Source organism: Lycium ferocissimum, chromosome 12 (genome assembly GCF_029784015.1).
Source record: "Lycium ferocissimum isolate CSIRO_LF1 chromosome 12, AGI_CSIRO_Lferr_CH_V1, whole genome shotgun sequence".
Lineage (NCBI taxonomy): Eukaryota > Viridiplantae > Streptophyta > Magnoliopsida > Solanales > Solanaceae > Lycium > Lycium ferocissimum.
The window spans coordinates 44759128-44903306 of record NC_081353.1 but is presented as its reverse complement, the minus strand read 5'-3'; the positions used below and the strand labels follow the sequence as shown (position 1 = coordinate 44903306).

The following is a 144179-nucleotide window of genomic DNA, read 5'->3' as shown; positions in this document are numbered from 1 at the left end:
GATATGAAGTGGGGGAGAGCATACGTAGTAAAACAACAAAAATGCAAACTGTAGAGAAACCCCTGGACCAATGTTGATTATACAAAATACGAAATCTTTAGATATGTACTTCAGCATCTGATCATTTTAGATTAGGGATAGAGAAAAAATGGGGAGAAAGAAGGTAGAAATAAAGCGAATCCAAGAGAAAAGTTGTAGGCAAGTTGCTTTTTGTAAACGAAGGAAAGGTCTATTGAAGAAAGCTAAGGACCTCTCTATCATGTGCGATGTGGATGTAGCTGTTGTTATCATCTCCAACAGTGGCAGGCTGTACGAATTCTCAAGCAGCAACAGGTTTTTTCATTTCATTTGTTAAGCACTTAATTATACGTATCTGAATCTGATTGATTATTATATGATTTCCTATTTATCATTCTGATACGTGTTGAATCATTAGGAAGACTAGTTTTTAGGCTGACACGTTAATTGACTCAAGTGTTTTTAGCGGTGCAGGTTTTGGTATTTATCTCTTGAGTTGATCCTACAGGTGCCTGCCTAAGAGAGTTTACCTTTTTTGCATGTGATATGCAAAGATGTCTACATAATACGATTGGGAATACACACATCCAAATACATATATATATATATATATATATATATATATATATATATATATATATATATATATATATATTACCTTATTATTTTGTAATAATGGTGATAACAAACAAGATTGGAATTGAAATATTAATCTAAGAAAAAGTAAAGAATAGAAAGCTAGCTAGCTAGACGATGTATGATAAAATAGGAGCAATAACTAGAATTAAACATCCTAATTACCCCTAATACAATCAAACAAAGACCTAAAACTTCTAGAACTTTACTAGGAAGATAACCTCTTGCAAATCCTAAGCCAAATTTAAAGGTAACTCGAACATCACCTGCAAATCTCACAAACTAATCTCTAAATTCATAACAAGCTAATCAAAATAAGCTAGGGTTTAGCACCCAAGGGTGTGGCCTTGTGGTTAATGAAGTGGGTTGGGCACCATGAGGTCTCAGGTTCAAATTCCAGTAGAGAAAAAAAAAATAGGTGATTTCTTCGCATATGTTCTAGCATTGGTGGACAGAGTTACCTGATACCTGTTGCTAGTGGGAGGTGGCAAGTATCGGTAGAATTAGTTGAGGTGCGCGCAAGCTGGTCCGGACACCACGGTTATAGAAAAAAATAAGCTAAGGTTTAGCGTATTTATACTAAAGCTAAATTTTTACATGAAAAGCCTAAAATAACCCTAAGATAGGCCCCAAATTGTTAGTAACCATGTTTGGAAAGCTTAACTACTATCATGGTAAAATGTATCGCGATGGCAATATGGTGCTGGAAGGTCCTTCTCCGCATTCACGATATACTCTTTGTGCTGGAAAGTCAACTGGGAAGTCCTTCGCATTCGTGTTTGTAACACTGCGATCACGATGCAATACAAGAAGATCCATCTCAAGAAGATCATCAACTTGCTTTGCAGCTTTTTTGTGGCTTCCGGGTTGCGCAATATGCCGCTTGATTTGGAAGTTGAGAACCTGAAACAAAGTTGATTTGATGCTCGATAAAGTTAGTAGCCCCTTGGGAACTCGTCAGAAAATATATCTTCATAATCTTGAAAAGAGTAGAAACAACACTAGGTAAAGAAGGAGTCACTCATTAATAGTCAAAAAACAGTCTTTCTATATAAGAAGTATAATAGAATGGTTGTCCTCAATCTTTTCTAACCACTTGGATGACTAATCAATAAACTCACTTTTTCTTTTCCTCTAAGTTCACCATCATGTTGCAAAGGTGGAAACTTTCCCTCATTTTCCCTCATATTCTTACTTCGTATCATGTTGCAAAGGTGGAAACTTTCCCTCATTTTCCCTCATATTCTCACTTCTTCCCTCTTTTCACGTGCCACTCTTTCTCACTCTTTGCCTTTTCACTCAATTTCCTTAATTTCTTGTAATCCTCACTAATTTCTAATGGAGTCAAAAGTAAAAGAGTGAATTTACGTCCATCTTTAACAAGAGGATACTTGTTAGTCCTTCCATCATGCCTTGCTTCTCGATGATATTGTCAATTGTCAATGCTAGTCTAGAAGCAAATAAAAACTTGCATTGGCTCTACATTCACACCAAACTTCATTATAATACTTACCAATCTTGAAATTGGTCTTTACTATCTAGTAGACTTTGAGTTCCTCAAAGTCGTTTAACCATTGGAGTCTATGTGGTGTAGGATGTTTCCTTGTAGGAAAGTTCAATTGGTCTACCAAATTTGCCTTGCACATTTGCACAACTTTACCATGAAAAAGATTCTTTCTTCGACGTTGATTTTGTACTTCCTTAGCTAAGGCTCTCATAAGTCTCCTTACTACCAAATAGAGCTTCAAGCCATCTTAAAACTTTCTATGTTCACTTTGACTTTCTTCTCCAACATCTTCACCATGATCACTATCTCTGTTTGCTAGTTCTCTGGTTTGGTATTGTGGTTGTTGGTGGGGTTGTTGATTAGGAGGTTATGGGTATGGTAACGATTGTGGATGGTATGATGATGATGGATCAAGATTTAGGTAGCCTTGGAAGGGTTCATCTCTTTGAGCATGGGTGATTTAACCTTGTTGCAAAACTCAATATAGTTAGAAGGGTGGTGGTCGTGGTGTGGGAGTATTCAGGGTCATGCATGTGCGAACTCCTTGGTTTAGTTGAAGAGGAGTGGTCCCAATCCAAAGAGTAACTTTTGTCTTCTTCAAATGGTTCATCCTTTGGTTCATGTTGTTAGACTTGCTATTCAATTTTATAAGAGCTCCCATAGCATCACTTAGGGATGGTACATCACTAGAAGTTGATGTTTTGTTCTCCAATGTCATTTATACTTGCAAAACAACAACATACTAGTGTAATCCCTCTAGTGGGGTCTTGAATTGGTGTGTATGCAAACATTACCTAAGTTGCACGGATTCTTCACTTTCGTTGCCGCGTCGGATTCTTCGGGATTCTCAAAAATGCACTCTTTTGGAGTATCAAACCTGTAGCGGCTGACGATATTTTTGAAAGTCGTACTGTATAGAACATTACTAGCCCTTGTGAAGGTAGAGGTTTCCGATAGACCATGACTCGAATAATTATATCAAGCTGGTTGAAAGGAAATGGCTGGTAAAGCCAGCCATTTGAAGCTAATGGAGAAAAGCATAGTATCAACAACAAGTAATACGATAACTGAAGTAAAGAACATAACAAGTAATAATAGAATCGAAGAAAAAGATAATAGGAGAGTAATAATAATAAAACTGATAAAGGCAAGGCGGTATGCGACGCACTCGCAACTACCTTACTAATCCTCGACCTCATGCTCTGCTCTTTAAGATCATGTCCTAGGTAAATTGCAAGTGTGCTATGTCCTGTGTAATCACCTTTCCCGATCTTTTTTGCCACTACCTACCCCTGCATCAAACCACACCCTTGACACTTTCCGCCTCTCGGCTGGGGAGTGTTTGTAAATCTCATCTTGGCGTATTTGAGCTAATTCTTGTCACTTGCATGAGTCGAGCTTCCGTACTTGTCTGAATATCCTCATCCCTATTTCTATATCTCTTTGTATGCTCACATCCATCTTAGCGTCCCGTTTAAAACTACTTTCATCTTTTGGACATACGAAGTTCTTGACCGACGAACTTCCATTGTATAACATCGTGATCCTAACAATCACTTTATATAACTTACATTTAAGTCTTGGTTGAACATTGTTATCACACAAGCGCAGATACAAACCTCCATTTTATCTACTCGCTGTAATACGATGTATAACATCATCTTCATTCTCCCCTGGATTATTGACCCAAGGTACTTAGAACTTCCTCTCTTGGGGATGACTTGTGTATTAATCCTCACTTCCGCATATGCCTCGTGAGTTATATCAGTAGTTGTAGCGCAAGTTCAGTGCCGTAATATTTTTTTTGGTAATTAAAAAAAAAAAAGGTTACGTCACTGAACTTGCACTCTAAATACTCTGTCTTAGTTTTGCTAAACTCGAACCCTTTAGATTCCAGGGTCTGTCTCCAAACGTCCAGCGTATTGTTACCTCCGCCGTGAGTCTCGTCCATCAATACTATGTTTGAGCAAGCAAATTAGTTATAACAAATCTTTATCGATCACTGCCTTAGATAATATAATCCACTTCAATGCCACTCAATCTTGCGCATCGCTCTTGAAGTTTTGTCTCTTTTGATCTCATTCATTTAAACCTTTTTTCCCTAAAAAAGCTAAATCTCATTCACCGGGTTAGGTGTATTAAATTTTAGATATAGCAAAAGAATGCTACCAAACATGGTATTACTCATGCAGGATTTAATACATGAATAACTTAGCTCCTAACAAGCTACCAAACGACCCCTTAGAGTACTATGCCTAGGAGTGGAAGTATCGTCAGTTTTATGCTACTCAGGCTGTTGTTAACTTGATTTACCTAATAATCTAGATTCCATTGTTTAGCATCAGCTTCTTCTCACATCTACCACCCATACCTACTGATCTCGTCTACCCCTTCCACATAGTCATATGAAATCCTCCTTAAGGTCATAAAAAATTCTTCCGGTGGTGGTATCTGGACTAGTGCTCTATTCCTCACATCTTGAGGTGGAATGGGTTATGGCACCGAAGACTGGACATCTTTTTGAATAAAATGTTGGATTATCTGCTTTCAATAAGCCAATTCATTCTTCTCGTTCATCCATCCTCTGATGTACATTCAGGAGGTCACCACGCATCTTCTGAAACTAAAAATTAATCAGTTAAATTGTTAAGAAAAAGTGTGCAATAGTTATTAGTATCCACGATTTGTTGTAGAGTCTTAACACCACTTGAGTAGTCGTCAACAACTGATCTAGTGTCTATCAATTAATAGCAAAAGGGTTAAAGTACAATAATCTCATAATCGTGTAACGTTTTTGTTGACTCTTTCTCACTCTGATTGTCTCGTACTCTAGCTTTTTTGCTTTGTGGAAGTACCTCAAAGTTTGATCTCGTCTAACTGGAATCTTCAACCAGTTGTCACATCCAAATTCTTGAGGTGTACATGATTAGCATTCAATGCCTTTTAACTTTCATTGAGCGAACCAACTGAACATAGGGGTGCTTATCAGGCGGTTTAGTTGAATGTTTATGCTAAATGGTTGCTTATGGGTTTTAAAATGTGCAAAATTGCTGACCAAACCGATAAGATATTGGTGATTCGGTATCAGTTTAGCAATTATCGTTCGATTTATCATTAAATTAAATAATACCTCCACAAATTAGTGTGTATTTCAGCGTTCAAATTCGGTATTCTTTTTCAAAAGACATAGTAGCTCCCTTCTAAGGGAAATGAAATGTAAATTGAAATTAAAAAAGGAAATAAAATAAGAGACAGAAGAGGGGAGAAATAAGAAAAGAAATGTTAAAAAAATAAAAAGAGATCATATGAGACTAGCACAGTAGAGATGTATTATATCCACCATCATGTGATGTATTATATCCACCATCAAGTTCCTTCTGAAAAGAGTGATAATAACACCAGGCCACTATAATAAATGGGATACGCTATAAGGAAATCTGGAGGCTGGAGCGTTGGAAATTTGGGCGATAGCTGAGAATGAACTGAGTGGAGTGCTTTAAGTTCCTAAAGACTAAAGATGACTTTATGTACATTGGGTAGAAATGCAGTCTAATAGTTCTTATGGGTTAACGGCTAAACCATTAAGGAAATTGAGCACCCTGCATCGGTAAATCGTTAACGATAAAACTCCGAACTCCGATAACCAACAACAACAACATCATACCTAGTATAATCCCACAAGTGGGGTCTGGAGAGCGAAGAGTGTATGCTGACCTTACCCCTATATTGAGAGGTAAAGATGTTTCCGATAGATCCTCGACTCAAGGAAAAACATTCAAAACAGGTCGGGAAAAAGAAATAGCAGAAGTGAAGAAACCATGGCAAAATACTATAAAAGCATTCTGAAAAAAGGAACAATAATTACAACAAAATAATACGATAATCAAGAAACAACATATATTAACAGAAATCGAAGGACAAGCAACTACAAGAGTGATACTACGACTATTAATATGGAAGGATGGGCGAGACAATGCTCTATAGAACTTCGCCTCATACAACATAGTTGGTTTAGCCACCACTCTGTATAACTTGCCTTTAAGTTTTGGTGGCACTTTCTTACCACACAAGACTCCGGATGAAAATCTCCATTTCATCCACCTAACACCAATACGATGTGTGACATCAATTTCAATCTGCCAATTTCCTTGGATAATAGACTGGAGATACTTGAAACTTCCTCTCTTTGGGATATCCTGTGTGTCAAGTCTCACTTCCACGCCAGCCACATCCTTTGTCTTTGGGATATCATGTGTGTCAAGCCTCACTTCCACGCCAACCACATCACCAAAATTGCACTCCAGATATTCTTTCTTGGTCCTATTCAACCTGAACCCTTTAGATGTCAGGTCTTTCTCCAAAACTCGAGCTTAGTGTTAACTACGCTGGGAGTCTCGTCAGTTAGAACTATGTCATCCGCAAATAACATACACCATGGCACCTCACCTTGGATTTGCCTCGTCAATTCATGCATCACCAGGACAAATAAAAACGGGATAAGAGTTGATCCCCAGTGCAAACTCATCTCAATTGGGAAATGCTCTGAGTCTCCTACCATTGTCTTTACCTAGGTTTTTGCTCAATCGTACATGTCCTAAATCGCCCTAGTGTACACTACGGGTACACCTCTAGCCTTCAAGCATCTCTATAAAACCTCCATCAGGGCTTTGTCATATGCCTATAGACCAATAAACTTATTTTGCGATTGGGTTATCCATTACGAATCAGTTTGAACAGCCATAAATGAACATATCTACTCGTTATCACATACCTGTATACATTATATCACATGAAATAAATAATTTTGATAAGTTAAATATATGGCTCAATAGCCTTATCATAAATAGAATCACTGAGTACGAGTAATAGGCCTTGCAATATCTGAAATCATTACATAAATATGAAAATGTCATAAAGGACTCGTGTATACGTCTACACCTTCTACAATGTATCATAGAACATTTATAATGTACAAAAGCTAAATATGTGTAGGCATGCCCAACTATGCAAATGAATAGAATATGAAGGTCTGGCCACCACCAGAATGTATTAGGGCTCACCAAAAGCTGGATAGGAGAGATGAATGTCGAATGCACATCGTCGTCTTAGCACACTTGTATCTTTAAAGGAAACATAACTGTGACATCCAAAGGGCGTGAGTATAACTATTGTACTTTGTAAGTGTCACTGACTCCTTACTTAACGATGAAACGAGACCTTAGGAGAATCACGTACGAATAAATGTATAAACAACATCTTTATTTCATAACATTTTGAAATTATAAATCATTTATGAAAACACAACATTATGTGTAATTGTACCTTAGGCCTATAACATAACATAAAATACCATAACCATAACTTTTTGGGAGCACCTACAATACGAGAGTCATGATAGTCGTCCAACACCCGATCAATTGACTCACTATAATGTCGTATAATTTCGATACTATGTGCTAGCATGACTATTACCTCATACTTGAGATGGTATAGATTAATAATTGTACAAGCTATTACTCCACTATAGAACATGTGGTTTCTCAGTGAAATGCCACCTCCTTGGAAAGTGAAAATCCTCAATTAATGTTACTCCCAAAACATTTAACATTGAAGCTACAACCCCTTTTGGTCCTTTTACACTTTGAAACTTTGGCACTTATGGCCATAGAGCTTTCTTTTGATAGCTTGGTTCTTACGGCTCTCAAACATCATTTTTAGGTCAATCTTGGCACTTATGGCCGCACTATAGCATTTAATTATGACATTATAATGGAGGTTTCAGTTTCGAAACCCCCTACCTACAACAACAGGGGATTTGCCTTTTTCGTCGAGCTCGCCGCACAGGGCTTGTCTAGTATAGGTTATCTCTTCTGTGTTGTTTGTGGGCTACTACATAGGAGCGAGGTTTACCTTGTGCGCACCCAATAAGTAGCTGCTCGGGTACCCTTGTCATAAAAAAATATGACATCATAACATGAGGTGCTATCTCAAGCCAATGGGCGAGAATTTGTTGTCTCGTGCCTTGTTCCTGGTATTAGATAGTTCATGCATATGTTTTTACTTAGTGTCCATCGGAAAATGTGTTGTATGTACTGTGTAAAGTATAGGTATAAATAGGGCACAATGTAACACAATGGCTTTTACTTATCTCTATAATATCTTCCTGTACCTTCATTTCTCACATGATATTAGCACGTCGGTGAGAAAATACTCGACGTGCAACCTAGCAGCGACATCCCGAAAAATAATACGTCACCGTGCAACATTTCGGTGGCTTTTATCGTAGAGTTCTAATGTCACAATGTTGTGCGGAAACCAACACCACCACAACGTTCATCATAGCGTAGCGACCAAACTCCTCTACAGAAGCATTGTCATATGCCTATATGGGTCGTCTAAACCTAGGGTTCCAGTGGGTGCACTAGATTCACGTGCCAGCACTTGTGAAGCTTCGGCAGCCTTCAACATAGATCGACATTTTGCGGTGCTCGCCTCACCTTTCCGGCCTGACCTTTCCTAGCCACATTCGACCACTTTCGATCTAGCCAGCTTCTTTCCAATAAGTTTCTCCAGTTTTGGCTACTTATTCTAGAACTTTCTAGTGTTGTGGGGGTCGTTTGAAACCTCTGCTTGCTTCCAATCTCTGTTAAGACTGTTAGAATAGGAATAGCAATTGTTGCAGCAACTTGTGAGCTACTTTGGATCAAACAATTGCTCAGAGAACTGAAATTTGGAGAAATCGGTTAGATGGAACTTGTGTGTGCTAAACAAAGCGGCCCTTCATATCGCATCAAATCCGGTATTTCATGAGAGGACTAAGCACATTGAGATTCACTGTCACCTTGTCAAAGAAAACTCCGGAGATATTGTTACAAAATTTGTGAAGTCGAGTAATCAGCTTCCAGATGTTTTCACCAAGTCCCTCACTAATCCTCGTATTAGTTACATTTGTAACAAGCTCAGTACATATGACATGTATGCACCAGCTTGAGGGCTAGTGCCAGAAAAGGAATAGGAAGATGATTTTTATTAGTATCCTACGTGAAAAGGATTGTAATGTAGTGTCTACAAATAGGACTCAATGTAGTAATGTAAATACACAATTCAATATTATTTTCTACTAAATTTCTCATAGAGACTTCTTGGGTCATTTTGTCAATCATTTTCAAGGTACATCAATTGTTACTGCCCTATTTCTGACAAGTTCTCCAATAGAACTGATATTTGTCTTACCTAGTCAGGCTTCTTGAGGCTGTCTATTGATTTGGTTGATTACAATTCTCTTTACTAAAATTTCTTTCGATTTGAGGCTTTGGCTCCAGAAACATTGGTTTTGGACATTCAAGTCTTTTGACTATTATAAACCATTAATTGAAAATTCAAACTATTTAGCTTGGACTTCCTCGGTAAAATGTGGTGCAATGGTCAAGTTATTCAAGATTCTTTAAGGGCTATTGAGGGAGATGAAAGGTTCGAGCAAATTAGGAAAAGCTTGATGCTCAATTATGTAGTCTCCTACGGCAATCTATTAATTCCAAATTGATGTTGTTGTTTTGCTCATTCCAAGACATATTATTTAGTTTGGGAATTTTATACACTAATGGCGTATCTCATTTTTATGATATGATTTCTCGGATGATTAACAAGAGGAAATACAAATTGGATATGTCTACTTACTTTGGACTAGTACAAGAAGCCATGGAGGAATTTGAGAAGTTGATGCTAGTCATTGTTGAAAAACAACAGGATCAACAAAGATGTTTCTTACACTCGCTGGACATCCGAATGACCTTGATTCGGTGTATGATCATATTTTGGCTAGTCCAATTCTTTTTACCGTGGATGAGCTATTCATTCGTTTACTTTGTTTTGTTGCACCACCCACTCATATAGTGGTCTCGTCGCTGGCTATTGACTCTTCTTTTCTCGCATATCAAATAATGAAAAATCAAACATCTCAAACTATGAAAAATGAGAGAGAATGTCTTATTGAATTTTTTTTTATCCAAGTGTAGTTATTGTAATAGTTTTGAACGCTTCTGAAGTTTGCTTTACTTTAGATGATCGGCCGCCAAGAAATGCTCATGTTTATTTAGATTGACACTGCAGGTAACCAGAGGTTTTCTTTATCTCACAAAAATACAATGAGTTCCTTTAATATTGGGCAAGTAAGCAAACATCTCAACAAGTAGCCTCTATATTTATTGTATATGTTTTACAATATCTAATACACTTGGACCATAGATCCTTAACCCAGGCGCTTTTGACCATATTTTTATAATAAATCTCTTTTGTCAATTATTTTATTCGCAATCTCTTTCCACTGTCAGTTTAGCTAACGGATGACAAATAAAAGCAACAGGTATTGGACAAGCTAATCCCGTGTCTTCCTATCGCACTAAATTCTACTCCCTCTGTCCTAATTTATGTGATATAGTTTGGCTAGGTACGGAGTTTAAGAAACAATGGAGGACTTTTGAAACTTGTGGTCGAAAACAAACCATAGATATTTATGTGACTGTAAATCATTTCATTAAGGGTAAAAAGGGAAATTTTAAGTTAAATTATTTCTTAATATAGAAATGTATCATTCTTTTTTGGACAGACTAAAAAAGAAAGTATATCACATAAATTGGAACAGAGGGAGTGTTATTTATGTCCCTGGTTGTCTTTCTAATCTCATATTTGATTGTTGTTTGTCTCGTACCTTAGATTATTGCATAACATTCTTCAATGGTTCTGTCGCTATACAAATCACAGAACGTGACAGACAATTGGCGCAAGCCGTGAAGTACAAGGCCTTTACCACCCTATCTCTCCAACTCCATAGTCTGTCTAGTTACAGATTCTCCGAACTTAATTATATGTTTGGGAACATCCGAGTTATCCAAGTTTTAGAAAATAGTACCTACTTTGTTTATGTTTCCTACATTAGGTTGTGGGCCGTGTCAACTTGCGGAACACACCAATTCCACTTTCATGTAGTATTGAGAGTCGTGCAGAGTTTTTTTTCTTCAATCTGATATTTGAGGTCCTAGTAGAGTCAATATGACCTTAGAATTTCGTGTTATTAGTTTCATTGATGATTATTCATGATGTACTTGCCTGATAACGTCTATCTTTCCTCCAATTTCCAATCTTCCCCCTTTCCCTCCTCGCTTATGTCGCTCTCTATTGATCCTTTTGGACCCCCCACTTCTTGCCCCCCGATCCCCCAGAATTCCTATGCTAGAGCTCCTGGGACAATAACCCAGCAAAGAAAAGGGTCAGACTACCATCGAGACCTCATGAAGTGATTGAAGGCGAAGCAGTGGTTGTATTCACCGAAGAGGAACACAACTTGCTCGCTGAGACATGCAGATGGACTTTCATCGGCAAATTCAGTCAAAATAGACCCACTATCGACAAAATTAGGGTAGACATTGCTAAAATTCAGGGCTTAAAAGGAAATGTGATGATTATTAAAAATGTACTTGAATTTTCTTAATGAAAGATCGTTCTAACTTCTAAGTTGTTTCCTATATGTCAGACCTTTCGTGTTGAAGTGCAAATCAATTTGAGGTTTCTATTCGTAGTTGCTATTGCCTCAGAATACTTATCCTCTTAGTTTCAACAATTTATGACTTCTCAAGGAATTATTCACAGGATATCTTCTCTCGTTCATATACCTCTCAGCAGGATAAGGTAGCGAAGAGGAAGAGTAAGCATCTCACCGAGGCTGCTTGCACTCTTCTCATTTAATCCCCCATGTTTCGCTGCATTTTTTGGGCATTTTAGTTCTCACGTCCTGATATTCGATTGAGGTAGTCACTTTATGGTCGGAAAATGTCTTCTCGAGATCGGTTTAGTAAGTTCAATACAATTATTCAGGAGTTTGGCATGACTTGTAGTGAAACTAATCACTCTACGTTCTATTGGCATTCTACACCGATCTTTGCATTTATTTGGTTGTTTATGTTGATGACATCATTATCATCGACAATCGAGTGAAGTATCTTTTAAATATTGAGGTTGCTTAGTCTAGATCCAATGTTGTTATTTTACAAGGGAAGTATACCTTAGACATTCTTATGAAGCTAGGAATAACAGATTGTAGACCCATTGACACTTCTATGGATCTGAATTCTAAAATTATGCCAAGACAAGGGAGCATCTTAGCGATCCTGCAAGATATAGACGGTTGGTTCGCAAGTTGAATTACCTCACAGTGATTAGACTTGACATTTCCTTTGTTGTGAGCGTTGTCAGCCAATTCATGGACTCTCCATGTGACAGTTATTGAGATACAGTTGTTTACATTCTTCAATATATAAAATTAGCCCTAGACAAGGGAATATTCTTCGAGGATCTAGGCCATGAGCAAAATATTGGATACACAGACATTGATTGGGTATGATCACCTTTTGATACATGTGCTACGATTGAATATTATGTTTTAGTTGGAGGTAATTTGGTGTCTTGGAAGAGCAAGAAATTGAACGTAGTTGCTCGAACTAGTGTGGAAGTAGAATATTGAGCAATGGCAATAGCAACTTGTGAGGTAGTTTAGATCTAACATTTGCTTGGAGAATTGACATTTGGAGAAGTCAGTAAGATGGAAATATGTGTGATAATCAAGCAGCCCTTCATGTTTCGTCAAATCTAGTATTCCAAGAGACTAAATACATTGAGATTGACTATCATGTCATCATTTCATTGTACAAAAGATACTATCAGGAGATATTGTTAAAACTTTGTGAAGTCAAATTATCTGCTTTTAGATATTTTCATCAAGTCCCTCACTGTCGTCGTATTAGTTACATATGTAACAAGCTCAGTACATATGACATATATGCACCAGCTTGAGGGAGTGTTACCTAGCATTATACCTAGTATGTGTAGTATGTACTTTGTAAAGTAAGGTATAAATAGGGTACAGTGTAACACACAAATTTTAACTTTCTCAATAATATTATTCTCGTGTCTTTATTTCTCAAGTTGCAACAAAAACAAATGCAAACCAAGCGCCTGCTCAAAGGGAGAAACTAGTCAATCAAAATTGAGATGGGTAGGAGAAGCAAAAGAAAGGATTTCGAACCTGCAAGCAACAAGCAACTACAGCTTTTCAGTTGTTGTGCTGACAAGTAGTTTAGTGGTATAACAGGGTTGCCCCTTTTCCAAACTTGTCTATAATTTAGGGCATGCTTTTAGAAACCCTAGTTTTGGAGTTCGACCATCGAGATAGATATCGTAATTCGATCTTTTGATCACCCATTTTTTGAAAAACATTTTTTTGGGACTTCTGCCGTAGACACAGAAGATTGGATTACCTGAATCACGAGTCTTATACACTGTGTTACGAGTGGTCCGGGTGGGTTTGAAATGCATTCTGCATAACTAGCATTTTTTGGAAAAGATAAAGAACCCGAACCTCATTTTGTCCATATGTGGTCCAAACGGTAATTTGACCAAATGGTTAGGTCTGTATAGTTATTTGTGACTCGTAGAAACTGCTTTTGTTAAATTCCAAGGGGCTTCCCTTTTATTATCCATGTAGAGGGTATTTTCGATGTTTTAGTGCCTAATGCCCAAACAGATTGAATATCATAAAATGTATTCAGAATTTTCTGAAGCACTCTAGTGTAAACCAACATAAACTGATTTTCTCCCCATAATTTATTCCTTATACTTACCCACCAATAATGACATTGTATGTTTCAGTCTGACAGGGATCCTTCAACAATACGAAAGTCACGTTGAAGCAGATAAAGAGATCTCTGCAGAAATCCAAGTTACAGAGGTATTTGATTAGTTGACTGCTATCAAGTTATATTCTAATGAATTAGAGGCCTCTCTGGAGATCCAAACTAAGTGCATTGTCTGTCCATAAATCTAAGTTCTTTATTAATTTGGTTACTCTTTGCCTCACTCTGATAAGTATTAACTCTGAACTTGCAGTCTTCAAAAAAACAAATTAAAAAAAAAATAAAAAAAAATGCACCCCTGAACTTCTCAAAGATCAATATCTAACCGGAACTATTTCCAGATAAACTGTGAAATACATGTACCTTCCGGCATATTTAATAGGTCGGAAGATACTAAATATACAAGTTAGCATACGCGTGCCACCTCCCCGGCTTGGAGGTCCAAATTATTAATGATGCTTACTCTTCATCATAGTGCATCAAAGATCATGCTGCTGTTCAAATAAAATACATATCAAAAAAAGATCTTGCTGTTGCTCGACTAAAATGAGTTATCCTAGACATACAAACTATTTCATCAAATCCAGGAAGCATGCTCTGACTAGTTGTTCATTCATGTAGCTAATACAATTGATTAGTAACTTATCATTGATTCAAACATATTTTGCCCTCAGTAATCATTTGGGTGCTATATTCAATGTTATCTTGAATAATCATACTTACATTTTTCGTAGCACTCTAAATACGCAAGGTTCGTGACAACGGGAGAACTGTTACAAACAACAGAAAGGTACTGATCTTATACTTCACTTCTATTTAAAGCTTATACCAATGATGCTCTGTCTCAATTTGACAGGCAACTTGAGGAAAATGATGCTGAAGGTCTTACTGTGACTGACCTTGTCCATTTGGAAAACGAACTTCAAACTGCTCTAATACAAACCAGATCTAGACAGGTCTTTCTACAATTCTTTTTATCTTTGCCCTATTGTAATTGCATCATTTGGAACTCTGATGTTAAAATGCATTACCAGCTTCCCTTCTTACTGCCTCGGGCTTTTACTAATACTTGGAGCTGTCAGAACATGTTTTTCAGACATGTTTTCAGACATGACGAGTTGACAATCTTCAGCTAGAGTACTTCAATGTTTTTTTCATTCACCTCTCTCGTAACTGTGTGCGTTCAATGCTTTGTTTCATGATTTATTTTCTCATCCAAATGGTGAGAAACCATACTTGTTAGTGAATTCCTCCAGCTATATACATTTTATTTTTGTTTACTTTTGCTTTGTCTTTTTATAAGCGTTTGCACTTATTTTGTAAATTATGTTTGACTTCTGTGTTATAATCTGGTTCCCTTTCAGTTAGTGCCTCAGAACGAAGAAAATCTAAATAACTTTGTTTTGTGCAGACACATTTGATGCTTGAATCTATTAAGGGTCTTCACGAGGAGGTAAGTTTTCATTTCCATTGGCACATCATTGCTTATTTTCTGGTAAGCCATCTGTATCTTCAGGAACTACTGAAAATTAGTTTTTCCTGAAGTTATGAGTTTGGTCTATCTGCCTTTGTCTTGTGAATCTCTTTACCACAGGACTTGATTCCCTGAACTTTTTTTTAGGTTTAGCTAATCCAAAAATTCACACATTAGAAAAAGTAGCATCTTTTCATCTACTAGAACTATACTTTCTGGTTTTTAACTCTTCCTCTTTTCCGTGGTTGAACACATCATCCTTGGTTTCAACTGAGGACTAGTGCTTGCGTGCTAGGTTGATGTCAAAAGAATGCATAAGCTTAATAAATTCAATCAAATATAGGCAGTGGCTTATTGTTGAAAGGAGTGTAAACAGGAGCAAACCGTGTAGTTGTCCCATAGGTTGGTCCAAATGTATGGTAAGACTTAATTGACTACCAAACTTAATACTCTAGCCTTCCCATATAAAGACTTACCTAATTTGTCATAGGATGGAGAAAACTTATGAGCTTGGATGCATTGTCTTCATTCCTTCAAGTCGACAGAGTTGATGGCTCCACCCCTGCTTTCTACAGCTCTATCTAGCTTTGTAATCAACAAATGCCATCAGATATCTTTAATTGTTTTAGGATGAATTAATATCATATAAAATTTTACGTTAGACTGCACATGATACCCCTTTTTGCAGGAAAAATTGCTGCAAGAGGAAAACAAACTTCTGGAGGATAACGTAAATCATACCACACAAAATCTGCTATCACTAATTAGACCTCTTTCATGTTTTTCTAACTAACTAATTGATATGCATATGCACATACAGCTAGCTAGGATCCAGCAAAACGGAAAAGTGAATGACACATCTATGGATTCCACTGACCTTCCACCAACCCACATAATTTGCGGACAACAGAGAGCGACCCTGAATTTTCTCTAGTGATTTGCCAAATAGCCTTGCAGAGGCCCCAGGGGAATAACTTGCAAAGATTATGCAGTTCCTATATTTAGTGTCATGTTGCACATGAAATTAGCTAAGTCAAGGTATCTTCAGAAATAACTAACAATATTGTGCAGTTTCAGTAAAAACCAATTGTTCATCTGTATGACCATGTAATTGAAAAGGTCAAGATGATCTTTGGCCCTGCGTTTATGTTTTATCTATTCAGAGTTTCTGTTGCATGCCACGGCCTTATTTTTGTTTCTCATGCTGATTAAATTATTTACGTGCTAGACTGATACAAGAGGTTGAGTTATATGGGCTTATGCCTTTTCTTGTTCTGAAGTTGTATAATGTTCAAATATAGGTGGCATCTTGCTTGCTGTCTTAAATAAGTCCGAGAGGAACTCCATTATTTCGACAACTTTTGACTTTTTCTTTTTAAGGACCATATATTTAAAGGCTTATTGTTGTTATTTTGGGCACTTGTTAAAATAACTTGCAGCAACTTATGTTGAAGTTATTCTTTTAAGAATTAAAATTCATTCTTAAGAAACACTGCTGTTTCACATAGTTTGAAATTCTTATGCCACGAATTACCATTCATTCTTGGGAATTTGCTCTATCATAACTTTCTTCGCGGTATTCATGTTAGTGGTAACAAGGGATGAAGATTGTCCTATTAGAGCACTAGCATGGTTAAAATTTTATGAGAATGGTCATGATAGTGTATAACTAATGGGTCGCGAATAATTTCCTTAAGGTATTATTTGTTGCACTGGACCGGTATTTTTTGAGGACTCTTTCAATTTCCGCCTTAGATGAATTTTTCATTTACAGACAAATTTACTTTACTGGGCTAACTGGGAACATAACTGAAATGGTTGCCTGGTAAAAGGTCATTTGTGCAAATTACCCTCTTCAGGCGGAGGGGATGGGATTACCTCCGGTAAGTTTTTGGTCCAGTAATGTGGTATACCACAGTTGATACTTGCTATGTGTAAACTAAAATATGAGGGGCTTGGATTCATTTTGGTTTAATACTTCTAATGAGTTTCAACTGATTTTTACAATCCGAAAAAGGAAAAAGAAAAAAGAAAAAAAGAAAAATAAAAAAAGAGAGATTATAGGAAGAAGAAGAATGGTTTTGAAGCGGGGGATTTGGGCCTTTCTAAAGGAAAAAATTCTATTGAAGAGTAACATACAAAATGAATTCAAATCCCTCATATTTTTAGTGACACTTGGCGCTAGTATTAAGTAGTGATATTAAACTTTACTGGACCAAAAGTTACTGGAGGTGATATCCTCCACCTAAGAGAGGCTTTGGTTAAGCATAATACTACTAGTCACTCCCCCTATCAACCAACAATCACCCTTGGCTATGGAACCTCCCTTACCAGAACAAACAAACATATTTCCTTTGGCCTACCTACGCCAATTACGGTTCTGTTTGTCTTGGACCTGACCGTGCTCTTTTGGGCTGGTCAGAGCTGACATCAATGAGGAATGCGAGGTCTATCTCTACTAGGTAGAGGTAAGGTATGCGTACACTCTACCCTCACCTGTGGGAGTACACTGGGTGTGGTGTTGTTGTTGGCTTTTCTTACGCCAACGTCTCGTTACAACAGCCATGCTCTACCTCAGAAATATTACCCATTACAAGGAATGCAAGACACTGTCAAACAGCTGAAACAATCTTTTACATCTTCCAATGCCCAAGGGTCCAAGATCTCTGGAACACCATTAACATTCTTCTCATTTCCTAAAACACTGTTAATGACTGGCTTAAGCTAAATTGCACCTCCACTGATACTATTCAAGTTCGGGTTCTGGATAACATTATCATTCCCCTATTCACTATCATTCCTATCACCCTCTGGCACATTTGGATAAACAGAAACAACAATACCTTTAATAATACTTCTCTCCCCATCAATACTCGCAGAATTCTTGGCCTTGATATCAATACTATTATCTTACTAATCCAAATCACTCACCTCCCACTACGCCTTACAATCACTGTAAAATGGCACCCACTTCCTAAAAACATCTACAAACTTAATGTAGATGGAGTATTCAATCACGACAGACAAACTGGAAAGTGGGCTACAACCAGCTCCACCGTAAAAACTGGAAATTTAAGAATCTCTAATCACCGGTAGTGGAAACAGATTCCCGGGTATTGATTGAACTCGTATATTGACATAGGCTGACGACAACTCTTATTTAAGTTCTGCATACACTCTACCCTCTTCAGACCTCACCCGTGGGATTACGGTATGTTGTTGTGAATGATTGCAGGTTTCCTAATCACAGCACCATAGTTCACATCTACTGTGAAGCAAACATGGTAGATGTTGAATATTTGCTTTAGAACTGCAAATCTTTTTACTGACGTAATTTATTAAGTTTTACCTAGTCAAATAGTTAGACCTAATATTTAGGAGTTGATTTCTATTTGAATTTTGAATAAATAGTATTTCCTAGTCTTTAGGAATTTGTTATTTTCAGCAGATTTTCTTTGCTTATCTTTAGGTTTTTAAGTTAGTATTTTTATTATAAATTGTAGTCTTATCTTTGGTAAAAATATATTGAACTTTCAACTTCCGTTCCATAAGCTCTCTTCTTTCTTGTACTCTGCATTCAACTCTAATTCTTAAAGTTTTCTTCCTCTTTATTTTCCTGTATTTTCTTTGTTTCAAAAACCAACAATTGGTATCTAAAGCCTTTTTTTCTTATGGGACTTGTGAGTAAAGAAATGGATTCCGAAAATAGTTTTTCACGAATGGCTCCTGCTGCTTTCGATGGCGAAAATTACTAACTATGGGCTATTAGAATGGAAACTTACTTGGAGGCCCTTGATCTTTGGGAAGCCGTGGAAGAGAATTATGAAATTAATCCGCTGCCAAACAATCCCACTATGGCCCAAATCAAGAGCCATAAGGAAAAGAAAACCAGGAAGTCCAAGGCGAAAGCAACTTTGTTTGCAGTTGTTAATTTCAACAACTATTTTCACGAGAATTATGCCTCTCACATCACCAAAAGAAATTTGGGATTATTTGAAGAAAGAATATGTCAGAGATGAGAGAATACGAGGGATGCAAGTGATAAATTTGATAAGGAGTTTGAGTTGTAGAGAATGAAAAGTCCGAGCTAATCAAAAGTACGTGGACGATTGCTTGGCATTGTTAACAAGGTAGAGATTGCTAGCACTAAATTTAAAGATTCAAGAATTGTTGAAAATTTTTTTGGTAACGATGCCGAAAGATATGAAGCATGTATAACTACCTTGGAAAACACACAAAATCAGCCCAAGATTACCTTGGCGAGTTGTTAAATTCTTTCCGCAGCACGGGTGAGCGAAAGGAGGCTTATGAGGCAAGATGGTATGGTTGAAGGAGCCTTAGCAAACAACACAAAACTCAAAGCAAGGGTAAAATTTTGAAAAATTACCCGCTTTGCTAGCTGTTGTGGAAAAAATGGGACATCCGCCGTTGGATGTTGGAGAGGCCGGACGCAAAGTGCAACAAGTGTAATCAACTTGGTCATGAAGCAGTGATTTACGAAAATGAATCTCAGAATCATGATGCAGATGCACGTGTCGCCGATGAAGAAGAAGAATATCATCTTTTTGTTGCGATGTGTCTATCAAGTAAGGTTTCAACAAATTCTTGAGTTGACTGATAGCGGTTGCATTAATCATATGACTTATGACAAGAGTTTGTTCAAAGAGTTAAAGCCCACTGAAATATCTAAAGTTAGGATCGGAAATGGTGACTAGATTCTTGTTGAAGGAAAAGGAACCGTTGTCATTAAAACAAGTTCGGGTAATAAGACAATTTCAAATGTTCTTTATGTACCTAATATTGATCAGAACTTATTGAGTCTTTATCAGTTGGTAGAAAAGGGATTCAAAGTATCCTTTGAGGATAAGCATTGTTTCATCAATGATGTTCTTTGGTTTTTTTTTTTTTTTTTCTTTTAATTAAGATGAGAGGTAAGAATTTCGCATTTGATCCAATGGAAGATGTTCCTGTAGAACAAGCAAAAGATCAAAGGTTTAAAAAATTGGAAGATGATACTCCAATTGAAAAAGCGAGAAGCAAAAAGTGAACCTAGGCTTAAAAAAGCTTGCCTTGTTCCAAAAATTAAAGCAATAGAGGAGTTGTCAATGTTTCGGAAAATAAAATTGACAAGCTTAAAGTCAAGATGCAAACGGAGACGAGAGAAAACATGCAGAGAAATTTTTAGCGACCAAGCGTTGCAATCAAGTAGAGAAGTGAATTTAATTCATTACAAGTCCAAAGACGAATCTGCAGATTTATTCATAAGGTCACTTTCAGTTATCAAGTGTGAAGATTTCAAGATAGAAGACCAAAATTTTGCAGGTCCTAAAGCAAGGAGGAGTGTTGAATATTTGTTTTAGAACAGCAAATCTTTTTACTGCAGTAATTTATTAAGTTTTACCTAGTCAACTAGTTAGACCTAGTATTTAGGAGTTGATTTCTATTTGAATTTTGAATAAATAGCATTTCCTAGTCTTTAGGAATTTGTTATTTTCATTGAGATTTTCTTTTGCTTATCTTTTAGGTTTTTAAGTTAGTATTTTCTATTATAAATTATAGTCTTATCTTTGCGGTAAAAATATATTGAACTTTCAACCTCGGTTCATAAGCTCTCTTCTTCTTAACAACATGGCACTTGTTTGACGAAACATTTTCCCCAAAAGTCTTATTTTTTCAATAAGTGCTTATTTGAAAAAAAGTGAGGTGTTTGGAAGCGGGGGAGAAAATAAGTGCTTTTAGACGATGTGAGCAGCTTTTCGGAAAATTTCAAAAAAAACGAACTTTTGCCCAAAAGCACTTTTTTGAAAAGTACTTTTGAGAAAAATATAAATAGAAACACTTTTTAAAAATTTAGCCAAACACTAATGACTACTCAAAACTACTTTTTTAATTAATTGGCCAAACACAAACTGTTTTTCGCTAAAAGTGTATTTTTGAAAAGTACTTTTTAAATTAAGCAAATTTTAAAAGCTTGGCCAAACAGGCTATTGTACTCTACTGCATTCAACTCTAATTCTTAAAGTTTTGTTCCTCTTTATTTTCCTATATTTTCTTTGTTTCAAAAACCAACAGTAGCGCACAATCTAGCAAGCTATGAGAGTACCTGGGGCTCGCCTGGATTATCTAGAGAGACAGATCTTTTTTGAAATGAACCGCCTGCTTTTATTTTCTTTCATTTACGTACGCAAAGACTGAATCGCATCTTCCCGATCAATCCCGCCCTGTAATAACTCTTAATTTCTGTTTTATTTACATTCTTTCTTCAGCATAAAACAAGAAATGAAAAAGTGTTGAATATAGCTATAAATTTACAAACTGGAAGCAGTGAGCAATACATAAAACTGGCAGTGAGACTTAAGAGACGGGTTCTTCTCTTAATAAAGCAGTGACAAAGGAAATTTGCATTTTAAAAAGAGTGGAATCAATATTTGATCAAATAGATTTGAACACTCAGAAACCAAACACTAAACAAAAAGAGTTGCAGGGAATATGAATCAGTTAGTTGAACTTACAGATTCTTGAAGAAGTATAAAAAGATCTCCCACTTCACTTCCAAGGAGATAATCTGAAATAGTATCTGACACAAAACACACACAAAAACAAAAAACTTTCCTCTGACTGCAGGTTTCCGCGTAAGTTCTAAGGAGAAACCATATATAACACAGTTCATCATATGCAACTCAAATACGGAATATATTGGTATTTAAGTTAAGTGGTCTATTAGTTAATCGATTTAAGCAATATAGTTATTGACGCTGAACTAAAATAAAATTTTGAGTTTATGAATCTGATTTTAATTTGTGATGGTGTTTGACTGCACACGATTTCTTAAGTAGTTTTCATATATATAAATTTATTTTAAAGCAAAAATTTTATGTCTGAATTTACGGTCAAATTATAATATTTGACTCTTAAAATTTGAATTGGGCGACATAAGTTGGGACAGAGTGAGCACTAATTCTATTTGGCACTGATTAAAAATAAAAGAGTATCACATAAATTGAGTCGAAGAAATAGATTTGATTCTAGACAAATTATTTATATAATATTAAATAATTTGTTAATATAATACTACTCCCTCCGTCCCAATTTAAGTATCTTACTTTTCTTGTTTTGTCTGTTCCAAAAGGAGTGTCTCTTTCTATATTTAGTATGTTTTGATAAGTTTTAGACCACAAAATTTAAAAAACTATGCACATCTTTAATTTAAGATTATCTGATTTAAAAGTCTCTCTTTATTGTTTTAAAATCGTGTTCAGTCAAATTAATACACTTAAATGGGAGGGAGGGAGCACAAGATATTTTTGTGGGTAAAATGGCAAAAAACCACAGATGGGATGCAGAGAAAATGACAAGATATGTGTCAAAATTATGGGAATGTGGGTCCAAAAACTGGAATAACCGGTACGTAAACGATATGGAGAGAATGCTCAGAAGAAACAAGTGTCTATTGCACAAAGGGCAGAAGAAAAAAAAAAAAAAACCATAGAACTTAGAAGACGTAGCCTATGATCAATTACTTATAAAGCTGCTACATACGAGTATACGACTAGGAATGTATGGTAAAGTATACCATTACCAGCCACTTAACAACTACGTCGACCAATTAATTGGACCGACTTGCTACAAATTGATTCTATTGGTTAATTCACAATGTGGATTCGTCCATCTAACGTAGTATAGTTCCTTAATTAGTTTGTAATTAAGGGAAAAGGATCAAATATTTAGCAAACTATATCCTCCTTTAGTGATAGTACAAAAAATATCCCTGCGGTCTACAAAGTATACATTTGTACCCTTAATTAAATGGAAAACTCTAATTCCCCCAGAATTGCCCGATTTCACTAAAAATACTCAAACCACCCGCCCCCACCTATTATAAGAACGGAAAAGGGCCAAATATCCGTCTTATGAGAAAAGGTTTAAATGTCTGCTCGTTATCTTTGGTCTAAATATCTTTTTTTCTTGTTATCTTATTGATTCAAATATCTGCCTTCATCGTTAAGTTTGTCCAGAGGTGGACATCTAGTCAGTCTACGTGTTTTATCATTTGATGAGATGAATCACGCGTGGCATCCACCTCGACATCACTAACTCATTTTGTCTCTCTCTCTATTTGTTCACCAGCTAAAATTTCTTCCGCATTCATAGCATTCTTGCCGCCATAAAAAAGATTTGATAAAAGCATAAATCTATCATATGCCATAAAATGAACGAATAGTTGGGCACATTATCTCTGCAAAAAATAAAACACAAATGACAACAATATTGTCCAACAAACAACAGAGTCAAAATAGGTTGGTTAAACACCACAGTCCGGAGATAAAATGAACGAATAGTTGGACACGTCATTTGATAAGTACTGTTTGTTTCCTGCTAATGGGTTTCCGAGTTAAATGGTTTTAATTTGATTCTAACATTCCATTTTAGAGATAAAAGGGGAAATGGGGTCAGTGATTCAATTCTGGAAACTCTTGCGATCTGAAAGCATCATAAAAAAAGAACATCTTATTTGGTAACCCTTTTTGACTGTGGTGTTTGTTGGACAATAAAGTGTTAAAGAAATGGAAAGCAGGCCATAAACCTCTCCATTGTCGCACTCCAAGCATGAATCTTGATACACAAAAATCACAATAACAACGAGAATTGCAGAGTTTAAGCTCCTTTAATAAGCCCTTTCAGGTCATCCCCAATAAAATTTGCTTTGTAGTAACCAGAACTCAGCCAGCAAATTCAAGAAAACAAGATTCTGTAAAGACTCAATCTTGAACACAACTAAGAATTCAACCAGATAGAATAGTCATATATGTACACATGTATTTAACCAACCCTTTTTGACTGTGTTGTTTATTGGACAATATTGTTGTCATTTGCATTTTTTTTTTTTTGCAGAAATAATGTGCCCAAATATTCGTTCATTTTATGGCATATGAATAGATTTATGCTTTTATCAAGTCTTTTTGGTGGCGGCAATGGTGGTGGAGCGGAAGGAAAGCGGTGAAAGAACAAATAGAGGGGAGAGATAAAATGAGTTAGTGATGCTGAGGTAGCATGCCACGTGGCATCCACCCCACCAAATGATAGTGCCACGTAGGACTTGATGTCCACCTTGGACAAACTTAACGGATGAAGGGTATATTTGAACCAATAATATAACGGCAGGGGTATATTTGGACCCAAAGTATAACGAGAGGTATATTTAAACCTTTTTTCATAGTACAGGGGTATATTTGGCCCTTTGCCGTTATAAGAATACGCACAAGATTGGATGCAGGAAGCAAAACTTCACCCAAACACGTGTGTGCGTATCAAACTTTGACTGTATAAGATTGGATATTGGATAACAGAATCAAAAAGTTTCTCTATATTTTGTGTGTGTGTGTGAGGTCGGGGGCAGGAGAGGTGGGAAGTGGGGGTGGGGGTTGTGTATATAAAGGCTTATCGTTGTTATTTTGGACATTGTCAAAATAACTTGCAGCTACTTTCTCTTGACTTTTTTTTTTTTTTTTTGAGAAATACTGTGGTGCTTCACATAGTTTGAAATTGTTATGCCACCAATTACCATTCATCTTGGGATTTCCTCCATCATATCTTGCTTTGCAGTATTCATGTCAAAGCTAACAAGGAATGAGATTGTCCTATTACTCTATTAGAGCAGTAGCATGGCTAAAATTTATGCATATGGTTATGATAAGTAAATAATTAATCGGTTGCAGATTATTTCCTTTAACACATTATTTGTTGCAGTGTATGGTCATATTTTTAGACACTTTAATTTTTTGCTTTGGATGAATTTTCCATTTACAGACAAATTTTATACCTTATATCTAGCCCTACCTATATCATACGTGCCCCAGTACTAATAAGTCTAGTTTCTAAAGGTCCAATAGATTAATACCTAAGGTCCTACCCATTAAAATATTAAGTCAACTATATAAGTCTCTACTAAATCAAATATAATATAGGGTTTTCTTACTTCTCAAGTCTCAAAAGTCTCACGTTAGTGTCACCCACAACAAAGTTCTTTGTTATTTTTCTAGATGACTATTTAGATTTTATTTTGTTCATTTTCACTTTTCTAGAATGCTTTTATTTGATATGGATTTACTATGTTGGACATGACTTGGATTTGTTAATTCTAATTTGAACTGGAAGGCTTTTTTTACTGAGCAGTTAAGATTTAGATTTATCTCTGTGGAACTAACACATGAATTTCGTTACTAATAAGTTTGCCTCAAGTAAAAATCCAAAAATTCAAAATATCCAAATTGAATAATCCGAAACCGAACTTAAAATATCCAATCGAATACGAACTTATTTGAATTGAATCTGGATTGTAATTTTTTCAATCCGAAAATCAAATATTCAAATCGAAAATTTCATATTCAGTCCAATGGCCTAAACGCCCACCCCTAGTCGTGGGGAAGCAGGAAAAAACAAAGAATATATTGGTGTTTAAGTGGTCTATTAGTTTATTCATTTAAGCAATATATTTGTTGATCTTTGAACTAGAATTTTGAGTTTATGGATTCTGATTTTTTATTTTATTTTTTAAAAAAGATAAAAATACTCTTTTGTACACTGAGTTTAAGAAAGAAATAAAGACTTTTAAAATTTGTTGTTTAAGACAAGTTATAGATATTTGCATGGCTATAAATCATCTATCTTTAGAATGAACAATTTAAAGTTAAATTGTTACTCCTCCGTCTCAATTTTTGTGTCACCTTTCAAATTTTGAGAGTCAAACGTATTATTCTATGATCGCGATTTTTTTATGTCTTTTAAATACTCTTCCACTTTTGATTTTGCACATCCCTTAAGAAATAATAAATGAAGTGGATAATTTACTATGATACTCATAGTAATTGGTGTGTAGTCTAAATGAATTTGAAAAATAATTTGAAATGAGTAATTAATGTTAAGGTTAAAATAGGAAAAATAAATTAATTTTCTCATGATTTACGAAAATGGACAAGTAAAACTGAAAATCTATTTTTAGAATAATGAACAAGTAAAAGTGAATGGATGAAGTATTTTAAATTGGTAAATATTGTCACTTGTAGTTTCTTATGTAGATTTCATACATGTAAATTTTATTTTTATAATTATATAATGTTATATAAATATAAATACAAGACATGAAAAATATGACAGAAAATCACAGAAGGAATGCGGAGAAAATGACAAGATATATGTCACAATTATGGGAATGTGAGCCCAAACAACTGGAAATAAATGAAATGAGGTAGTGCTTAGAAAGAAACTAGTTTCTATTGCACAAATGACAGGAAAAAGAAAAGAAACATAGAAGACGTAGACCATACGTAGCCTCATGATCAAACACCTATAAAGTCTGCTACATAAGATGAGGAATGTATGATAAAGTATACCTTTACCAGCCACCTAATTACTACGTCCACAAATTAATTGGACCGACTTGCAATGTCAATTGTTGGAAATTGATTCTATTGGTTCATAATGGGTGTTCGTCCGTCTAAAATAGTTCCTTAATTTGTTTTTAGTGTTTGGTCACGATTTCACTTGCAATTACTGAAATCATTATTTGTAAATTAAAGGTTAATTACTACTTTATGTGACATACGTTCTTTTTTAGTCTGTTGAAAAAATGAGACATTTTATATTTAGAAATAATTTGACTTAAAACTTCCTTTTTTTATCTTTAATAAAATGATTTGAAGCCGCACAAATATCTGTAATTTGTTTTAGACCACAATTTTCAAAAGTCTTCCTTTCTTACATAAATTTCGTGCTTAGTCAAACTATCTCCATAAATTGAAACAGAGGAAGTACTTGTATTCACACATACTAAAATTTATTATTATTTGAATGGAAAAGAGCCACTTTTGACCATAAACCATTCGAACTAAAATAATATTAGAGATAATTTCAGAGATTTCCTTTCAGGTTTTACTTTGTAATTCTAAACTCCCTCGTGGTTTACCTAATAAAACATTAAGGTGTAGGCAAGCGGCTTGAATACCGCCATCCTTAAAAGATAGTTTTGTTATAAAACAAAAGTAAAACTTTACTTGCATTCATATTAATGCAAAATCAATAGGTAATGATATACGTGATCTCTAATACACATTCCTTGCTTCACAACTATTTTTAATTGCTAAAATCAAATTATTTAGCGTGAAACAAATGTGTAGGAGCTGAGTGAGCTGCTCACGTGGGTTAGGACTTAGTTTGCTGTTAGAAAAAAAACCTGATCATAATTGGTTTGGTTTGGTTTTAGCTAAAAAAAGTCAAATCGAACCAAACCAACCCGACATTATATGTATTCAATTTTTAAAATATTTTATACATAAAAATATTTATTTGTAATGTAATTTATAAGTATTTCTTAAATTTTTTTCATAGTTTTTGTCTTTTATCATATTATTTCAAGCTTGAACTTAAAATTTTGAATGTCAATAAGTTTTATATCCCGTGGATGTTACTAACTCAAATAAAGTCCAAACCAAAACCAACTCAACACTAATGCTAACAAAAGAAATTCAATTCTACACTAGGAATGATAATAATGTTGGATACCTATTCTTTAATTAGTTTTTCATAATTGATTTAGAGAGTGAAAAACCATAATTTTAATTTTTTTCCTTTGTCATGTAATTAATATTTATTAGCTGTACTTATTTAGCATGACTTAGTATTTTTAAATTATGATCATTTTTTTTATGGCTTATTAATTAGCAATACTTATTTTAACCAATTTTATTATCATTTTTGTTGAATATTTTAATACAATATCATCCCTCATCTCACATTTTGTGTTATTTTTTAAGAAACACCTTAATTATATAGTTGTATCTTACTAGGACTAAAGAAATATTTAGAGTAAAAGTTATATATTTTGTACGAAAACTTTTCTGGAAAAAAAAAATCGAAAACCAGAGAAAACCTGAGGTTGAAATACCTGAATTTTATTGTTTGGTTTGGTTTGGTTTATAAATTTAAAATCCGACGCAAATAATTTGGTTTGGTATTTAAAAAATTCAAACCAACTAGCTAGGTCCATGTATACCTCTAACGTGGGTAATACGAGGAGAAGATGTGGGGAGGTTAAAGTAAAACAGCCTTAATCACGTGCCTCATACTCACATTGTGAACCATTACAATAAAATTAATTCGTCGACGTATTAATTAGCTGGCTGGTAATAATAAAGTTGATCCTAAATTCCTTAACGTATATGCTACGTGTCTTCTGTTTTTCTTTTCATTCTGCAATGGTGTATACACTTGTTTCTTTCGGCAATGCAGCTGTTCTGAAATTAAGAAAGATTTCACTTCCAAGGAGATAATCTGAAATAGTATCTGGTTATTAAGGACCCCCCCCCCCCCCAGAAAAAACCCCCACCCCACACACACAAAAAACAAAAAACAAAAAAAAAAAATCCTTAGGAGAAACCATATATAACACAGTTCATCATATGCAACTCAAATAAGGAATATATTGGTATTTAAGTTAAGTGGTCTGTTAGTTAATCGATTTAAGCAATATAGTTATTGACGCTGAACTAAAATAAGATTTTGAGTTTATGAATTTGAATTTAAAGAAGAAAAGATAACCCCCGTCTTAATTTATGATGGTGTTTGACTACACACGAAGTTTAGGAAAAAAAATGAAAGACTTTTAAAATTTGTGGTCTAAAATAAATTATAGATATTTGCGTGGCTATAAATAATCTATTGTAAAATGAGCATTTTAAAGTTAAATTGTTACTCCTTCCGTTTCAATTTATGCCACGCCTTTCAGATTTCAAGGGTCAAACGAGTTTTTCTTTAACCGTAGTTTTTCATGTTTTTTAAATTGGTAAATATTGTGACTTATAGTTTCTTAAGTAATTTTCATATATGTAAATTTATTTTAAAGCAAAGATTTTATGTATTCACGGTCAAATTATGATATTTGACTCTTAAAATTGGAATTGTGTGACAAAAGTTGGGACAGAGTGAGTACTAAATATAGGGACTAATTAAAAATGAAAAAGTATCACATAAATTGAGACACAAAAATAGCTTTGATTCTAGACAAATTATTTATAAAATATTAAATAATTTGTTAATATAATACTTAAAAGATACGGAAAAAAATGGCAAAAAACCACAGATGGAATGCGGAGAAAATGACAAGATATGTGTCAAAATTATGGGAATGTGGGTCCAAAAACTGGACGTAACCGGTACGTAAACTATATGGAGAGAAAGCTTAGAGATAAACAAGTCTTTTGCACAAAGGGCAGGTAAAAAAAAAAAAAAAAAAAACCATAGAAGACGTAGCATATGATCAATCACCTAGAGAGGCTGCAACATAAAATAAGGAATGTATGATAAAGTATACCATGATTAGCCACCTAACAACTACGTCTACAAATTAATTGGACCGACTTGCTACAAATTGATTCTACTGGTTAATTCACAATGTGGATTCGTCCATCTAACGTAGTATAGCTCCTTAGCTTGTAATTAAGGAAAAAGGTCAAATATACCCCTCTATTTTTTTTTATTAGCCAACTTTATCCTCACTATCCCTACCGTCTACAAAATATCCATTTCTATCCTTAATTGGATGAAAAATCCCAATTCCCACAAAATTATCCGATTTCACTAAAAATATCCAAACCCTTACGTGATCCCCCGACCCATTATAAAAATACGCACAAGATTGGATGCAGGAAGCAAAACTTCACCCGAACACGTGTGTGCGTATCACACTTTGACTGTATAAGCTTGGATATTGGATAACAGAATCAAAACTTTTCTCTATATTGTGTGTGTGAAGGGGGTGGGTGGGAGTGGGAGGTGTATAAGCCAAACCTCTCTATAACAAGATCGTTGGTTCCTAAATTTTGAAATCGTTATAAAATAATTATTATACACTTATATAAAGATTGATATTTAAATAATACTTCGTTGTTATAGGCAAAAAAGATGCATAAAATCTAATTGTCATTTTTACTTGTCAAATTCTAAGGTTAATCATACTTTGTATATACGAAGGAAGTTCGTTTAATAATGAAAATATATATATTCATATGATATTTTTTGTAATAAATAGTGTATTAAATGATCAAATATTTGATCAAAATGTCTACACTTATTATTGGTTATCATAGGTATTCTATTTGTATAAAGATGTTTAATTGTTATATTACCAAAAAAAGAAGATAACTGTTATATAGGGAGTAATTTTGCAAAGAGCGTACTATTATAAAGTTGTGTCATATAGTAGTAAGAAAATATAACATAAAAAATGGTTCGAAAAACTTGATCGTTAGGTAGTATATGCTGTCATTTATAGGCGTGCGCATTATAGTAGGGGTTCGCTTTATATAAAAGCTTATCGTTGTTATTTTGGGTATTGTTAAAATAACTTGCAGCTACTTTCTCTTCTTTTTTTTTTTTTTTTTTTTTTTTTTTTTTTTTGAGAAATTCATTCTTGAGAAATACTGTGGTGCTTCACATAGTTTGAAATTGTTATGCCACCAATTACCAGTCATCTTGGGATTTCCTGTATCATACCTTGCTTTGCGGTATTCATGTCAAAGCTAACAAGGGATGAGATTGTCCGATTAGAGCAGTAGCACGGTTAAAATTTTATGCATATGGTTATGATAAGTAAATAATTAATCGGTTGCAGATTATTTCCTTTAACACATTATTTGTTGCAATGTATGGTCATATTTTTTAGACACACTTTAATTTTTTGCTTTGGATAAATTTTCCATTTACAGAGAAATTTACCTTACTGGGCTAACCATGAACATAACTTAAATGTTTGAAATGCCCAACTTTCTTCCGAGGACCATCTAAGAGAGGCTTTGGTTTAGCAGAATTCAACGAAACAATGGGTTGAATATAGATTTAAATTTACAAACTGGAAGGAGTGAGCAATATATACATACAAACTGGAATAAGAATAGTGAAACAAATAGTGTACTGAAAGCATGCTTTTTGCGCAATCCAAGACTCAGTTATCCAGAAGAACAAAATTTAAATTGTCGTAAAACAACAACATACCCAGTGTAATCCCACATGTCGAAAAATAATAACTTGGTGGTTGTGGGGAAGCAGGAAAAAACAAAGAGACGGGAGGATTAAACAGATTTGCATTTCAAAAATAGTAGAATCAATATGTGATCGTATAGAATTGAACACTCGAAACCAAAAAAACAAAACAAAAGAGTTGCAGGGAATAAGAATCAGTTAGTCGAACTTACAAGATTCATGAAGACATGTAATGGAGCTTCTCTTCTGAAATGGAGGATCTCCCACTTCACTTCCAAGGAGATAATCTGAAATAGCATCTAATTATTCAGAGTGCTGTCACCCCCCCCCCACCCAACGCCACCCTCAACTCCACACACACACACCAAAAATAAAGAACTTTCCTCTCACTGCGGGTTTCCCCATAAGTTATGGTTCTGAGGAGAAACCATTTATAACACATTTCATCATATGCAACTCACAAAAAAGAATATATTGGTATTTAAGTGGTCTATTAGTTTATAGATTTAAGCAATATATCCGCTGAACTAGAATTTTGAGTTTATGGATTCTGAATTTTTTTTTCTTTCTAAAAAAGAAAAAATACTTTCTTGTACACGGAGTTTAAGAAAGAATTTAAGACTTTTAAAACTTATGGTCTAAGACAAGTTATAGATATTTGCATGGTATAAATCAATTATGCTAGAATGAACATTTTAAAGTTAAATTGTTACTCCTTCCGTCTCAATTTATGTGGCAACTTTCGGATTTCGAGAGTCAAACGAATTTTCCTTTAATCGTGATTTTTTCATATCTTTTAAATACTCTCTCCGTTCACTTTTACTTGTCCACTTTTGACTTTGCACACCCCTTAAGAAATAATAAATGAAGTGCATAATTTACTATGATACCCATAGTAATTGGTGTATAGTCTTAATGAATTTGAAAAATGAGTAATTAATGCTAAGGTTAAAATAGAAAAAATAAATTAATTTTCTCTTGATTTATGAAAATGGACAAGTAAAAGTGAACTGAGTGAGTATTTTAAATTGGTAAATATTGTCACTTGTAGTTTCTTATGTAGATTTCATACATGTAAATTTTATTTTTAATTTATTATATATATATATATATATATATATATATATATATATATATATATATATATATATATATATATATAAGGGAGAACCAAGGGCTTTTGTAGTCCTCACAAAAATTTCCAAATTAATGTTGAACTTTTCAATTAATTACTTCTAGGTCCAAATTTTTTTTTTTTTTAAAAGTCAAATTTACCTTTTTTTTAAAAAAAAAAAATTATTACATTTATGTAAAGTTTTTTAAAATGCGGGATGGGATTACAACATGTGATTCAAACCCTCACTAATAATGTGAAAGTTCAAGTAACCAACCAACTGAGCTACTAGATCCCTACGTCAACTTTATTTTTGTTCTTATGGTCTACTTTTTAAAAGCCGTCAAACACCTACCTTATTTCTTCTTTCACTTTCTTCTATTGATCTTATATATTACCCTAAAAAAATAATCATTTCTTCGCTAGATATTCTTGCTTCTTGTCGCTCTCTCGTTTTCCCTTTTTCATTTGTTGCTTATTATCCTCCAACTTTTTTTTTCCTCCTATTATTGGTTCGTCGGTTGTAGATTCTTACATGTAGGCATTTCTTTTACTTTATACTTGCATTATTGAATTTGCGAATTTCTGAAAATTTGTTTACTTACATGCAGGCATTTCTGTTACATTATATTTATACTTTACCGAGCTCATGTGTTTAAAAAAATTTGTACTAAAATGATTTTCAGTTATAATTTTAAAAATGATTTAATCTAAAACTAAGGTTAAAAATCGCATTTAACCAAAAGTAAAAAAGATAAACCCTTAACACAAAATAATGAGTGCATAATTTAATAAAATCGTAACGTATTTGTTTTTATCTATAAATAAAATCACACAAATTCACAAAAATATGAAAATATTTTTCGATTTATGATTTTTGCAAGTTGTAATTATCCTACTTTATCATCTTAGTTTAGGATATCGAATCACTTGTGTCCCTTTGAGATTTGCTAATTTTTCTACTTAACTTTCTTCCTCATAAATAAAGTTTTCGTTAAAAATCATCTAATTGTGTGATGAAGAAACTTTAATAATTATAAAACTTATTAATAAGATATCATTAACCTGCAAATACATTAAATAAGTTATCCGGTAGAAAAATGTACTCCCTCCGTCTCAATTTATGTGATATAGTTTGATTAGGCACGGGATTTAAGAAAGAAGAGCAAGACTTTTGAAGCTTGTGGCCTAAAACAAGTCATAGATATTTATGTGGTTGTAAATCATTTCATTAAGGGTAAAAGAGGAAGTTTTAAGCTAGATTATTTCTAAATATAGAAATGTATAATTCTTTTTGGTACAGATTAAAAAGAAATGTGTATCACATAAATTGGAACAGAAGAAATAGCACGTTATACTTATTTAATAAAAGATTATATTTTTATATTTTCGAAGCCAAAATGGGGGCACATCACCGACCTTTCATAACTAGTATATATATAAATATAAATATGAGGTATGGAAAATATGACAGAAAACCACAGAAGGACTGCGGAGAAAATGACAAGATATGGGTCAAAATTATGGGAATGTGAGCCCAAACAACTGGAAATATACCGGTACGTAAATGAAATGAGGTAGTGCTTAGAGTAAAACAAGTGTCTATTGCACAAATGGCAGGTAAAAAAAAAAAAAAAAAAAAAAAACACATTGAAGACGTAACCTGTGACCAAACACCTATAAAGGCTGCTACATACGAGGAGGAATGTATGATAAAGTATACCTTCACCAGCCACCTAATTACTACGTCGACAAATTAATTGGACCGACTTGCAATGTCAATTGTTGGAAATTGATTCTATTGGTTCATAATGTTTGTTCGTCCGTCTAAATAGTACCTTAATTTGTTTTTAGTGTTTGGTCACGATTTGTAATTAAAGCTTAATTCTGAATTTATATGACACACTTTTTTTTTAGTCTGTTTTTTTTTTTTAAAATGATATATTTTTATATTCAGAAATAATTTGACTTAAAATTTTCCTTTTATCCTTAAGGAAATGATTTAAAGCCACACAAATATTTATGACTTGTTTTAGATCATAAGTTTCAAAAGTCTTTCTTTTTTTTATAAATTTCATGTCTCGTTAAACTATATCCCATAAATTGCGACAGAGGAAGTACTTGTATTCACACATACTAAAATTTATTATTATTTGAATGGAAAAGAGCCCCTTTTGACCATAAACTATTCAAACTAAAATAATATTAGAGATAATTTCAGAGATTTTCTTTCAGGTTTTGCGTTGTAATTCTAAACTCCCTTGTGGTTGAAAAAAAAAAAAAAAAAAACTCCCTTGTGGTTTACCTAATAAAACAATTAAGGTGTAGGCAAGCGGCTTGAACCGCCATCCTTAAAAGATAGCTTTGTTATAAAACAAAAGTAAAAATTTACTTGCATTCATATTAATGCAAAATCAATAGGTAATGATATACGTGATCTCTAATACACATTCCTTGCTTGCTTCACAACTATTTTTAATTGCTAAAATCAAATTATTTAGCGTGAAACAAATGTGTAGGAGCTGAGTGAGCTGATCACGTGGGTAATACGAGGAGAAGATGTGGGGAGGTTAAAGTAAAACAACCTTAATCACGTGCCTCATACTCACATTGTGAACCATTACAATAAAATTAATTCGTCAACGTATTAATTAGCTGGCTGGTAATAATAAAGTTGATCATAAATTCCTTGACGTATGTGCTACGTCTTCTGTTCTTTTTTTTTTTTTTTTCCTTTACTTTACTTTACTTTCTGCAATGGTGTATACACTTGTTTCTTTCTAAGCATTCCCTACACATGGATCTGCGACCCATATTGCCATTCACACACTATCTGAGTATATATCTCTTGAATTAATAAAACTAATAGACTAGTTTTTCCACTTAAATAGCAATATAGTTTCTTTAATGAGTTGCATATGAAGAACTGTCTTACTGCTTCTCCTTATATATGGAAAGTCTAAGTGAGAGGAAAGTTAACAGCTGCATTATATTTCTTCATCAATCTGTAAGTTCCACTAACCAATTACTATTCCCTTGAAACTATGTGTTTTTTTTTTTCGGTTGTTTGGTTTCTGATTGTTCAAATGATCTATTTGATTTCATATTGATTCTACTCTTTTTAAAACGCAAATTTCGTCTGTTTAATCCTTCTCTTTTTAAAAGCAAGATATGATTGAGAAAATTCCCAAGAATGAAATAGTAGCATAAGAATTTCAAATTATGTGAAGCAGCTATCGCATATAGTGTATTTCTAAAGAATGAATTTAATTCTTACAAAAAAAAATCAAGTATATTAAATAACTTCAGATTTTATTTTTAAACCATGCTACTGCTCTAATAGGACAATTTTCATCCCCTGTTAACACTGACATGAATACTTCAAAAGCAAGATTATGAGAGAGCAACTGCCACGAATCATGGTAATTCATAGCATTGGTATTTCAAACTATGTGAAGCAGCTATAGCATATAGTGTTTAGAGTATTTTTCAAGAATGAATTGTAATTCTTATATAAAAACTTCAAGAATTCTTATACAAAAACTTCAAGTGAAAGTAGTGGTAAGTTATTAACTGTGCCCACTATAGCAACGATAAGCTTCTTGGGCCCATATAGGTCCTCAGCAAGTAAGGTGACTAACTATATTTGAACATCATTTTTTTGCGCGGATTGTCCTTCTCTTGGGGTGGTCTTTAATTTTTGTCCCTCAAATTGCTAGTCTTTAATTATTGTCCTGCACTTAAAAAGATGGCCGAAAATACTCCGAGATTCTAGGTTCAAACCCCAGCTCAGTCCAAAAAAAAAAAAAATTGCAAGGCAAGGCTTTGTAAGGCATAACTAAAAGTCTGCCTTACAAGGCAAAGTTTGTCATCTCAGGCATAGGTTCTACGTAGTTCTTGAATAGGCATAGAAACCTATGCCTTGAAAAATTATTATTATTTTCAACTCTGCTAGGTTTTGAACCCAGAATCTCGGGGTATTTTCGGCTACCTTTTTAAGCGAAGGACAAAAATTAAAGACCAGCGAATTGAGGAACAAAAATTAAAGACCAGTTCGTAGGAAGGGAATCGTGCAAATTGCCCTTTGAACATTATACAACTTCAGAAAAACTAAAGGCAATAAGCCCATATAACTCACCCAGAAATAATAATTACACTCAGTATCAATTGAGCTACCCATGCTATCAAATTTAGCCCATATTTGAGTTCTTGCCTACAGTAGCCCATCTTCGCCTTTAAACAAAAATTACTTTTCAAAAAATGACCCATTCCCCTCTTCCTCGCCCTCTCTTTTCACTGCCTCCTTCTTTTTAGTCTTTTTTTTTTTTTTTGGAGTTCGCCATTGCCTCTTTTTTTTTTTTAATTTTTAAATTTTTTTTTTTTGGAGTTCGCCACTGCCTCCTTTTAAAAAAAAAAAAAAAAAATTTATTATTTTTTTTGTTTTTTGTTTTTTATTTTATTTTATTTTTTTTTAAATTTTCCATCTCCCTCTGTCATGTCGGATCTTTATTATTTTTTTTTAATTTTCCCTCTCCCTCTGTCATGTCGGATCTTTAATGTTTGAACAGTTGGTTCTGGTGGTGGTGTTGGAGTTCGCCGAAGAACGAAACTCCGGCGATGACTGTATGTGGGTGTATATGAGTGTATAATATTGTATGTCGGTGTATATGGGTGTATACGCCGGAGAACGAAACTCCGGCGATGACTATATATGGGTGTATATGGATATATGGGTTATAATATTGTATATGGGTGTATTATATTGTATATGAGTGTATATAGATGTATATGGATATATGAGCTATAATATTGTATATGGGTGTATAATATTGTAATGAATGTATATGGGTGTATAATATTGTATACGGGTGTATATGGGTGTATATGGATATAAGGGTTATAACATTGTATATGGGTGCATAATATTTGTATATAGGTGTATATGAATGTATATGGGTATATGGATTATAATTTTTGTATAATATTATATATGAGTGCATAATATTGTATATGAGTATATGGATTATAATGTTGTATAATATTGTATATGAGTGTATATGGGTATATGAATTATAATACTTTATTAAAAAAATAAAAAATAAAAAGGAGGCAGTGGCGAACTCCAACAAAAAAAAAATTAAAAAAAAATTAAAAAAAAAAAAACGAAAACGAAGGAGGCAGTGGAGAGAGAGGAGTTTTGAGTTAAAGCTTTGCAATGTAAGTTTTGGGCTATTTTTTTTGCAATGTAAGTGACCCAATTGTATATTTATGAAATTTCCTCATAAATTAATCATCACCCAAGGGAAACAAAAATAAGGCCATGGCACACAACGAAAACACTGAATGCATAAAACACAAACTGGAGGGCAGCAGTTCATCTTCACCTTTTTAATTACGCGGTCATACATATGAGCAATTAGTTTTTACTGAAACTGCACAACATTGTTAGTTATTTCTTACTTTCATGTACAACATGATACTGAATACAGGAGCCACTTAACCCTTTATCAGGTAAATCACCCAGGGCTCTGCAAGGCTATTTCACAAATGCAACGATAATCACTGGAGAAAATTGAGGGTCACTCTCTGTTGTACGCAAATTACGTGGGGTGGTGGAAGGTCAGTGGAATCCGTAGACATCTCATTCACTTTCCTGTTTTTCTTGATCCTAGCTATCTGTATGAATGCATATTAGTCAGTCAGAAAAAAGCAAGAGAATGGTTTAATTCGTAATAGCAAAAGAGCAGATTTTGTGAGGTAAGATTTACATTGTCCTCCAGAAGTTTGTTTTCCTCTCGCAGCAGTTTTTCCTGGAAAAAAAAAAAAAGGGGTATCAGGTCACACTTGATATCATGTGCAGTCTAATGGAACATTTAACATGAAAAAATGCTGCAGCTTCAAGAGGCGCATGAAGTCTTAACATACTTTTAGACCAACCTATCAAGAAACTGACGAGGACAAGTGGATGTTTTGCGCAATAAGCTACTACCTTAGATTTGATCGACTTTATTAATCTTATGCATTTTTTGACATTAACATAGCATGCAAGCACTAGTCCTCGGTTGAAACCAGAATAATACAGTTCTAGTAGATGAAAAGATGCTAGTTTTTCTGAAATATGAATGTTTGAATAAGCTAAACCTAAATCAAAGAGTCATAAATTCAAGGAATCAAAGCTAAACCTTAACTCATGACTTCAGGAGAAACTAGTTTCAGGAGTTGTATAATTCAGTAGTTCCTGAAGAAATGATGCAATGGGATGGCTTACCAGAAAAAAAGAAATGATGTGCCAATGGAAATAAAAACCTACCTTCTCATGAAGACCCTTAACAGATTCAAGCATCAAATGCGTCTGCACAAAACAAAACTATTTAGATTTGCTTCGTTCTGAGGTACTAACTCAGAAGGAACCAGATTATGATACTGAAGTCAAACATTATTTAAGAAAAAATGCAAATGCTTATAAAAAGACAAAGTAAACAAAAATAAAAGGTCCAGCTGGAGGAATTCATTATGGTATCTCATCATTTGGATGAGAAAATAAATCATGAAGCAAAAATTAGAATGTATAGAGATATGAGAGAGGTGAATGAAAACAACATTGAGGTACTCTAGCTAAGGGTTGTCATGTCTGAAAAACACATCGGCGCTGTAACAGCTTCTAGCATTAGTAAAGCTAGAAGCAGTAGGGAAGCTGGTACTTTTTATGTATATTTTAACAACGAAGTTTCAAATGATGCAATTCCAACAGGGCAAGATGTAGAAAGACCTTTCTAGATCTGGTTTGTGTTAGAGCACTTTGAAGTTCGTTTTCCAAATGGGAAAGGTCAGTCACAGTGAGATCATCAGCACTAGCTTCCTCAAGTTGCCTGTCATTGAGGCATAGCATCAGTGATATTAGCTCTAAGAAATAAAAGTGAAGTATAAGGTCAGTACCTTCCTGTTGTTTGTAACAGTTCTCCCATTGTCATGAACCTTGAGTACTTAGAGTTCTACAGAAATGTAAGGATGATTATTCAAGATAACATTGAATAGAACCCAAATGATTACTGAGGATATATTGCAAAATACTCAAATGAGTCGATGATAAGTAACTAATCTGTATTAGCTACACAAATGAACAATTAGTCAGAGCATGCTTACAGGATTTGATGAAATACTATGCGTGTCTAGCATAACTCATTTTAGTCGAGCAACAATGAGATATTTTTTCAGATAGGGTACATTTATAGTTGAACAGCAGCATGACTTTGATGCACTATGATGAAGAGTTAACAATTTGGACCTTCCAGTCCGGGAGGTGGCACACCAAAGCTAACGTGTATATTTAGTATCTTCGGACGTATTAAAAATTCAGGAAGTTACATGTAATTCACAGTTCATCCAAAAAACATCCCCGTTTAGATAATAACTGTGAGCAGTTCAGGGGTGCATCTCCTTTTTTTTTTTTTTTTTTTTTTTTTTTTTTGGGTTGAAGAATGTAAGTTCAGAGTTATTTAATATTCATCAGAGTGAAGCAAAGAATATCCAATTTAATTGAGAATTTAAATACATGCACACATAGTGCACTTATTTCAAGCATCCAGAGACGACTCTAATTCACTAGAATATAACTTGATAGCAGTCAAATACCTCTGCGACCTGGATTTCTGCAGAGATCTCTTTTTCTGCTTCGACATGGCTTTCATATCGTTGAAGGATCCCTGTCAGACTGAAACATATAATATCAGATATGCTTGTTGGTGTGTAAGTATAAGGGAAATATTATGGGTAGCAGATCAATTCATGTAGGTTTGAACAAGTGTGCTTCGGAAAACTCTGAACATATTTTATGATGTTCAATCTCTTTGGGCATTAAGCACTAAACTATCGAAAATACCCTCTGCATTGATACCAAAAGGGAAGCCTCTTTTAATTGGTAAGGTCTAGGTTTGGTTTGGGACGGGGGGTCCAAACTAGGGTTCTTAAAAGCATACTCTATATTTTAGACAAGTTTGAGAAAAGACAACCCTACTATACTGCTAAATTACATGAGTTCAAACTTCCACATAGCGAAGACATGCTAGTTAGTGTGAGACAATCGGAGTGAGAAAGAGCCAATAAAAACGTTACACGAGTGATTATGAGACTATTTTACTTTTAACTATTTTGCCATTTTAAGATGCTAGATCAGTTGTCAAAGACGACTCAAATGGAGTTAAGACTCTACAACAGATCGTGGATACTAATATCTGTTGCATACTATTGCTTAGCAATTTATCTTGATTAACTTGTAGCTTCAGAAGATATGTGGTGACCTCCTAATGTAAATTAGAGGATGTATTAATAAGACGAATGAATTGGCCTTATGGAAGGTAGCTAAACCAAAAACTATTCAAGAAAGGTGCCCAGTATTTAGTGCCATCACCCATTCCACCTCAATATATGAGGAATAGAGCACTAATTCAGATACCACCGTCAGAAGAGCTTTTTGATGACCTTAAGGAGGATTTCTCGTATAACTATGTGGGGGTACGTAAGGCAAGGTTTGAGGGGAGGGGGTAGATGAGTCAGTAGGTATGGGTGGTAGATATGGGCAGGACGTCGGTGCTAAACAATGGTATCTAGATTATGAGGAAAATGAAGTTAACAAAAACCTGAGTAGCATAAAGTTTAAGATACTTCCACTCCTAGGGACATTACTCTAAACGCTTTTCTTGGATGGGAAACAAAGGTTAGAGCGAACTTTTAGTGTTCGCAATAACTTAGAAGGCTTGAAAGGAAGAGCACTCTTACTTACTTTTGAGAGAATTCCAAAGATACCTTAGACACCGGATCCTCGGTAGAGAAAAACAATTAAACTTTCAATTACAGAGTTTGCATATTATGCATCTACTTGGTCTGAGAGAGTACAATATGATAGAAAGAGATTTGATGGCAGACCTATAGAAAGTTGGGAGCTATTAAGGAGCTACGAGGTGACGGTTTTGTTAAAAGAGTCGGTGAAACTAGAGAGAAATCTAGAGAGAGAATGAATGATAACCCATTGCATTAAACCAAAATATGAGAGTACACATCACTATTTATAAGGAGCTAAATAAAATAAAGAGAATATCTATGTTCTTTGTAGATCCTAAACTAAAAGGAAAATAAATATTTTATTATCTCTTTGTCCCAATTTATGTGAAGGGGTTCAGAGTCTGACTGTCAAAACACTTGATATTCGATGTGATTTGAGCATAGATTTTTAAATCAATTTAAAAATAAATTTACATTTTTAAAAACTGCACGAAAATACTGCAAGTCAAGATAACTAATGATTCAAAATATTTGAAAAAAACTTTGAGAAAATCATAGTAAAAAATTGTTTGACCCCCCAAATAGTAAGACCTTCACATAGAATGAGACAGAGAGTGTCATTATTATAGAATATCTCTAAACTAAAAGAAAACTAATAGAAAAATATAAATTCTACAATTAATGTAGATGTTAAACTGGAAGGAAAATAATTATTACTCCCTCCGTTTCAAAATAACTGGTGTTTTTAGCTTGGGCACACCCCTTAAGAAAACTACTCATTCCTAGAAAATAAGATGTATTTTTACTAACTTACCCTTAATAATAACCTTGAAAAAGATGTAGCTCTTTAGTATTTTTTTGGTCATGTAAAACTCCCCTTATATAAATAAGGGTAAAAATGGAAAAACATCAGTAATGCCTTCTTGATTATGTAGAACACCACTTCTTTTGAAACAAAATGAAAAGCTAAAAAACACCATTTATTTTGAAACGGAGGGAGTATAGAATATCCCACTTAATTATTCTAGTAAATCCATATCAGCAACAATTGCAACATTCAATACTCATCGTTGCTTTGGGCACTCAATGAAAGATTGACCATGTGATGACCCCGAAACTACAGCTACACCTACAAGGCCATTCACTTGCAGCTAAGCTAATGAGCTACAAGTAACTGGATTACTTTTTTAGCGTTCAATGATCCGTTGGGAATTCTATCTTACGCTGCACACTGTTGGAATGGAAGGACGATTGAGAAACAGAGCTTGGAGCTGATTTGGGAGGCCTTGGACAACATGGCTCCGCTGTTGATTTTTTGCTTCAGGTTGACTATCGTGATCGCGGGATAGAGACCGTCGATCGCAAAGAAGGGAGAAGGACCCCAATTGACTTTCCAGCACAAGAGAATCGCGAATGCAGAACACTGTCCGCGGACGCAAAGAAGGACCTTCTAGCACCGTATTGCAATCATGATACAGCTCATTGCTCTATAGATGAAGGCTGGGCAACAACTGAACTTTCCAAAAGTGGCTGATGACAATTTAGGGCCTAGCTTAGGGTTAATTCAGGCACTTCATATAACAATTTAGCCTCAATATGAATACTCTAACCATAGTTTATATTGATTAGTTTGTAATGAATTTGGAGATTGAACTTGTGATCTTGGAGTTACCTTTGAATTTGCCTTAGGATTTGCAAGAGGTTAGCTTCCTCTTGAAGATAGTTTTAGATGCTTGTTTGATTGTATTAGGAGTGATTAGGAATTCTACTCTAGTTTTAGATGCTTGTTTGATTGTATTAGGAGTGATTAGGAATTCTAATCTAGTTATCACTATATTTTATCAAACAGTATGTCAAGCTTTCTATCTTTGACTTGATTTCTTAGATTAAATCTTCATATTAGAGCTTGCAATAGTGTCCGATAACAGGCGGACCGCGATAGCGCAAGGTGCATCAAATAACTTGTCCCATAAATTGGCAATTCAACACCCTATTTTGTTTTCAAATATGTGGTTTCTCACTATTTTCTTGCTACTTTTGTTTAACTAGTTCTTAAGCATTAATTACTCTTCTTAAGCATTAATTACTCTTTTCGTGTTAATTTTACTTAAAGCATTTTATCGTTGTTTTTTTGTTTCAAGTTCGATTTAACTTTAAATTGTCTTTCCTTGCTTACACATGAACTCCACCGCATCCTAAAAACTGACAGCATTAGAGATGAAGCTTGAATTTTGAGACGATTTTGAGATTTCACCTTTTGAGGGGGAAAAGGCTAGAGTGAATGAGATTAAAAGAGTTAATAAAAGTCAAAACTTCAAGAGTGATACAGGAGTGATATTTAAGTGGCATTGAACTGGTGAGGATTTGTTATTCCTAATTTGTTTGCTCGTTTTGTAATAACTGACGGTGAAGAACAAAGCTCAACTTCTAGAGATGAACCATTTGAAGGAGAGAGAAGTTACTCTTTCGGTTGGCACCACTCGTCTTCAATGAAACCAAGGAGTATTCACAAGCATTAATCTAGCTACTTCTCCCACAACACCACCACTCAGAGAGTGTAGCAACAAGGTCAAACTACCCATAACAAACCCTCAAAATGCTACCCAAACCTTCCTCCACTATCATCACAGTATACATAACCACAACCATACCAACAACCTTATCAAAAACGCCACCAACAGCCATAATACCAAAACCATTACCCACAACCCTACCAACAACTATATCAAGCACCAAGGCAAACAACCTTTAAGGCAAGCAATGAGGTTTGTTCGTCAATAACCTCAACCACCACAAGAAGAGCCAATCTACCTTGAGGAAGTTGGAGAGAATGCTCAAAGTAAAAGGAGATAACATGCTTGACAAGGTATGGACAACCTAGGTACAACCATGATGAACATGAAAGGGGGTTGAACGTTATCAAGGTCACTCTTCCACCTTACAAAGGAAGTAGTAACCCGTAAGACTACTTTAATTGAATAATAAAGAGGGAAAGCATCTTCCAAGTCAAAAATGTGCCAAATGTAATGAAGGTCAAGTATGTTATCACTCAATTTGAAGGGTTTGCTTCTACTTGGCGAGTATCTTACAAGAGACAAAGACCAACGATTGCTTGATCCCAATATTAATTGGAACTTAATGAAGGGTATCATGAAATAAGATTTATAGTGGATTACTACCAAGAAGACATACTTTTCAACTTCTACACTATGAGGGGGATAAAAGTGTTAAATGAATTCTTTGAAGAATTTTAGAGGACAAGATTCAGAGCCAACTTTGATAAAATAGAGAAAGCCTCATTGTTCCAAGGTTCCTTGCGAGGCTAAATAAAGAAATTTCTCTCTTTTGCGATTGCACAATTATGAATACTTGGAGAGTACCTATCAAGCGGCCTTGACAGTTGAAATCCAAGATAACTACTTCATCATGAACAAGGATAAAAGCTTGAAATCTTCAAGCGATTGGCATAAACCTAAAGAGTCTATCAAAAATTCAAGAATCAAGTGGGGCAAACATAAAGTGGAGGTTAAAGAAGGAAGAAATAGTGTTCAATACAAGTCTTCTACCAATATTAGGTGTCATAAATTCTAGAGGCGGATTCAGGATTTTAAGCTTGTGGGTTCCCAGAATATGAAGTGTCAAACCAATCAGCATTAAAATGATGCGATTTTCCACCAAAATCTCTTGTTGGAAAAACAAAATGATCACGAGGTTTACAAGACCCCTTTTTAATGTAATATCTCCTCACTCTATCACATACATTAGGAAGATATTATGCAATTTCTTTTAGCAGGATTCAAGAGGACTCAAATCCAACATCTTGTCTTTATCTGATAGTCGAGAAGATTGAGATCGTCATGAATAACTAGACATGAAAGAGAGCTTGCAAAAGAGAATCTAAAGTGGTTTGAGGCTTGAAATTTTGTGTGATAATATCAACTCTCACTTCACAATTTTAACCTATTTAAATACAAGAACTGAATTTATATATGAGAGTTATATAAAATAATGAAATCAAAAGAAACAACATATGAAGCCTGAAGTTATCTTATTCCAAAGTTTAGAATGATAAGTAGGAACTCCCTTAGTCACAAATATGGTCCAACTCACAACAACCTGTAGACAAGCACTACGTATGCCATTTTTTCCTTCTGGTAAGATAGATCCAACATTATTCCAGTTCAACAAAGAACTGGGAGAATTACTAGTCTTTCAGCATTTAGCTATCAAAATCCAAATTGAATGAATTGGGATAGAAACTCAGATGATTCATTAAGCAATCTGTGGCTCGATACAACAGAAACATAACATGGACCACTAGCTAGCATCTCAGTGAATCTGCCGAACGTAAAACGCCCAACTAAAACACTCTGTTAAGTGTTAAGTATCGCTAAACAATAGAAAAACAGAAAATAAGCACAATATATATACATATACATATAGATATATATATACATATACATATAGATATATATATACATATACATATAGATATATATATATATATATATGTATGTATATGAAAAAAAAAAAAACAAAAAGAGATTGTGGGAAGAAGTACCTGGTGGGGAGTGGGATGGTAGCTGGAAGAACCAAAGAAGAACAGAAATTTTTAATTGGAAAGCGAATTGAATTAAAAGGACGGGTGTAGCGGGAATCAATCCCGTATATGCTGGACGACGAGCATTTGATGGGTCCCTCTTTGCTGTGGAACCAACCACTCATTTAGTTGTGGATTCCCATCTTAAAATTCTTATACTATTAATATATTTATCAATATATTTACAGAATCTACGGTAGCGGGTGGGGGTTCCCGAGAATCCACATCCGCTATTGTAGACCCGCCCCTGATAAATTCCATGACTTAGGATATTACATGCGGGATTGCCCAAATTGTAGAATTATCATTAACATGGATAATGGGGATTATCAAACAGGAGATAGTGGTCATGGTGAAGATGTTGGAGAAGAAAGTGAAGGTGAACATGGAGAGCGGGAAGAAGATGGACCGAAGTGCTATTTGGTGTAAGGAGACTTATGGGAGCCTTAGCTAAGGAAGTACAAGATCAAGGTCAAAGAGAAAATCTTTTGATGCTAGATGCAAGATTATGGGAGATATTTTCTCAGTGATCACTGATAGTGGAAGTTGTGCAAGTATGACAAGTGTTTGGTAGAGGAATTTAACTGCGTACAAAGAAACATCTTACACCATATAGACTCTAATGGTTGAACAATTATGGGAAACTCAACCAAGATAGTAATGATCAAGTTCAGGATTGGTAAGTATTATGATTAGGTTCACACCAAGCTTGTCATTTGCTTCTAGGCTGATATAGACAATATGACATATAAGCAAGACTAACAAATATTCTGTTGTTAAAGATGGACGTAAATTTACACTTTTACCTTTGACTCCATTAGAAGTTAGTGAGGACAAGGAAAAAAGTGAGCAAGAGAGAAAAAAAAAAAAATAGAACAGTGGGAGTGGTAAGAAGTGAGAACATGAGGGAAACCGAGGGAAAGTTTCCACCTTTACAACTTGATGGTAAATTTAGAGGAAAAGAAAAAGTGAGTTTATTGGTTAGTCATCAAAGTGCTTAGAAGGAGGTTGAGGATAATTATTCTATTATTGTTGTTGAATGTATAAAGATTGTTTTCTGAATACTAATGAACTGACCTCTTCTTTGCCTAGTGTTGCTTTTGCAGGATTATCAAGATGTCTTCCCGAACAACTTGAGAAGGAACTACCACATTTGAGGGGAATTAAGCATCAATAATTATTCTATTATTGTTGTTGAATGTATCAAGATTGTTTCGAGCTCTCGAATTTTCAAATTAAGCGACATATAGGAGCAACCCGGAGGCTACAAAAAATTTCAAAGGGAAGTTGGTGATCTTCTTGAGATGGGGCTAGTGAGAGAGAGATTTGGTCCTTGTGTGGTGTCCATGATCCTAATGTCAAAGAAGGATGAAAATTGGAAAATCTGTGTTGATTATGGAGTTAGCAACAAACTCATGGTAAAGCATCCTCACCCTATAAATAGGCTTGATGACATACTTGATGACTTGAATGCTTACAACATTTTTCAACAATTGACTTAAAAAAGTGGATACCGCCAGATTAGGATTAAACCTGATGATGGATGAAAAGTCGTCCTCAAAAGAAAACTTGGTTTTTATAAATATTAGGTAATACCTAATTTGGACTTCCTAATGCACCTGTCACTTTCATGCACCTTATGAACCAGATGATGAAACCTTTCACTGGAAAATTTATTATTGTGTATTTTGATGATATTTCGGCGTATTCTCGATCAGTTGAACACATTGAGCACCTTAGCCATATCTTTTATGTTCTTAGACGAGAAGCTTTATGCTAATTTGAAAAAGTGTACCTTTTATGTAGATACAGTGATATTTCTTGGCTTTGTTATTTATTAGTGCTAGAAGTGTGGAAGTGGATGAGTCCAAGATTGGAGCTATTAGGCATTGACCTACACCTAAGTCCATAGGTGACATAAGTAGCTTTCATAGTTTAGCAATTTTCTATAGGATATTTGTAAAGAATTTAGTACTATTGATTCTCCTTTGACTCAAGTGATAAAAAAGAATGATTCGTTTTATTGGGATGAAGAGCAGGAACAATCTTTAAGGGTTTAACGGATGAGCAGAGCACCACTTCTATTGTAATTATCAAACATTGAGAAAGTCTTTGAAATTAAGCATGATGCTAGTAAAGTAGGCACCGGGGTCATATTAATGCAAGAAGGAAAGCCTTTATCCTACTTTAGTTAGAGGCTTAAGGGGGCTAATTTGAAATACGCTAAGTAGGAAATCTTTTGCTTTGGTGAGGGCTATAGATTATTGGCAACACTATCTTTAACATAGGGAGTTCTTGTGAAAACTAATCATGATGCTTTAAAGTTCCTTAAAACCCCAAGATAAGTTGGAAAATAGGCATGTCATGTGGGTTGGAGTTTAATAACAATTTCTGTATATAGTTCAATAGAAGAAGGATAAGGAAAATATCATTGCTGATGCCCTCTTTAGGAGATATGCTATGATTTTTGTTTTCATTGAAAGGTTGGTGAATCTGAGAGTTTGAAGGAACTTTATCCTAATGATGTTGATTTGGGGAAGCACTATGCTAAATGTGAGCAAGTTGAGACATATAAGAATGTAAGTCCTAATGATGTTGATTTGGGGGAGCACTACGCCAAATGTGAGCAATTTGAGGCATATAAGAATGTAAGTCCTAATGATGTTGATTTGGGGGAGCAATACGCCAAATGTGAGAAAGTTGAGGCATATAAGAATGTAAGTAGGCTTGATGATAGTTACCACTATCATGATAAGATTGAAGAACAAGAAAGAGAGATAGTGAAGGTTGGTGAACAAAGAAGGCTTTCTAAGATTAATGTTTATTTGCTTAGAGATGGTAAAGTGTAGGTGCTTCAATCTTCTTGGAGAGAGTTACTCATTAGAAAGGCACATAGTGGGGATTTGTTTTGGATAAGGGGGGCACGTAGTGGGAATCTGATGGGACATTTTGGTATACCCAAGATTAGCTATTCCTTGAGTAAAGAAAATTGTGTTAAAAGGATTTGTCGTACTTGTGTGTTGATTTTAACCATTTCTTTTGAGCCAATAGTCCTTCGTAAAACAACCTTTGTACCCTACAAAGGTAGGGAAAATGTATGTGTACATCCTACCTTCCCAACGCTCCACTTGTGGGATTACGCTGGGTATGTTGTTGTTGTTATGTTGATTGTAACCATGCTAAGTCTAAGGTACATTTATTGCCAAGAAACCAATTTATGTTGATCTGTGTCTAGCACCCAATGGGAGGCTTAGATAGGTGGTGGGAAATGTACCAGTGCTACAATACATGATACCAGCCAACTCTCCCAAGTTTCAGACCAAACTAACAGGGTAAATGATGTTTTTGCACATGTTAATGTGGAGCTGGACAAGGCTTTAAAGGGTGGGGTTGAGATATTTCACTTGGGACTTCTCAGCGAAGATAATGGTGTCATCAGCAAATAAGAGACGGAATACAAGGACTGTTAGATCCGAGCTCCTAGCCATATCAAAGGCTTCAAGCCACTGTAATTACTTAGCCTTTTTCCAGCATGCTACTAAGACTCCATGGCCAGGATGAAGAGGAAGAGGAATGGAGGATCTCCTAGCCTTATCCTCTCATAAAGGAATTAGAGTATTTCTCGCTCCAGTGAAGTTGAATTTAATTCATTTGATCTATCAATCTCACCAAACTCCATTTGCCTTAGAATAGAGGTAAGATACTGCCAGTTGAGTTTGTCAAAGACCTTCTCTATGTCCAGCTTGAATAGGAGACCACGAACATCACTTTTGCCTCTAATCTAGAATTCATTTGCTATAAGGGTTGCATCAATGATCTGCCTACCTTTTATGCATTTTGATAACCTGAGACTAATCTCCCTGTCACCTTCTTCAATCTAACAGTTAACACCTCTGCCACTAACTTATAGACACTACTAATAAGACTGATAGGCCTAAAGTCTAAAGTCTCTGAACTCTATTGCACCTTTATTTAGGGATAAAGATAATAAATGACGCATTAAAGGATTTTACCGTGTGGAAGTTGTTGTGGGACTGGAGAAAGATTCCCATAGGATCTTGTTTAACAATATCCCGTCACTTCTCATAGAAAGCAATTGTAAAATTGTAACACCCAATGCCCCTGTACTAAGTTACGTTCATGATTCAGGACTTAGAAACCAAAATGAAAGTGTTGAAAAATTGAAATTGGATTTCGACGGTCAAGGTGCGGGTCGTACTTTCAAGTAAGGGCCGTACTTTTAAGCCGCACTTGGCATGGGAAAAAATGGAGTTTCTAGAAATCACCATCAAAGTACGGACAAAATGTGCGGGCCGCACTTCCATCCCGTACTTTGTAGGTGATTTAACCCAGCTACTGGAATTTGCATTCCACGTACGGGCCGTACTTCAAAGTACAGGACGTACTTTGCGCCCATACGTCTTCCGCTTCAGTGAACAGTATAAATTCGAGACTTCCATTTTATTTCTCACTTTCTACATTCTCAAGCCCTAGCACGAAGTTTTTCTCTCCCAACCTTCAATATACTCTAAGGTAAGCCTATTCCAATCATTCCAAGTCAAATTCTAACATGTATTCATGTAATCTAAACAAGAAAACCATTGTTCTTAACTTATGGTTTTCAAGAAAACCCAATTAGAGGGATTCAAGATTTAAGCTTTGGGATTCTTCTTTAAAGTTCAGATTTTTATTACAAGCTTGGAGCGTACCGGGTATGTAGGGTTTCTATCTATGTGTGGGAACATCTTTGTTCTTCCCCACGCCACGTTCTTCCATGATTATGCAAGAGTTCACTAAACTAGGGTTTTTAGCCAAGTACATGATAACCCTAAGATCATGTACCATGATTAACCATGTTTGAAATATATATATTCGCTGTTGTATTCCTAATCTTCCATTTTGGTTATTGGGAATCCGTCCGTAATCCATGAAAACCCATAAATTGCATTCCATGGGTTCCTACATGCAAGTTATTAAATATTATACTTACTTTTATGAATATCCTACATGTCCACACTTTTCATGCAAATAAATTATATAACTTTATCCATGTATACTACAAGTCATGTTTTTATGAAATTCATGGGCTTATCAGCCAACTATATCATGTTCATGTTTTGGGAGTGATGTTGATTAATTTACCGAGAAGATTATATACCGAAACTACGTATTAAACGTAGGATAAGGATCGCTCCGCCTGATAGGACAATTCCGTAGTATATTCCCCATTAAGCGGATTTGGATCCATTCATGTCATGTTCATGTAATTGTCCGGCAAGGTACAAGATGGCTTATACCGATCGAGGAAGATCAGACTCCACGTTCTAACGTGGTGGTTTCATGTCGGTTACATTAATGCTCTCCCACAGATACTTTTCTCATGTTATGTATGTATGTATTTAAGTTCATGAGAGTATAGAGAGGTTTCGGTTAGTCGTATTTAAGTTCGTGCTCATGATCAGGTTTGTTTTTATCCTTATCATGTTATTTATGTGTTATGTCTATTCCATTCGGTTTTTACATACCGACATTCAATGTACCGACGTCCCTTTTCCATTTGCCATGGCTCGTATTTCACGTTGGGAGTAGATTTACGAGACGATGGATCTACTCAGTAGGATCATCCACGTATCAGCTTTTAGTGAGCCCCAACTTATTCGGGGTGTTATCCTCATTTATTTGTGTATGTTTAGCAAGTTAAGGTATGCTAGGGCCTTGTCCCGACTTATATGTTTTTCATATTCGACTCCATGATAGAGGTTTCATAGACTAGTCGGCCGTTATGTCGGATACACGTGTAGTTGTGTAGCCATCTTTGCTCGGACATTTATTGACATTTCCGCATTCACGTTTTATACAAGTATTTTTATTAAATATTATGATATCCCATGTTTAGACTCATCACGCTTAAGTTATATTCCGCTCATGTTATGCCTCATGATGATTCAGCAAGCCATGTGGTTCGTTCGGTCACATGCAGTAAGGCACCGAGTGCCGTGTTTCGCCCAGGCCATGGTTCGGGGCGTGACAAAAATCATTTGGTCCTGAACTTTTGTTTGGGGCACAGGAGTTTATTGCATTCAACACTTCCTCTTCTTCAAAAGACTGTTTAAAAGCATCCCTTTCATCTCGGTTCAAACATCCCAAGCCTTTAAAGGTTGTTGTAGGTCTCCAAACTTCATCCTCAAAATATAACTCCAGATAGAAGTCAAGAATAACTCATTTTGCTTGCTCCTTGTCTTTGATGATACCTCCCCCGGCCGCGGCCTGTCAATATAATTGTATTTCCTATGTGAATTGGCAATCCTTTTGTCACCCTCTGTCAACTAGAAGTACCTTGATTTCTGTCTCCATGATGTTTCTTTAGACATAACGAACTGTTGAATCTCCAGTTTCAATTGCATGATTTTATTCTTTTCAGCTTGAGACTATGATCTTTCTTCGATGACGTGTTCTAGCATCAAAATCTCTTCCATAGCATTGTTAGGTCAGGTGGTTATTTTTCCAAATACCTCCTTATTCCAGATAACTAAGTCCTCCTTTGAAGATTTTAGCTTTTGAGAGAGGATGAAATCTGGTGAACCATTTACCATATAGCTTGCCACCACAGCTTTACCATCTCAGTAAATCCTTTTTGTTGGAGCCACATATTCTCAAATTTGAAATAAGAAGGTTCATTTGTCAAGTCACCACTTTCTAATGCAATAGGTCTATGATTCGAGACAACCTTAGAAAGAGCTAGTTGTTTTAAAGAGCCAAATGCATTATTCCACTCTTGAAGAAATTAATCTATCTATTCTGGAGGATTGTAGAATATCCCCCTCCCCCCGGACCATATATAAAAGGCTCTTTGTAAGTGTATTGAATGAAATCAGAGAAGTTTCTCCTGCGCCTTGACCTTCTTATGTAATTGCATCTTTCATTCTAAATTTGACATACATTTAATCTTGTCTAATAACCTGACTCTAATTCCAGAGACCCTTTGTAAAATATCCCACATCGGTAATGGATCGGTAGTTTAAGGGATAGGGGATTCCATATATGAACTTGGGCAATACTCCCCTCACAAGCTTTGGGTTGGGTTAAGCCCAAGATCCATTCATTACATGGTATCAGAGCAGGATCCATCCTAATTATTATTTCCCGATAGTGGATCCCATATTGAAAAGTACTCAAGCACCAGATGTCCAACCCTGGGAGTGAGGTGGGATGTTAAAATATCCACATCGGTGGTTTAAGGGATGGGTGGACTCTTTATATGAACTTGGGTAATCCTCCCCTCACAAGCTAGCTTTTAGGGTTGAGTTAGGCCCAAGATCCATTCTTTACACCCTTCATAGCAGCCAATTCATTCCAGAAATCAACCCTTTCCAAATTAGTGTGAGGCCCATAGATATCAGTAAAGCATAATCCAAAGTCTACTTGAACCCCTTCCAACATAGTTGAGATTGTGTGTTTCCCCTGATGAGAATCAATACAACTCCATTGTCTTTAATCCCAGAATATAATTATGCCCCTATATTGCCAGGACTTTCAATTCCACCCATTCAAACCATCTTGAGCCCCATATTTGTCTAGCTATATCCACCAAACAACTTTCAATCTTTGTTTCCTGTAAACATAAAATGCCATGCTTCCACTTCTGAATAAGTGAGTTGATGATGCTTCGCTTGCTCGTATCATTGAGTCCCCTTGCATTCTAGCTAATAACTTTGGTTTTCATTAAAGAGAATGCTTTGAGTTACCTGGAACCTTCACCTTTGTTGTATGTAACAGTGCATACTAGTGTCTTTGCATCTGTTTCTCGCTTTCTTTTTGGTTCTTAGCCTCGCTTTTCTCCCCCTATGAAGTTGGAGTTGTGATTGTCTTTTTTTTTTTTCCATGCGTAGAATCACATTCAGAATTTCATGCTCGAAAATTTTCGAGCCCACCCAAAAAGCCTTGCAAGCTTTGGTCATGGCAATTTTGATCCAGCGCTATGTCTCAATTACAACTGTAGTATGAATAGATTGGTGCTCGTTGTAATTATTTCCATGCCATAGTAAGCACATGGTGCCATTGCCAAAGGAAGGAGATAGGTTTGAGACTTCAGTACCCTGGGTATTGAACAAGTAGGGTTCTGGGTACGAAGAAGGGAGAGTTAGGAGTGGAAGGGGTTGCATGTACTCCGCATCATCATTTACATCGCCGTTATCCACTATAGAGGCTCCTTCTACAGGTCGATTAACCAACGCTAGTGGAGTCTTAAAAGAAACTTCAACAGTGACCTTCCTAGTCGTAGTTTAAAACGGGCCTTCCTAGTAGAATGTTGGGCCGACCTAACTATTTTCCACACTTGTTTTTGCTGCCCCTTATTAAAATTAAGGGTCTTTTCCCTTTCCTGTTTTTGGAATACTATAGCAAATCCACTCTGGGCCGAAGTGGAAGTTAGGCCTTACCCTGTTGTTGGGCTAAACTAAAGCCTAATCCGAGAAGGACATTAAAAAATTTAAAATATCTAGCATGCCAAGAGCGTGGCACGATGAGGCCAATTGTTTGGACAGTTGGTCAATAGCCTACTCTCAAAGACCTTTCCCAGAGACTGAAATTTTTGTGATGTCGTCTGTATCAAAATATATCTCAAAGATCCACTCCCCTTTTACTAAATCAATCTTTCTTAGGTGCTCTTCCGTAGAATCAGCGGTGCAAATACGGCCACATAAGAGATGATTCCTCTTCCTTGTGTCCTCATCGTTATCAACATAGCCGCCACACTGATCACCAATAAACTTCATAGTTATTTTGACTACGCAAGCAAGGGAATTCTGAGAGCCCTGATTAGCCAGTATTCAGGTGCTGCAAGCTGAGTTCCAGCAACCGAAGACCACTAGTCGAGAGTGAGGCTTCTCCTTTTCTAAAACTAGTCACTAATTTTAACCCGCTGCGCCTCCTGTCTTGATGGGAGTTCGAAAAGAAATTGGTTACGAGAAATATGGGTGACTCTCAACCAAGATGTTATCTTCCTTCTGCTACGAAATCATTATTGAATAACTCCAAGTTTGGACTCGAGTTCAAAGGGTAGTTAATGATGCCCACAAGAGTCACGACAACATGATAGGAACAAATTTGGAGATTCCAATTTGGCTTGATGAGACAATCCAACTAACTTTGTTTGCTGGCAGCTTCGAAGTACGATTTCTATGAACCTTTTACGGGATAGGTTCAAAGGATTGCCCAAGAATTTGAGAATCTTTGATGCTATTTCAGACCAGCCTATATTATAATTTGCCTCCAGAATAATGATCGCAACTTTCTATCTCCCTTTCATATTTCTATTCGTAACAAGCGCTCGTAAATGTTGTAATTCTATATACTCTTGTACAATATCCCCCTCCCCCAGACCATATACGAAAGGCTCTTTGTAAATGTATTGAATGAAATCAGAGAAGTTTCTCGTGCGCCTTGACCTTCTTATGTAATTGTATCTTTCATTCTCAAATTAACATACCTTAAATCTTGTCTAATAACCTGCCTCTCATTACAGAGATCGTTTGTTAAAATATCCCACATCGGTGGTTTGAGGGATAGAGGACTCCTTATATGAACTTGGGCAATCCTCCCCTCACAAGCTAGCTTTTGGGGTTGGGTTAGGCCCAAGATCCATTCTTTACATGGTATCAGAGTAGGACCCATCCTAATTATTATTTCCTGATAGTGGGTCCCATATTAAAAATTACTTACGCACTAGATGTCCAGTCTTGGGAGTGAGGTGGTGTGTTAAAATATCGCACATCGGTGGTTTAAGGGATGGGTGGACTCCTTATATAGATTTGGCCAATCCTCGTCTCACAAGCTAGCTTTTAGGGTTGAGTTGGGCCCAAGATCCATTCTTTACACCCTTCATAGAAGCTAATTTATTCCCAAAATCAACCCTTTCCAAATTCATTTTTTCGCACGGATTTTCCTTATTTTGGAGTGGTCTTTAAATTTTGTCCCTCATATTTGTGGTCTTTAAATTTTGCCCTTCGTTTGAAAAGGTGGGCGAAAACCTGAAGTTCTGGGTTCGAACCCCTGCTCAGGCATAAAATAAAAAATTAATTTCGCAAGGTAAGGCTGGGGTGCCGCTCCTTATAGTAGATCCGGCATAACTAAAATTCTGCCCCATAAGGCAGAACTTTTTCTTAAGGCATAGTTTAGTTATGCCTTATGAGGCAGACGTTTAGTTAAGGTATAACCAAAAGTATGCCCCATAAGGCAGAACTTTTCCTTAAGGCATAGACTTTGCCTTATAAGGTAAACTTTTAGTTATGCCTTAAGGAAAAATTCCGCCTTATGGGACATAATTTTAGTTATGTCTATGGGGCACACTTTTAGTTAAGGCATAACTAAAAGTATGCCACATAAGGCGGAACTTTTCCTCAAGGCATAACTAAAAAATTTCCTTGAAAAGTAAAAAAAAAAAAAATATATGCCTCAAGGCAAAGTCTGCCCCCTCCGGTAGAGCGAAATTCAAACTCTGCCTTGCGAATTTTTTTTAAATTTTTTTTACTGAGCGGGGATTCGAACCCGGAACTCATGAATTTTAGGCGAAGGGCAAAACTTAAAGACTAGCAATTTGAGGGGCAAAATTTAAAGACCACCCCAAAAGAAGGAGCAGAATTGCCCTTCCAAATTAGAGTGAGGCTCATAAATACCAGTAAAGCATAATCCAAAGTCTTCTTGAGCCCCTTCCAACATAATTAAGATTGTGTGTTTCCCTGAAGAGAATCAATACAACTCCATTGTCTTGTGTGTTTCCCTGATGAGAATCAATACAACTCCATTGTCTTTAATCCCATACTATAATTATGCCCTTCTAAAAATCTTTTGTGGTGATAAATGTGAAATATTACATAGTCCTAGATGTTCTTTTGTGTATGAGTTCTTTGGTTATCAATGGTAATATTTCACAATTTTTTTTTGAAGATGGTAATTATGTAATATTCCACATTTATTACCAAAAAAGATTTTTATTTGGTGGAAAATGAGTGTTGCATTCGCTGAATAAGAACCACCTAAATGGACCTTCGCTAATACCATTAATCTCAAAAGAGTTATCTCCTCAAGTGAGAAACAAAATTCACCATAATAAAGAATGGCTACGTCGGAAGGCCTCGGTAAAATAAGATTTAGAGAGAGAGAGAAAAGAGGGTAGCTGCACATTTCCCAATCAAAGAGAAAAGTTAGAGAGAAAATTTTCCCCTTTTCTTGATACGCTTAGAACTGGATATGACTAAATGCAAAGGGTTACCACACCCTTATTTTTAAACGATTTTTATGTTATTTTCAATATGTTCAAGTTCATTACGAAAGCAGTTGATGGTCCCCGCCCATGCAATCCTATATCGCTGCACACTTAATAAGTTGCAATACCTATCTTTCAACACGTCTTGACATTTCATTTGTTGTAAACAAATTATCACAGTTCATGCATACCCCGAGCCTGTGGCATTAGAAGGCGGTGAAAAAGGTCCTTTGATATCTCAAATCGTCTGCAACCTCTTGCCTAGAAACTTTTCGTCATTCTGACATGAACTCACACTCGCACCTTTTTAATTTATGTGAACCCATTTGACTGGGCATAGAGTTTAAGAAAGAAGAGAAGACTTTTAAACTTGTGGTGTTAAATGGGTAACATATATTTTGTGTGTCCATAAATCATTGCATAAAGGTAAATACTTTCCATATATAGAAGGGGGTCATTCTTATTGGCACGGACTAACAAGGAAATATGTTCACATAAATTGAAACGGAGGGAGTATACATATGTCAATGCTGACTGGGTGCGCAGAATCTCCACTTGTGGATATATGTTTTTCTTAGGAAAAACCCTCACTTGTTGATCCTCCAAGAAGGAACGATCAGTTGCCCATTTGAAGCATAATACAAATCAATGGCTAATGTTCTTTGAGATCGTGTGGGTCCAAAAATTATTGATACCACTTATCTCACATACCCCAACTATATTCTGTGACAATATTGGCATCTCATCATATCTACACAAAAATCCAGTTCTCTACAGCATGATGAAACACATCGAAGCGTATTTTCATTATCTCCGCAACAATATGAGATTCGACCGAGTGACTATGAAGTACTTGTCCACTGAGACCAAGTTGCAGACGTTCTCACCAAGCCAGAAAGAGTGCTTAGCCAACTTGAGGTTGTCATCAGGTTGTTAGGAATTGATTAGTTTGTTTCATTATTTAAATTATCTATCCAATCTTATTTACAAGATCAAACTAGGTTAATTCCTTAAATTTATGAGAGTTAGATACACTCTCTTTGTACTTAAGTGATAGTTATTACAAATTTACAACAATAACATACCAATATATTCTCACAATTGGGTCTGGGGAAGGTATACGCAAACCTTACCCCTACCGTTGTGATAATTGTTATTAAATAGAATTCATTCAACTTTAATTTATATTCTCCAAATCTTTAGGCTTATCTATCAATTATTACCATGGACATTCAATTGAGGTATAATATTACAACGTAGGGTGGGCTAATTGGTTGAGCGTGGGACTTTATAATGGTGCCTCCGAGGTTCGAAACCTTTATGACGGGGGATTTGCCTTCTTAGTTGAGCTCATCGCACAGAACTTGCTAATGCGGGTTACTTCTTCTGTGTGGTTTGCGAGCTATTGCACGGAAATTGGATTTAACTTGTGCGCATCCGAAAGATAGCGGCTGCGGTTACATCTCATAAAAATAAAATAAAAAATAAAAAAAATAAAAAAAAAGGGTATAATATTCTATCAGATTTATTTGGATGCGTGTATTCCCAATCGTATTATGTAGACATCATTGCCATATCACATGCCAAAAAGTAAACTCTCTTAGTCAGGCACCTGTAAGATCAACTCAAGAGATAAATATCAAAATCAACTCAAGAGATAAATATCAAAACCTGCACCGCTAAAAATCATATAGTCAATTAACGTGTCAGCCTACAAACTAGTCTCCCTAACGACTCAACACGTATATCAGAATAATACATGAAGAGGAAATTATTTAATAATCAGTGATCTTCAGATAAAGGATAAGTGCATTAATTAGAATGAAATGAAAAAACCTGTTGGCGCTTGAGAATTGGTACAGCTTGCCACTGTTAGAGAAGATGACAACAGCAACATCCACATCACACAGAGTTGAGAGTTCTTTGGCTTTCTTCAATAGTCCTTTCCTTCGTTTACAAAACGCCACTTGCCTACAGCTTTTATCTTTGATTCTCTTTATTTCCACCTTCTTTCTCCCCATTTTTTTTTTTGTTCTCCTAATCCAAGTCTAGCCCTAATCTAAAATTATCTGTACATATCTAAAGATTTCGTATTTTGTATAATCAGTATTGCACCAGGGATTTTGTACAGTTTGCATTTTTGTTGTTTTACTACGTATGCTCTCCCCAGTCAAATCTCCAAACGGTCCCTTCCAACATCTTTTCAGGATTTCTCTGTTTTTTTTTCTTTTTCTTTTTAATTACAAATGGTGCTCTATGTTTTTACTTATTTGGTCCAAGTCCAGTGGACAACTCAAAAGAGGGAAAAAGATGACTGTATGACAAGTTGGCTTAAAACGTGGCAATAAATAGAGACAGCAACATTAGGCCATAAGATAAATATCTGATGGGCCGACGCTAGCGTTGTACTTTGTACCCGAGTGGTTTAAAGTTTTAGCTGGTTGGCTGGAATTTGGGTCCAGAGAGAAAAAAGAATAAGGACAGTTAAATTACATACTTCCAAATTATTTCTATAAAAAAAAGTACTTAATAAACTCTGATTAAAACCAAATAATCTTTTTAAACTATCTCTTACTTTTAACGTAATCTCACTATATTATCCTCCCTTTTTCTTTTTCTTTTTTTCCAAAAAAGAAACAGTTTAACGGAGTGATTACTGCGACTTTGTCTCTTCGAAATGGAAATTTGAGTTTGAATTAGTTCATATTTCAACATATCAGTTATGGCTACTTATCTTCTGTAGCTTTAATTCATTTAAATCATTAGTTTTAAGGAAAAATGACCAATCTTATTCCAAAACTATTAAATATGGGAATGATATTCCAGCTCATATGGAAAATTTCCAGTTCTGCTAATGATAACGGTCTTTTCCGCAAATTTAAGATTTTTCTGAGCCTATTTTTTACATTATATTTTACTTTTCTATAACAACAACAACCAATTTTATAACAGTGCACTCTTTATAAAATCACTCCCATATAATAGCTATCTGCTTTTTTTGGCAATGTAATTATTAACCATCTTTATAAAAATAGAATATCTACGATTAACAATAATAAATAGTACAGATTTTGACTAAATATTTAATTTGATACCTTAATATACTATATTTATGATAAAATATTACATATGAATACATATGTGGAATTTGATGCAACACTTCCTATCATTGAGGCTTTCACTAATGAAGAGATTATTGCTCATGTCATTGGAGTGGAAAAACGAGAGAATATGGAAATCGAAGACGACAATGAAAGTACTGACGAACAACCTCAGCCCATTGTTACTTGATTTATATAGTACATCTTAGATTCTATTTTTGAAAGCAATTGAATACTTGTTCAGGTTTAAAAATCTTCATTCAAGTTTATATCACCACTAAGAGATTGATTTTTACGAAACAAGCTACAATAAAATATCTCCCATTAATCTTGAAAGAATTTAATTTTCAAGTACTGTAAATTTAAAATGTGTGCCTTAGAGCTTAAAACTTTATACATTCAGTTATGAATATATTGAAATTGTATTAACTTTCTTTAATGCTTAGTTAGTGAATCATTCATATCTTTGAGAGTTAAAATTTAAATAACATGTCATTTTTTTACAACATTAAAAAATAAAAAATAAATAGATTTTATGCATTTTTTTGCCTATAACAGTCAATTATTATTTAAATGACAAATGTTGTTATACATGTGTAACAACAATTCTCTATAACAGCTAAATAATTTCGAACTTATTTCCGTATTGAAATCGAAACTCATTTACACCATCTAACTTTATTTTAAAAATCAAATTTCCCTCTCAACTATGAACAATAGACATTCTGCTCCTTTTATATGGTGTCTATTTTACCCGTGACATTTTCAATCATACATTTATGTAATACGATTTTATAATAGTATATAGTAGTTTTATAAACCCATGTATTTATAATTTTTTATTTAAGTTCGTTAACATTATAAGTATAATAATCCTTTTATAAAGTTGTATCAAAATCTAATGTTAGTTTTTATGATTGTTATTTTAATATTGCACATATTACGTGTATATATGCATGTGTGTATTTAAGTTTTACTTTTTTCATATTCTCTATTGTTTATATAGATAAACGATTTTTGGTTTTCATTAATGAACCCATTTTTAAAATTATAATTTAATAGTTATTTTCAATATAAATAGATAATATTTTAGAAATTTGTTATTAAATGTTCCTTTATTTTTTAATTAAGTTTATATTACGTACATTGAAATATATTTATAAAGTTAATATTACCAGTTATTGAAAGGGGGAGCTTAATTTTTAAAGCAAAGTTAAGGGGTGTAAATGATTTCCACTCATTTGAAATAGGATAATTTTATCCTCTGTCAACATATCAGTTAAATCCCAAAAAAATGGAACCAATGAAGTTAGATTTCTGTCATTTCTAACAAATTATAAATTATTCATAATAATATTAAATCCTTGAATAGTGATGAAGTGATATCAGATCCTTGTTCTTGAAACGAAAATCTTCACAAATCAAATTAATATTCGTTTTTTTGTGCTAAAATTGAAATATGCTTCCTTCCACCCTATTTATAAAGCTATATCTGAAGGTGTAGGGATGAAGTCGTCAATGAAAAAGCGATAACCGATAACATTTAAAAGCGTGTTACTCAAAGTGTAATGAAAAAATATTACACACTTAAAACAAAGATTAAGGAGAGCTTTGATACTTTTTCTTAAACCGAATAGAGCATTTTCACCTGATAAGTTTGATTAATGAAAAAAATGTCATTATTTTTATTTTCGTTACCAAAATATTGCTATTAATTTTTCAAAATCATTATTCAAGAAAATGAAACACATTTTTCCGATAACTTAATAATGGAGCATACCCCTCAAGAGAAAATATTTCTTCTCAAGTTTAATTGATTGTTTTATAATCTGAAGGCGATACATAATATAAATCTTTAAGTGGATATTTTATATTAAATGCATTTCACTGGAGGAAAAATCAGCATTTGAAGCCGAATTCAATAGTTCTTGTTGGGAGAACACTAGTACAAATTAAGAGAATCTAAAAACAATAATAAAAATAATCAAAGTGAAAATTGAAAAGCAAAAATTATTGCACACTTAAAGCAACGATTAGAGGGAATTAAGGAGATAATTTGATGTTTTCTTTTCTAAAATGAGTAGAGGATTTTATATTTCCTTCTTAATTTCGTTTTATGGAAAATGTTATATTCTTATTTTATGTTACAGAAATATTGCTGTCAAATTTTCAAAATCGTTATATAGAAGAGACAAACGCATTCATTATCCTCAACAATAGCAACTGGAAGTGGCTACAACAAAATCTTGGCCACGCTTGCATTACACTCTCCAGAACTTCAATTTTGAGCATTTTAGTCCCGTAGACATGAACGTGAAATGTGTTCACGCTCCATTTTGGCTTCTTTTTTTTTTTTTTTTTTATCATTTTTCAACTGTAACACTTCCTTCAATCTAACCAAATTAAGGGTGTCTTCGGTATGGATGAAAATGTTTTCATGAAAAATGTGTTCTTGGAAAATAAGTAAATTTCTACTTATTTTTTCATGTTCGGTTGGATAGTGAAAAATAAGTGAATTTCTTACTTATTTTCTCATGTTCGATTGGTTGGTAGAAAATATTTTTCGAAAAATACGACCCATGCCCCCAACCCCACCACCTCATACCACACCAACCCACACCCACACCACCCACCCATGCACTCCATCTTCCATCCCCCAACCAAATCCCACACCCTCCCAACCACCACCCTCCAACCAATCACACTCCATCTTCACCTAAAAAAGAAGAACGAAAAAACCCCACACAATCCTCTAGGTAAATAATCCCTTCAACCCCTCCCAAGCTTTTTTTCTATGTTCATATATTTTATTTTAGAAAATATATTATAAAAAATGGGAAACCATGTTTTCTTTTTACACCTAAAATCCCCACCACCACCCCCTCCCAAATTTTCTATTTCAATACCCCTTTTATAAAAATGGGAAATATTTTCTTGTCCACCCCCCCACCCCCACACCAAATTTAACCACACAAACTTTCCATTTTTATAAAGGTAAAATTAAATATGAAGTAAAAAATTCGGGAGGGGGTTAAGCAGAAAATCAAAAAAGAAAAAAAATTCAAAACTTTTCTTTAAAAAAAAAAAAAAAAAAATTGTGCGGGGGGAGGGGGGGGGGGTGTCGTAGAAAACCAAAATAAAAAATAAAAACTTGTCAAAACTTTTTTTAAAAGTTACTTTTTGGGAGGGGTGGATGTCGTAGAAACAAAAAAAAATAATAATAATATTTTTTTAAAACTTTTTTGGAGGGGGGGGGAGTGGTGTAAAAAACCGGTGGGGTTTTTTAAAACTTTTTTGGAGGGGTGGGGATGGTGGGTGGTGGTTGGGTGGTTGGTGAAATGTCAATTTGGACTTATTTTCCCTACTTGGATTAGGGAAGTTATTTTCCCCATTTTTAAGAAACTTATTTTCTTAAAGAAAATATTTTTCAAAATTTTTGATCAAACGAACATGAGAAAATTGAAAAACGTTTTTCGGAAAATATTTTCCTTCATACCGAATACACCCTAAAACAAGTTCAAATGATGTGTAACTTGGCGGATTAGTGAAGAATAATGAAATAAACTTAGCTTAAAAATAAAAATTGCAAAATCGAATTAAAAGGAAATATTGTTGTTACCTCTCATGAAGCGTTGCATTTAATATCATGGCATGATGTGTGTACCAACTTCATCACTTTTACCCCCACTTTGAACTTATGAATTGACTCCCCGAATTTGCTTGAAGTTTATAACGGTTATGCTTTCATGGCGGTGGTACAAACCCAAATATATATGACAATTACCCTGTGTCACATTTTACACTTTTTGACCTTTAAATGAGGTATGTTAGTTTTGTTTTTGTCTTCTTTGCATGGCGAACTTTAAAATGTAAATTATTTGTTTTCATTTCTAGGCTAGGCTCCTCCATAGGTCGGATGGCCCGATTCCCGTGTCACAACCCAAACACGTGTCTTTGAAAAATATTGGAATGAGGAAGCAAATATTCCATTTTTCCATTTTTTACCGGAAAAATCATTTGTTGTACTTTTCCTCTCAACTCTAATATTTTTTTCTTGGCATCATCAAAAAAAACAAACGTAGGAATTCTATTTTAGCTTCTCAAAAAAAATCAAATTTTCAAATTTTCAATTTTTTTAAATCAAAAATATCTTCGGAGTTTTTTAATCCATGTTTTAATAGCAACATTAATTTTTTTTTTTTTTTTTTTTTGCGTTTTAAAAAAAAAATAATCAAATTTTCATTTTTTTTAAAACGGGTTTTAAAAATCATTTTTTTTAAAGAAAATTCAATTTTTTATTTTATTTTTTAAAAAATTATACACGTTTAGAAATCTGGATTTAACTTTTTTTTTTAAAAAAAATGATTTAAATCCACACAAATACTATATGTTTTAGCACCACAAGTTTCAAAGATCTATGTCTTTTTTAAACTTCATGCTTAGTCAAACTATGTCACATAGAGAGAGTACCTTTTAGTAATATAATTATGGAATTTTTAAATAAGTATTATAATTCAATTAATTGAAAATATCAATAAATTATACTTAATCCGTGTCTCCCGGGTATATGACTTTTCGGTTTCGTCCTCCAATTGAAAGATTTGAAATACACATTCTAATAGTTCATGCCATCCCCTATTTTATCCCTTTTTTAATGTATGTCATATATAGCCATAATTAAGAAAATAATTATAATAATTTAACTAAATAATTTAAAAAAGTAAAGCTTAGCAAGAGTTGGACGGACTAAATTATGACCTACTTTGACCCAACTCATTTCAACCAAATAAGTTTTGGATGAGTTAATGTTTATTTATTAATTCAGTTCATTTTTAAAAATAAAAATTAAGGAACGAAAGGTGGATAAAACCCACATTGTGAACCAATATAATCAAGTTTCGAAATTTAGATGTTGGGTTTCATCGACGTAGTAATTAGGTGGCTTGTACCTAGCAGCTTTATCTTTATGTGAGTTGCTTTTTGCGGCCGTTGGTGCATTGAACACTTGTTTCTTTCTCTGAAGCTTTTATTATCAACTTATGAATAACAATTTTAAATTGCTCCATTTCTTGCCTTGCTCAACTCAAGATGGTCCTTCGGTAGGGGTGGTCTTTAAGTAGGCGTTTGCTATTTATAAAGATGAAATAAAAAATAAATTTTTTTAAGGATGAACCCTTTTTCAAGGAAAAACGTTAATGATAGTATCAGTATGTTCGGTCAAATTTTAAAATTGGTATTTTTGATCCAGGGACAAAATTGATAGTATTTTTGTAAAAAAGTGCCCAAAAAAAGTGAATTTTTTTTGAAAAAACAAGTTTTTTAAATTTTCGTTATCAACAATTATGAATACAACTTTATTGTTGTATTGGGAATAAGCTTCAAAAATTAAACACCTTTTTTCTAGTAAAAAAAAATCATTATCAAAATAAATTGAAAATAATTCTTTAATAATGTCATTATTTTTCTTTACGGCACCTAATTTTTCCTCTAAATAAAAAATCTATCGTCTTAAATTTTTGTGTCCGGGGACTAAAATTGATAGTATTGGTTCCAAGTTCAAATTTGCCTTTTAAAAATTTAAAAAAATTCGTAAGGCATTTTGAGATTCGTTAATGACCTTCATTTTTGGCATAAATTTGGGTCCAATTCAGTACATCTAAAAGTTTAGCTAGCCTAAATTGACTACCTATGAAAAATCTTATCAAAATAATATTGAAAAGACATTTTTTCTTTAATGTATGTCATATATAGCCATAATTAAGAAAATAATTATAATCATTTAAATAAATAATTAAAAAAATTAAAGCTTAGTAAGAGTTGATCGGACTAAATTATGACCTATTTTGACCCAACTCATTTCAACCAAATAAGTTTTGGATGAGTTAATGTCTATTTAATAATTCAGTTCATTTTTAAAAATAAAAATTAAGGAACGAAAGGTGGACAAACCCACATTGTGAAGCAATATAATCAAGTTTCAAAATTTTGATGTAGCAGCTTTATCTTTATGTGAGTCGTTTTTTGCGGCCATTGGTGCATTGAACACTTGTTTTCCCTCCACATGCAACTGGGGCCCATATACACACTATCTGAGTATATCGCTTAAACTAATAGACTAGTTTCCACTTAAATACCAATATTGGAGTAGTATTTTCTTTGAGTTGCATATAAAGAACTCTTAGAACCAAAACTTAAATATGTGGAAAGCCTCAGTGAGAGGAAAGTTAGCAGCTGCCTTATATTTATTTCTTCATCAATCTGTAAGTTCGACTAGCCAATTCCTTGCAGTTCTTTTTGTTTTCTTGATTTTTTGTTTGGTTTTTGGTTTTGTGTGTTCAAATATATTTGATCTCATATTGATTCTACTCTTTTTAAAAATGTAATTTTCATCTGTTTAATCTTCTGTCTTTTTTTGTTCCTCCTACCCCACTGGTCTAATAGGACATTCTTCAACCATTGTTAGCTCTGACATGAATATATATTTCAAAGCAAGATATGTATAGAGCAAATTCCCAACAATGAATGGTAATTCGTAGCATAAGAATTTCAAATAATTAAGCAGCTATAGCATATAGTGTCAAGAGTATTTCACAAGAATGAATTGTTATTCTTAAATAAAAACTTCAAGAGAAAGTAGCCGTAAGTTAGTAATGTTCAAATAATTGAGTTTTTGAACATTATACAACTTCAGGAAAAATAAAAGCATAAGCTCATATAACTCACCCTATTTTTTCTGTCAAGTACAAAATAAATTAATAAGGGAGGCAATGAAAACGCTGAATATATAAAACAAAAACCTGAGGGTCAAAGCTCATCTTCACCTTTTATATTACACGGTCATACAGATGAACAATTAATTTTACTGAAACTGCACAATATTGTTAATTATTTTTTAAGACACCTTGACTTTACTAATTTCATGTAAAACATGATACTAAACCACATAACCTTTGCAGGTTATTCCCTGGTGCCTCTGCAAGGCTATTTGACAGATACAAACGATAATCACTAGAGAAAATTGAGGGTCACTCTCTGTTGTCCACAAATTATGTGGGATGGTGACATCTCATTCACTGTTCCGTTTTTCTTGATCCTAGCTATCTGTATGGGCATATATGCGTATAAATTAGTTAGTTAGAGAAAACATGAAAGAGGTCTAATTTGTGATAGCAGATTTTGTGAGGTAAGATTTACGTTATCCTCCAGAAGTTTGTTTTCCTCTCGCAGCAGTTTTTCCTGCAAAAAGGGGATTGTCATGTGCAGTCTAATGGATAATTTAACATGATCTTAATTCATCCTAAAACAGTTAAGGATATCTGATGAGAACTGTTGATTACAAAGCTACACAGAGCTGTAGAAAGCAGGGATGGCTATTAACTCCGTCGACTTAAAAGAGCGGAAACAATTCTATGAGGTTTGATCAAATGAGAAGTGTAGAGTATTAAATCTGGTAGTCAATTAAGTCATAACACACTTTTACCAGCCTATCAAGAAACTGACAAGGACAAGTGGATGTTTTACGCCTCTTTATATTCCTTTTCCACAATCTATGTTGCTCAGACTTGCCAAAAAAATTGTTGCACCCGTGGTGGATCCTCGAAAAGTGTTCTACTTTTGGAGGGGTCCAACCCCACCTAACGGTATGTCTGAAGACTCAGAGCAACATAGTCCACAATAAGCTACTGCCTGGATTTGATAGACTTTATTAAGCTTATGCATTTTTTTAACATTAACATACTCAAGCACTAGTCCTCAGTTGAAACCAATGATGATTTGTTCAACCCCGGAAAAGAGGATGAGTTCAACCAGAATTGTACAGCTCTAGGAGATGAAAAGATGCTACTCCCCGTGTTTCAATTTGTTTGTTTTACTTTCCTTTATAGTCCATTTAAAAAAGAATGTCTCTTTCCTTTTTTGCAACTCTTTAAATCCAACTTTCTACATGGCATGTTTAAGACCACGAGATTAAAGAGCATTTTGGTACATTCTACATATCTTTAATTTAAGACCACAAGATTCAAAAGTCTTCTTTACTTTCTTAAACTCCGTGTCAAGTGAAAAACTAGACAAATAAATTGAAATGGAGGGAGTAGTTTTTTCTTACATATGAATGTTTGAATAAGCTAAAACCTAAATGAAATGCACCTTGATCTGAGAGTCTGCTCAGGAATCAAATCCCTATTGGTAGACAGATAGACTAAACTCATGATTTCAGGAAAAACTAGTTTTCAGGATGCAATGGGAAATGAAAACCTACCTTCTCATGAAGACCCTTAACAGATTCAAGCATCAAATGTGTCTGCACAAAACAAAACTATTTAGATTTGCTTCGTTCTGAGGTACTAACTGGAAGAGAAATATTATTTAAAAAATAAATGCAAATGCTTATAAAAAGCAAAGCAAAAGTAAACAAGAATAAAAGGTATAGCTGGAGGAATTCACTAACAATTACGGTTTCTCACCATTTGGAATGAGCAAGTAAATCATGAAACAAAGCATTAGAACGTATAGAGTTACGAGAGAGGTGAATGAAAACAACATTGAGGTACTCTGGAAAACGCATGACTTTGTGACAGCTTCTAGTATTAGTAAAGCAATTCCGATAGGGCAAGGTTACAGAGGAGTGTAGAAAGACCTTTCTAGATCTGGCTTGTATTAGAGCAGTTTGAAGTTCGTTTTCCAAATGGACAAGATCAGTCACTGCGAGACCATCAGCATTAGTTTCCTCAAGTTGCCTGTCGAATTGAGACGAGGATCAGTGGTATAAGCTTTAAGAAATAAAAATGAAAGTATAAGATCAGTACCTTTCTGTTGTTTGTAACAGTTCTCCCATTGTCATGAACCTTGAGTATTTAGAGTGCTACAAAAAATGTAAGTATGATTATTCCAGATAACATTGAATAGCACCCAAATACGCAATGAGTAGATGATAAGTTACTAATCAACTGTATTAGCTACATGAATGAACAACTACTCAGAGCATGCTTCCAGGAGTTGATGAAAATATTATGTGTCTAGCATTACTCATTTTAGTCGAGCAACAAGAAGATTTTTTTAGATAGGTACATTTTAGTTGAATAGCAACATGACTTTGATGCACTATGATGAAAGAGTAAGCATCATTAATAATCTTGACCTCCAAGCCCGGGAGGTGGCACACCAAAGCTAACGTGTATATTTAGTATCTTCGGACCTATTAAAAATGCAGGAAGTTACATGTATTTCACAGTTCATCTGGAAATAGTTCCGGCTAGATATTGATCTCTGACCAGTTCAGGGGATTTTTTTTTTTTTTTTTTTGAGAAGGATGCAAGTTCAGAGTTACTTAATACTCATCAGAGCGAAGCAAAGAGTAACCAAACTGATTGAGAACCTAAATATATGCACAGACAGTCCACTTATTTCAAGTATCCACAGAGGATTCTAATTCACTATATAACTTGTTAGCAGTTAACTAATCAAATACCTCTTCCACCAGGATTTCTGCAGAGATCTCTTTTTCTGCTTCGACGTGGCTTTCATATCGTTGAAGGATCCCTGTCAGACTGAAACATATAATGTCAGATATGATTGTTGTTGCTTTCACTAGATATGATTGTTGGTGAGCAAATCAGTTTGTGTAGGTTTAAACTTAAGAGTGCTTCAGAAAATTCTCAACATATTTGATGATGGTCAATCTCTTTGGGCATTAGGCACTAAACCATGGAAAATACCCTCTGCATGGATAACAAAAGGGATGCCCCCTTTTAATTAGTAAGGTATAGTTTGTTGTGGTGGTGGAGGGGGTAGGGGGTGCTCCAAAACTAGGGGTCCTAAAAGCAAACCCTATATTATAGACAGGTTTGAGAAAAGGGCAACCCCACTATACCGCTAGACTACATGTTAGCGCATCGACTGAAAAGCCGTTGTTGCTTGCAGGTCAAAAATCTTTCTTTTGCTTCTCCTACCTGTCTCAATTCTGATTGACTGGTATCTCCCTTTGAGCAAGCTCTTGGTTTGCAGTTGTTTGTGTTGTATCTCACGCTTCAGTTTGCATTTTCCGGATAGCTGAGACTATTGATTTTTTATTTAAATGTCGGCTCTTATTTATTCATTCATATGAGATAACTTTGTGAGCAATAGTTTGGCGTGCTTTGCAGTAAAGTTGATCACTATGTTTTTTTATATATATTTATAATGACAAACGGATATTCTTGATTGCTATGTTGATGACATTGATATAACAAGTGATGATGATGGGAGAGACATTTGTCATCTAATAAGTGTTAATTAATGACTTTAGGAGCGTTAAAATAGATCGGGGCTTCACATTCTCCCCCCTCAAGGGACATTCGTCCTCGAATATAGAATCTAGTCATCTTTGATCTAAGAGAAAGATCTTGAGCCTTGTACTACTCTCCCTTATTCCTTTGGACCCCAAAATTTAACCAACTGCAAAAATTCCTAGAATTTTCGGCAGAGTTTCCTTTGTAACTGGAGCTATCCAAAAAATTTCAATATGTCCAAATATCACAATAGCAACATTTTGCATATCCAGATACTCAATGCAACAACACACAACATCACGATACTCCAACATACACATAAAAGCTATTTCATATTACTATCAATACAAATATCATATAAATTCACAAACTATATCTTTTAAAGCATAAAATGAGCTAGATACCTTGAATCTCCAATATATGTTATATGCTTTGTCATAATGTCCTTCTCGGGCTTCTAAGTAGCTTCCTCAATTGAATAATGGCTCCACAATACCTTTACCGAAATATTGTTCTTGGTTCGAACGAAACCTCCGAACCTATTTGTCACGTATAGCTATAGGCACCTCTTTATAGGATAGAGCGTTATCAACCACTACCTCCTAAACTGGTATCACATGGCTCGAGTCATGTAGGTACTTCCTCAACATGAAAACATGAAATACTAGATGCATAGCCTTGAGTTCTGGTGGCAGAGGTAGTTCATAATTACGAGCCCAATTCTCTTATTGATATCATCAGGCCCAATATATCTCGGACTGAGTTTACCTTTCTTTCCAAAACATATAACCCATTTCATGGGCGACAATTCTAAAAATACATTGTCCCTACATTAAACTCGAGCTCCCCGTGTCGCTTATTTGAATACTCTGAGCTGTTTTGAGCTTTTCCCGAATTAACCTTACCTTTTTCATAGCATCCTAAACTCATTCTGGACCGATGAGTTTTATCTCATCAACCTCGAACCAACCAATATGCGAGCGACACCGCCTACCATATAAAGCTTCAAAGGGTGCCTTCTGAATACTTGTCTGATAACTATTATCACATGAAAACTTGATCAAAGACAAGTGGTCACCCAATTTCCTTTAAACTTAAGCACACAAGCTCGTAGCATATCTTCTAAAGTCTAAATCGTCCTCTTGGCCTTCCCGTCTGTCTGTGGGTGAAAAGTCGTGCTCAACTTGGGTACCAAGACCTTCCTGGAAACTTTTTCAAAACTTTATCGTGTTTGAGCACCTTCGTTTGAGATGATGGGTGTTGGTGTTCCTTGTAGTTGGGGCTATTCCTTTAATATATAACAGGGTATACTGGAAACCATGCAAGTAGTCTGGACTAATAATAAGTGTGTGAACTTAGTAGGTCAGTTAATTATCATATCACCCAACTACGGTCATATTTTCTCAGTGTCCATGGTAGCCCAATCTCGAAGTCCGTATAACTGTGTTTCCATTTGCATTGTGGAAATTCATGTGTTCTGAGCTAAACCACCAAGTGGTAGTTGCTTGAATGAATCTTGTGTGAAATTTTATTTTTGGGGCACTTAGCCTAAAATTTAGCTATATCCTCTTACATACTTCCCCCCTGAAATTTAGCTATATCCTCTTACGTACTTCCCCAACAACTCTTTCCGGTTCTGGTATATTTTGGTGGTTCCTGAACGTATACAATACTTGAAACTATGGACTATCATGATCACATCTCTAAATCAATCTTACATTCACGATAGTGAGTGAGATGATGACATATCTCTGGACTCATTTTCTGAACTTAGTTGAGTACAGACCTTTATACTATTTTTCTTTCACCCCTCTACTAATATAGCTCATCATTTTGTAAATACATGGAGGACTTACCAGGCAACTCTATACTATTATGCCTTAGCGATATATTAGAACTTTGACTTGATTTACCGCCCATAGGCATCAATAGATATTCACTTGAATCCTGATGTATTGAAATTGCAAGTAAGTAACTGAATAACTAGGTACTGGTAATACTGAATATCTAGAAATTGAAATCTGAAAGGTTGTATACTGGTAACTGAGGAAAACTGATAACTGTACCGCAACATGTAAAAGTTGATAGATGCTTCTGGTACTTCCTACTAGGGGGTTATACTTTAGTTTGTAATAAATGCATCCAATAGTAAGGACTGTTGTTGGGGTAAACTCACAGTGTCTCATTCTAAAACTTCTTCAATGTCATCGGTCCCATACTGGATTGCACATATGTAATAATCCATAGGGTTTTACTGCGTTTACCTTCCACATTCTTACATGACCACACATAACTTCCTTGACTTAGCTGAGTTGTTTTGCTTTTCTACCTCCCCTATGGGTTGTTTCCATACAATCAAGTCATGGACTTATTTAAAAATTTGGACCTTCGTTCTACACATCCAAAGTCCTCACGTGCAGTCACAACAACAACATACCCAGTGAAATCCCACAAGTGGGGTCTGGGGAGGTTAGAGTGTATGCAAACCTTTCCTACCTTGGGAGGTAGAGAGGATGTTTTGGGTAGACCCTCGGCTCAAAATACAGCAAAACCACAACATGTCAAATACGAAAAAGGAGCAGTAGCTACAACAAAACAGCATGCTAAGCGAAAAACAAAAGACAGTACTGAAGAAGCTTCAGTCATGTGTTCTTTAAAAGAAGCTTCAGGTTGGGTTATTGAAGTTTGGCCCAAATAAATAAAATTTGGGCCTCTACTTGCATCTTTTGAATGTTCCGTGTTTGGCTCGGGCCATAGGATTTGTAAATGCCAGGCTGTTGTGTTCCGCTTCTTTACTTTTTTTTTATGTTTTCCTCGATATTTGTTGACCAAAACTTGGTCCCCTTTTTCTTGTCCGACGTGAAATCTTATCGGAGAGTTAGTCCATATCTGAGTTGTGAAGAAAAGTCCTTCGTTCTCGATAGGTACTTCCTTCGGGATAGATGTTTCGTCTCCATGATTTTGATTCTGGCCCATTTGAGATGATTTCTTAGTTGCGTCCTTCCTCTGTTTCTAACTAGCCACCGCAAAAGTCTCTTATGGCCTTGAAGTTCTTTTGCGACCAAAAATAAAGTGGGGAGCCAACAATTTCTAGCCCATGTCGAATTAGGTTTTTTTTTTCTTTCGATGGCTCCAACTGTAGGGTTCCACCATTGGAACCTGATGCGCAGGTGCTTCCGGAGCCATTCTCCATTATCACTTGCTCTGCTGCAACTTTCAAAGCAAACTCAAATAAGAACGGGCTATTTCCCATTTCATAAAATATTCAGCCCAAAGGTTTGCTTCCAAAGGTTAGAAACATCTTCTAATCTCTGAGAGGGTTGGTGTTTTGACAGCCTTGAAATTGACAACCAAACTCCTATTAAGAACTTCATTGTGGTTGTTAGAACCGTCATTAATGCAGATTACTCCCCCCTTCAATGTGGCATCTGCATTAAATGAGCTCTCCCTTTTGTTGGACCATTTAATACTGCGAAGAGCTTCAGCATAAGGAATGTTCTTGTCAGTTAATCTAGGTTCCATTTCTCATTCTTGTGGGTGTTAATAAAGTTTTTCACCTTTTCTGCAATGGACTTCCAGCCTGAGTTGAAGGCTATCTCAGGGATTATCATCATTGATCTCCTTGTGCCTTTCACATTAATGATGTTAATGTACCGGCCAATCTTATTGAAATTCCTTCCACAATAAGTTTGAGAGAACTCTCTCTCTTCTTCCACCTTCTCACCAAGTTCCCCTTGGACAAAGAGGCTTTTTTCAGTCTTTGGACCAACCATACCATCGTCCTCCTGGTAAACTGAGTTCTTGTGATGGGGTTCCCACTCCTTTTAGTCAACTCATACCAGTCCCCAGTGCACCTGAAGCTCTTGAAACATCAAAAGATTTGAAACCCATAGAAAAATAAATGATGTCTTCTTCCATCAGATCTATGGAAAATGGGTGTCAAAAGAAAGAGGAGAAAGAAATAGAGAAGAGAATTGAGGGAGAGAGAAGATAAAGAAAGGAGAGGGCTTGATTTCGGTGATCAGAAGGATCACCGGAGGGGGAGAAGGGATCGAAAAAGGAGCTAGGTCATATTCTCGGGAATGTGCCTGGGAGAATTTTGGATCACTTTTTTGTTTTATTGTGTTTTATGTCCTCATGCAAAACTTAGCACTCATAACCTCTATAATCTCATTTAAAATATAGCGCTCATGGCTCGGTGTCCATCGGCTTTAAGCATGCCTGCTATTGGCCTTAACACGTGCAAGACATCTCATTTAATATAAGTCATAGGATACTCACCACAACCTTGGATGATTTTCTTGTCTTTGGCCAATTGGTCCTTGTTCATTCTTGAAATCCCATTTTAGAACTTTGGGGGTACAAACTTTCTCATTCAACCCTTAACCTTTGTCTTCCATGGTCTATATCTTGTTTGATCTTATTCGCGATGACGCCACAATGACTATCCACCCTATGCAACCAACATTTAACATCCTATCCATCCTCGTGCCGAGGGTCTACCGGAAACAACCTCCCTATCTTCCAAGGTAGGGGTAAGGTTTGCGTACACTCTACCCTTCCAGACCCCACTTTATGGGATTTCACCAGGTATGCTATTGTTGTTGCTGTTTATGGTTATCAACTCTTCTTGAGTCATGATACAATTCTTATAGAATTCGGTGATATCATCATCTCATCTTCCTTTACAACAAGCCCGTGACATTTAACTGAGGATTTTGGGTTGTCACAACCTCATTTCAGGGCATATATCATCTAGTTCTCATTTTGAGGTTCAATTGAGATCTCTTTAATTATATTTCAAGCAGTTTACTACTTACACTTTTAGCCTTCTGATTGAGTTGTGTATGCCAATATTCGTGAGACTGACAGGAATAGGATATAGATTCACACTTTTAAGCTTTAACGCATGATTTAAGAATAAAAAAGGAGAACTCTCCTAACATGCCCAACAACCTCCAGATATTAGTTTGCATAACACGTCAGACTTTACTAGACACGACTTATGACTTCCTATTTATACATATACTTTACACAGTACATACTACACATTTTTCGTTGGACACTAAATATAATACCATATACATGAACTATCAAACACTTGGACAAGGCATGAGACAACAAGGTCTCACTCATTAGGTTGAGATGTCAAGATAGCACCTCATGTTATGTTTTACAAATGATTTATAAATGTGATTCAAGAATGATGAGTATGTCTATGTTAGAAACCATGATTTTAACTTATGATTACAAACCCCAAGTTATTATGTCATGTTTAAATGCGCTATAATGTGGCCATAAGTACCCATATTGATTTAAAAATGATGTTTGAGGGCCGTAAAAGCCAAGCTATGAGATGAAAGATATATAGCACATACCAAACATTAATTGCTTATGTTGGACGATATAAGGCCTACATAATGGTAATACACATATACTTTGAAACGAAAGCTGGCACATGCCAAACATTAACTGGTTTCCGTTGGACGATATAAGGCCAACATAATGGTAATACACATATACTTGCACTATTGAAGTGAGGTATGACCAACTAGCATGTTACAATTAGTTTGTCATATGATCATAAAGGACGCCATTCAATAAGCTTGGCAAATGTCAGCTCAAAGGTGTGTTCATAGAGTACAAAGTCCGATATGTAAACTATTGTTGATCATTCACGGGACATTTGGTCTCTATAACTCTTATCGAGGCATAAGATCTAATAGTTTTTACTAGTGAAGATTTGTGAGGCATTCAATGAAAGACTATTGTTTGCCAAGTGATGTCCCCGGACCTACACCTACACCTACAAGGTCATTCACTAGTAGCCAAGCAAATGAGCTACAAGTACTTGGATTACCTTTTATGAAGTGAAAAGTGTTGATCCTTTGGAGAATTCCATCTTATGCTACACACTATTGAAATAGAAGATCGGGAAACGGAGCTTGGAGTTGATCCGGGAAGCCTTGGACATCAGGCTTTAGCTGCATATTTTGTGCTTCAGGTAGACTACCGTGATTGCGGGACGCAAACCGCCATCGCGAAGAATTGGGAGCTCGTAGGGCATCACAATTACAATGTTACTGACGTGAATGAGAGGGACTCCTAGTTGACTTTCCTATACTAGAGCATTGCGAATGCGGAACACTAAGCACGAATGCAGAGAAGGACCTTCCAGCACCATATCGCAATAGCGATACATTTGACCGCAATAACCCTAAACTAAAGGAATAGGTCATGTTCGTTCAGTTTGAGGGAAAATTACGTGGTTGACTGGTTAGTCCATCAAATTTTGTAGTTTATCCTTAAGAGCTGGAGGTTCCTTGTGTGAAACTTAAATGTTGAAGAACGCATGTTATGGTTAAGGAATAGTGAAGATTGTGTTGCATCTAAGGGTGGCAAATGGCAAACAATGATACATTTGACCGCAATAGCCCTCAACTAAAGGAGTAGGTCAAGTTCGTTCAGCTTGAGGGAAAATTATGTGGTTGGCGTAACGTCCATCAAATATCGTAGTTTATCCTTAAGAGCTGGAGGTTCCTTGTGTGAAACTTAAATGTTGAAGAACGCATGCTATGGATAAGGAATAGTGAAGATTGTGCTGCATCTAGGGGTTGCAAATTGGCTATTTGGACTGTATTTGAGCAGGTTAAAATGAACTGACTTAATAAATGTGTTATTGCCAAACCCTACGTAGAGTTTACTTGGGCTAAACTAGGTTGGGTCAAAATGAGCTAAACAATGGTTTGTAACCCAGCCCGCCCAGCTGACCCAAATATTTGCAATATTCTCAACTTTTACACAAGCATATATAAATATTCTCACATATATCAGTGATTTTTATTTTTAGTTTTGTAATCCTCATTCTTGGATGTTTTATGATGATGAAATTTTTTCTCCTTCTTTCCCTGTTACTTGTTGTATTATGTTTTGAAATAAATTCCAATTCATGCCTAAAGATTTCTTTTGTCAATTTAGATTTAGAACTTTATCTGGTAGTTCTTTATCTTATAATACTAACAAAAATCATGAAAATAAAAAGTAATAGAAAATTAGAACTCTTGGTAAAATTGCATAAGCATTTTAGCTTGAAATAATTAGGCAACACGACGTAGAAAAATTATCTAAACAAAATGAATAATTGGGAAGTGTCAATGAACATTTAGAAAATGTAAAAGGGCAATTGCTATTCACGGGGTCAGTTTGGGCTTAAATTATGGTCTGATTTGGGCTACTGCAAATAAATGGCTTTAGTTGGGTTTTGCACAAACTTGATCATTAATGTATATCATGCCCAACCCATTAAAACTTGAAGGATTGGGTGGATCAAATGGGTTTGGATTGATTTTGTCACCTCTAACAACAACTGAACTTTTCAAAAGTGGCTAATGACATTCTGGGTCCTATCTTAGGGTTATTTAAGGCACTTTATGTAATAATTTAGCCTTTGTATTAAATACTCTAAAATCTAGCTTATTTTGATTAACTTGTTATGAATTTGGAGATTTAACTTGTGAGATTTGAGAGTGATCTTGGATTTTCAAGAAGTTAGCTTTAGGTGCTTATTTGATTGTATTATAAGTGATTCAGATTTCTAATTCTAATTATTACTACTATTTATTAGATATTGTGTCAAGCTTTCTATCTTTTACTTGCTTTCTTAGATTAGTCGTTCAGTTTCGATCATTTATGTTATCACCTTGGTATCAGAGCTTGGACTAGTGTATATCTTTACACACGTTGTCTAGTTCAAATTCGAAAATCACAAATATTAGTTGGAAACATTTGTAAGAGCTAACGTTTAGAGTTGATTGAAGTCCATCTTGAATCGAATTTGGGTTGAAAATTTGTACATGCACTTTCCCACAATGAATTGAAGCCGACACCCAGGCGAACTTCCCCAATCGGGACATCAACACTGTGATTGCAACTGTGAAAGTTCAACCTTCAAGGGTGGTTTGAAGCATTGCTATGAAAAATTTGTAGCCACAACCAGTATTTAAGTTTGGGCAACCGAAATCCAACCATGATGACGAAAACCCACCTATGGCCACGAAGCAATAATGATCTGCAATCATAACGAACATTCCACAATAGCAAAAAGATAATTCCAGCAAATTTCGTGATCGCGACAGGCAAACCACGATAGCGCAAGGTGCATCAAATAACCTACACTAGAAATTTGCAATTCAACACATTGTCTTGTTTTCAAATCTAGGATTTATCACTCCTTTTTAGTTTCTTCGGTTATTCTAAGGTAGTTAACATTTAGTAATTTGTTCTACTTGTCTTTTAACTAGTTCTTGAGCGTTATTGCTCTTTTTCGTACTAATTTTACTTAATATTTTTTATGTTTATTTTTGTTTGGATTTATTGTTTCAAGTCGGATTTAGCTTTAAATTTTTCGTTCTTGCTTAAACATAAACTCACTCCATCCCAAAGATGGAAGGAACTTAATGTGAAGCTTGGGGCTTGAATTTGGAGGCAATTTTGAGATTTTACCATTTGAGCGAAAAAAGACTTAAGTGAATGAGATCAAAAGAGTGAACAAAAGTCAAAACTTCAAGAATAATACACGAGTGATTGAGTGGTTATTGAATTGGAGTATATACACTAAGGAGAGATTGGTAAGAATTTGTTATTAATAATTTGCTTGCTCGTTTTCAAGTATAACTGAGGTGGAGAACAAAAATCAACTTCTAGTGGTGAACAATCCTTAAGTGATGTTATGGAGCTCTTATAAAATTGAATAGCAAATTTGACAACATGAACCAAAGGATGAACCATTTGGAGGAGAGAGAAGTTACTCCTTGGGTTGGCACCACTCCTCTTCAACTAAACCAAGGAGTTGACACACACATGACTCTGACTATTTTCCCACCCCACCAACTACATTGAGTGTTGCAACAAGGTCAAATCACCCATGTTCAAAGAGATGAACCCTTCCAAGGCTACCCAGACCTTCATCCACCATCACCACACCATCCACAACCACAACCTACCAACAAGATCCTTATCAAAAACCCCACAACAACCACAATACCAACAACAGTACCAACAAGGCTTCATTTGCTTCTAGGCTTACATTGACAATATCATAGAGAAGCAAAGCATGATGGAAAGATTAACTAGTATTCTCTTGTTAAAGATGAGCGAAAATTCATTCTTTTACCTTTGGCTCCATTAGAATTTAGTGAGAGGATTACAAGAAAATAAGGGAATTAGAGAAGAGCAAAAAGTGAGCAAGAGAGAAAAAAGTGAGAAAAGTGGTGCATGAGAAGAGGTACGAAGTAAGAACATGAGGGAAAATGAAGGATAATTTTCACCTTTACGACATGATGGTGAATTTAGAGGAAAATAAAAGGTGACTTTGTTGGTTAGTCATTGACTTGATTGAGGTTGAGACAACCGTTTTATTATACTTCTTATGTATAAAGATTTTTTTTTTTTTTTAACTATTTTGAACTGACCCTTTCTTTGCCTTATATTGCTTTACTATTTTGCAAGACTATGAGATATCGTTTTTTTTTTTTTTTTTTTTTTTTTTTGAAAACTAATTATGAAGTTAACTTTCCTGGCGAGTTGCCAAGGAAGCTATCACCTTTGAGGGGAATATAGCATCAAATTGACATTGTTCCGGGCTCTAAACTTCCAAATCAAGCTGCATATAGGAGCACCCGGAAGCTACAACAAAGTTGCAAAAGCAAGTTGACGATCTTCTTAAGATGGAGCTAGTGAGAGAAAGCTTAAGTCGTCGTGTCGTGCTCGTGATCCTAGTGCCAAAGAAGGATGGAATTTGGCTAATATGTGTTGATCATATAGCTATAATCAAAATCATAGTAAAGTATCATCACCCTATACCTAAGCTTAATGATTTACTTGATAAGTCGAGTTGTTCTAACATCTTTTCAAAAATTGACTTGACAAGTGGATACCATTGAATTAGGATGAAACCTGGTGATGAGTGGAAAATTGCCTTAAAAATAAAATTTGATTTGTATGAAAAGTTGGTAATGTATTTTTGACTTTGTAGTGTACCTAGCACTTTTATGCGTCTTATGAACCATGTGATGAAACTTTTCATTGGCTAGTTTGTTATTGTGCACCTTGATGATATTTTGATGTATTCTAGATCAATTGAAGAACATGTTGAGCATCATAGGTACATTTTTTTGTTTTTTGTTTTTGTTTTTTTTTTTTTTTAATGTTTTTAGGAATGAGAAGTTTTATGCTAATTTGAAAAAAGAGTACCTTTTGTATGGATAAAGTGATATTTCTTGGCTTTATTGTTAGTGCTACAAGGTCAAAAATGGATGAACCCAAGATTAAAGCTATTTGGGATTGGCCTACACCTAAGTCCATAGGTGACATAAGGATTCATAGTTTAGCAAGTTTCTATAGGAGATTTATAAAGAATTCTAATACTATTACGTCTCCTTTGACTCAAGTGATAAAAAAGAATAAACCTTTTTATTAGTATGAAATGCAAGAACAAGCTTTTAAGGCTTTGAAGGGTAAGCTAAGTAAAGCACCACTTCTATTACAAATACCAAACTTTGAGAATGTGGTATATAGACTTAATTTCTTAATAAACTTCTAATTTTATCAATTCTATTAAATTAATCAAATTCAAAGTCTTTAAAATTGAGTGTGATGCTAGTTAAGTCAGCATATGACCTGTATTAATTCAAGAAGAAAAGCTTTTAGCCTACTTTAGTGAGAAGCCTAAAGGGATTAGTTGGAAATATACTAACCATGATAGAAAATTATTTGCTTTGGTGAGGCTATATATAATTGGCAAGATTATCTTTGGTATAGGAAGTTTATTGTAAAAATTGATCATGATGCTTTGAAGTTCCTTAGAAGCCAAGCTAAGTTGAACCATAGGCAAAGTCGATTGGGTTGAATTTTGAGAACAAGTTCCTTATATACAAGAAGGACAAGGAGAATGTAGTTGACAATGCTCTTTATAGAAGATATGCTTTGATGTTGATTTCAAGGTTGGTGGGATCTAATAGTTTAAAGGAACTTTATCCCAATGATGTCAATTTTGGAGAACAATATACCAAATAGGTAATGATGAAAAAGGTTATTTTTCTCTCTGCGACCCCCATCTCGTTATGCAGTGCAAGGACAAAATGTCTGATGAATAATTTCAAGGAAGACATAAATTGTTGAAATTGAGATGATAAATATTCAGGTGCATTATCATTATAGAAAATGAAAATAGAAACACCAATTGATTTTTTATTTTTTACACAAAAAGTTTGAAATATAGAAAACAATTCAGAACGATCTTTCATTATGAAAATTCATGTACACCTTGAGTAATCATTAATGAAACTAATAAAATATCTAAAATTCTAAAATCCAATGTGTAACTCTACTAGGATCCCAAACACCAAAATAAATTAAATGAAAAAGGCACTTTGCACGATTATTAAAACTACGTGTAAAAGTAGTCTGAGTGTGCTTCCCAAATTGACACGGCTCACAAATCTAACTTAGACGTAAAATTTTCGACGATGGAATTTTCTCTTCCTATCTATTGTTGGCTTTAGGATCTGATACCATGTGAAATGGAAACTAAGAGAAAGCTCAGTTTGATTATTCCTCAAGCTATTGAGATTTAAATAACTATATTTACATGATCTAAAAAGAAAGGAAATAACTACCTAATTAAATAGGAGCAAATTAAGCCACCTATATTTACATATATTCTAGAATATTCACAAGAATTCTAATAGTTTGTATACTCTTGTTCCTATTCCCAATGCATCTTGGTTTTGACATTTTCATGCTTTATTGCTTATCTACCTAGAACAAAATGGGAAGAGAGAAAATTTTGTGTTAGTTGATATATTTTTCAAGATAGCTCATTTCATACCATGTCATAAATGTGATGATGCTACCGATGCTCTTGATTTATTCGATAACTTTGTGCTTAAATTGCATAGCGACTACCAAATCAAATAAAGAAAGATGATGATGTTGAACTCGGAGATTGAGTTTGAATTCACTTAAGGAAGAAAGGTTCCTATAAAGAAGAAAAAACAAGGTTATTTTAATGTTAACTGTTTAAAAAAAAAAAACAAGCTTCTACCAAGGGAAGAAGGCCTCTTCCAAATTCTTGAGCACATTAATTACAAGGCTTATAGGATTGATCGTCCTAATGATTTTCTCGTGCATGATATGTTCAATGTCAATGATTTGTCTACTTTTGTTGTAAATAATAAGAAATTTAAGAATGAATTTCTTTAATGAAGGGAGGATGATGACCCCAAACCTACACCTACAACGCCATTCACTTGTACCCAAGCAAAGGAGCTACAATTTATTGGAACGGTAGGAAGATCGAGAAATAGAGCTTGGAGCTAATTGGGAAGCCTTGGACAACAAGCTTCAGCTGCAGAGTTTGTGCTTCAATTACTACTGCGGTCATGGGACACAGGTCGTGATCACAAGTAACTGGGAGCTTCGAGGCATCGGAGCGTTACAGACGCGGACGCGGAGAAGGATTTTCGAGTTAACTTTCTAGCACAAGAGCATTGCGAATGTGGAACACTGAGTGTGAACGTGGAGGACCTTCCTACACCATATCGCGATAGAGGTGAAGATTGGCCAGCAATTGAACTTTCCAAAAGTGGATAATGACACTTTGGTATTTTTAGAGTTACTTTGGGTACAACAACAAAATACCCAGTGTATCTCACAAATGGGGTCTGGGAAGAGTAGAGTCTACGCAGAGCTTACCCCTACCTTGGGAGGTAGAGTTGTTGTTTCCAAAGACCCTCGGCTCAAGAAAAAAATGACAAAAAAAGATCAGATAATAATACTTTTAATACGAAAGTAAAGAAGCCACGACAAAATACTACATATAAGCATTATGAAGAAAAGTAACAGTTACGGCAGAAAACTAATACGATAATCAAAGTATAAGAGACAACATATAGTAACATAAAATCGAAGGACAAGAAACTACAAAGATAGTATTACACCTACTAGAATGGAAGGATACACGAGACAACGCTCTACTACCTACTAACCTTCTATCATAATCCGCGTCTTCGATAACCTCCTATCTAAGGTCATGTCCTCGGTAAGCTGCAACTGTGCCATGTCCTATTTAATCACTCCTTCCAAATACTTCTTCGCCCTACCTCTACTCTCCTGAAACCATTAATAGCCAACCTCTCACACTTCCGTACTGGAGCCTCCGTGCATCTCCTATGTACATGCCCTTACTATTTTAACCTCGCTTCCCGCATCTTGTCCTCCACCGATGTCATTCCCACCTTGTCCCGGATAACTTCGTTTCTAATCCTATCTTTCCTAGTATACCCACACATCCATCGCAACATCCTCATTTCCGCAACTTTCATCTTCTGGACGTTCTTGACTGGCCCAACACTTCGCCCCATACAACATAGTAGGTCTAACTACCGCTCTATAGAGCTTGCCTTTGTTTTGGCGGCACCTTCTTATCACATAGGACTCCGTAGGCGAGCTTTCATTTCACCCACCCTGCCCCAATACAGTGTGTGACATCATCATCGATCACCAATTTCCTTGGATAATGGATCCAAGGTACTTAAAACTTCCTCGCTTTTGTATGGCCTATGTCTCAAGCCCCACTTCCACGCCCACCTCATGCTCTACATCACTAAACTTGCACTCCAAGTATTCCGTCTTGGTTTTGCTCAACTTAAATCCTTTGGTCGCCAAACCTCCAGCTTAGCATTAACACGCGGATCTATTTATGTAATAACTTAGCCTTAGTATAAATACTTTAAACCCTAGCTTGTCTTAATTAGCTTGTTATGAACTTGGAGATTGAATTTGCGAGATTTGAAGTTGACCTTGGAGTTGCTTTTGAATTTGGCTTAGGATTTGCAAGAGATTAGCTTCCTCGTGCAAATTCTAGTAGTTATAGGTGCTTGTTCAATTGTATTAGGCGTGATTAATTAGGATTTCTATATCTAGTTATTACTATTGGTTTATCAAATATTGTCTCTAGCTTTTACCTTTCACTTACTTTCTTAGATTAATATTTCAATTCCAATCTTATTTTGTCATCACCATATAGTTGAAAAATTAATAAGGTTAAATGTAAGTATTTGTTAAAAATTGATTAACTTTCAAATTGTTTGGATGCGTGTATTCCCAATCGTATTGTGTAGTAGATCCTTGCATATCACATGCATTAAAAAAAAAAAAAAAAAAAAAAAAAAAAAAGTGAACTCCGTTATGCATATCAGTAAGATCAACTCAAGAGATAAATACCAAAACCTGCACCGCTAAGAATCATTTAGTCAATTAACGTGTCAGCCTACAAACTAGTCTTCCTAACGACTCAACAGTACGTCTCAGATAAGTTATAGTATAATCTAGCTGGTGAATAGGAAATTATTGTATAATAATCACTCAGATTCAAATAAAGTATAGTTCATAAAAATGCAATGAAATGAAAAAAACCTGTTAGTGTTGGAGAATTCATAGAGCTTGCCACTATTGGAGAAGATAACAACAGCAACATCAACATCGCACAGAGTTGAGAGTGCTTTGGCTTTCTTCAATAAACCTTTTCTTCGTTTACAAAAAGCAACTTGCCTACAGCTTTTCTCTTGGATTCTCTTTATTTCTACCTTCCTTCGCCCCATTTTTTTTTCTCTCTCCTAAGCAAAAGTCTCACTGAATATGAAGCCCTAATTTTTCTTATAGTTTATAGTTGGCATTTTTGTTGTTTTACTCGTATGCTCTCTCCACTTCATATATCTTGGGTCCCCTTTTTTTTTCTTTTTTTTTTTTTTTTTTTTATTTTCCATTTCAGATGCTCTCTGTTTTTACTTATGTAGGTAATAATTGGGTCGAAGTCCAATGGCAATGGACAACTCAAAAGGGGGAAAATAAGATGACTATCTGCCAAGTTGGCTGAATACGTGGCAATGAATTGAGAGAGCAACACTAGGCCATTGACGGTCGTTTGGCACGTGGATAATGTTATTCCGGGATTATTATTCTTGGACTAATTTATAACCTGGAAGGTGGATAAAATAATACGTATCAAATTTAATGGGATTTATAGGTTTGTTGTAAATCACATAAAATTTAAAAATAAAAATGAAATTTTTTTTTTTAAATGTAACTAATAAAGAAAGTAAGATAAAAAAATTTTATTAGTATTTATTTGTATTTATTATAAAATCATCTCATAAAAATTTAAATTATTTTAATTTTGTTTAACAGAAGGATATTAATTTTTTTAATCTTAAATCTAATTTTGTAAAATTAGATAATATTTTACGGCGAGTAGTGTTGTACTCGCCAAATTGATGGGATTAGCTTAGTTTATTGGATTATGTTTGGGAGTTACGATGACGATGTGTCTTTGGGTATAAGATATAAATTTCATCTTATTACAAAAAGGACAGTTGAATATCCATACAAAAATTAATAGACTCTGATTATTAAAAATAGAGAGAGTATAACATTAGGCCAAATTTGATCGCAAATTCTATTGCTTTATAGTATTATACAAACGGCACAGAAGTTATGATGGCCTGACGGCTGAAGCTAGTAGTGTTGTACTCGCCTATTTTAAAAGCTTCTGCTGATTGGCTGGAAATTGGGAGTGCGGACAAAGACGATGGTACTTTCCTAAAGTAGACATATTTTTTTTGTTTGTTAACAAAAATAGAATGATTACAAAAAGGACAGTTGAATTTTCCATACAAAAAGCAATGGACTCTGTTTAAAAATATAGTAGAGAGAGAGTAAACAGGCCTATTCTATTGTTTAATAGTTTTGGCTGATTGGCTGGAAATTGGGAGTACGATTGAACTTTCTTATATTAGAATCATTATCCTTTAATAGTTTCTCTTTTTCTTTGGTCCAATGACAAAAAAAAAGGGTTAGTTGAATTACGTACTTCCAAATTTACTTCCATAGAAAAAACCATCAAGGTTCAAAAAATCTTCTATATCAAACTTTCTCTTTCCTTTTAGAATATATTTTTTTTGTTTGTTAACAAAATTAGAATCAAAAGGACAGTTGACTTTGTCTAGTCGTTTAAAAAATAAAAAAAGTTGAGAGAGGAATTTGAATTAGTTCAGATTTCGGAAAAAACTTCTATATAAATTAAATATATCCTTTTAATACCATATTTTCCTTTTTCTTCGTCCAATGAAAAATGGGAATTATAATTCAGTCCTTCAAATTATTCCATAAAAATTTATACTTGGAATATAAATTTATATATATAAAATTTTTAAAATATAAAAAAAAAAAAATAAAATTATAACTTAAATCTTTTGAATCTAAAATTTAAATTTTGAATCCGTCTTTAAAGAAAAGCAAATGCTGATCAAAACCAAAAAATCTTCTATATCAAACTTCGTCTTACCTTTAACGTAATCTCACCATATTCACCTTCCGTTTTCTTCAAACTGCGACTTTGTCTCGTCGGAATGGGAATTTGAATTAGTTCAGATTTCAACTTATTAGCACATGGGATTTTACTTACACTTAATTTGTAATATATATAACAATATTTTACTAATCATAGAAAAATAAAAAATAAGGAATTATACTTCAATCTTCCTCATTTTGTGCTTTAATCTTTTTCATTTCCCCTTTCCCGCCGCCCTCTTTCTTTCTCACCAAACACACCTAAAGTTGTAAACTCGGAAAAGCTAAGCTCTATCGACCGCTATTAAAACTTTAAATTTGAAAATCGAGTTTTTTTGCGAAATTGTTATTGGTTTGGGTTGGAAGTTGTTAGAAACTATTGGGATATCCTTTACATCAATTTTGAGGTAGTTTGGTGAAGATTAAAGCTGGTTATGATTCGAAATTCATATTGAATCTCGAAAAGGAAATGAAAAATCGATATATGCTTCGTTCAACCTAGTGGCGGATGTAGCATGAATTGAACCCCTAACTTTTGATGCGGAGCATAAATTTGTCTAAAAATTTATTAAAAGTAGCAATAATTAGTAGACATGAAACCAAATTTTTTAAAATACAGCGAGTTCAAACTAAAAATCTTAAAAGGTTGAACCCATAAAGTTAATTTAAATCTTGGATCCGCCTCTGGTTCTACCCTATTTAGATAACGATGTTTGATTGAACACAAAGTTTAATTAAAAATAAAAATATTAACACTTGAGATTTAAAATAAATCATTCATATTTGTGTGGTATAGATAAAATTAAAAATTAAAAAATTAAATTATTTTTAAACGTGACATTCTTTTAAGTAGGCTAAAAAAGAAAATATGCCATATGAAATGGAACAGAGAAAGTAATATGATATCCGCAATTTGGAATGGTACATTACTGTTGGAGCATGTCATTTTAATGTTAAAATTATAATATGAAAATACACTATTTCGATGGGTATAATATAAAAGATTGTTACTCAAAAGTGTAATTAAGAAAAAAATGCACACTTAAAACAAACATTAAGGAGCAGTTTGATATTTCTTTCTAAACTGAAAATAGTATTTTATAGCACTCAAATTAAGTTTCCAAAATATAGTTGTTAATTTTTCACGTGTTATCTATTCTTTGTTTCCTTTGGTGTTCAATTTCTCAAGTTGCCTTCGAGCATTCTCATAGCTAAACGATCAGAATCACGTGTTAGATATTTTCTTCTTCGCCATTACATATAAACAATTAGATTGATTTCAAATAAAAACATTCTTTTGCCATAATACCGCTTTATTAATGTTCACCCCGCTACAAATGCAAGACTATTGGATGTCATAAGAATTAAGGAGGATATTGACACTTTCAAGTATTTGGGAAATTTAAAATAATTCTTGTCTTTTCCAGAGAGAAAAAAAGAAGAAGGAAAACATGCTGCATTTTGTATAGCTAAAATCTTTTACTGTACCAAAAATGTAGGGAAAACTTTCAAGTCAAATACAGAGCAATAATCAATCAAAAGATTCTTATGCAACATGAAACTTACCTAGAACATCGCTAACTTTGAAAGTCTTTCCGTTGAGCCATAACTGAAGGTTCGCTTCTAGGCTCCAACCAGCTGAGGCACCAACTGCATATTCGGTAGCCAAGCTAGGGGCAACAAGGCCCAAAATGGGGAAAAGGCACATCAGCTTTGTAGCAACACCTGATATTTTCGTGCTGAATTGAAGGATGTTTATGAATAAAAGGTATTGTAGAATATATGAGGAGATGTAGTGAGCTTGGGATGATTGTATTGAAGGAGAAGGAGGGCTATTTTTATATAGATGTAAAAGGATTATATTACATTATTTTACCAACAATTTATTCCACTTGATCAATATTAAAATTCATACACAGCGTCACAACTTACCCAGGTGCACCATTGACCACGGATATCAACCAAAAGAAATCTTACATACAGCAAAGGGGGTAACCATCGACCTAATAACTTCTCTTCTTCTTTTTTTTTTTTTTTTTTTTTTAAAATAAAATAAAATAAAATAAAAAGTAGTTAATGAACAGTCTGAAATGAATAAGAATGCAGATGTATCTCCTAAACAAAATTCCAAATAAACATAACTTGCAAATTGAAGTACATAGAGGAATGATCAAAGACTTCAACGTTTACAAATTAAATTGTCAAACCAAACACAAAATAAAGCGTCGACACCAATATGTATAAAATTTCATAACCAAATCCTTAAAACATCAGGGATTGCAAGTCATCTCCTACATTTGTTCCAATCGCCTTATTTGAACAAGAGATTATTGACTTGATTAACTCGAAATCACGTTCTGGTGGCTTCACTTAATTTATTAAAATACAACAGAACGGAAATCATTGTGCATAATATTACCATCAAATGACTAAAGTACAGGAGGGTTCACATACGATAAAAGCAAATGGAGAATTATGTAGGATTTAAGTAAGAATGTTTTACACCGATGTAACGTAACTTAAACCTATTACATCGTATTACTAATATTTATTATAGGATACATGTTAAATAGAAATACTGCAATTATTTTTAAGTGATCTAATTATATAAATATTATATATATACACTATAAAACTTAAGTACATGAGGGTTTAACTAGGAAAAGCAAATGGAGACTTTAACCCATCTAATTCTATTGTGACTTTAACACTTTGGGTGTGTTCGGTATGGAGGAAAATGTTTTCGAAGGAATATGCTTTTCGAGAAAATAAGTGAATTTCCACTTATTTTCTCATGTTCGTTTGGGTAGTGGAAAATAAGTGAATTTCTTACTTATTTTCTAATGTTCGTTTGGTTGATAGAAAACGTTTTCCTGAAAATACTCATCCAAGCCTAAACAACTCCAACCCAACCCCATACCCCCACCCCCACGCACATCCCACTCCTACCCACGCACCTATGCCCCCACCCCTCCAAAAAAAAATCTTTTGATTTTTTTTTTGTTTTTTTTCACCCCAACCCCAACCCTCACCAACTCCAACCCAACCCCATACTACCCCCACCCCCACCCCCCCCCCCCCCCCCCCCCCCCCCCCCCCCCCCCACCCCCCCGCCCCCACCCCCACCCACCCCCCCCCACCCCCCCATTTTTTATTATTTTTTCCACACCCAACCACTCCCGCAACCCATACACCACCCCTCCCCCCGCACTCTCCCCCCACCCACCCCACCCCCACAACATTTTTTTTGAAGTTTTTATTTTTTTTTCTCGAATTTTCTACACGACCACATCCCCCATAACCCTCTCTCCCCTTGCGTGGAACCCATACCACATCAATACCCCCCCCCCCCCACCCCAATATTTTTTTTTTTGAGTTTTTTATTGTCTTTTGTGGGTTTCTACACCCCCTACCCCCAAAAAAATCTTTTCACCACCCACCCCCACGCCCCTCCCACCCCACCCTAATACCGCATCACCCCCTCCAAAAGTTTTAATTTTTAACCACGCAAACATTCAATTTTTATAATTGTCAACTTTTTTTCAATTTTTTTTGGAGGGGGGGAGGGGAGTGGGGTGGGGTGCAAAAACCCAAAACAAATGTCAAAACTTTTTTTTTTCAAAAAATATATGGGGGGGGGGGGGGGAGGGGGTAGGTTGCGGGGTGGGTGCAAAAAACCAAAAAAAATGTCAAAACTTTTTTTTCAAAAATATTAATTTTTTTTTTTGCGGGGGGGTGCGGGGTGGGGTGGGGGTAAAAAAAAAGTTTTGACTGGTGGGGTGCAAAAAACCAAAAATAATGCAAAAAATATATTTGGGGGGGAGGGGTGGGGGTGGTGGGGCGCAAAAAACCAAAAATAATGTCAAAACTTTTTTTTCAAAAAAAAAAAATTTTAGGTGGGGAGGGGCGGGGGGGAGGGGAGGGATGGGGTGGTGGGATGCGTGGGGGGTTGCGAGTGGTTGGGGTTGGGTTGGGTGGTGGTAGGGTGGTTGGTGGAATGAACTTGTGAACTTCTTTTCCCTACTTTTATTAGGGAAGTCATTTTCCCCAATTTTGAGGAAAATGTTTTCCAAAAGAAAATGTTTTTCAAAATTTGTGACCAAACGAACATGAGAAAATTGGAAAACATCCATACCGAACACACCCTTTGTGTACTGTATAAAAAATAGGTTTATATGGTGAGATTTACATAGCCAAAGAGGTGAATGTTGCTTGTAAAGCTTAATTTTTCGTAGATGTGCTAACTCTGTGACAGTAGTCGTACTCGAATAATGAGAGAGAAAAAAGGATTTTCACGTTTTATAATCTGAAATTCTGAATGCAACAAAACATTCAGCTTTTGAACTTCAAACCTTGGAAGCTTTTGAAGTTTCGCTTTTATATCTATGATATTCTTAGTTAGAATAGAGTTACAAAAATATGAATCTTGGTCTTCTCAACTAGATAGGAGTTCTATCTTGGCCTAATGGAATTAATACAAAACTTAAATAAAATTAGTAAATTGAGATATGAAAGAAGGCCCAAGTACCACTGCACATGAACCTTTTATTCAGTGCACAATTAAATTACTAGGTATTTGGTAGCGTACACCCTAATGGATGACATCAACTTAAGGAGATACGCACTGCCACGTTGATAGTTTTTTTGAGAATTTTTAATAATAATAATATATACTCTCTTTATTTTAATTTATGTGAATCTTTTACTATTTGGAGAGTCTACGAGATGGTTCTTTAACCATGCTTTCCTTACATTTTTTCTAAATTATTTTCATTATAAATTATTATGACTTATAGTGCTTTTAATGTAGTTTCTAAATATATAAATTTTATTTTTACAAACTCGAAAAATATATGTCAAAATTTAAGGTCAAAGTTATAAAATTTGACTCTCGTATTCCGAAAAGGTTCACATAAATTGAAATGACGGGAATATATTTTTTTGAATTTATATTTTTTTGGGATCATATTTCCAGGCTTAAGTTGTAAAGCATGTTTGGAACTCGGTTATTGAGGCAATCTTTTCTATCTAAACACGGTGAGGTTTCACCTAAGTTTAATAATTATTATTTACATTTTTATATATTTAGCCCGAAAAGATGAAATACAAAATTGAAACAAAACGAATTACATCTAAAGATCATATAAAAAGAAATGCACAGTTGAAAATCTATTACTTTGGCTAAACAAATTATTTGAATAAAAACAATGGAGTTTCAGGAATTTTTTTAATAGATTTTTCCAGATTAAGGAAAATATACAGTTAGAATAAATTATCGTTGCATTTAAATAAGAAATAAAAAGAAAATTCATAGTTGTAAGTTTATTATTTTGGCTAACATTATTTTATTTGGTTGAAAATAGTGAACATCTAGCCGTTTTTTTTTTTTTCACAGATTTCCCTCGAAGAAGAAAAACACGATTAGAATAATTATCAATTGCATCTAAAAACGGAATACACAGTTGTAACTCTATTATTTTGGCTAAAACATTTTATCTAGATTGAGATCATGGAGTTTCATTAATGTTATTTTTTATAGATTTGACCCTAAAAATATACAGTTGGTTCTACAAATAACCGTACACCTAATTATCAATAGTTATGATATTTTTAAAAAAATATTTATTATTTGATATATTATACAAAATCATAATAAAGATTTTTTTATTAGTTACTTACAAATTATAAGAAAACAAACAAAGAAATTAAACTTTAGTAAAAGCTAGGCGGGTTGCGTTATGACCCATTGTGTAGTTCATTTTGACCCAATCCAAGTAACCTATGAGCGGGTTAATGAACTCAACCGATTTTGACCCGTTCAAATTTAACCTATTTAGATCTGTTCAAATTTAGTCCAACCTGATTGTTTAACACCATGATTATTTTAACTTGTTTTAAAAATGTTAATTTGACCTGAATGTCCGTTTGCGAGGAGAGGCAAAAGTCAGCTTTAGTCCGTTAACAATGTGAGCAATTTTGGGTTCAAACGGGTAGAAATTATTTTTTTCCATTCAAATAATAAATTTTAGTATTTGTAAAGAGTAATACTTAGTAATTTACCTTTAATTTGCAAATAACTATTTCAGTATTTTTCTAGTGAAATCATGACCTATTACTATAATTATTTTTTTTTTTAAAGGGAACTACTATGTCAGATGGACAAACCCACGTTATGAGCAGGGGTGTCAAATGAGTGCATTGATCTGAATTTGGGCCAGTTAAAATGGGCTGAGTTAGTAAATAGGCGGGTCAATATTTATTTGGGCTAAAATAGGCTAAAAAGCGGGTCATAACACAACTCGCCAAATTCTTACTAAGTTTTAATTTCTTTGTTTGTTCTTTTATAATGTAAAGGTCAAATATACCATCTACTTTATTTTATTAGCTAACTTTGCCCTCCGTTAACCAAAGTAGTCAAATATACCCCTCCCGTTACAAGTTGGGGCCAATTATACCCCTACCATTAGCAAAGTTTCAAAAATACCCCTCATTTCTAATATATTTCCACATAAACAAGTTTAGTCATTGGAATTGGGTGACATGGACTCCACATGGCATATAACTTATTCTATGTGGTGCCTACTTGGCAATTTTTTAAAGGGAAAAGTGTCAAAAATACCCCTCTACTTTGAGAAAATGGCTAAAAATATCCTCCGAACTAATTTTGGGTCAAAAATACCCCTTGCGTCATTAAAGTTTTCAAATATACCCCTGTCTTAACGGAAATTCTCAAATCCCCCAAATTAATCCGGTTTCATTTTTTAAACCCAAGCCATTATTTAAACCCGACCCAACTAAATAAAAAACCTACAATCCTACGATCCCCTATAAACATGTAGACCAGGGTGAAAAAATGTGATCGTAGGATCGTAGGTTTTTATTTAGTTGAGTCGGGTTTAAATAGTGAAGCGGGTTTAAAAAAATGAAATCGGGTTAATTTGGGGGATTTGGGAATTTTCGTTAAGACAGGGGTATATTTGAAAACTTTAATGACGCGAAGGGTATTTTTGACCCAAAATTAGTTCGGAGGATATTTTTAGCCTTTTTCCCAAAGTAGAGGGATATTTTTGACCCTTTTCCCTTTTTTAAAAGACAATCTGGAAAATTGCTTTTTCTTAAAACAAATATGTTAAAAATGGCTTTTATTAAAAATCTTATTTTTTTTCATTTTATAAAACACGCTTGTTAAAAAAAAAAATCTGGAAAATTAGATATTTTTATTAAAAATCTGGAAACTGATTTTTTTTAAAATCAATTTTTCAGATTTTGTAAAATTAATCCTGATTTAAAAAAAAAAAATAGGACACTTTTTAAAAAAAAAAAAATACTTTACAGTTTTCTAGATTTAAAAAAAAAAAAATCATTTTCCAAAACTTTTAACTAAAATATCCAATTTTCGAGAACATATTTTAAAAAAGTAGGGTTTTATTAAAACAAAAAAGTTTCAGATTTTTAATAAAAGCCTTTTTTTCATATTTGTTTTAGAAAAATCAAATTTCTAGATTGTTTTTTTAAAAATTGCCACATAGGCACCAGATAGAATAAGTTAAATGTCATGTGTCATCCATGTCACTCAATTCTAATGACTAGACTTGCTTATGTGGAATATGTTAAAAATGAGGGTTTTTTGAAACTTTGTTAACTGTAGGGGTATATTTGGCCCCAACTTGTAAAGATAGAGGTATATTTGACTACTTTGGCTAACGGAGGACAAAGTTAAACAATAAACTAAAGTAAAGGGTTATATTTGACCCTTTTCTCTATTTTTAATACATAATAAAATTATATTTGACCCTTTTCCCTATTTTTAATACGTAATAAAATTAGTTTCATTTTTTATTATGGTTATAAATAACATATCAAATACAAATTACTATTTTTCCAAACTCTTATGGGCTGAAATGTACTAATAAGCTAGTAATTGAGCGGGTCAGCATCCCAAACTCGAACAGGTTAGGCGGATCATATTTTTCATAACCCTAATTATGAACCAATAGAATCAAGTTGCAGAGGTTGATGTTGGGGGCTTGGAGCCAGAGTAATCCAAGTCGGTTCTATTAATTTGTCGACGTAGTCGTCAGGTGTCTGATACCATAGTCGTAAATTCCTCTATGTACATATATAGCAGCTTTATAGGTGTTAGATCATAGTCTACGTATTATGTGTGTTTTTTCACTTTTTAGGGCATTATTAGTGCACCGAACACTTGTGTTTCTTTATAACCATTCCCTGGTTCATTTCCACGTGTAGTTGGGACCCATATTGCCATCTGAGTTTCCAGTTAAATAGTAGCAATATATTTTCTCTGAGTTGCATATGAAGAACTGTAATATGGTTTTTCCTTGCAGTGAGAGGAAAGTTAGCAGCTGCCTTATATTTATTTCTTCATCAATCTGTAAGTTCCACTAGCACAATACTTTTTGTTTTCTTGATTTTTTGTTAGTCTTTTGGTTTTGAGTGTTCAAATCTATTTGATCTCATATTGATGATGAGATTCTACTCTTTTTAAAATTTAAATTTCCTCTGTTTAATCTTTTTTTTTTTCATGCTACCCAACTGGTCTGATAGGAGGATCTTCATCCGTTGTTAGCTCTGACATGAATTCTTCAAAGTAATAGTATATAATAGAGCAAGTTCCCAAGTATATTGAATGGAAATTAATAGCATAAGAATTTCAAACTATATGTGAAGCAGCCATAGCATATATAGTGTGTAGAGTATTTCTCAAGAATGAATTTAATTCTTAAAAATAGCTTCAAGTACGTTATACAACTTCAGAAAAATAAAAGCATAAGCCCATATAACTCACCCTCTTGTATATGTCAAGTACAGAAATAAATTAATCATCATCCAAGAGAAAAAAGAACAAGGTCATGACATGCAACAAAAACACTGAACATGTAAAACACAAACCGGAGGGCCAAAGTTCATCTTCACCTTTTCAATTACACGGTCATACAGATGAACAATTAGTTCTACTGAAACTGCACAATAACAACAACAACAAACCCAGTGAAATCCACAAGTAGGGTCTGGGGAGGTAGTGTGTACGCAAACCTTACCCCTATCTTGAAAAGGTAGAGAGGCTGTTTCCGAGACATCCTCGGCTCAAAGAATTTTACTGAAATTGCACAATATTGTTAGTTATTTCCGAAGACACCTTACTTTTCCTTATTTCATGTACGACGTGATAGTAAATACAGGAACCATCCTTTGCAGGTTATTCGCCTGGAGCCACAGCAAGCCTATTTGACAAAATCACTAGAAGAAATTGAGGGTCACTCTCTGTTGTCCACAAATTATGTGGGGTGGTGGAAGGTCAGTGAAATCCGTAGCCATCTTTTTTCTGTTTTTCTTGATCCTAGCTATCTGTATGGGCATATGCATATTAGTTAGTTAGAAAACACTTAAAAGAGGTCTAATTTGTGATAGCAGATTTTGTGAGGTAAGATTTACATTGTCCTCCAGAAATTTGTTTTCCTCTAGCAGCTGTTTTTCCTGCAAAAAGGGATATCATGTGCGGTCCAATGGAAAATTTTAACATGATATTAATTCATCCTAAAACAATTAAAGATATCTGATAATAACTGTTGATTACAAAGCCTCATAGAGTTGTAGAAACCATGGATGCTATTAACTCCGTTGACTTGAAGGAGCGTAGATAATTCTATGAGATTTGCTAAAAAGAGAAGCCTAGATTATGAAGTCTTAACATACTTTTAGACCAGCCTATCAAGAAACTTACGAGGACAAAGTGGATGTTTTGTGCCTCTTTATACTCCTTCCAACAATAAGCTTACACAATATTTGACATTCACACAGCATGCAAGCACTAGTGACTAGTCCTCGATTGAAACCAAGGATGGTCTGTTCTATAACCCCGGAAAAGAAGAAAAGTTCAACACCAAAATTGTATAGTTTATTAAATGAATACTGTCGCTCGGACCCTCAAAAATTTCTACCGAACTCTTGTCGGATCCTCCAAAATACATAGCTTTTGAATGATCCAGACACACACCTGGTGTATTTTTGGAGAGTCCGAGCAACATAAGGATGAAAGATGCTAGTTTTCTGATATATGAAGGTTTGAATAAGCTAAACCTAAACCAAATGCACCTTGATCTTAGATTCCAATTTCAGGGAATCAACGCCAGAGACCAAACTCAGGACTTAGGAAATGCTGACGAGTGGTGAAGGAAAAAACTAGTTTTTAGGATGGCTTATCAGAAAATAAGCAATGATGTGCCAATGGAAATGAAAACTTACCTTCTTATGAAGACCCTTAACAGATTCAAGCATCATATTTGTCTGCACAAACCCAAACTATTCAGATTTGCTTTGTTCTGAGGTACTAACTCATAGGGAACCATACTATAATACTGAAATTATGGTACTAAACTCAAACATTATTTAAAAAAAATGCAAAAAGACATAGTGAAGGTAAACAAAAATAAAAATAAATATCTGGATGAGTTCACTAGCAAATATGGTTTCTTGCCATTTAATTTGGTTGAGAAACTAAATCATGGAAAAAGCATTAGAACTTATGGAGTTATGAGCGAAGGTGAATGGAAACAACATTGAGGTACTCTAGCAAGGGTTCTCATGTCTGAAAAACACATTGACATTGTGACAACTTCTCATATTACTAAAGCCAAAGGCAGTAAGAAGGGAAACTTGTACTTTTTATGTATATTTCAGCACCAGAGTTCCAATTGATGCAATTCCAATAGGGCCAGAAAAATCTAGTAAAGCAACTACTAGAACCAAATAGGCTTTCCTACATATGCATGGTCTAAAACAGAGGAATGTAGAAAGACCTTTCTGGATCTGATTTGTATTATAGCTGTTTGAAGTTCGTTTTCCCAATGGATAAGGTCAGTCACAGTGAGACCATCAGCATTAGTTTCCTCAAGTTGCCTGTGAAATTGAGACAGACCATCAGTGGTATAATAAGCTTTAAGAAACAAAAATGAAGTATAAGATCAGTACCTTTCTGTTCTTTGTAACAGTTCTCCCACTGTCATAAACCTTGAGTATTTTGAGTGCTATTTCCACCTCAGAATGATAGAGAAAACTTTTCAGCACAAAAATTTGAGTATGATTATTTAAGATAAACAGTGAATTAAACTCAAATGATTACTGAGCATACATTGCAAAGCACGCAATGAAATCCATGATGAGTTACTAATCAACTCTATTAGCTACACAAATGAACTAGTCAGAGCATGCTTCCAGGATTTGACGAAATACTATGCGTGTCTAGCATAACTTATATTAGTCGAGCAACAAGAAGACTTCTTTTGATAGTACATTTAGTTGAACAGCTGCATGATCTTTGATGCACTATGATTAAGAGTAGGCATCATTAATAATTTGGATCTTCCAGTCCGGGAGCTGGCACACCAAAGCTAACGTGTATATGTAGTATCTTCGGACCTATTGAAAATGCAGGAAGTCACATATATTTCACAGTTCCATAGTTCAGATTAGATATTGATCTCTGAGCAGTTCAAGGCTGCTCTTTTACATTTTTTTTTTTTTTTTTTTGGAAGGGTGCAACTTCAGAGTTACTTAATACTCTTCAGATCGAGGCAAGAGTAACCAAATTAATTGAGAATTTAAATATATGCACACACAGTGCACTTATTTTCAAGTATCCGGAGAGGGTTCTAATTCACCAGAATATAAGTTGATAGCAATCAACTAATCAAATACCTCTGCGACCTGGATTTCTGCTGAGATCTCTTTTTCTGCTTCGACATGGCTTTTGTATCGTTGAAGTATCCCTGTCACACTGGAACATATAATATCAGATATGCTTTTGGTGGGTAAGTACAATTATGGTAAGTTTTAATACGTAAAGCAAAAATAAGGAAACTTAAGGAATCAAACAAAGAAATCAAAACTTAGTAAGAGTTGGGCGGATTAGATTATGACCAATGGTTTAGCCCATTTCAGCCCAACTAAATTTAGGGCAGGCTTCATTTATTTGCTCAGTCCATTTTGATTTGTTCAAATTTAGCCCAACCCGCTCATTTAACACCTCTAGTGACAATCATTAGAATGGGGTGATTTGTATTCTAAGTTACATCAAAGGTCATGTTGACAAGAGACATCCAAATATTAATGGATACTCGGATGCAAACTGAATAAGATCTCCTTGGCACAAATGATTCTCTTTAGGGCACCGTGTTGTAATTGGAGAAAATCTAGTATGTTAGAAAAGTTAAAAAGAAACAAGATGTAGTAACTTTATCAAGTGCAAACACGGAATATTGAGCAACAACAGAATATCGAGCACTAACTTCAACTACATGGAAGTTCATATTGCTAAAGAAATTTCTCAAATAGTTAAGATGGGGAGGAGGATGCAAAAATGCAATTAATCTATTATGTCAATCATGTTGTATTTACATCAAATCAATGGACCTAATGAAGCTCAAGCTATCAACTGTGGTGTTTAGTTATTTTTGCTAGATAATGGTTTCTGTGGTTCAAATCCTTAAATTTATTGGGTGTAATAATAGCAAACATATTATAAGTTATGATACCAAATGATGACGAGCAACTAACAATAAAGTGAAAGTTGAAAGGAAGATAAAATAGAGAGAGAATATATATTGATAGATAGAGATCAAAGACCCAAAGATGAGTAAATAGGCAACAACTAGTACATTAGTTATGGTATGAATTAAAGGTGGGTTGAAGTGGCAAAGTGATAAAAAGAAGCAAAAAATATAAGCTGGAAATCAAGGGAATGTTCAGGGCCATCCCGCGAAGGGCTTACAGAGCAAGGGAGGTAGCCTTGGCAATGGAACAGAAAGTCCTGGCTATCACCCGCCATTTGGCGTAGCTCACATGGGCAAGGCTAAGGAGCTCATGCCGTAAGTTCCACCAAGAGGGAGGAATCAGGTGTCAAGCTTGGTATGAGAAATAAGGGCATGGGAAAAATATTATTGAGATAAGTTAAAATTATTGTGTTACATTGTGCTCTATTAATACCTTTATTTTACGCGGTACATACTACATGTTTTCCAATGCATACTCCATGCATGAACTATCTAATACTCTCGTTCAAGCATGTGCATATATGTCATCTGTACCTAGCTTATTAATAGTATCAGTGAGGGACTTAATGAAAACATCTGATCATTTGACTTGTACAAATTTATAGCAATATCTCCTGAGAGTTTTTTTTTTTGTCTGACTAAATGACGGTCAATCACAATACATTTAGTCCTCTCATGGAACACATCTTGGAAGATTCACTAGGAGATCAAGACATTGACTACATCGTCTTTCTCAAAGTTCTCTAGCAAGGGTGAACTGATCAAGAGGAGTTCTTCCTCAAGATCAACCCGATGCAATATGAAGGGCTGCTTAATTATGACACACAAGTTTCATCTTTGTTGACTTCTTCAAATTTCAATTAAGCAAATGTTTGATCCAGACTAGATTAGAAGTTGCTACAGTCATTGCTCGATATTCTACTTCTACACTATATCGAACAACCAGGTCCAGTTTCTTGCTCTTCCAAGACACCATTTTTTCTCACACTAAAACAAAATATCAAAATGTAGAACATGTATCAGAAGGCGATCCAACCCACGTCTGTATATCTAATAAATCTGAGTAATCCTTTGCCTGAGGCTGTTTTTATATATCGTAATGAGATATAACTGTGCCTCAATGACTATCATAGGAGAGTCCATCAATTGACTTACAACACTTACAGGAAAGGAAATGTCAGGTCTAGACACTGTGAGTTAATTCAACTTAGTAACCAACCGCCTATATTTTGCAGGATCGCTAAAAGGCTCCCTCTGTCCCAGCGTAAGTTTAGAATTCGGATCCATACGAGTATCAATAGGTCCACAACCTATAGTTCATGTCTTCCCAAGAATGTTTAAGGCATACTTTTGTTGTGAAATAATAATACTGGATCTAGACTGATCAAGCTCAATACCTAAGAAATACTTCAATCTACTTAGATCCTTAGTCTGGAAATGTTGAAAGAGATGTTGAAGATGTTGGAGAAGAAAGTGAAGGTGAACATGGAGAACGGGAAGAAGATGGCCCAAAGCGCTATTTGGTAGTAAGGAGACTTGCGAAAGCCTTAGCTAAGAAGGTATAAGATCAAGGTCAAAGAGAGAATTTTCATGCTAGATGCAATATTATCAGATATATTTGCTCAACTATCATTGATATTGGTAGTTATGCATATGAAAAGTGCAACTTTGGTAGAACAATTGAATTTGCGTACAAAGAAACATCCTAAATCATAAAGACTCCAATGATTGAACGATTATGGGGAACTCAAAGTTTCCAAGATAGTAATGATCAAGTGCAAGATTGGTAAGTATTATGATAAGGTTTGGTGTGATATAGTGCCAATGCAAGCTTGTCATTTGCTTCTACGCTGATATAGACAATATCATAGAGAAACAAGGCATGATGTCAAGATTAACAAATATTCTCCTATTAAAGATGGGTGTAAATTTACATGTTTACCTTTGACTCCATTAGAAGTTAGTAAGGATTACAAGAAATAAGAGAGTTGAGGGAAAAGGAAAAAAGGTGAAGCAAGAGATAGAAAATGGGAATAGTGGCACCTTAAGAGAGGTAAGAAGTGAGAGTATGCGGGAAACTGAGGGAAAGTTTTCACATTTATAACATGATGGTAAATTCAGCGGAGAAGAAAAAGTGAGTTATTAGTTAGTCATCATAGTGCTTTGAAAGAGGTTGAGGATAACCATATGTTATACTTATTACGCATAAAGATTATTTTGACTTTTAATGAATTCATCCCTTTTTTGTCTAGTGTTGTTTCTACTCTTTTGCAAGATTATAAAGATGTCGAACGAGTTGCCAAGGAGCTACCACATTTGAGGGGAATCGAGCATCAAATTAACTTTGTTCCATATCAACTTTTAAATCAAGCAGCATATAGGAGCAACCCAGAGGCTACAAAAAATTGTGAAATCATGTTGATGATCTTCTTGAGATGGGGTTAGTGAGAGAGAGCTTTAGTCCTAGTGTCCTACCCATGATCGTAGTGTCAAAGAAGGATGGAAGTTAGTGAATCTATATTGACTGTGGAGTTATCAACAAAATCATGGTAAATTATCATCACCTTATAACTAGGCTTGATGACATACTTGATGAGTGAAGTGGTTCCAACTTTTTTTTTTTAAAACTGCCTTGAGATTTGGATACCACAAGATCAAGATGAAACCCGGTGATAGAATGAAAAATCGTCTTCAAAAGAAAATTTGATTTGTATGAATAGTTTGTAATGTCTAATTTGGATGTGCAAACGCACATAACATTTTTATGCGCCTTATGAATCATGTCATGAAACCTTTCATTTGCAAGTTTATAATTGTGTACTTTGATGATATTTTGATGTATTCTAGATTAGATGAGAAGCTTTATGCTAGTTTGAAAAAGTGTATCTTGTATGTGGATAAAGTGATATTTCTTGGCTTTGATGTTCGTGCTAGAAGGGTGGAAATGGATGAATCTAAGTTTGAAGTTATTAGAGATTGACCTACACCTCTGTCTATAGGCGACATAAGGAACTTTCATAGTTTAGCGAGTTTCTATAGGAGATTTGTTAAGAATTTAGTCTATTGCTTCTTCTTTGACTCATCAAATGATACAAAAGAACAAATCTTTTTATTAGGGTGAAGAGCAGAAATGAGCTTTTAAGGATGGCACACCACTTTTATTATAACTACCAAACTTTAAAAAAGTCTTTGAGATTGAGTATGTTTCTAGTAAAGTTGGCACAGGGGTCGTATTAATGCAAGAAGGAAAGAGTTTAGCCTACTTTAGTTAGAAGCTTAAGGGAGGAAATTTGAAATATAATATATAGGAAATCTTTTGATTTGGCGCAGACTATAGATAATTGGCAACATTATTTTTGACATAGAGAGTTTATTGTAAGAACTAATCACAATTCTTTGAAGTTTCTTAGAAAGCCAAGATAAGCTGGACAATAGTCATGCCAGGTGGGTTGGAGTTTTAGAATATTTTTTTATAGGCATAATACATAAACATGCTCTCAAATTTGGCCTCAGCTGGTAAGTATGCCCTCCAACTTTGGGTGTGCACAAGCAGGCACCTCAACTTATATAAAGTTGAACAAGTAAACACAAATGCTGATGTGGCACTGACGTGGCATATAAATTTTGGAGACGCCACGTCATTGACACATCAGTGCCACATCAGCATTCGTGTTTACTTGTTCAACTTTATACAAGTTGAGGTGGCTACTCATGCACACTCAAAATTGAAGGACATACTTACCAGCTGAGGCCAAATTTAAGGGTTTATTTATGTATTATGCCTTTTTTTATACAGTTCAATATAGGAAGGATAAGGAAAATGCAGTTGTCGATGCCTTTTTTAAGAGACATGCTTTCATTAATCTTTCACTTCAAGGTTGGTGGGATTTGAGAGTTCGAAGGAACTCCTAATGATGTTGATCTTGGGGAGCACTACACCAAATGTCAGCAAGCTGAGGCATATAAAAATGTAAGCAGGCTTGATGATAGTTATCGTGAGGATGAGAGACTAAAAAAAAAGAGCACTTAAAAAGGTTAGCGAACAAAGAAGGTTTTTTAAGATTGATGGTTATTTGTTTAGATATGGTAAAGTGTATGTGCCTTAATCTTATTGGAGAGAGTTACTTATTAGAGAGCCATATAGTGGGGTTTGATGTCCATTTAGGTGTACCTATGACTTTAGCTATATTTTAAGAATATTTCTTTTGACTTAAGGTGAAACATGATGTTGAAAGTATTTGTTGTGCTTGTGAGTTGATTATAACCATACTAAGTCTGAGGCGCAACAGTATACTTTGCATGATACCGTTTCTATTTTCAACGCACCTTGGTTTGACATTTTCATATATTTTGTGCTCGATTTATCTTAGAATAAAATAGAAAAGAGATAACATTTTTGTGGTAGTTGATAGATATTCTTGAAATAACTTATTTCATACCATATCATAAAAGTGATGATGCTACTGATGTTGTTGACTTGTTCATTAACTTTGTGCTTAAATTGCATAGGGTTTATAGAACCAATATTTTAGTGATAGAGATTCTTAGTTTCTTAGCTCTTTTTGGACGGGTTATACGAAAAGCTTGACATCGAAGTGAAGTCTACTTCTTATCAACCTCAAATCGATGGCCAAACTGAAGTGGTTAATAGCACATTAGGTAACACTTCAGAGTCATAGTCAAGGGTAAGCCTAACTCATGTGAGGACCACTTACCTTTAGCTGAGTTTCCTCACAACCGTACTATTCCATTCTTCTATTGATATGTCTCCATTTGATGTGTTTATCCTTTTGGATCTAACTTCGTTCTCTCAAGAAGTTGTGAGTTTAGATGCCAGGAAGAGAGCGAAGCTATGAAAACAATTCATGAGAATGCTAGAAGGCAACTTGAGAAAATGAATACCAAAGCGATTAGTAAAGCAAGAAAGAAAAGAGGATGATTTTTGAACCCAAAAGATTGAATTTTGGGTTCACTTGAAAGAAAGGTTCCATAAAGAAGGAAACAAGTTTCTACCTAAGGGGGAAGGCCCCTTTTAAGTTCCTGTGCATGATGAGGCGAATGTTAGTGATTTATCTCCTTTGATGAGAAAAGTAAATATTTGAGAATTGAATTTCTTCCAAGAAGGGGTGGATTATGACCCTAGATCTACTCCTACAACGCAATTCACTCATATCCAAGCAAAGGAGATATAAACACTTGAATTACTTTTTATAAAGTGGAAAGCATTAAATGATCCTTTGGAGGATTCCATCTTATGCACAAACTATTGGAATGGTAGGAAGATCAGGAAACAGAGTTTGGAACTAATTTGGGAAGCCTTGGATGATAGGCTTAGTTGTAAAGTTTGTGCTTCATTTAGATTATTGTGATCGTGCGACACATATCGCGATCACAAGGAACTAAAAGCTTGGAGGGTATCGTGATCAGAGCAGTACAAGTGCAAACATGAAAGATCTGCCAGCTTACATGAAAGATCTGCCAGCTTACTTTCTAGCACAAGAGAATGGCGAACACGACACTGAGCATGAGCGCAGAGTAAGACCTTTCAACACCATATCGCGAGCTATGAAGAGTGGGCAATAGTTGAATTTTCCAAAAGTGTCTAACGACACTCTATGGCCTATATTAGGGTTATTTTAGGCATTTTATAATAATTTGTCCTTAGTATAAATACCTTGGACCTAACTTATTTTGATTAACTCGTTATGAATTAGGAGATTGAACTAATTGTAAGATTTGGAGCTGATCTTGGAATTGCCTCTTGGGGATGTTAATGATGGAAGAGGCGATGAAATTATCAAAAATTAAATTAAATTAAATTTCATGGAGTTTGATAACTAGAAGTGTTGGAGAGAAACCTCATTACATAAGGGAATATGAATGCTCAATGGTTAATTCTTTGTTGTTGAACAACCCTCTAACTATCTTTTCCTTATTTGCAGGTATGTGTATGATATGAATTTGAACAATAATTTTTAATTTAGAGCCACCACATTGAAGAATACTAGGTGATGAAATCCTATTGGTAAATCAGTCTAAGTACGATATGTATAATTGGCTTATTATAATGCTTGGGTTTCCTAGAACACCTAAGGTATTTTTAGAGGTAATGAACCATATTCTTATGTCGTATTTACGATGAATTATTATGTTAGATAATGATTATATCTCGAAATTTATTGACTGTAAATATCTAAATTCAAGTGTAAAAAGCTTTTTGTGTATAATTTCATGTTATTTCAACCAAGAAACCTGGTATGGCCTTTATTGTGATTTGACTAATACATTGGTTCTTTTCTTTTGAAGTAGATGGGCTGAGCTCGAGGACAAATCCTTTTCATGAGTAAAAATGATACGATTTCAAAAAGTTAAAAGTAGTCAAGAGGAACCTTGACCCATGCTAAATTTAAAAGATTCACGGATTGCATGTTGAAGAGACTTCAAGATAAGGTCAAAAGATGCTTTTAGAGCCATTTTGAACATTTTTGCGATCTCAAGGACCTAGATGGAGATGTTGTGTGAGGAGTTTTGGGCGGGGGGACTCCCATTCAATTGTTTGAGCTTTGGATAGAAACTCAAGTCCAGTCCATTGCACTGGCTTTGGTTGTGTCCTTTTGCGATGCTAGCGAAGCATTGAGGAGCTACTTGAAAAACCAACGTCCGGAATATGAGGCACAAACTCGAGTTACCTAGAATTAACAATCCAAACTTGACGCTCTAGGGAAATTTGTTGAGCAAGTGCAATGTGTTGGGATGGTGGCGAAGCGTTATGGAGTAGCTTGGACTAATGCAAATATTGAGGCACATAAATCGAAGCTTCTTAAAATTATCAACCCAACTCGATGCGTTAGGAAAATTTTATCGAGCCAGTTCGGCATCTTTGGTCTAGCAAAGAAAGGAGAATTTTAGTTTGGACAATTTCATATTTTCTTAGAATAATTAGGGTTTTATATATACCTAAGGAGCTTGAGAGTGTAAGGAAAACTTGAATGAATTTTATTCAATGATAACTATTCCTTAAATACAAGAGAGCATAACTGACTCTCCCAAAATTTGAGGAACTAACTTAATCTAGTCTTGTAGATAAATAATTCAAATGGTGAAAAAAAAACTAAATTTAATCCTAACAACTTGATAATAACTGAGTAATGACGTGAAACAATTGATCAACAATGTGCTTGTCCTAATAAGCCCTCTCAAGTTGGCTAAACATCAAAGAAAGGTTAGCTTAGGCAATGGCTTGGTGAGAGTGTCTACAACTTGATCAAAAATATAATGGGTAAGTATTTCATTGTCACTTAGTCAGATCTCATATTCTTGCGGAGATGATGAAAATCCACTTCAATGTGCTTCATCTTGCTTTAGAGAACTTTATTTCTGCGTATATGAGATGCCATATTGTCACAAAAAATAATTAGCGTCTATGAGATGTGGAACCTTAGTTCATCCAGTAAATTTTGGACCCACGTGATCTCAGCAACATTAGCTACTAACTTGCATTAATGCTTTGATGAAAGAATGGGCAACTGATCATTGCTTCTTGGATGTCCATTAAATAGAGGGTTTTCCCAAGAAAGATATATATCCAAAAGTGGAGATTCTGTCAACTGGATCACCCGCCCAGTCAGCATCAACATACATATATACGTCCATGTCAGGATGACTAGGAATTCGTAAGCAAGAGGTTGCAGATGATTTTAGATGTCAAAGAACCCTTTTTACCACCTTCCAATACTACAAGCTCGGGGCATGCATGAATTGTGATAGTTTGTTTACTATAAATGAAATATCAAGACATATTGAGACACAAGTATTGCAACTTACCAAGTGTGCGGGGGTATAAGGTTGCAGCGGCAGAGGGTGAACCATCAACTACTTTCAGTGGTGAACTTGAACATATGGGTGAGGTGACACTTTTGCTAGTCATATCCAGCTCTAAGAGTATCTCAAGTATGTACCTCGACTAAGACAATCCTATTGGGAACATACTTAACTTCAATCTCCATAAAATAGTTAAGTCTGCCACAATTGACTAGAGACTTTGTTGAATGTAAAGTTGGTTGTGGCAGTATAGAATCTGGGCGTGTCCACTCATAGGTGAACCAATATGAGTGGCCATGCCCAAATTCTGTACTACCCTTAGCCGACTTTACCTCAACCAAATACTACTATTAACCAACTTTACCTCAACAAGTTTCTCGTCAATTGTGACAAACTTAAGTGCTTTTTAGTGATTGAAGTTAAATATGTTCGCAATGGGATTATCTTATCACAGTCCTATAGGTATATCCTTGAGATACTATTAGAACTGGATATGACCGAATGCAAAGGGATCACCACACCCATTCACCATCGAAAGCAGTTGATAATTTATCCCCGATGATGCAACCCTTAACCAGCACATATAAGTTGCAACACATCCTTCAACACATCTTGATATTTCATTTGCACTAAACAAACTATCCCTGTTTATGCATGTCTTGAGTTGTAGCGTTGGAAGGTGGTAAGAAGGGTTTTCCGATACCTCAAATCGTCCACGGCCTCTTAACTACAAATTCTTCGTCATCCTGACATGAACTTATATATGTATATCGATGCTTCCTTTAGGGGGGGGGGGGGATCCAATTGATAGAATCTCCACTTTTAGGTATATGATTTTTAAGGAAAACCTCCCCATTTGTGGGTCCTCCAGGAAGCAACGATCAGTTGTCTGTTCTTCCATTGAAGAATAATACAAATCAGTGACTAATGTTGTTGAGAGCACGCAAGTCCAAGATTTACTCAATGGACTAAGATATTATATCTCACATAAGCCTTTTTTTTTTTTTTGGCGACAATATTGGCATCTCACATCTACACAAAAGTCAAGTTCTCCACAACAAGATGAGACACATTGAAGTGAATTTTCATTATCTTCGCAACAATGTAAGATCCGATGGAATGACTATGAAATACTTATCTATCATTGACGAAGCTATTGCAGACACTCTCATCAAGTCAATGCCTAAGCTAATTTTTCTTTGATGCTTTAGCCAACTTGAGTTGTTATCAAGTTGTTAGGATTGGATTTAGTTTGTTACATTATTTGAATTATTTATCTAATCTTATCCACAAGATCAGGTTAGGTTAATTCCTTAAATTTAGGAGAGTTTACTACACTCTCTTGTATAAGGATAGAAGTAATCATTGCATAAAATTCATTAAACTTTCGCTTATACTCTCAAACTCTTTGGGCTCATCTATCAATTATTACCACACACATTCAATTGAGGTATTACCTTCTTTTTGTTCAGTAATATTGGTTGGAATACTATCTCATTATTTTTATTACTTTCTCAGTCCCAATTTATAAGAGGGTTAATCTATTTGGGAGTCAAACAACTTTTTCTTTGACTATGATTTTCTTCAACTCTTTTTATATATTGTGAATTATTAATTATGCAGACGTATACCACTTTTTATATAATTTTCAAATATATAAATTTTATTATAAAATACTCGAATAATCTATGTTTGAAATTGAGCCAAAGAAAGAGTCGTTTGACTATCCAAATAGATCTTACCCTTGTATAAATTGGGACAAAGGGATTAATTGATTAGCTTTCAAATTAGTTGGATCCGCATATTCCCAATCGTATATTATGTTAACATCCTTGCATTTCACATGCAAAAAAAGGTAAGCTCTCTTAGGCATCAGTAAGATCAACTCAAATAGAAATACCAAAACCTGCACCGCTAAAAATGATTTAGTTAATAAACGTGTCAGGTAGAAACTAGTCTTCCTAACAAATACTTAATTAGACCCTTTCAGATAAGTATAATATAACAACAACAACCCAGTGAAATCCCACAACATGGGGTCTGGGGCAGATAAGTATAATAAGTGCATTAAAATGAAAACCTGTTAGTGTTGGAGAATTCGTGGAGCCTGCCACTATTGGAGAAGATAACAGCAGCAACATCAACATCGCACAGAATTGAGAGTGCTTTGGCTTTCTTCAATAGGCCTTTTCTTCGTTTACAAAAAGCAACTTGCCTAGAGTTTTTATCTTGGATTCTCTTTATTTCTACCTTCCTTCGTCCCATTTTTTTTTTCTTTTTCTGTTAAGCCAAGTCTAGCCCTAATAGAAAATTCTCAGAAAAAGATATTCTAGTTTTAACATCACCATTGCTCCCATCCAGTTTTCCCTTTTTTTTTTTTTTTTTTTTTTTTTTTTTTCTGGTTGTTGTAAAGTTCCCATTTATGTTGTTTTATACTCGTATGCTCTCCCCACTCAAATTAAATCTCCTGGGTCCCCTTTCGTCCATCTTTTCCTGCTCTGTTTTTACTTATTACTAGCAGTAACTAGGAAGCCCTCTATCTATGACACCTTTTCTTTTTAATTGGTTGGTTCCAAAAAAAATTGATATCTTTATATATTTAATTAATGTTACTTTCGGATTAAAAAGAGTGTTCATTTAGCCATTAATTTATTAAAATAATATTAATTTCTAGATAAAAATAGATAATTTGACTAAACTCATCCTAATTAAATAGGTATTACAACTTGATGACATAACAATTAATGAGGGTAAATTTGAAAAGATAAGGTTAATTTTTTCTTGATTTGATAAGTGGACATTTTTTTTTTCACTAAAGAAAAAAAAAGGGTAAGTGGAAACTCTTCTTGATCCGGAGAAGGTAATAGGTTCACTTTAAATTTATCTTAAAATAATTTATAGCCACATAAATTTTTATAATGTGTTATTAAAGTTTTAAAAATCTTTCGTTATTTTTTAAATTTTATAGCCAGTCGATCGCCTCGAATAAAATGAGACGAGGGAGCAAGTTGGTCCAAGTCCAGTGAACAACTAAAAGGTGGGGAAATTAGATGACTATCGGCCAAGTTGGCTGAATACGTGGCAAAAAAGTAGAGAGAGCAACATTAAGCTATGATGATGAGGAAAGGATAACATTGTCGTAGTTCTTTGTACTGGGGCAGTTTAATATAGTACTCTCTCCGTTTCAATTTATATGAACCTATTTGATTGAGTACGATATTTAAGAAAGAAGAAAGACTTTTAAAACTTGTGGTTCAAAATAAGCCTTGAAAATTTGTGTGGCTGTAAATCATTCAGAAAGTGAATTTGTTTTCAAATTAGGAAAGAGGTCATTTATTTTGACACGGACTAAAAAGGAAATAGGTTCAAATAAATTGAAACTGAGGGAGTATATAGTTTCAGCTGATTGGCTGCAAATTGGGAGTACGGAAGGAGGACAATATTATTGGCTAGAATTTGGTCCAAAGAGAAAAAAGGATAGTTGAATTACATACTTCCAAATTAGTACTTCCATACAGACAGGAAGTAATAAACTCTGATTAAAACTAAAAGATCTTCTATATATCAGATCCTCTCTTAATTTTTATGTAATTTCACTATATTGTCTACCCTTTTTCTTTCCAAAACATATTAGGTATATTAGTAGTTTTTTCATTTATAAGTACTTATTTGCTATAGCTTTAATTCATTTGAATCATATATAGTTTAATTAGGAGATTATGGTAAAAAAAGAACGTTTTCTTTTCCGACATTGTTTCCTTTTTCTTATGTTAACTATCACTATTTATGTGTTAAAACACATCTAGTTGTGTAGATAGTAATAGTTCAGGTAGGAAAAGAGAACAACTGAGTTAGCTTAATCAGTTTCGAAAAGTGTCATAATTTGGGTAGGAAAAGAAAACAACTATAACAATTTATAGTTGGTTGAAACTCATGAAAAGTGATAATTCAAGTGTTTTTTTTATTATTAACTCTTTAGTTTAGGGAAAAGGGCAAATTTGTTCCTAAATGATTCGAAATAAGATGATTTTATCTTCTGTTTTGTTTTTTACCCCAAAATATCATTATTATTAGTCAAATATCTCAAAAATATCCCTCAACAGTTATTCCTGCTCGAACTGAAAAGGTCGAACTCGAAGTCAAATAAATGGACAGCTCAAAATGATGAAAAAGTGAACGACTCTCTCCGTTTCAAATTATGTCGCATAATTTCAGACTTCAAGAGCTATTTTCTAAAAAAAATTGACGACCGTGAATTCAAACATAATTTTTTTTTTAAGTTCTTAAAATAATATTCATATATTTAAAACTACTTAAGAACTATTATATATCACAATAATTAATAATTTAAAATATTTATAAAAAATACATATCTATTTGATTTACGAAATTCAAAAAAGTATCACGCTAATTGAAACAAAAAGAGCATTTGACATATAAAAAACAAACATGGTCGGGCATAAAATACAATTTTCAAAAGTCTTTTTTTCCGCTTAAATTCCGTATCTAATCAAATTATATCACATAAATTATAAATTAGGACGGAGAGTAAGAAATAGCAAGGGGAAAAGATAACTACTGATGGGCAGTTTAATAGTTTCGGCTGAAAAATCAGGAGTACGGAAGAAGACAATTGTACTTTCCTAAATTAGAAATTTAGAATCATTATCTTTTCGCCAAAAAGGAAATTTAGAAGAAAACGGTAAGTTTTCCTTTTTAGGTCCAAAAAAGACAAAGGACAGTTGGATTACATACTTCAGAATTGATAAGTCAGAGCAAGTGTGAAAATACTATAAATCTTTCAAAATAAGGGGTTAAAAAAAAAAAAAAAAAACTTAATGCATATGTGGCCCCCTAAACTTGCTTTTTTTTTTTTTTTTTTTTTTCTTTTCATTTTGGCGCAGATCTCAAGTGTTATTCTCCTATCAACCCCCGAACTCGTCCCGAGTGTGTCTATCAAACCCCTTTCATCGATTTTTATTAGAAGCAGAAATCAAATTGGGAAAATGAAGGTGGAGTAATATTTTAGATATGTGGTAAGCTATTCTTTAAGTCATGGATGTGTCGGTTTATTTTGATTCCGGTTCGCTTTTTCCTTTGGGGGCTTAATTAAGAACTACTTTTTCTTTTCCCTCTCAATTGCTGCTAATCTTAGCTAAAAGATGCTATAATTAAATTAGAATATATATTAGTATGTTGCTACAATGAAGATGGAATACTATGTAAGTCAGATTGTGTTTAATATACACACTTGAGGATGAGTTCAAGGGTTCAATAAGAACAACACTTAATTGAGGTGCCAAAATAAAAAAAATAAAAAAGGGGCAAATTTAGGAGGCCACATATGCATTAAGCCTAAAAAGAAATACTTCAGAATTATATATCCCCACAGAAAGTAATAACTCTGATTAAATCAAAAGATCTTCTAATAGCAGATCCTCTCTTACTATTACTTTTACGTAATCTCACCATAATATCCTGTTTCTCTCCAACATATCAGTTTAATCGTGATTAGATTACCGCAACTTTGTCTCTTCGATATCGAAATTTGAATTTGTTTAGATTTACTATATTTAAAATAGTCTTTAGGCATGCATTTAACTTGAGAAAAGTAATAATTTTGTAAGTTTAAAAAATTAGTTAAAATTATTTTTTCAAATTTGAAACTCGTCTTTGCGCCCAATGAATAGTCAAACATAATTTTGAAATTTTGCTTTGAAAAAATATGAAAAATTTGTATGGACAAACAAGTATATTGGTCCTTTTAAGATAAGATTACAGATGAATTATGCTACATAGTATGCAAGCGATAGACAGAGAAATATGATATCCGTATTTAGAAAAACATTAACAATTAAATCTAAAAGCTTGTTACTCAAAGTGTAATATTGAAAAGAAAAAGAATATTACACACTAAAAACAAAGATTAAGAAGACTTTTGATCATTTTTTCTTAAACAGAAATAGAGTATTTTATAGCACCCAAATTAAGTGTATTTTATGAAAGCATCCCATTTTTTTCCCTTACCAAAGCACTGCTACTAATTTTCCAAAAATATATTTAGGAGACAACTACACATTTTTTCTATTACATAGATAAAAAAAAAAAAAGTATACAACTCAAGAAAAGACATTTTCTTCTTAAATGTTATCAATTATTTTGTAATTTGAAAGGCAATATATAAAGCAAAACTTTAAGTAGATATTCTTATATTAAATGCATTTTGAGAAAAAAATTCGCATTTGGAGCCGAACACAATTAAGAATAAAAAATTGAAGGAAATTATAAGAGAATTTGATATTTTTTTGAGTAGAGATATATTTGTTCTTTAAAATTTTTGTATGGAAAAATGTTATTTTCTAATTTTATGTTACCAAAACATTGCAGTCAAATTTTCAAGTATATAAGAGATCAGAGGCCGATCTTGAATTTAAACTCTAAGGGTTCAACTTTTTAATTTTTTTTGGCATTGAACCATTATATTTCAAAAGTTATGGGTTCATATCCTTTATTTATTATAATTTTAATAAGTTTTTATAAATAAATTTATATCCGCATCAATAGTTTGGGGTTCAATTGATAACTTAACAAAAGAAGTATACACACCTTAATCAAGTTGATATCCACATTTGAATTAATTTCTGAAGATTTATAATCAAGAACAAAAATTTAATACAAGTCTAATAGGAGTATTCATTATTCAATCACAAAGCAAATGAAAGAAAATTGTTTTGGATGATTTATAACTAGAGCCGTCAATTTGGCTAGGCCCGTCAGGCTGATCCAGCCCAAACGGTGATTTGATAGGGTAGGCCTAAGATTTTTGGAACCCACTTAAGAACGATTTAAGATTTTTGGAACCCACTTAAGAACGACACTTTTTAGCCCGACTCAAAAAAGCCCGCTGGCCCGTGGGTTTGAGCAACGTTGGGTTGGGCCGGTCCGTGGTCTCGAGCAATGCTAGGTATAAATATCATTACACCAATAATTAAAAAACAAGATCTATAGCAAAAATACTTTAAACAACAAACATTAAATTTAATGTTTGGGGGTATACTTTTACACTCGGAGCTTACACTTTTGCGCCCAGAACTTACACTCAAAACTTTAGGATATACGCTCTCATTTGCGTCCCGAAGCATTTTTGGTACGCCCCGCCTCAGGACTAGCCCCAAAAACGCCTTTGAATACAGTGTTTGAGACTTGGTTAGCAAGTAGTAACGCCATATAATATCGTCTTGTAAATATTTATGTTAGCAGTTTTAAATTAGAATTTAAATTACACCTTGTAATTATAGGGTTACTTTTTAGTTTATTTCTTTTTTGTTTATTTTAATTTCTTTTTATTTTTAGTTTATTTTTTATTTCTATTATTTTAATTTCTTTTGATTTAAAATTTATTTTTTAATTCTATTATTTTAATTTATTTTTTATTTTTACTTTCTAATTATTTTTATTTTTTAAAATGTATTTTTCTTTTTATATTATTTATTTTTCCTTTCCTTTCTTCTCATTCTTAACCTTTACTTCTTGTGGTTTCATATAATTGCTCGTATTTTTTTATTTTTTTCATTTAGCATGCATAATCGTGTTATTATTCTAATTTTTGAAACTACACCTCTTAATATTAGAAAGAATGAGTCATTAACAAACTTGGCATATAACAAGCGATGTTATTAAAGTAGAATTTCGTTATAAATGAGGTTATAGACTTATATTTTCCCTTTCTTTTAAATTATTTACTTAAGTTATGTTGGAACCTAGTTATGTACTGTTGAAGTTTGACATAAGAGTATTATATTAAACTTTTTCTTTTGGATTTTGAATTTAGGTTATATTTTCAATTTTAAGTTATTTGCTTTCATATTGCATGTTGTTTATTTTTCACTTACATTTGATGGATTTTTTGTGTTAAACATTTGAATAATGTTATGTCATTATAGTTATAATTTTTTTTTTTGTCAAACATCCCATCTATGTCGTTCTCACAAAAAAAGTCTTCTTTTAAGTTTTATAATTAATTAAAATTAAACATTATTAATTTGAAAAATATATATCAATTATTTTTTACAATATTAGTTACAAATATATGATTGTTAATTAATATATTTTCAAGAAACAATGTGTTATTAAATAACTAATTTAATATCATTTATAAAGGCAAACACTTTTCAAATATTAGTTTTAAATTTTTTATAATTAAATTTTATTTTTAATTTAAACTAACTGTGTAATTATACTTGTGCAACCAAACAACATGCTTGTAATTACATTGCAATTACATTATCACAAACAAATAAGTCATTGTAATTACACTCTTTGTGTAATTACTAGGCTATGTAATTACTACCCTTGTAATTATATCAAATCCAATTACCAGGTAGCTTTCCAAACAGGCCCTAAGTGAAAATAAACGAAGTCTAAGTGCCTCTTAAAAGTATTTTAGGAGTCATTTAGCAGCATATTACAAATTATTTGTGAAAAATATATTAATTTAACAACAATTTCTTGCATTTAATTGAACATGTCAGCTATTCATGCTTTTTTAAAAAAAAGAATAGTACTAATAATACATAGGAACTTCTCTCTTTTATTTTTTTTGGTTTGCTTTTCTACAGTTTCATCACTTCAAGTAATTTTGGATAATAAGTACTTAACTAGATGTGAATATTTTTTTTTGTAGGAATTTCACTTCCCTTTTACCTCGGTGGTGCTTTTCTTAAGTCCTTATTTTAGAACTCTCAGATCAGATAAAGGAAAAATTAGTTTTTTTGAATCAAATTAAACCTTTTCTTCCTACATATAGTGCTTCTAGTTTGAACAAATTAAAACAACAGCCACATGCACCCTGAATCGGAGAGCCTTTACTACTTTGAAGTTTGAAGATAAGTAAATTAAAGTTCCAAGAAATCAGAGACCTACCAATTACTCCCTCCGTCACGAAAGTGTTACCTTAGCAAAAATCACGTCCATTAAAAAATTAATAAATACAAGGTTGAGTTTACTAAGCTACCCCTTTATTATATATTTTTTGAGAATTGAGCAATATTAAAGAGGACTATTTCTTTAATGCTAAGGACATAATTGAAAACACTTGCCATTTTTTGTCTTGAATTTCTTAGGTGACACTTATTTTAGGACAATTATTCTTACTAAGGTGACATTTATTTTGCGACGGAAGGGAGTAATGTTAAGTTCTGTCAATAGATTATGTCAATTAGTAGGACATAGATACTAAAAATATTATGTCAAGTTGCAGGTGAAATCACTGACTTCATTCGAATTGGTAGAATACTCTCTTTAGATTCTACGATTTTGTCCCTTTGGGTGCATTTGAATAGAAAGAGATAATGATGTCAAGTTTCTACTAGTAGTCATGTGGAAAGAGATAATGATGTCAAGTTTCTACTAGTAGTGGCTTTGTCTGCAATGCCTTTTCGAACTTTATGTTGATGCTCTTATATGAATTATCTGGTCAAAAACACATCTGAACTATCACTTTTTCGTGAGTTTTCTATCAGAACTATTAGGTGAGTGTGTGAGTTTCTACCTTAACTATTACCAACTATTTATTAAAATACACCTTAACTATCAGTTATTCACTTCCACTTAAATGGATAGATTACATGGATTATAACTTGAACAAACAACATTCACGCCTTTATTGGATCTAATATACTTTTAATCGTTTTGATAAATTGAATTAAACATCTGATGTTATAGAAAAATTAACAGGAGAATTTCATTTAGACAGGATTGAGTACACAGGAGACGCCTTTACAGCTATGAAGCATGTGAAGTTCGATTATACGAGGAGAAACCATGGATCTTCTTAGGATTGTTAAATTTTCTCTTTTGATTAATGTCAAGTTTCCCTTTTTGTACCGTTCATGAGAAACAATTATGTGAAAACTTTACGTATACCAACAGCTAATGTATCGTTATTTGACACTCCCTCTTTATCAATTTATGTGATACACTTTTGTTTTAGTCTGTCCCAAAATAAATGAGTCATTTTTATGTTTAGAGATAATTTAACTTAAACTTCTCATTTAACCCTTAATGAAATGATTTATAGTCATACAAATATTTATGGCTTGTTTTAAATTATAAGTTTCCAAAGTCTTCCTTTCAAAACTCCATGCCTAATCAAATTATATCACATAAATTGGGATGGAGGGAGTACTATTTTTTGGCAGCTTGTTGTTTTCTTATTTTCATTTTCTTGATTTTAATTTCTTTTTTTTTTTCCCCGTGAACTTGATGTTAATTTCTCAGCGTCTAAAAACCTTTACCAAAAACGAAAGGGAGCTCATTTTGCGATTTCCGAAGTATGATAGCGATAATTATATTGAAGCATGATTAAGTTGTTTTGGTAAAAATGATATTCTTTTATGGTACTTAGTAGTCATAAGATTCAAGATATGTAATTGTAATTTATCTTTTTAATATTTTTGAACACTCATTGAATCATTTTAGGTGTACGTTGTTCATAATCATTTGTCCGTATAATTAAAATTCTCTAACCATAGGGTATAATTAGTACTTAAAGACATATATACACATGCATAGATTTATTACAGTATCACAAATAATTCATTTTGATCGAGGGGAAGATGCGAGTTGTTTTAGTTGTGTGATTAGGAGCCTGTAGGCTCATTTTTATATATTTAATTAAAAATATGAAGCTGCTATTTCCTTTATTTTGATGAGTAGGAACCACAGGAAAAATGTCTATTTTGTTGGAGGGCGGGGAAGACACAATTAATGCGGAATGCAAGTGGAATTTGTTTTCCCTACATCCACTCAGAAAGTCATTTTTCTTATTTTTAAGAAACTTGTTTATTTCTAGAGAAAATATTTTAAAAAATTTTGACCAACCGAACATGAAAAAACTCCATACCGAGCACACCATAATTTTCCATTTGCTATTCCATATGTGAACCCTAGCTGCCGGCGCTTTAGACAATTTTGTTTTTTGGTAATATAGTTTATGGACAATGATTTCCTATTCTGCTGTATTTTAAACAAAGCCACCAGAATGGGCAGAGCAGAACGTGATTTCAAGTTATCAACTGAATTATTATACTAATTAGAGTCCTTGTTTACACACTTATTTTTATTTTACCTTCAGGATGAGCTAGTATATTAATCAAGTCAATATCTCATATTCAAAAAAGGCTATCGGAAATTATGAAGAAGGTGATTCATGGCTCTCCGCTGTTTAAGGATTTGGTTATGAAATTTCATGACATTTGGTTATGTTTATTTGGTATAGTGTTTAGGAGTTACCACTACATCCTTATTCATTTGAGAATTGAGACTGTTCCTTTAAATTTTTTTTCCCCCTTTTTTTATAAAAGAAGGAAATTATTAACAGCTTGTTTGGATGGTTGTTACCTATTATGTTGTATTGTATTATATTGTGTTGTTAGTTTAAATACAATACAGAAAAGGGCCAAAATTACCCCCGACTTTGGAAATAGTTCATTCATATGCTTCGTTATCTTTGAATTCGATTTTACCGCTACCGTTATCTTATGGAGTTAATTATACTTGTCTAATACGTGTATGGCATCATCCCGACCCTTCAAAAATATTTTCCCCTCAAATAATTTTTTACCCACTAAAATAACCCAACCCGACACGAATTTTTTTTTTCCAGCCAAACTGATACGGACCCAACCCATTACCCCTTGGCTAGTAAAAAAAAATTCGGGTCGGGTTGGATTATTTTAGTGGGTAAAAAATTATTTGAGGGGAAAATAATTTTGAAGGGCTGGGATGATTATCGTGGCGTGCACATAAGGGTATAATTAACCCCATAGTATAACGGTAAGGTATAATTGACCTAAAAGTATAACGAAGGGAGTATGATAATGAACTATTTCCCAAAGTTCGGGGTATTTTATTTTTCGAATACAATATAATGTTTGTTTTGATTGTTACTTTAATTTTATTGTATCGTAACAACGAAAGGTCCCATTTTATGTAACGACCGATTTGATGTTATTGTGCCGTTATCTTATTTATTTTTTCTCATTTTGTCTTTACTTTAAATCTAATAATCATATTTTATCCTTTATCCTACCTTTTTATGATAGCTTTATACCGTGTTAGGGTTTTGTCCTGATTTTCTTATCATATTTGGATTTTACCTTTTCCTAAAAGATGAAATCTACGAAATTTTATTTTTAATTTCACCTTTTAATTTTAGTAATCCTTACAACATTCTTATACAAAAAGTTAGTTTTATTGGGTACGTACATTTAATAGTATATGTCATAAAAGTATATGAATAACATAAATATATGAATTAGCTAATGAACTAACACCAAGGGAAGTTGGTAAACAAAAAGATAGTATCTAAATTTAATAATAGAACTAACAATCTTTTCATTATTTCACTAATAATATGCTAACAAATTCAGTTCTGCTAAGTTTGTGTCGGTTTTCTATTTGTTCTTCTTTTTCTCCTTTTTAGCCATTCTTTTTTGTTTTTCCATCCTTTTGTTTCTGTTTAATGCAATTCAACTTAAATCTATATCTATATATAAATATAAAGCTGGGCATAGACAAGGTGATGTGACACCTCTCTATAGCCAGCATTTGCATTTATCTTTTTTTTTTTTTTTTTTTTTTTTTTTTTTTTTGGGCATTTTTCTCATATTTTGTTGCATTTTTGAGTTATTTCTGCCATTAACCTATAGGTTAATAAAAGCCTTTTATGGGGCATTCAAGTCCACGTATGAAGCAGCCCAAACAAACCTTTTGTCTGGAGTAGGCCACGATCAAAATCTATTAATTACTGTATTAAATCCCATAAATGGGTACTTTTAATATATATATATATATATATATATATATATATATATATATATATATATATATATATTTTTTTTTTTTTTAGCTTTGATTAGATATCATGATTATTTCTCTTTCAAAAATCCTTATAAACAGTATGATAAGCAACACAAATTTAATCACTACTTCTCTAACCCAACTGATCTTGTCTTCTCTTTTACGCCAGGTGAGTTCTTTTAGACTCTTTGTTTTTATTTTTTTTTAATTTCTAGAATGTTATATTGTTATATTTTATACATGATTGTGATATTTTCCCCGATTTTGTCTTTTTGGTGATTTTATGATAATATTGTTTTTGGCGGATTATATGATTTCTATTTGTGTTATTCTCTTCTTCTTTCTTTTTTGATCTCTGATGCCTATGAACTATCTTGAACCGAAAGGAGGTTATTCCAGGTACTAAAGTTTTGATACCAATTATTTTTATAAATAGTGCAACAATGCTTTTGTTGCTTAGCTTTTAACGGCTAAGGTTGGAAAATATATCAACAATAGTAAGTGAAGATGTTATTTTACAATTAGCTTTAATAAATAATTTTACATCTTTTCAATGAAAAGAAATTAGTAAATGATGAATCTCTCTATTGTCAAAAGGATTCTCAATGAAACTGAAGCTTGAAAATTCTGTTCTATTTTGAATTCTCTCTCCTTTTTCGACGATGTCGTGTGTTTCATAGGAAAATGTTTTAAAGGAAATGAACACTTTTTTTTAGATTTTATGAAATTTTAGTACAGTTTCGATGATTTTAAGGAAGGAAAAGAGTACCTTTAGAGTAGCGTTGTTGACTATAAAGAATGTGATGTTTCGGGTGAAGGAAGAAAAAGAAAAGGCAGGTATTGAATCGGCGAGGAAGCAAGAAAAAAAAGAACCAAGAAAAAGGGGAAAAAGGTAAATGGAAGGAAAGAGATGAGGCAATCGAAGAGATTTTGTTTGCGTGCTTTTCTTCCATTTCCTTATTATTTTAGTTGTAGACGTTGTTGTTGATGCATTTTCCTTTTTAAAGATTATTAAAAAGAAGAAAGCATTAAAATGTAACTCTTGAAAGGTATAGAAGAGAAGTTAGATCAATAGTTACTTAATATATTAGATGAACAAAGGAAAACTACATTTTAAGCATATCGACATAAAGAGATTAAAACCCATAAAATAAAATTAACAAAGTAAAACTACGTTTAAACGATGTTCCACCTATATAAATTATATATTATTATATAAAACTCAAGTAATTCTGGGAGAATAAAAATCATAGTTGTTAAAAAATTAAAGAAAAAGAATAAAACTAAGTGACAATAATCTAATCCATTTGAATTTGAAGACTAAAAAAGATTTAAATATTATGATATGAAAAAATATATTTCATAAATTCTATAAGAATTTTATAATCGCGCGAAGCGCGACCAATTCACTAGTCAATTCATGAAGCCTATGAGTTATAATTGGACTAGTTTAAGCTGATTGATAACCTGGGGCGTTAATCGAAAGTAGTTAAAACTGAAAAAATGTAGAGAGGAGAAATCTTCAATGAAAGACATACAAAAAAGAAATAAGGATAAAACGACAATACAGGAACAAGCACAACAAGCAATGGCTCAAGTGTTAGGGATGACACCGAAGGATTTGCAGATTGGACTCACTGCTACAAACCCTAAAACACCGATGGGAGAGGGAGCTGTGCCAAATAGGGGTAAGGAAAAGATAGACACACTGGAAAATTGGCCGGCACTACCAACAAGCACAGTAAGCAGCAGTGGAAAGGAAAATACAGGCAGGACTATGAATATCAGTAGTGCACATCAAGTAGCACCTGAGATGAGCACACAAATGGCAAGCCTAATCAGTACAAACACGGCGGAGGCGATGGGTGCCCAGAGGAAACTACAGATGGAGACAGGGAAGGCAAGAGACAAACCATGGGCAAACCTCTTCGAAACTAACAAGTTAGCAGGGAGAGGTATGTCACTTACTTTCATTGCTCCGAAAATCACTGAAGGGGAAAATATAGTAGAATTAGTACAAGAGGATATAGTGTGTGAGACATTGAAATGGAAGGCAGCAGCTGTAGTGTACGTGGTAGGTGGCTCCCCAACAACTGGGGCAATGGAGAGATTCATTATGGCTCAGGGAGAATTAGAGAGCAAGCCAAAAGTATACCACCATAATAAGGGTTATTTTGTGGTCAGGTTTGCTAAGAAAGAGGAGAGGGATATGGTAATGTGTGCTAGGCCTCATATGCTAAATAACAGACCAGTGATCATGAAACCATGGAATGAGGATTTTAACTTTCATCATGATATTCTCACAGTAATCCCTCTATGGGTTAAATTGCCAAATTTACCTTTAAACTGCTGGGGATACACTGCTCTAAGTAAAATTCGTAGTACCCTGGGAAGGCCTCTATATGCAGATGCTTGTACTACTTTGAACAGTCAAATCACTTTTGCGAGAATACTAGTGGAGATGGACATAACAAGACCCTTACCTGATAAAATTAAAGTCCAGGACCCTAAAGGGAGGGTGTATGAGCAGAGGGTATGGTATGACTGGAGACCAAGCTATTGCTCAACATGCCTGCAAGTTGGGCATGACTGTGCAATGAAACAAACCCATAAAAAACCAGCTGAACCAAAAAATAACCCTCCACTAGACCCAAAAGAAAAACCAAAGACCAGATACTACAAACAAAGACAAGAGTAGAAGCCAAATGGAGACAATTATGCCATACCAAAAGAACCATATAGGAAGGAAGGGGACAAGGGAGATGCAGGTCCTTCCTCAAGCATACCTCAGCCAGTACCAGAGAATAGCTGGCAGATGGTAGAGGGGAAAACAACTCAGAGGAGGAGGCAGAGCCAAAATAATGTAGACAAAACAAGTGAACAAGCAACAGGAGAACAGGGGACACAAAATCAAAAAACAGTGCAGATAAGTGCAAAAACTACTCAAAGTGCAGGTAACAATTCACCAAACAATCAGGTAGATTTGGACCAAGATGGTAGAACCAAAGGAGGACAGCAATATGGGCAAGAAGGGGCCCAAAAATATCCAAATATATGATGATAGCGACCTGGAATGTAAGGGGGTTTAATAACGTGGTTAAACACAATGAGATGAAAGAGTTCATTAGGGGAAATAAAGTTAGTCTTATAGCTATTATAGAACATAGAGTGAAAGATAGGACTGCTGCAAGGATACTAAATAAAGCTGCTCCGGGGTAGTCTTGGTGTACTAATGCTAATCAGACAACAAGAGGAGAGTATGGGTAGTATGGGACCCTAATGCTGTGCAGTTTGACATGCTGGAAAGTCACCCCCAACTCATCCATGGAAACATAAAAAGTCATAGCAGTGATAGAGACTTTAAGCTTACAACTGTATATGGACTACACACAGTACCAGATAGAGGTGCACTATGGGAGAGGCTGAAGGAAATAGAAGGAACCATGAGGGAAGAATGGCTGATCATGGGGGATTTTAACATAATACTTGAGCAGGAAGATAGAATGAATGGAAGTGAAGTACAAGAATATGAAACAAGGGATTTCAGGAATTTCATGGAAGAGTGTAATATAATAGAACTGCCAACTGTGGGAAGAACATACACATGGACTAACAGCCATGTGTATAGTAGAATAGACAGGGCAATAGTCAATCCACAATGGATCCTGAATATGCCTCCTATGCAAGTGCAAATTTTAGATAATGCTTTCTCAGACCATTCTCCTTTGGCCATCACAATTGAAGCATAAATGGAGAGTGGACATAAGATATTCAGGTATTATAATTGCCTAGCAAAGCATCCATATTTTCAGAGGAGGGTACAAGAGAGCTGGTCAACACATACAGGGGTGATGAGAGCAATATGGAAAAACCTCAAACAAGTCAAACAATCCATGAAGGAGCTAAACAAAGACGAATTTATGGGAGCTACAGCGAAGGTACATGCCCTTAGACAGGAACTGCAGAAATACAGAGCCACATGAGGACTCATGCGACCCCTGGAAACATGTTTGAGGCAGAAAAGCATATTAGAGAGCAACTGGAGAAATGGAGCAACATAGAAGAGAGCATTTACAAATAGAAATCAAGCATACACTGGCTAAAACTAGGAGATTCAAATACCAGGTATTTCTTTGCAAGCATGAAAGGAAGGAAAGCCCAGACCCAGATTACAAGTCTCAATTCCATAAATGGGGGTATCATAAGATCCAATGAAAGCATAAAAACAGAAGTGATGGAGTACTATAAACAACTACTGGGCACTGCAAACAACACAACACCAGCTATTGACCCAGGAGTCATAAGAAATGGGCCCAGACTAAATAGACAGCAGCAACTTCAGCTTATTCAACCCTTCACTAAAGAAGATGTTTACCAGGCACTCAAAAGTATAGATGATCAAAAGGCTCCAGGAAATGATGGGTTTAACTCCCATTTTTTCAAGAAGACATGGTCACATATTGGGGAATAAGTCAATAATGCAATACTTCACTTTTTTGAGGATAGTAATATGTATGCCCCTATTAATACAACCCTGGTAACTTTGATCCCTAAAGTAAAGCACCCTGCCACGATGAAAGAGTTTAGACCTATATCATGTTGTACCATACTATATAAGATTATATCCAAAATGCTCACTCTTAGGCTCAAACCTGTAATGGAGACCTTGATAGACACTGGGCAAACAACATTTGTACCTGGTAGGATGCTGAATGATAATGTGATCATGAGTCATGAATTGGCAAAAGGATACAATAGGAAGGGTACATCTCCCAGGTGTATGATAAAAATAGACATGCAGAAAGCATATGACTCCATAGAGTGGGTTTTTTGGAGCAAGTGTTACAAGGGCTAAACTTTCCTGCTAAATTTGTCACCTGGATAATGACTTGTGTAAGGACAGTTTCATATTCTATACTAGTCAATGGATCCCCTACTATACCTTTTACTGCAAAAAGAGGAGTAAGACAAGGAGACCTACTCTCTCCTTATCTGTTTGTTTTAGCAATGGAATGCCTTACTAGAATACTAAAGCAACTGAAAAAACAACCCGGAATTTCAGTACTATCCCAGATGTAAGAAGCTGAATATTGTTCAGCACAGCTTTGCAGATGATCTTGTACTATTCTGCAAAGGAGAAGTAAGATCAGCTGAATTATTATACCATACCTTTCAACAATTCTCTAATGCCTCTGGGTTAATAGCAAATCAAAGCAAAAGTTGTGTGTATTTTGGTGGAGTACAGGAAAGAGTTCAAACTGAAATCTTGCAAGTGCTTGGATTCACAGTGGGCCAGCTGCCTTTTAGGTATCTTGGAGTACCTTTAAGCTCCAAGAGAATATCTATAGCACAATGCCAGCCACTTCTGGAGAAAATACTAGGCAGAGTGACTTCTTGGACCACCAAGTTCCTATCATATGCAGGAAGACTTCAATTAATCAAGAGTGCATTGATAGCAATACAATCATTTTGGTCCCAAATGTTTCCCATCCCAAAGAAGATCATTTAAAAAATTGAAACACTGTGCAAAAGATTCCTCTGGACAGGAGAGGTAGAAGCAAAAAGGAAGGCGCTAGTATTATGGGAAACTCTGTGTTGGCCCAAAACAGCGGGAAGAATGAATCTCACTGATATATATGTGTGGAATAGAGTGGCAATCCTGAAGCAGCTCTGGAATCTAAGCAAGAAAAAAAGATACCTTGTGGATACAATGGGTTCATGCTTATTATTTGAGAGGGCAAAATCCATGGAATGCTACTGCCAAACAGGCATCATGGATTATACAAAAAATCCTGCAGGCTTCTAAATGCATCACAAATACACAGGTGAGTGTAGAGGGGATTCTCACAGCTGACAGTTTCTCCATTAAAGACATTTATAAGTAGATCAGAGGTGATTACCCCAAGGTAGAATGGGGCAGAGTTGTGTGCAATAATCAAAGCTGTCCAAAATGGGTTTTCATCACATACTTAGCTCTCAAAAAGAGACTGTACACTAGAGACAGGCTGGACAATTGGGGGATCCACACTTGTCGACTATGCCCTTTATGTGAGGGGGAAGTTGAGAGACACCAGCATCTATTCTTCCAGTGTAACTATTCAACTCAGGTATGGCAAAAGTTGTTAGCATGGCAAGGTTGTCCAAGAAGAGCAAGAGGATGGGATGAGGAAATCGAGTGGGTGGTAAAGTATGCAAAGGGCAGAAGCAGCAAAGCAGTCCTATATAGAATGACTCTGGCAGGAGCTCTATATCATATTTGGTTGGAAAGGAACATGCGGATTTTCCAGCAAAAACAGAGGAGCACAGAACTGTTGATAAGGAAGATTATACAAGATATACATTGTCGTGGAGCTATGTACCCAAGACTAAATACACTGATGCAGTCCCTGAATTTCTATCCTTAATGCAGCTAGTTTTTTTTTTAGTTTGAGTAGTATCTAGAATACAATTATGCACTTGGCCTGAAGGTGGGGAATGTCAACTTCATAGGCTAAACCAGAAAATGTACATCTTTGCAATTGGTAATGGAAAATTTTAATTACCAAATAAAAAAAAAAAAGAAATAAGGTTGAGAGACGTACATTTATTTTCTAAAAGAGCCAACTACCCTGCACGAACAGCAGTTTTATTCTGAACACATGCATGGTTTGTAACGATGCATTCTTACAAATTTTATTCATACAACCTTAATGATCAAAAGAAGAAATATGATCACTTCCATTAATATATAACAATAGGAAATCATTAATGTTCCCTTGATTGTTCTCAACCAAGTATAGTGACAGTGACACACATCTTGAGACCTTTGAGGCAATCAGTGGAGAGAGAAGAAATGTAGTAGAATTTTCCAGGTTTGTCAAGAGTGATAGTGGTCTTCCCGCTGTTATCAACGCTCAATATATTGCGTGGACGGCAAGTAGCAAGATCGGCGAAGTCTGCTACTTGAACCACGTTGTGGAGTTTTGGGTCGTACTTGAAAACTACACAAAAATGTATTTCATATTAAAAAGTTGGCTAGTACTGTTACTGCAAATTAAATGAATCAAAATAATCTTAACTATTATTGTAATAATATTAAGATAGAAAACTCACCAAGAACGTCGCCAACCTTAAAGGTCTTTACATGACTCCACGATTTAAGATTAACGTCTAGGTTCCAACCAGCTGAGTCGCCAACCACGTATTCAGTGGCCAGGCTAGGGGCAGCAATGCCAAGAATGAGGAACAAGCACATCAAATTTGTAGCGGTACCTGCCATTTTTCTTCTAGAGATGTATGTGAATAAATTGTATTGTGGAGTAGGGTTGAGCAAAAACTGATGAAATGTGTTGTTTTGAGATGATTATTCTTGAACACCAAGAGGCCTTATATAGAATTATAGATGTCAGATGTGCAAAGTGCTTTGGTTGAATTAATTAATCCTAAGTGACTATATGAGCAATTCAAGCATGGGCTATTCCGTGTGCAGCAAGAAATTGTAATTGTGCTAGTTTCAACTTGTAATTAATTTTTTTTTTTTTTTTAAATTTTACCCAACTCGACTCGTAATTAATTTTACTCCGTATTTTGTGAATATCAAGTACAAAACCATTTCGATCACTGCTTTTTTTTGTATTGCCTCGTTTCTTGTAATCTAGTTTTGTAGCATATATCAGAAAAAATATGTGTTACCAATAATCTCTAGTGGTGTAAAAGGAAACTGCTTAAATCTTTTTTAAGGAGATTCATATGATTGTTTACTTGATTGGATTGGTGTAAATAGCTATAAGCTTCTAAATCTTTTTAATTTAAAAAGAAAAAAAAAATCATATGGTTATTCGTATCTGTTATCCCTTTCCCTTTCTTTTTTGGTCGAAGGTTAAAAAATTTCCTTCCATGTTTCTAAAAGCTTAGAACTATTTCACGATCGAGGATGAACTAGAACAAATCCCACTACATTTTAAAGAGAAATATTGTTTTATGTCTTTTGTGGGAAGACCTTATTTAAAAATTTAAAAAGAAAAGGAAAAAAAAAAAACGTCTCGCTTAATTTTAGGTCGAGCCAAACTCTTTTTTTTTTTCTTTCTACCCCCAGGAGATCCCCTTTTTGCTCGCTTGGTAACTCAAACTCACAACCTTAGCTTGTATTCGAAATAGAGCTTAGCTTAGCTTGTATTCGAAATAGAGCACGCCATTCCGATCGTATTTGAAATACAACTTAGCTTTCACGGGTGTAATATATATATATATATATATATATTATCTAGTAAAAATAATGACTAACCTATTATCACAGGTTGTATTCACTGGTAATCTAGTAAATATTTACGTTATAAATGTACACAATCCAAATATAGAAGCCAGAAGGAGTCTTTACCGATTTGGTCATAGATATTACTCCAAATATTCAAAATATTATTTGCAAATTATTTTGAACTCTATAAATTATGTCAAGTCCAATTTAATTTTGTTAAGGATTCTATTAATAAAGATTATGTAGGCGTTTGACCATAAATTTCAAATAATTTTTCACTTTATTCGAAATTTATAAAGTTCGAATAGAAGATGAACTTATGTTTGATTATACTTTTTACAACGGAGGAAATAGAGTATTTTATTTGAAATTTATGAAGATGGAGTTAAAAAATAGATCTGAATCGCTTTTTCAAATTTAATCCAACTCCAAGTTGAATTTATAATTTTTATAACCAAACGTTAATTTTGAAATAAAGTGAAAAATTATTTCCAAAAAAATGAATAATTCAACTCTAGAGCAACTCTCTCATATTGCTCCCACTTGCAATAGGATTCCTAACAGATGCCCAAACCCTAGAGCAAGATACAGTACATATTTACTCTAATACCCAACCTATATTTCTTGATTAAACATATTTTCAGTCTGCAGTACTTTCAAAATATCAGGATATTTTTACATGTTTTTCAATTATTTTTTCATTTTCAGTTAGTTAATTTTTTTTGGAAAACGTTTCCTCTAATAAAATAAATTTCTTAAAAATGAGGAGAATAATTCTTCAGTGGAAGTAGAGAAAACAAGTTCCACCAATGACATTCGAAATTGATTGTGTCCTCCCCACCTTCCAGCACATCTCATCTTCAACCTCACCCCCCATCCACACTACCTCCTACCTCTACCCCATCCCTATACCTACCATAGTATGTGTCAATGGCGGAGCCAGGTTTCCCACTAAGGTGGTTTTAAAATATAAAGAAGTAAACACACGAAGAAATCAAGGAGGTTAATTCAACATATACTATATATATAAAAAATCATTTTACGTACCCTTGTATTTACAGTGTCTTTTTTTGTCGAAGGGGTTTTCATTAGCCCCCTGACTCTTACAGGCTCCTCCCCTAGTGTTTGTCAAGATTATATTCAAATGCTTTTGTGATAGTATTTTTTGCTTGTCTATCAAACACCACTTATTTTCCTAGAAAATATTTCCCAAAAAGTTATTTTTCATGTAAATATTTTCTTTCGTACCAAACGCACCCGAAAACTTTGTCATTTTTAATGGTGTAGTCGTAAAAAGTATGAAATTCTGGATTGCTTTTTCATCGAAAATTGCTACGTGTCCGTCAAAAAATTGGTTCTCTGCAAAGCCCGCCTAGCTCTCACAAAAATAAAAAATCACTGCATTAATTAGTTGCGCGTTGTATATGTGTATGTTGAATTTCCATTAAGCAGGCCGCATTTTACTTTGGTCTTTACAAGTTGTACATTCTTAAATATATTACTCTGTCGTTCATTTTTATTTGTTATGTATACTAAAAATATAATTATCTAGTTTGAAAAGTCAATAGATAATTTATCATTTTATTTGGATTGAAAACTTTAAGGAATTGTTAGTGGCTGCAAATTTTTAAAGTATATTTGATTGCAATCATTAGATGACTTAGTAATTAAGGTTGATATAGTAACATTGTCATTCTATTTAGGATTCCTTAAGAGGTGTGTCAAATCAATACATAATAAGTAAAAATGAACGGAGAGAGTAAAACGAAGTATTGATTTTTCTAATAGTCATCCAATAAAATGAGAATAGTGTAAGAAAGTCATACTTCTCTATTTTGTAATACAAAAGTTACTGGCCGAGCCAAGTGGAAGCTAGGGGGTCCATGCGTATCTCATCAGCAGAACTACTCGGTATATTAAAGATTTTGAATTATATATATAACTTCTCCATATTTCAAACCCTCTTAGTGAAATTTCTAGTTCCATTGGTCAATAATATTTCCGGCAATATTTAAAGACGTGACAAAAAAGTGAAGACATAAAATATTACTCAGGTGGACTTAATGAACACAATAGATGTGTTCCGTGTGAAGGAAAAGGTTTTCCAATTTTTTCGTCTTTCGGTTGGTCAAAATTTATTGAAAAATATTTTCTTTAAGAAAATAATTCCTTAAAAATTATTGCTCCCTCCATCCCAATTATGTGACACCATATGACCAGGCACAAAATTTAAGAAAAAAAGGAAGACTTTTAAAGTTTGTGATCCAAAACAAGCCTTAGCTAAATATAGAAAGACAGCGTTCTTTTTTTAATAGACTAAAAAGAAAAGTGTGTCACATAAATTGGGACATAGGGAGTAGTAATCTCACCCCGCCGTGGTTGGTTTTTTTTTTTTATTTTTATTTTTATAGCCTTTTACCTGCTACCCGATGTAAGAAGTCGGATACCCTTGCCTGCCAATGTGAATTTTTTCGTCCATGTGGCATTTTTAAAATGAACTATATTTTTATTTTCCTTTTAAAAATCATTATTTTTTTACTTTCGCTTTTTCGGATGAAAGTAGTAAAGAAAATTGGCTAAAACTACACTATTTAGGCGAAATATTTTGATTTGGCTAATATTACTGAAATTTCAGCCAAACTTTTAACATATTTAGCTCGAAAGAAGTGATACACAATTGAAACGGATAGTCATTATATCTAAAGAGATCTAATAAGAATTAAGCAGTTGAAACTTCATTATTCTCCTAAAATATTTATTTCGTTAAAAATAAAGGAGCTCTAACCAATTAATTTTTATGAAGATGGAGTCCCAAAAAAATACAATTGAGATGAATGATCATGCATCTAGAGAAGAAATAAAAAAGAAGTACATAGTTGCAACTTCATTATTTTGTTTTTTTTTTTTAAAAAAAATTATTTGGCTAAAAATAAAGGAACTCTATGTTTTTATTGAGGGAAAATACATTAATACCCCCAACGTATACTCGGATTAATTATGACGCACTCAACCTTTGCGAGTGACCTATTACCCCCCTGGCCTTATTTTTTCTGTATTTTTGTACCCTTTTTCGGCCATTTTTACACGACCCCCACTTTTTTAGTGTTAGGTGAGATACACGCGCCCACTCTTTTTCTTCATCATTTTTTTTTCCGTTTGCTTAGGTCTTCTTGGATTTGATTACTACAAAAAAAAAAAAAAATTGCAAAATTAGAAAATCTAAAAATAGAAACCACTGTTGTTGGTGATTTTTCTTGAAGTAGTGTGTCATTGTTTGAGTTTATATTAGTCACGAACAGATCTAAAAGTTCAAAAAAAAAAGTATCAGCATGTTCTTGGTCTGTTCGTTGATACTATTGCAAAAAAAAAAAAAAAAAAAAAATCGCAAAATCAGCATGTATTGGTTATACAATGGGGGGTAATAGGTCGCTGATACTATTGAAAAAAAAAATTGCAAAATCAGAAACTGTAAAAATAGTAACTGGTTGTGTTCGGGTCACTATTTCGGTCTCAGATCTATGCAAATCTATTTGATTTTTGTGATTTAGATTGGGAGTTATTGTTTGAAGTATGAATTTGAGCTGAACCTAAGTGAACTTTGAGATTTGAAAACTGAATGTGGGCTTGATAACGTGAACCGCCATTGCTGGTTTCGTCATTGTCCGAAAGCTGCGGATTGAACCTATTGGACAGGGACGTCGAAGCTAGAGAACGTAATAACCATGGAAAGGTGAAAAATTCAAAGCAAAAAGCGATCGCCATTGACGAGCTCCATTGAAGCTTCGAGTTCGAAGTTTCGGGTTGCCACAACCGAACTCCGATTTGAATGAGTAATATCTCAAAAGAATTGAAACGTCGAGAGGAATTCGAAACCTGAAATTTGGGGCTGTTTGGTTGAGATTTGAGGTGTATTTGGTTGGATTTTAAGCAGTTGTTGTACGAAGAAGATGAACAGTGATATGCCATGTTAAAAAATAAGGAAAAGACTAAAATTTAAAAAAATTATGACATGGCGATGATGTGGCCATGTTAAAAAATACCCCGCGCGCTGTCTTCGCTCGTGTTGACCCGCCCATGTAAGAAATGGCCGAAAAAGGGTACAAAAATACAGAAAAAATAAGGCCAAGGGGGTAATAGGTCACCCGCAAAGGTTGGGTGCGTCATAATTAATCCGAGTATACGTTGAGGTGGTATTAATTTATTTTTCCATTTAGCTTGTTCCAAAAAAATGTCACACTTCCTTATTAGGTAGTTAACTTTAAACTTTTCATTTTTATCTTAATGGGATGATTTATAGCCCCATAAATGTCTATATCTTGTTTTAAATAACAAGTTCTAAAAGTCTTTCATTCTTTCTTAAACTTCATTCCAAACAAACACGGTTATATAAATAGGGACAAAAGGGAGTATTAAATGTAAAAATATGGTACTCTTTTCAAACAGACAAATCACAAAATAATTCATATAAATTAAAATGGAGAAAGTATTTATTTAAGTAATTAAAAGAGGTAGATGTTACATATCCCGTTCGAATTCTAATTTTACGCTAAGGTTTATTTGGATCTCTGTAGGAATTCTTTTACAAGTGACTTAACTGAAGAAATAACACAAGAGCTTAAGGGGGTGGAGTATATAAAACAAAAAGGAGTTGCAGACCAAACCACGTGATACCAAGACGAATAAAAATAATTAAAAGAAACTTTTACATAATTGTTTCTGACAAGCGGTACCAAAAAGACAACTTGATATAATCAACAGAGAAAATTTAACAATCCCAAGAAGATCCATGATTTCTCCTGGTATAATCGAACTTCACATGCTTAAAAGATGTAAAACTTTCCCCTGTGTACTCAATCCCATCCATATTATTTTTCTTTAAATTTTTGTAAAGCATCAAATTTATCAAAATGATTAATTAAAAGCATATTAGATCCAAAAAAAATCGCTATATTAGATCCAATAAATCCGTGTATGCCTTAATTATTAATAATATTTAGTACTAAAAGCTAAGACAAGTAGCCGCCTGTTGTTTTGTTCAAGCTTAGCTAGAATTCAAGTAACCTAGCCATTCCAGTCAAAGCTTGAGTACTATACACACTGAATATATATCGATAATGATTATAAGTTTTTACAATTTGAAGAATTAAATTTTTTTAACCATTGAGCTAAAAATGTTAAGATTCTAAATATATTCAAGAATGTAGAATTACTTATAACTACGTAAGGACCAAAGTACATAGCTCTAATAACGCGCAACGATGCAGTGTATTTGAACAAATAGTTTGTTTGGCCAAGCCTCTAAAAACTGCTTATTTTAAAAAGTGCTTTACAGAAAAGTACTTTTAGTGAGTAACAGTTTGTGTTTGACTGGGTAATTTCATAAATACATTTTTCACTATTGGAGCGGTAATTTGTACTTGATCAAAGTTCCCAAAAAGCTTTTGTGGAAAAACTACATTTTTAGCTTATGAAAACACGGTTTCTGCCTACTACTCAAAAACACTTATTTCATTCCTAAAAAAATTGACTAAATACCTCAACTCTCTATAATAAACATTCTTTTAAACAAGAATAAGTACTTTTAACTTCCCAAAAACTTGGTCAAACAAGACAGAAATGTCAGTCGCATATGATTCACTTTGATCATATGGTTATTTTACAATTTTCGACTAAAGCTTGGCCGAAGTAAAAATGAAATTAGGATGTGGACTATCCATACCTTTCCTGAAATTTTGTAAGTACTACAAACTTTTTTATTTTATTTTTTATAATAAGCCATCACCTTTAGATTGTGAGCTAAGGTGTGGGGGGTTTTGACTTGACCCCTACCATGTTGATTTAAGTAATAAGATTACAATGATTAGAGGGGGACATGGAACCGTGCCTCTAATCTACAAAAGAAGATTGATAAAATAATCTTAAAAGGAAAGAGGTAGCCCATACAAAACTCTTTCCATAATACAAAAGTAAGCTAGCTAATAAAGAAATTAGAATTCTCAAATCTTCTCCTAAAAGTAGGAAATTGCCACTTATCAAGTTGAATTAGTCCCTTTTCTTCTCTAGGTAAACTATTTTGAGAATTGATGAGTCCAGGTGCCTATTGTTTTGATGATTGTCAAACTATTTCAGAACCAGATAGAGGCCTGGTTTGTAACCTGCTCTCTGTGCACCTTGCACAGTCAGTAGAGAACAACTGTAAAGCCGAGCCACTTGTTGCACACAAGTACAACTGTGAGTTGGCCCATGCTTTAGGTCAAAGCGAATGAGTGGTCTTTATCCATCCCACATGCTCCCACTATATATACAATATGATGATAACATATTAAGAAGACTTGAAAACCCAATCAAAATCGAGCAAATCCTTGCCGTTACAAGTTCTTAAGTTCTCTCAAGAACAAGTCACTTGCAAAACTGAAGAACCCGATCCAGTCACAGATTTAGTCTAAAGTTCTTTTTGTTGTTGTAAGTCTTTGATCGTTTGTGCTTAAATTGTAAACCTATACTTCTGTGTTAAGAAGCTTTTTGTAGGTGTTTTGAAAAGTCTCAAAGTGTACTTCTTTGGAAGTGTGTTCCACAACCTTTTGAGTGGTACATTAGGCTAGAGTTAGTCTAAGTGTATTAGTGGTCCTTGGCTAGAGTTAGTCAAGTGGAGTTTGATTGCAATCGGAGTATTGCAAGTGTTGGGGGACTATAGGAGTTAGTTCCTAGGTTACAAAAGAGTCATTGTAAGGGTGAGGGGTTATGAGAGTTAATTCCTAGCTTACAATAGAATGTACTCTGAAGTTGCTCATGTAGTGGATTTAAATCCTACTGGGGTAGGTCATGGTTATTAATCCCTTGAGCAAGGAGTTTTCCACGGTAACATCCTGTGTCCTTTACACACTACATTGCATAAGGGAACTGGTACACAACCAGGTCCTACCATACTGTGTTTGGTGGACGCATAGCCTATAACAATTGGTATCAGAGCAGGTGCTTTCTAAAAGGTTAACATGTAGAAAGAATCTGTAAAATGGCAGCCCCACCAAATATGAAAGAAGGACAGTCTTTCACCAAGCCATCCAAATTTAATGGAAAATATTATGGGTGGTGGAAGACAAGAATGCATGACTTCATCATGGCTGAAGATTCAAAGCTTTGGGATATCATCTGTGATGGTCCCTATATCCCAGTTCACACAAGTAAAGATGGTAAAAAGACCACTGTCAAAACAAGAAAAGAATACAATGAAGCTGACAGGAAGAAAGTGGAAAGAACTATAAAGCCAAGAAGATTCTTGTGTGTGGAATAGGACCAGATGAGTACAATCGAGTCTCAGCTTGTTCATCAACAAAAGAGATATGGGAAGCTCTCCAAACTGCTCATGAAGGAACAACTCAGGTAAAAAACTCCAAGATCGACATGCTCATCACTGAGTATGAGATGTTCAAGATGAAAGAGAGTGAATCCATTCATGAGATATACACTAGATTCACCTCCATAATCAATGAGCTCCACTCTCTCGGAGAAGTCATCACCACTACCAAGCTGGTAAGGAAGATGTTTGGTGTATTACCTGACTCTTAGGATAGCAAGGTAAATGCCATCTCTAAAGCCAAATATCTAGATACGCTGACAATCGATGAGCTTATTGGAAACCTCAAGATGTATGGGATGAAGATGGCCATGAAGAAGGCATAAAAGAATGAGTTGAAGAAGGAGAAGTGTCTGGTTCTCAAAGATGCGAATGGAGAGTCCAGTGTTGATGACTCCGAAATGGCTTATTTCAAACTGAGGTTTCACAGGATGATAAAGAAAAATGGAATGTTCCCTAAAGCAGGAAACCCCAGCAGAAACGACTGCTCTTGTCACAATTGTGAGAAACCTAGTGATTTCATGAAGGATTTTCCTCAAAACAGGCAAGACAGTTATGACAGGACTACAATGAGGAACCAGGTCCCCTACAAAAGTTTCAGAAGAACAGAGGCCGCTGATAAGATTATGAAACAAGCACTTGCAGTCTGGGGAGACTCCTTAAGTGAGTCTGAGGATGAAAATGACAAAGGGGACTTGCCCATGATGGCAATTGACGATGAAGCAACTGAGAATAAGTTAGAGCTGGCACTCATGCCTGAATCTGACATGGATGATGAGAACAAAGAGGTAAATTTCTTCGATGTAAAGAAAAACCTGAGAGATTACTCTAAGGAAAAACTCATATCACTGTCAAATGTGTTAATTGATACTTATCATGCTCTAGTTCTTTGAAAGAAAGAAGCTGAATCTTGCTCTTGATGAAATAGAACTGAATAAGAAGGACTTGTGCGTGATAACAAAAGAAATTGAGAAACAGGTGTTTGAGACAAACCAACAAAATATCTTGTTGGAATGTCAAGTGAGAAAATAGATGAAAACCTCCTCTAAAAGAAGAGAAGTAGCAAGTGAGACTTCCTTGGAGCTTGAAGCTGAACTAAACAAAGTAAAGTCAAGTCTTACTGCCGAAGTTGAGAAGAACGAACTGTTAAGAAAAGATCTGGAAAGGGCTAAGTTCGACCTTGACAAAACTCTCAAGTGGACTTGGTCTTCTGACGTAATCTCCTCCTGAAATGAGAAAAATAAAAACTGCAGAAGAGGACTTGGCCGTGAGAAGGAGAAGATGCCCTATGATCTCCATAGCAAATATGTTCGCACAACTAAATAGCAGCCATTTCCTCCTTGTGGGCAAACAAGTCGTCACCAAGAGTCCTACAAGATAAAGGCTAACGTTGTTAAAAAGAATAGGGGTATTATCAAGAAGGGAACCAGAGTGAAAGGAGCAGGTTCTCAAGAGAAAGGACATTTGAAGAAGAAAGAGAATGTCTTTGCGTTCGTATGGGCTAAAAAGAGTCTGATTTACCCCTTCTATAACTACAAAGGACCTAAGCTGGTTCGGGTTCCCAAATCCAATCACTAGCATCGCTTAACAGGGTAGGAGAAAGAAGGAGCAGTCAGCATAAACTGATGAACTATGACAGCTCTAAGGTGCAACTATGGTTAAGAAGTCTCCCCTCAAAGACCTTATATCAGGATATGTGTGGTGTGATGATAAAAGAAAGGATCTCTGATGAACAATGCTGCAAAACTCAAAATGGCTATAATAAGTGAAAAGGTACACTACTGATAAGTGTTTTTGGCTATATCTAACTCACTTCTGTACGATTACAGATATACATGCATGGAAGGATCAAGAGAATTCAAGCATAAGCAATTCTACACAGTTCACAGTGATAGCCTGATAGTTCAAAAAATTCTGATCAGAGACTAGGTCACTGTATCTCAGGTTAGTAATTCTTCCAGTATTCATAAATGAATTTGAACTGCAAAAATTTCCAGATATGTTATGTGTGTTTTCCTCATCCAAGAAATTTCAAAAGAATGTTCGTGCCAAATCGTCACTTCCTTCTTGAACAAATTAGTTGTTCCTTCTTACACCTATCCTAAAGTGCCACCTTTGCCTCTTTAAAAGACATTTCCCGTCATCTTTCTCTCTCTTCACTTTCCCAAATCTTTGAACTTCAGGACTTCCTTTTTACATCTCTCTCGTACAATACTCGCTTAAACTCTTCACATTTCTGTCCTGTCACCAAGTGCTTATCAAACATCACCAATCCTCATCAAGCCCGAGCAAATGGAGTCCAAATCATTGCCTCAAGGCACTCAACTTCCTCTGATCATGGCATAAATGAAGCAACTTCAGCCTTCCCTATACCTGTTCTTTCAAAACCCAGCAAGTGTCGAACGATTAGGAAATTTGCATCCCTGTCGGCTATCTTTGGTCAAAAGGAAACATATGATCATATGGGTGGAAAGAATGGAAAATTAGTGAAAACAAAAGGGGGAAACTATGATGCAGGAAAGTAATGGCCTGAGAAAAGGAAATTGAGGTCACTCGGTAGTGATTTAACTGGATTCGATGACTCAAGCTCTCACTGTACCGCAGAAATGCCCAATGTTGAGGACTTTGAAGATGAAGAGGAGACATCTTTGATACGAAAAAATTCAAATAAAGAAATGGTGAGTGAAAATAATCATTTGCTTGATTCAAAGTTGGAAGGTGATCTGAGTGAAAATATGGGTCTTCAAAGCCAAGAAGAAAAGAGAGAAGAGAAACCCAGTGCCCTATCGTTACTCAAGAAAAGAAAGATGAGTACAAGTGAGAGACCAAGTTCCTCCAAGAGGAGAAGTAGTGAAGTAGAAGGAAGAAAGAATAAAGAGAACCCACAAAAACAAAAGGTTCTCTTTGGAAGAGTCTTTGATGTCAATCTAAAAGAGGAGCCTGGCATGAAAGATTTGATGGAAATGGTGGAGTTCCATGAGTGGATCCATCTCTTTACTCAACCACTACCATGTGTGTATAAAGCCGAAGTAGTTGAATTCTATGAGAATTTGCTCTGTATAAATGATAATGCTCTGTCCCTAACAGTGAATCTGACAGAGTTTGTGTTTACTGAGTTGGTACTTGGGGAAATCTTAGAAGTAAAGACAGTGGGATTGAGATCTGTAGCAGACAAGAGATCTCCAGATTTCAAAAAAGTCATCGTCAAAGTTGTAAAGTTAGCAGCAAAAGCTAGTCTATGTAAGAATGAGCTTAAGCCTGAGCATCAACTAGTCTTCGAGATTGTCGGCAAAGTGCTTTTGCCAAGGATGGAGGAACGAACTACCGTCACGATGACAGACTTGGTTCTGATGAAAGCTTGAAATCTTTTGAACCAATCAACTTGCCTACCATCATGATCGAGAGAATGAGTAAGGTGGCACGAATCATGCAAGGAGGACCTGGTCTCCCTTATGGATTTTTCTTAACGAAAGTCCTTGCGCACTTTAATGTAAGAACTGGTAGAGCCTTCTTGGGAACTAAGGACCATGTGTTCTCTCTGGCCACCTTGAAGGAGTGTGAGTTTGTGCCACATTGACCAGGTCTTTGGAAGTCCATCCACCCTCTTAATTTTAATTGAAGCTCAAAAAACGGAAGAACTCTAGGAGGAAAATGCCCTTCTAAAATCCCAACAGGCTGAGCGACCGAAAGAACCAGGTTCCGATCAAGAAGCAGAATAAGAAATTGAGAAACTACGAGCAGAGAGGGATCAGTTGAGAACTCAAGTGGAAGCACTCAGAGATGAGATAATGAAGGATCGCCAAGCCCATAGAAATTGACCTATCCTTGTTTAGCCCTTTAAAGTCTCTACACTGTCCAGAAAATCCATCCTAGCCCCCATCCCTTTTTCATAAAATTGAAGTCACCTTTTCTTGACTTTTGGCAGATTTGCAGTTTAACTATCATTTGTGTATCTTTTTTGAATTGATTACTATCTGCACTTGTGCTGATCTATCTATTTGCATATTGTTGTGTTCCTGTGCATTATTTCTAGCTTGCTTTCCTATATCTGACTCATGATTATGTTGCCCCTGTGGTCCTGAGCTAATATATCTGAACTTCTTGTTGGCTGTGCTTTAATCTTTTTTATGATGCCAAAAGGGAGAAGATATAATTGTGAAGTGAAAAAGTGAACTGAATTGAATGTGAGGTGAAAGTGAACTGAACTGGTAGGAAGATGTCTTTGAGCAAGGGGAAAGAATTTAAAGATTGATATGTGATGATATTGTGGCAATATTTGTCTTCCAGTTGAAAATGGTACTATGTTGCTAACATGTTGCAAGTGTCTTAATAATGATGGTCTGCTTCGCAGGGGGAACAAGTGGGAAGCTGGTTCTCAGGGGGAACAAGTGGGAAGATGGTTCTCAGGGGGAATATAGTCTATGAGTTTGTCATAATCAAAAAAGGGGAAATTGATGACTCCAAGTGCCTTTTGTTTTTATGATTGTCAAACTATTTCAGAACCAGATAGAGACCTAGTCTGTAATCTGCTCTCTGTGCACCTTGCACACATGTACAGCTGTGAGTTGGCCCATGCTTTAGGTCAAAGTGAATGAGTGGCCTCTATCCATCCCATATGCTCCTGCTATATGTACAACATGAGTGGTCTCTATCCATACCACATGCTCCTACTATATATACAACATGAGTGGTCTCTATCCATCCCTTTCATCCCTAATTACGCCACCTATACCAGTTCTTTTTTATTCTTTGCAGAAACTCCCATCAGTGTTTAATTTAAGCATACCTTAAGTAGGTTCTTCCAGTGCACAGTTGTGCATTTCAGTATTGGACTGAGACTCTCCACCATTTCACACGCAATTATCCAGTTACCATCAAGGTTCAGATTTGGAAATGCCACATTAATGGCAGCTTTAATGTTCCAACCAATCTGATTTTCCATCCTATACAATTTGAATTTCTTTTGATCACCAAATCTATATGCACTCCTGTTTTTCCATATCTCCAAACAGATCATGATAGGTGCAGTCTGAATGATTAGCTTATGAATTGTGTTTTTGGCTTTTTTATTCCCCCACTTCTCTAGCAAGCCATTTATTGAAATATGCTGATGATTGTAACCCAAAGGAGCACCAATGATTTTCTAGATTTGTTAAGCAACTTGTCCTTCAATAAACTCATGTTGAATTGTATCATTTTTAGGCAGCATAGATAAGTTGGAGAACCATGTATTCCAAATTTAAAGAATATTTCATTAAATGGAAGCTTTTTGTGTATCAGTCTCCCTATAAGAAATGAAATCTTAAATAGTATTTAATTGTGCCAAACTTTTCTAAGAAAGGTAATTTTTGGTTTGTTATCTCTAACTAACTGCCAGGCTGATTTGTTAGAGAATTGACCATTCTCTATGATAATCTAGATAGCATAATCCATACTGTTTCTTTGACCAGTGTTAATGGAGCTAATGTAGAGTGCAATATCTCCTGGTAAACTATTGTACAATTTAGTCATGTTCCAAGAGTGATCAACCAAGAAATCCTTGACCAAAATCTTCAATCCTTCACCAACTCTATAATCAAAGTAATGTTGAGATAGAGGACTAGAGCCTAGCCAATTATCCCAGAAGAAATTACACTCACCCTTATTAATTTTCCACCTTATACACTGTCACGACCCGACTAGGGCCATGACGGGTACCCGGGGCTAACCACCGAGCACCACTTATTCTATTACTCATTCTGCGATCATTCATATTTCTTATACTTATAATCGTAGGAAAACCATATTCATTTGAAACATATTTTACCTTTATATACATAAGCCCCTCGGCTATCAAAATAATATACATACAATAAGAACATCATGAGATCATACTACCCACACATATGTATCTACGAGCCTCTACGAGAGTACTAAACATATGGATGGGACAGGACCCCGTCGTGCTCAAAATATATATACACAAAATAAGCAATAGCACCTCCGGAACAAGGGAGCGCTCTCAAAATCTGCTGATGGCTCATATGAATCTGGATCACCTCCCTATCTACCTGTGGCCATGAACACAGCTTCTAAAAAAAAGGACGTCAGTACGAATATTGTACTGAGTATGTAAGGCATAAACAAGAACAATACATCAATGAGACAGGGGGATATCAAATGAAGAACAATCTGCAATTGATTGTCAATTTTAATGGAAATAATGCATGCTGACTTACTTCATAAACATCATCATCATATCATGTATGCATGTATATATATGTATAAGTTTCCTGACCATATAGGTACGGTGTGATCATCATTAGCACGCGTCCAGGCCTCCCGCGTCAGGGGTAACCATCTCATGCCGCCTACTAGTGGTGTCTGCTTATGCCATCTAGACATGGTGTATACGCTGCCCGCCTTATGTGTCTGCCCGGCCATATAGGCACGGTGTAATGTCATCATCATGTACTCATCATAATGCATGTTTAGTAACTCAAAGACAACTATACTTTATCGGGGTGACATAAGGTCGTAAACCCCCGATTCCATTATGGAGCATTCATAAACATTCTGCCTCACCTTGAAGGAATTAGCATGTAAGGTGAGTGTGTACAATAAATAACATCAATGGATCATAGTTATAATCATTAGCTTTAGGATCTTTAGACTTAACTCATCATCATTACTATCATGCTCATGACATATCTCGTTTCTCTATCTCATGTGAAGCTCTTTATAATGGTAGGCTCATAATTGCCGGAATATGAGAAAGTCATGGGAAAATAGGAGAATTCATGCCGTTGGAGTCATGCCTTAGAAGAAGGGGACTAGCCTCACATACCCTTTTCGTTTAGCTACTCTATCGCTTGATCGTTCTCCTTCAACGCTCACGTTTCTACCTTCAAGAGAGTTCGTATTATCGTTAACTAATCGATTACATGAACATGCTCAATCAAAGCTAGAGAAAATTGGGCAGTATTTCCTTTGTTTATATAAATTTCCCCATATTACATATCAACTCCCAAACATCTATAATTACATTCACAACATCATAAGCAACAATCTTCATACACCTACATTATCCACATTTCACAATTTCACTTCAATTCATCCATAATCATGGTCATAGTACACTAGTATGTTTTTCTCATATATAATGCTTACCCCATGTCCTTAATGTCATTTATAACTTACTTATAATCACAACATATCAAGAATCATGGCTCATTTCAAACTACTACACAAAATCTCATTACTCTCATCTTGGTAACCCATTTCTATCTCCTTTCATAATCTAAGTCTTTCAACCTCCCAATACTTTAAACAACATGGAATGATCATAAAACTTACCTTAGATAATGTGGGAATGAGCTTTGAGTGGAAATACTTCACTTGAGCCAAAACCCTAGTTCACTTCCAATGGGATTGCTTGACTTGGATGAACACTAATGAGTTTCTTGCACTTGATTCTCTTGGTTTGATGAAGTTGATCTTGAATTTCTCTTGGGTTCTTGTAGATGAAGAGTGTGGAAGGTTCTAGAGAGTTCTTGAGTTGTGGAGAAGAAATGAGAGGATGGGAAATGAAAATAATGAACTTGGGTTCTCTTATTTAAAACTTAAAATCTGACCCATCGAGAAAATATACGGACACTTATACGGTCCGTATAAACTTAAGTGACCGTATCAGTGACCGTGAAATCTTCAAAGCAACCACTCCATTTCGGACAATTATACCGTATAATTTTATACGGTCCGTATAAGTGACCGTATAATCCCATCAGTGATGGACCTTCTCTGTGACGGTTATACGGACCATTATACGGACCGTATAATATTATACGGACCGTATAATTGGTCGTATAATCTATCTTTTCTCTGATTTTGTTCTCGTCACTTCGTTTGATCTCAAATCCTTATGGAACCTTCTTAGCACTTGTTTAACACTTCATTAACAATCCAAGGGACGTTATAACTCTTCCCTAAGATATCATTAAGTCATCATTAACTTGTTCCTCATAAATTTTTTCCGATACATAACGCATACCTAGCCTTTTTTGGCAAACTTCTTTCTCTTACCTCGAATGTCTTTGAAATCTCGATTAGACCTATTAAATGCTATCTCTTGCTTATTGAAACATCGTATACTTCGTGACCTTCGCTAGTCTATCCACTGTGCATCAACGGAAAATTTTTCGAGATGTAACATTCTTCCCCCTTTTTGAACATTCGTCCTCGAATGTTAAACACTCGGGAATTCTATGAAAATTTTGCCAGAGTTTCCCTTGTAATATAGCACTACCATCCTATCACAACCACCCATAATAACAATGCCTCACAGGGCCACAACATCCTAGTAATAATGTTTGGCCACACACGACCCATATGCATAAAAAGAGAACATACATACCTCATAATTTTGATGTTTCATCTTGGATCTCTTCTGGGGGCTGAAATAAGTGCGGGTACTTGGACTT

At 34.6% G+C, this 144179-nt stretch overlaps 4 protein-coding genes and 1 long non-coding RNA gene across 10 annotated transcripts; 2 read left to right on the top strand and 3 right to left on the bottom strand.

Annotated features, from left to right (window-relative positions):
* Window positions 1-141: 141 nt before the first annotated feature.
* Window positions 142-16988, top strand: LOC132040633 (agamous-like MADS-box protein AGL70). The gene is made up of 7 exons (XM_059431288.1): window positions 142-333; window positions 13862-13940; window positions 14580-14635; window positions 14702-14801; window positions 15257-15298; window positions 16008-16049; window positions 16140-16988. Exons 1-7 carry the CDS (start codon window positions 149-151, stop codon window positions 16251-16253), a joined length of 618 nt encoding a protein of 205 aa, XP_059287271.1. The 5' UTR covers window positions 142-148; the 3' UTR covers window positions 16254-16988.
* A 20803-nt stretch (window positions 16989-37791) lies between these two features.
* LOC132040264 (agamous-like MADS-box protein AGL27) lies at window positions 37792-85294 on the bottom strand. Of its 5 annotated transcripts, XR_009410649.1 has the most exons (8): window positions 84948-85269; window positions 69674-69752; window positions 69012-69067; window positions 68843-68942; window positions 68465-68506; window positions 67402-67443; window positions 67156-67308; window positions 37792-37967 (listed from the first exon to the last, which is right to left on the bottom strand). XR_009410649.1 is itself a non-coding variant. In XM_059430890.1 (7 exons), the coding sequence occupies exons 1-7, from the start codon at window positions 85130-85132 to the stop codon at window positions 38025-38027; spliced, it is 621 nt and encodes a 206-aa protein (XP_059286873.1). In that variant the 5' UTR covers window positions 85133-85294; the 3' UTR covers window positions 37792-38024. The 5 variants fall into 5 exon arrangements, 4 of the variants coding, with proteins under 4 accessions (XP_059286873.1, XP_059286872.1, XP_059286874.1 ...); XM_059430890.1 differs by lacking the exons at window positions 67156-67308; window positions 67402-67443; window positions 68465-68506; ... (1 more) ...; window positions 69012-69067; window positions 69674-69752 and adding exons at window positions 38234-38275; window positions 38776-38817; window positions 39235-39334; window positions 39402-39457; window positions 40098-40176 and having other exon boundaries at window positions 37792-38141; window positions 84948-85294; XM_059430889.1 differs by lacking the exons at window positions 67156-67308; window positions 67402-67443; window positions 68465-68506; ... (2 more) ...; window positions 69674-69752; window positions 84948-85269 and adding exons at window positions 38234-38275; window positions 38776-38817; window positions 39235-39334; ... (1 more) ...; window positions 40098-40176; window positions 58943-59345 and having other exon boundaries at window positions 37792-38141.
* On the top strand, window positions 66275-68167 carry LOC132040267 (uncharacterized). Its single transcript, XR_009410650.1, has 2 exons — window positions 66275-66467; window positions 67164-68167. It is a non-coding gene; the product is annotated as an uncharacterized LOC132040267 (long non-coding RNA).
* Window positions 85295-95794: 10500 nt separating the features above from the next.
* LOC132040265 (agamous-like MADS-box protein AGL70) lies at window positions 95795-109664 on the bottom strand. 2 transcript variants are annotated; one of them, XM_059430893.1, is made up of 7 exons: window positions 109353-109662; window positions 98598-98676; window positions 97872-97927; window positions 97700-97799; window positions 97146-97187; window positions 96336-96377; window positions 95795-96248 (listed from the first exon to the last, which is right to left on the bottom strand). In XM_059430893.1, the coding sequence occupies exons 1-7, from the start codon at window positions 109535-109537 to the stop codon at window positions 96141-96143; spliced, it is 612 nt and encodes a 203-aa protein (XP_059286876.1). In that variant the 5' UTR covers window positions 109538-109662; the 3' UTR covers window positions 95795-96140. The 2 variants fall into 2 exon arrangements, with proteins under 2 accessions (XP_059286876.1, XP_059286877.1); XM_059430894.1 differs by lacking the exon at window positions 96336-96377 and having other exon boundaries at window positions 109353-109664.
* A 17073-nt stretch (window positions 109665-126737) lies between these two features.
* Window positions 126738-127514, bottom strand: LOC132040585 (blue copper protein-like). Its single transcript, XM_059431235.1, has 2 exons — window positions 127226-127514; window positions 126738-127113 (listed from the first exon to the last, which is right to left on the bottom strand). The coding sequence occupies exons 1-2, from the start codon at window positions 127389-127391 to the stop codon at window positions 126899-126901; spliced, it is 381 nt and encodes a 126-aa protein (XP_059287218.1). The 5' UTR covers window positions 127392-127514; the 3' UTR covers window positions 126738-126898.
* Window positions 127515-144179: the final 16665 nt, after the last annotated feature.

Excerpts from the sequence above, each read along its gene's own strand:
- LOC132040633 (XM_059431288.1), top strand. The coding sequence starts at position 149 with ATGGGGAGAAAGAAGGTAGAAATAAAGCGAATCCAAGAGAAAAGTTGT. Across the intron at positions 14,636-14,701 it reads CTGTTACAAACAACAGAAAG|GCAACTTGAGGAAAATGATG; the intron begins GTACTGATCTTA and ends TCAATTTGACAG. Across the intron at positions 16,050-16,139 it reads ACAAACTTCTGGAGGATAAC|CTAGCTAGGATCCAGCAAAA; the intron begins GTAAATCATACC and ends ATGCACATACAG.
- LOC132040264 (XM_059430890.1), bottom strand. The coding sequence starts at position 85,132 with ATGGGGCGAAGGAAGGTAGAAATAAAGAGAATCCAAGAGAAAAGCTGT. Across the intron at positions 40,177-84,947 it reads GAATTCTCCAACACTAACAG|TCTGACAGGGATCCTTCAAC; the intron begins GTTTTTTTCATT and ends TATATGTTTCAG. Across the intron at positions 39,458-40,097 it reads CAGAAATCCAGGTCGCAGAG|AACTCTAAGTACTCAAGGTT; the intron begins GTATTTGACTGC and ends ACATTTCTGTAG.
- LOC132040265 (XM_059430893.1), bottom strand. The coding sequence starts at position 109,537 with ATGGGACGAAGGAAGGTAGAAATAAAGAGAATCCAAGATAAAAACTCT. Across the intron at positions 97,188-97,699 it reads TACAAATCAGATCCAGAAAG|ACAAATATGATGCTTGAATC; the intron begins GTCTTTCTACAT and ends GGGTTTGTGCAG. Across the intron at positions 96,249-96,335 it reads ACAAATTTCTGGAGGACAAT|ATAGCTAGGATCAAGAAAAA; the intron begins GTAAATCTTACC and ends ATGCCCATACAG.
- LOC132040585 (XM_059431235.1), bottom strand. The coding sequence starts at position 127,391 with ATGGCAGGTACCGCTACAAATTTGATGTGCTTGTTCCTCATTCTTGGC. Across the intron at positions 127,114-127,225 it reads TAAGGTTGGCGACGTTCTTG|TTTTCAAGTACGACCCAAAA; the intron begins GTGAGTTTTCTA and ends ATTTTTGTGTAG.